We start from the raw sequence: 144,179 nt of genomic DNA, 5'->3' as shown, positions 1-144,179 counted from the left end.
CAAACAAACAAAAGCCCAGGACCAGACGGCTTCCCAGGGGAATTCTACCAAACATTTAAAGAAGAATTAATTCCTATTCTCCTGAAACTGTTCCAAAAAATAGAAATGGAAGGAAAACTTCCAAACTCATTCTATGAGGCCAGCATCACCTCGATCCCAAAACCAGACAAGGATCCCACCAAAAAAGAGAATTACAGACCCATATCCTTGATGAACACAGATGCGAAAATCCTCACCAAAATACTGGCCAATAGGATCCAACAGTACATTAAAAGGATTATTCACCACGACCAAGTGGGATTTATTCCAGGGCTGCAAGGTTGGTTCAACATCCGCAAATCCATCAATGTGATACAATACATTAATGAAAGAAAGAGTAAGAACCATATGATACTCTCAATAGATGCTGAAAAAGCATTTGACAAAGTGCAGCATCCCTTCCTGATTAAAACTCTTCAAAGTGTAGGGATAGAAGGCACATACCTCAATATTATCAAAGCCATCTATGAAAAACCCACCGCAAATATCATTCTCAATGGAGAAAAACTGAAAGCTTTTCCGCTAAGGTCAGGAACACGGCAGGGATGTCCGTTATCACCACTGCTGTTCAACATAGTACTAGAAGTCCTAGCCTCAGCAATCAGACAACAAAAAGAAATCAAAGGCATCCAAATTGGCAAAGAAGAAGTCAAACTCTCACTCTTTGCAGATGATACGATACTATATGTGGAAAACCCAAAAGGCTCCACTCCAAAACTGCTAGAACTTATACAGGAATTCAGTAAAGTGTCAAGATATAAAGTCAATGCACAGAAATCAGTCGCATTTCTCTACACTAACAACAAGACAGAAGAAAGAGAAATTGAGGAGTCAGTCCCATTTACAATTGCACCCAAAACCATAAGATACCTAGGAATAAATCTAACCAAAGAGGCAAAGAATCTGTACACAGAAAACTATAAAGTACTCATGAAAGAAATTGAGGAAGACGCAAAGAAATGAAAAAATATTCCATGCTCATGGATTGGAAGAACAAATATTGTGAAAATGTCTATTCTACCTAAAGCAATCTACACATTTAATGCAATCCCTATCAAAATCCCATCCATTTTTTTTAAAGAAATAGAACAAATAATCCTAAAATTTATATGGAACCAGAAAAGACCTCGAATAGCCAAAGGAATATTGAAAAAGAAAGCCAAAGTCGGTGGCATCACAATTCCAGACTTCAAGCTCTATTACAAAGCTGTGTCATCATCAAGACAGTATGGTACTGGCACAAAAACAGACATATAGACCAATGGAACAGAATAGAGAGCCCAGAAATAGACCCTCAACTCTATGGTCAACTAATCTTCGACAAAGCAGGAAAGAATATCCAATGGAAAAAAGACAGCCTCTTCAACAAATGGTGCTGGGAAAATTGGACAGCCACATGCAGAAAAATGAAATTGGACTATTTCCTTACACCACACACGAAAATAGACTCAAAATGGATGGAGGGCCTCAATGTGCGAAAGGAATCTATCAAAATCCTTGAGGAGAATGCAGGCAGCAACCTCTTTGACCTCAACCGCAGCAACTTCTTCCTAGGAACATCGCCAAAGGCAACCGAAGCAAGGGCAAAAATAAACTATTGAGATTTCATCAAGATCAAAAGGTTTTGCACAGCAAAGGAAACAGTTAACAAAACCAAAAGACAACTGACAGAATGGGAGAAGATATTTGCAAATGACATATCAAATAAAGGGCTAGTATCCAAAATCTATAAAGAGCTTAGCAAACTCAATACTCAAAGAACAAATAATCCACTCAAGAAATAGGCAGAGGTGCTCGCTTCGGCAGCACATATACTAAAGAAATAGGCAGAGGACATGAACAGAACAGAGGCCATTCTGCACAGAAGACATCCAGATGGCCAACAGACACATGAAAAAATGCTCCACATCACTCGGCATCAGGGAAATACAAATCAAAACCACAATGAGATACCACCTCACACCAGTCAGAATGGCTAAAATTAACAAGTCAAGAAATGACAGATGCTGGCGAGGATGCGGAGAGAGGGGAACCCTCCTACACTGCTGGTGGGAATGCAAGCTGGTGCAACCACTCTGGAAAACAGTGTGGAGGTTCCTCAAAACCTGAAAATAGAGCTACCCTATGACCCAGCAATTGCACTACTGGGTATATATCCTAAAGATACAAACATGGTGCTCCGAAGGGGCACGTGCACCCGAATGTTTATAGCAGCAATGTCCACAATAGCCAAACTGTGGAAAGAGCCTAGATGTCCATCAACAGATGAATGGATAAAGAAGATGTGGTATATATACACAATGGAATACTATGCAGCCATCAAAAGACATGAAATCTTGCCATTTGCGAAGATGTGGATGGAACTAGAGGGTATCGTGCTTAGCGAAATAAGTCAATCAGAGAAAGACAACTATCATATGATCTCTTTGATATGAGGAAGTGGAGATGCAAGGCAGGGTGGGGGTTGGGGGGAGGTAGGAAAAGAAAAAATGAAAAGATGGGATTGGGACGGAGACAAACCATAAAAGACTCAATCTCAAAAAACAGACTGAGGGTTGCTGGGGGAGGGGGGACGGGAGAGGGTGGTGGGGAAATGGACATTGGGGAGGGTATGTGCTATGATGAGTGCTGTGAAATGTGTAAACCTGGCAATTCACAGACCTGTACCCCTGGGGATAAAAATACATTATATGTTTATTAAAATAAAAAAATTAAAAAAATAAAATAAAGTAACTTAAAAAAAACAATACCAATAGATGACATAATAGGAGAATATATTGCAATATCTAAAGCCAACAACTATTGTTTTTTTTTTTTTTTTGACAGAGAGAGAGAGAGAGAGATAGATCACAAGTAGGCAGAGAGACAGGCAGAGAGAGAGGGAGAAGGAGGTTCCCTGCTGAGCAGAGAGCCCAACGTGGGGCTCAATCCCAGGACCCTGGGATCATGACCTGAGCCGAAGGCAGAGGCTTTAACCCACTGAGCCACCCAGGCGCCCCATAAACATAAAACTTTAAGAAAAAAAAGTGCAAAAGGCTAATTTATATATGAAGATGTGCTCACATCCAGAGTAAGTTAAAAGAAAAATAAGATGCCATTTCATTCTATCACACTGACAAAAGTTACTAATCATATAATGCTAATTGTTGGCACGGATATGAGAATACAGGAATCCACGTGTACTCACAACCTGACACATCTCAAGCAAAGCATACATATGTTTCATTACATAGCAGTTTTACCCCTGGATATAGATCTCTGAGAAATGTCCACACAGGTCCTTACTGGAGCACACACAATGATTTTCACTGTGGCGTTAGTGGCAGGGAGTTGGAGGCTATGCAAGTTAGGTGTTCACTGCTGAGAGGGTAAGTAAAATGTGGGGACTGTATATGAATATTGTGGAGCAGTTTGAAGCAATGTCCACAAAGCAACCATAAGAGATCCATCTTAACTGCCATTTACATATATTTTAGGGGCACCTTGGTGGCCCAGTCAGTTGGGTATCCAACTCCTGACTTCTGCTCAGGTCATGATCTCAGGGTCATCAGATTAAGTGGCGCATCAGGCTCCGCACTCAGTGGGGAGTCTTCTCCAGATTCTCTCTCCCTTTTCCTCTGCCCCTCCTCCCACTCACGTGGGCTCTATTGCTCTCTCTCTTGCTCGCTCTCTAAAAAAGAAATCTGAAAAAAATGTATATGTATGTATGTATATATTATGTATATTTTAAAAATAAATGAGCAGGAAGCAATGCACAACTTGCAAAAAACATATACACATAAAAACACAAACTAAACACTTTGGAATGATTACGTATGGGAGGAGGAGAACAGGAGTGGAGAAAGGAGATATATGGAGACTGATCATCTTTTTTCTTTTTTAAAAAGATTTTGTTTGAGAGAGAAAGAGAGCGAGCGAGCATGCACAAGTGGTTGGGAGAGGCAGAGGGAAAGGGAAAAGCAGACTCCCCCTTGGGCAGGCATCCCAGTGCAGGACTCAATGAGGGCCTCAATCCCAGGACCTTGAGAAAATGACCTAAGCCAACGGCAGATGCTTCACAGCTGATTATCCAGGGACCTCAAGACTAATCATCTTCTAACACACTGTGCAATGTACTTATGCTTACTGGTTATCTTCACTATTATGTATGCTTCACAACAGCAGGAGTCTTCACAGCTACCTGAGTAAAACTCTTCACTCTTATATCCCAAGTACCAAGAAAAATGCCCAGCATGTGATAGGCATTCAAATTTTGCTGAATTGATATATAAAGAAGGGGGACTTGCTTAACCCATTTGTGATAAGATATCTAAAAAACAAGAATAGATGTATAGGGGAATATGACTGATCCAACTGGAATAGGGGTTATGGATTATAAAGCATTAATGATTTCACCTGGCTCTAAGAGCTAGGAAGCACCATACTCAGCTAGAATTTAGCAATATGGTGGGGTAGGTCTTGGAGACATGGCCTCTACCCTCAAGGATCCAGTATCAAGAAGCACACAATTTCAACTTCAAGTTATGTATGAGTAGTTCTGAAAAAAAGCATTTTTAAATATCGTCACACTAAATTTTCTTTACCTGTGTCAGACTCAAATAGATCATCAAGATTAAAATTGTTGGTAATTGATTTGATCGAACATAGAAATGCATCCTGCTAGAACAACCCAGTAAAAGTTAACTTTTCAGTCACATTCAAATGAAAAAGAAATGGCATAATTATATATTCTATACTGAGAACACATACCTCTTCTCTATAACTTCTCATTATTCATTGGAAATTAACAGGATATATTGAATGTCCTCTTTCCTTATAGGTCAATAATCTTTTTACAAATTGAATTTTTTAAAGATTTTATTTGAGAGAGAAAGAGTATAGGCAGGGGGAAGGGCAGAGGGACAGGGAAAAGCAGACTCCCCTCTGAAGCAGGGCTCAATCCCAGGACCCAGAGATCACTACATGAGCCAAAGACAGACACTTAACTGACTGAGCCACCCAGGCACCCCGAAATTTTAAAAAAATTATCACAAATACATATTAATAACTTAAATCCATTTTTCATTCTTCCACACATTGTAAAACAACTATGGCTTTATGGCCCCACGACATTTCCACTATAGAAAATTGTCCTTAACATAGTAGCTATAGTAACATGTTTCATTGGTATGCCAATTTTAAGATGCTGTAAGCTACATTTTTATTTCCTACAAATCTTGTTTCACTGCAGTTTCCTCTTCATTGAATTAATGACATTTCTCCAGGGAAGTGTGAATAACACCTGAAACAAAGGGGTCATTACTCAGCTCTGAGTTTCAGTATATGTGCTACTGAAACAAGCACAGCTCTGAGTTTTAAAGTTGACTCAAAAAAAAAATTAATAGTCTCCAGAGCAGGCTTTGTTGAGAAGAGAGATTCCAAGCTCTTTTTAAATAACAGACTCAAGCTTGGATGTCTGAATGTAAAATTTTGATATGGTAGAGGTATTGACAGCAGCATCAGCTATGTCTGGGAGCTTGCCAATATGTAGATGCTCAGGGCCCCACCCACTAAATAAGAACCTGTACATTAACAATATTCCCCAGGTGAATCACGTGCACATTAAAGTGGGAGAATCACTGAATTAATGTACTAGTGGAAAACTGGGGAGAGTCACTTCTTCCATTATAAGAGCAAAACAAAGTGTGTTTATATGTAGGTAGGTTTTATGGTAGAAAATGATCAAGAATCAGTCTGATGGTTTCTATTTTTTGTCTTTCAAAGTTTTCATCCCTTTAGCATCAATAGGAAGAATGGAATAAGTCTCATTCATTCATTCATTCATTCATTTAATAAGTTAAAATGAGTGCCCATAATGTGGGAGGCAATTTTAGTCTGTTTCAGTCATCTAAACCTGGGTGTTTTTTGGCATGTTTTTGGCACCCCTTTCCTTAATTTCAAAAATCTTGCCTTTTGCAAAATATGTCCAAATAAAATTAAATTAATTGAATGACTTTAAATGCAATAATTTCAATGACACTATGCTAGGGACAGCCTGTAAATAAAGTGCATTTTAAAATGACAAACGAGGGGCACCTGGGTGGCTCATTGGGTTAAAGCCTCTTACCTTCTGCTCAGGTCATGATCCCAGGGTCCTGGGATGGAGCCCTGCATCAGATTCACTGCTCAGCAGGGAGCCTGCTTCCCGCCCCCCTGCCTGCCTCTCTGCCTACCTGTGATCGCTGTCTGTCAAATAAATAAATAAAATCTTTTTAAAAATAAATAAAATGAAAAACCATATTGGTACTAAAATGTAAATACATAATTAGAAGATAACAGTGAATTTGAAATAGGAATATTCTTCCTAAAGACTACTTAAAGGCATTAAGTATACATTTAATATATATTATGCACATACCATGTGCTAGGTCCTCTGCTAGGCATTTCACATAAAAACATGCATGAAATAATCTCTAGAAAATGATCTGATATACAGGACTGGCCTTAAGGGAGAGGGCTGGTGCACAGACCCAGTGCTAGGGAGGACCTTGCATTTTATTTAATGCTCTACTGTCATAGTCTTGAAATTCCCAAAATTTTATCTTGTAAAGGTGAAGTGTTAAGAACATGAAATCTGATGACAGAATGGACGGTGTGTGAGCAGAGGAGAAACACACCCAAAAAAGGGGAGGGGGCTTTATATTTTAGTACCTTCATTGGCCCTTTCCTGCTTTTGAAAAGGGGTCCTGCATTTTATTCTGCACTGGGCTGGCCCACTTATGTGGCTGGTCCTGATGATGGTCAACTAGGTCTATGTGTAGATATTGTGGTAGACGGAGAATGGAGTCAGTACCTATGAAAGGGTCAGTGACGACTTCAGAGGAGAAATGAAACCTCAGAGGCTCTGAAGGACAAAGTGGGTTTGGTCAGGTGACAAGTGTACTCCAGAAAGGGAAAGCCAAGGAAGAAGCAGCATTCTTATATAAACGTATAGATTTATATGTGTACACTTATTTCCTTTAAGTTAAAAAAAAAAATCTTCCTTGAGGTTTTGCATACCTGCGATATATTGGCTTATAAAAATTTTCATTTATCTGTGTCTTCGGCACAAATTCCATTGCCCGGGGAAGCTCACCACCTGGCAGAGCACACTTGGGGAAAGGAAAGTACAAGGATGCGCAAACATGTCCTCGGTTTCTAATTTTACCTGGGTTCGTGCCTCTCGCCCAAGCCGGGAAGGTGGTTTGGGAGCTTTCTGACCGGTCGGGGATGAAGGTTTCAATCTCGTTGTCCTGGGGAAACAGGGGTGGCGGGGGGGGTTCCTCCTCGAAGTAGCTCCAGTTGACATTGCCGCAGAGTTTTATTATTTCCTTCAGGAGGTGCCTGCCGCACAGCCTCCTAGCTCTGCTGATTTCGCTCAGCTCCCAGGAGAACCGGACTAACAGGAGCCCCAGCCACAGCAGACACACGCAGAGGAGCCGCGGCATCCCGGGACCCCCGCCGCCAGGTCGGCCGCGCGGTCTAACCGCCGCGGACCCCGCTCCTCCCCGCACCCGTGTTAGTGCCCACGCCCGCCCGCTCCGAGCCGCGCACGCGCGCCGGAAGGCCTGGCGAGCGCGTGCGGACCTCGCGAGAACGCCGAGGCGCGAGGCAGGAGGCGCGAGGTGCGAGATGGCGGCCAGCCGGCTTCTTGCGCTCCCCCCGGGCCCTCAGAGCATGGTAGGTAGCGTTCTTTAGTTCTTAAAATCCTTGATTCGTTTTCTCTGCCCGCCACTCTAAGGAGGCGCACCCGCGACCCCTGGAGCCCTCCTTAATCGGTACAATCCTCCCAGCGGAGTGCATTTCCCGCCCTTTTGCCTGGTTGGTAACGGGGCGTCGCTTCCTCAGACACAGCTTCTCTCGTTTCCCTCTTGGTGTACGTCGCGGGAGGTTTGTTCACGTTCGTTCGTGTGTTTGTTTGACAACCTCTTCCCAGTCCCTCGAGTCCCTAAGCACCCTGCAGGCACGGCCGGCCGGTGTTTGCTTCCCAGGGCAGCTCGGGGCCCCGCGCGCCCTCGGCTTCGGAGGGGCTGGAGCCTGGACGCACCTGGAACGTGCGCTCCTCAGCCCGATTCAGAGCGCGCTCGGGAGATCCTCGCGCACTCGGGGAGAAATGGGCCGGAGCCTCGACCTCGAGACCGGGGCAGTAGCGGGCATGCTGACCTGCAGCCGTCGGCGGTAGAGGAGCCAGGACTGTCTGTAACTAGCTTGTGACAGCGACCCTGCGGGGCTTGCTTCTAAGAGTCCTAGTATTTCGCTAAACCAGGGGGGGAAGAGATGAGGAAGTGCCCCGCGCTGGGGGCGGGTCGCTTGGTCATTTGGGAGGAGAGCGGACTGCTGCGTTGCCCCGGAGGACGCACTCGCGGCCACCAGGGGGGAGTCGGGGGCCGCTGGGGAGGAGGTGTGATCGCCGCGGGGGCGGGGGAGCCGGAGCGCCGCACAGTCCCCCGCGCGCGGCCCTGCGGTGTCCGTGTGGTGCCGTCTACTGCACCTTTCTGCCGTCTGCCTCCGGGTCTTCGTCTCCGTGGTCGGTTTCCCCGGCGTTGCCCTGCTGTCCCGTGGCACCCAGGAGCGCCGTTCAGTTAGCTCCAAAGGCCCGCGTGATTTCATTAGCACAATGTCATCACCTTCCTTAAAACGGCTACTGTCCAAACTATGGTCGCTGTAGCCAGAGCTCCATCAGGGGAGCCCTGTGAGAACGGAGAACATTCCTTATACGGAGAGGAACACTTGAAACAGTTCTACTGGCCTCCAGTGAGGGAGGCAAGCGCCTGAATTGAGGGGACCACTCAGACTCGGGCGGTGGGTGTCTTGGTGGGAAGCCATTGAAAACTATGGGGACTGCATGCTTTGGTGCTAAGACCCTGGGTTTCAAACACAGCATAATGGAGGAACTCTGTTAGAATAGTGTCTGATGCTAGATTCCCGATCCAGTGACAGAACTGGATTTATATCGATTTGTTAAAACTGAAGAAGAGGGGCTCCCAGCTGGGTGACTCTTGATCTCAGGGCGGTGAGTTTCAGCCATACGAAAGGGTCAGTGACCCTTTCAAAACAAAACAAAACTAAAAAAAACAAAACAAAAACTAAAGCTGGGTATTTCTTGTTCAGCAAAAACTGTCCTTTGAATTCGTACCTGTTACACATAGGCACATACTCTTTTAGGAGTAAGAAGAGTATGGCTTATATCTCACACAGGGAGGTAGAGGGGTTATGTTTTGGGGGCACTTTACCATCTTTAATAATGGAGGAAAAGGTAGGCTGGAGTAGTGGTGTGTATGGAAGATGACAGTAACTGAGTCATTGGATGGCAGTGAAGGACCTCAGTCATCAGTTCAACACGACCGAATATGTTCCTTTACCATTCTAGCTCTTTACTAAGATAAAACATTAAGTTTCTTACTCAGTTATCTACTGGACTATCCATTTATGTCACTTAAAAATACTTACTGAATCTCCTAGAAACATGAAAGTACTCTAACTTGAAAAATAATTTTTATTTGAACCCCCAAATCCAAATGTATTTGGTAACAAACCTGACTGTTTTCAAACATGATTTCAGCAAGGCAGAAGAGCCACTTGGGCTCAAGTAGAAAACAGCAGGTTTTGTAATTTAATGTTAACATGGTCTACATTGGCAAGATCAATGAAAACTTTTTATTACTTTTGTATGTATCTGGTGTTAGGTGTATATAAAATGAATTATGTTGGTTAAATAATTAAGCTTTTTATAATCACTATGAAGTTAATAAGGTCAAAATGCAATTGGTGCAATGATAGCATTAATTTTAAAGAAACAGATTCTTTAGTATTAAAAGGGTTGATTTTTGAGAGAAACATATTATAGAGAAACTATATACTATTACGAGAACAAATGAAGAATGTGAACACTAATAATGATTTCTCATGTTCTAGTAATCAGTCATGATTGACTTGGACATTGATAAATGCATCATGGAGAATATACAATTACTCTATATTGTGCGTATTTTGAGAAAAAAATTTTTGTTACAGCCTTTTTTTTTTTTTAAACAATGTAATTATATTGATAACTTCCTTCTCCTTTTGTTGGGAAAATAGTATCTCCATCAAAGATGACTGCTTATCAGTGTTGTCTTGAATTCTGGTGGCAAATTAGGAATGTTTTTTACATCATTTTTAAGGTTTCTGCATGTTGGCTGATAGAGGGTGACAAGATTTTCTGTTATGTTTAAAAAAACAAGTGGGAGGTATGAAAAAAATTCAAGTCAAGGAGAATCAGGAAAATTATAAAATTTTGTATGGCCCAAAAGTTGAGTTGCTTCTAGATAATTAAACTTGCAACAGAATCAACAAGTGTCCTAATATCTAAACAGCTTACTTATAGTGGGGCAGTGTGACCTACCACAGTATTACCAAGGTTCTTTAGCCACTGACTAATCCTAGGACTGTGCTAAAGCTTGCACAGTGATACTTTTGACTCTCCTGACACTATTTTGATAGATTACTACTTCCATCTGCATGTGTGGCGTGGGGGTGAACACAGGCAGCTAGTGTGAGCCAGGCCCTGCAGGCTGTCGTTCACATTGGTGGGCAGCAGCCAACAGCAGGTGCAGACCAGCAGGGGCAGGAGCTCTCTCACTCATAGCTGCTCTTCCTGGATGTCAGAAAACCTCTTATAGTATTTCTCACCCATAATCATCATATCTAGGAATTCCGTGTTAGATAACTTCACCTTTTCATTGTTTACCCACTAGGCGGTGCTTTCTTCTAAAGAGTTGGCTCAGCAGCAGGTGGGATCAAGACAAGCCCAGCATCCTGAACCTGGTCTCTCCAGCCTTTTTCTAGGGACTGCTGCTGCAGTTGCTTACTGCATTTATGTGTGTCCCTATCCTGGGTTTCAGAATACTCTCCCTTCCTGGCTCCAGGTAGTTTTTATAGCACTTGGCTTAACAGTTAGTTCTTGAGTCAAGGGTCCCAGCTCTACCCCTTTCCCCAAAAGCTTGCAAAAGATTTGCTTTGTCAATACTTTCACCCTCTGCACCGCCTTCCCCTTATCTCCTTTCTCTTAATGTTCTCAGTATTCTTCTACTCCTTGCTTGTTTTAAAATTTGAATTTACCTTTTCTTCTTCCCTCCTCTACAACTATTTTTATGCTTACTTAAATATTTGGTTTTTAATGTCATCTTCTCATTTAAATGTATGTTGTGGTTATAGAAAATATAGTTAAAAAATAAAATTGGGGGCACCTGGGTGTCTTAGTCTATTAAGCCTCTACCTTTGGCTCAGGTCATGATCCCAGGGTCCTGGGAGCAAGCCCTGCTTTGGGGTCTCTGTTCAGCGGGGAGCCTGCTTCTCCCTGTCCCTCTGCCCCTCCCCCTGCTTATACATGTGGTGCTCTGTCTCACTCTCTGACAAATAAATAAAATCTTTTTAAAAAAGTAAAGTTGACCTGTAAACTCATTAGCTAGATATTGTCTTGGCTTAGCACTTACTGTGTAACCTATTATTTTTCCAAATTACCCCATTTATTTCTATTTCATCTTCAAGCATTAAAAAATGTACAACAGTTAGATTAATTTCTGTAGTGCCTTGTACATCCATCTATGGTATTGTGATAGATGCACAGATGTTCACAAAGGAAAGAAAATTGATGATGTTTAAACCAAGTTCTATGAAAAGTATTAAAATTCCCCAAATACCACTTTAGGGTTGTACAATAATGTATAAAATTTACATGGACTTTTCCATTTGTTATTGCAGATGACTGGAATCCTAAGCTTAGTAGGAACTTCTGCTCTCTTGAGATCCTGATAAGGATTAGGAAAACACATGGACACCTGGTGTTGTCTCTTAAGTCTTAGCACTGGATTAAAGATCTTATAGTGGTAGGTAATCAGACTCTATCACTTTCTACCTATTTCTTGTTTTCTTCTGACTTCCTTGGGTGATTGGTGAGTTATTGCCAGCTATCTGAATATTTTTTTATTTGAAATTAAAATTATTATCTCTAGATACTGGAAAATAAACACACACACACGACAAAGAAAAATCAGTAGGATTTCACAATCCCAGGAAGAATATGCTGGTAACACGTATTCATGTAAAAACCTTACATCTTTTTAAAATTTATTTTATTTTTTCAGTATTCCAAGATTCATTGTTTATGCACCACATCCACTACTCCATGCAATACGTGCCCTCTTTAATACCTCCCACCAGGCTCACCTATCCCTCCACCCCTTCCCCTCCAAAACTTTAAGTTTGTTTCTCAGAGTCCATAGTCTCTCATGGTTCGTCTCCCCCTCCGATTTCCCCCAATTCACTTTTCCTTTCCTTCTCCTAATGTCCTCCATGTTATTTCTTATGCTCCATAAGTAAGTGAAACCATATGATAATTTACTCTCTCTGCTTGACTTATCTCACTCAGCATAATCTCCTCCAGTCCCATCCATGTTGATACAAAAGTTGGGTATTCATCCTTTCTGATGGAGGTGTAATATTCCATTGTATATATATGGACCATATCTTCTTTATCCATTCATCTGTTGAAGGGTATCTTGGGTCTTTCCATAGTTTGGTGATTGTGGCCATTGCTGCTATAAACATTGGGGTACATATGGCCCTTCTTTTCACTACATCTGTATCTTTGGGGTAAATACCCAGTAGAGCAATTGCAGGGTTATAGGGTAGCTCTATTTTTAATTTTTTGAGGAATCTCTACACTGTTTTCCAAAGTGGCTGCTCCAACTTGCCGTCCCACCAACAGTGCAAGAGATCAAAACCACAATGAGATACCACCTTACACCAGTTAGAATGGCAAAATTAATAAGACAGTAAACAACAAGTGTTGGAGAGAATGTAGAGAAAACCTTATATCTTTATGATGGACTTATGGTATTCTATGTTTGTTGCATTTTATGATCAGGTTTTTAATCGCTTTTTTAAAAAATTTAAATTTAAATTCAATTTAATTAACATGCACTGTATTATTAGTTTCGGGGGTAGAATTTAGTGATTGATCAGTTGCATACAACACCTAGTGCTCATTACTCCAAGTGCTCTCTTTAATGCCCATCACCCAGTTACCCCATCTCTCCCCCCACCTCCTCTCCAGCAACCCTCAGTTTGTTTCCTATAGTTAAGAATCTCTTATGATTTCCCCCCTCTCTGCTTTTCTTTTATTTTATTTTTCCTTCCCTTCTCATGGGTTCATCTGTCTTGTTTCTTAAATTCCACATATAAATGAAATCATATGATATTTGTCTTTTTCTGACTGACTTATTTCACTTAGCATAATACCCTCTAGTTCAATCCATGTGGTTGCAAATGACAAGATTTCGTTCTTTTTTTGATGGCTAAGTAATATTCCATTGTATTTGTATACCACTTCTTCTTTATCCATTTATCAGTTGACGGACATCTGGGCTCACTTTTTAAGTTTTTTTTTTTTTTTTAATTTCTTTTCAGCATAACAGTATTCATTGTTTTTGCACCACACCCAGTGCTCCATTCAATATGTGCCCTCCCTAATACCCACCACCTGGTTCCCCCAACCTCCCACCCCCCACCCCTTCAAAACCCTCAGGTTGTTTTTCAGAGTCCATAGTCTCTCATGGTTCACCTCCCCTTCCAATTTCTCTCAACTCCCTTCTCTCCATCTCCCTATGTCCTCCACGTTATTTGTTATGCTCCACAAATAAGTGAAACCATATGATAATTGGCTCTCTCTGCTTGACTTATTTCACTCAGCATAATCTCTTCCTGTCCCGTCCATGTTGCTACAAAAGTTGGGTATTCATCCTTTCTGATGGAGGCGTAATACTCCATAGTGTATATGGACCACATCTTCCTTATCCATTCGTCTGTTGAAGGGCATCTTGGTTCTTTCCACAGTTTGGCGACCGTGGCCTTTGCTGCTGTAAACATTGGGGTACAGATGGTCCTTCTTTTCACTACATCTGTATCTTTGGGGTAAATACCCAGGAGTGCAATTGCAGGGTCATAGGGAAGCTCTATTTTTAATTTCTTGAGGAATCTCCACACTGTTCTCCAAAGTGGCTGCACCAACTTGGATTCCCACCAACAGTGTAAGAGGGTTCCCCTTTCTCCACATCCTCTCCAACACACATTGTTTCCTGTCTTGCTAATTTTGGCTGTTCTAACTGGTGTAAGGTGGTATCTCAATGTGGTTTTAATTTGAATCTCCCTGATGGCTAGTGATGATGAACATTTTTTCATGTGTCTGATAGCCATTTGTATGTCTTCATTGGAGAAGTGTCTGTTATATCTCCTGCCCATTTTTTTATATGATTATCTGTTTTGTGTGTGTTGAGTTTGAGGAGTTCTTTATAGATCCTGGATATCAGCCTTTTGTCTGTACTGTCATTTGCAAATATCTTCTCCCATTCCGTGGGTTGCCTCTTTGTTTTGTTGGCTGTTTCCTTTGCTGTGCAGAAGCTTTTGATCTTGATGAATTCCCAAAAGTTCATTTTCGCTTTTGTTTCTTTTGCCTTTGGAGATATATCTTGAAAGAAGTTGCTGTGGCTGATATCGAAGAGGTTACTGCCTATGTTCTCCTCTAGGATTCTGATGGATTCCTGTCTCACGTTGAGGTCTTTTATCCATTTCGAGTTTATCTTTGTGTATGGTGTAAGAGAATGGTCGAGTTTCATTCTTCTACATATAGCTGTCCAGTTTTCCCAGCACCATTTATTGAAGAGACTGTCTTTTTTCCACTGGATATTTTTTCCTGTTTTGTCGAAGATTATTTGACCATAGAGTTGAGGGTCCATATCTGGGCTCTCTACTCTGTTCCACTGGTCCATGTGTCTGTTTTTATGCCAGTACCATGCTGTCTTGGTGATCACAGCTTTGTAGTAAAGCTTGAAATCAGGTAACGTGATGCTGCCAGTTTTATTTTTGTTTTTCAACGTTTCCTTAGCAATTCGGGGTCTCTTCTGATTCCATACAAATTTTAGGATTATTTGCTCCAGCTCTTTGAAAAATACCGGTGGAATTTTGATTGGAATGGCATTAAAAGTATAGATTTCTCTAGGCAGTATAGACATTTTAACAATGTTTATTCTTCCAATCCAAGAGCATAGAATGGTCTTCCATCTTTTTGTGTCTTCTTCAATTTCTTTCATGAGTGTTCTGTAGTTCCTCGAGTACAGATCCTTTACCTCTTTGGTTAGGTTTATTCCCAGGTGTCTTATGGTTCTTGGTGCTATAGTAAATGGAATCGATTCTCTAATTTCCCTTTCTGTATTTTCATTGTTAGTGTATAAGAAAGCCACTGATTTCTGTACATTGACTTTGTTTCCTGCCACGTTACTGAATTGCTGTATGAGTTCTGATAGTTTGGGGGTGGAGACTTTTGGGTTTTCCATATAAAGAATCATGTCATCTGCGAAGAGAGAGAGTTTGAGTTCTTCATTGCCAATTTGGATACCTTTTATTTCTCTTTGTTGTCTGATTGCTGTTGCTAGGACTTCTAATACTGTGTTGAACAAGAGTGGTGAGAGTGGGCATCCTTGTCATGTTCCTGATCTCAACAGGAAGGCTGCAAGTTCTTTCCCATTGAGGATGATATTTGCTGTGGGTCTTTCATAGACAGATTTTATGAATTTCATGAATGTCCCGTCTATCCCTATACTTTGAAGCATTTTAATCAGGAACGGATGCTGGATTTTTCTCAAATGCTTTTTCTGCATCAATTGAGAGGACCATGTGGTTCTTCTCTCTTCTCTTATTGATTTGTTCTGTCACATTGATTGATTTGCGAATGTTGAACCATCCATGTAACCCAGGGATGAATCCCACTTGGTCATGGTGGATAATCTTTTTAATGTGCTGTTGGATCCTGTTTGCTAGGATCTTGTTGAGAATCTTAGCACCCATATTCATCAGTGATATTGGTCTGAAATTCTCCTTTTTGGTAGGGTCTTTGCCTGGTTTGGGGATCAGGGTAATGCTGGCTTCATAAAAAGAGTCTGGAAGTTTTCCTTCTGCTTCAATTTGTTGAAACGGCTTCAGGAGAATAGGCGTTATTTCTTCTTTGAAAGTTTGGTAGAATTCCCCAGGGAATCCGTCAAGTCCTGGGCTCTTGTTTTTTGGGAGGTTTTTGATCACTGCTTCAATCTCGTTACTAGATATCGGTCTATTCAGGTTGTCAATTTCTTCTTGGTTCAATTTTGGGAGTTTATAGTTTTCCAGGAATGCATCCATTTCATCTAGGTTGCTTAGCTTATTGGCATATAACTGTTGATAATAACTTCTGATGATTGTTTCTACTTCCTTGGTATTAGTTGTGATCTCTCCCTTTTCATTCATAATTTTATTAATTTGGGCTTGCTCTCTTTTCTTTTGGATTAGTGTGGCCAGTGGTTTATCGATCTTATTGATTCTTTCAAAAAACCAGCTTCTAGTTTCATTGATACGTTCTACTGTATCTCTGGTTTCTACCTCATTGATCTCTGCTCTAATCTTGATTATTTCCCTTCTTATGTGTGGAGTTGGTTTGATTTGTTGTTGATTCTCCAGTTCTTTAAGGTGTAGAGACAGCTGGTGTATTCTGGATTTTTCAGTTTTTTTGAAAATGGCTATTTTCAAAATAGTCATTTCAAAATGGCTATGTATTTCCCTCTAAGGACCGCCTTTGCTGTATCCCATAGGTTTTGGACTGAAGTGTCTTCATTCTCATTGGTTTCCATGAATTGTTTAAGTTCTTCTTTGATCTCCTGGTTGATCCAAGCATTCTTAAGCAAGGTGGTCTTTAGCTTCCAGGTTTTCCTTGTGATTGAGCTCCAGTTTCAAAGCATTGTGATCTGAGAATATGCAGGGAATAATGTCAGTCTTTTGGTATCAGTTGAGTCCTGATTTGTGACCCAGTATGTGGTCTGTTCTGGAGAAGGTTCCATGTGCACTTGAGAAGAATGAGTATTCTGTTGTTTTAGGGTGGAATGTTCTGTATATATCTATGAGGTCCATCGGGTCCAATGTGTCATTCAATGCTCTTGTTTCTTTATTGATTTTCTGCTTCGATGATCTGTCTAGTACTGAGAGAGGCATGTTAAGATCTCCTACTATTAATGTATTCATATCAATATGACTCTTTATCTTGATTAATAGTTTTCTTATGTAATGGACTGCTCCCATATTGGGGGTGTAGATATTTACAATTGTTAGATCATCTTGGTGGTTAGTCCCTTTAGGAATTATGTAGTGTCAGGGGTGCCTGGGTGGCTCAGTGGGTTAAAGCCTCTGCCTTCGGCTCAGGTCATGATCCCATCATCCTGGAATCGAGCCCCGCATTGGGCTCTCTGCTCAGCAGGGAGCCTGCTTCCTCCCTTCTCTCTCTGCCTGCCTCTATGCCTACTTGTGATCTGTCTGTCAAATAAATAAATAAAATCTTTAAAAAAAAAAAGAATTATATAGTGTCCTTCTGTATCTCTGACTACAGTCTTTAGTTTAAGATCTAATTTATCTGATATGAGAATCGCTACCCCGGCCTTCTTTTGAGGCCCATTGGCATGAAAGATGCTTCTCCATCCCTTCACTTTCAGTCTGGGTGTATCTTTAGGTTCAAAATGGGTCTCTTGTAGACAACATATGGATGGGTCCTGTCGTTTTATCCAATCTGCAACCCTGTGTCGTTTTATGGGCGCATTTAGGCCATTCACATTGAGAGTGATTATTGATAGATACGTTTTTATTGACATCGTGTTACCTTTGAAGTCTTTCTTTCTGTAGATTGTCTCTATATTTCTGTTCAGTGATATTTTAAGGATTTTTTCTCTTTTTTAGAACCCCCCCTTAGTGTTTCTGCAGTGTCGGCTTGGTGGTTGCATAGTCTTTTAAGCCTTGCCGGTCTTGGAAACTCTTTATCTCTCCATCCATTTTGAATGTCAGTCTTGCTGGATAAAGTATTCTTGGCTGCATGTTCTTCTCATTTAGTGCCCTGAATATATCTTGCCAGCCCTTTCTGGCTTGCCAGGTCTCTGTGGATAGATCTGACGTTATTCTGATGGGCTTTCCTCTGTACGTAAGGAGCTTCTTTGTCCTAGCTGCTTTCAAGAGGGTCTGCCTACAATTAAAATTCTTCATTCTTACTATTAGGTGTCTTGAGGACTTTCGAGAATCTATAATCTTGGGGGGATACCGTTCTGCCTCTAGTACATGAACGCTGGTTCCATTTGTGAGATTGGGAAAATTTTCATGGACAACTTGTTCCAATATATCTTCTAGATTTCTTTCTTTCTCCTCGCCTTCAGGGATTCCAATAATTCTGATGTTGGAACGTTTCATGGCATCATTTATTTCCCTGATTCTGTTTTCGTGGCTTCTAAGCTGTTTGTTCCAGGTTTCCTCCTGATCCTTTCTCTCTATCTGTTTGTCCTCCAGATCACTAATTCTATCTTCTGTCTCAGTTACCCTAGGTTTTAGATAATTTAGATTATCTAAATTATTAATTTAGATTGGATTGGAATAATTTAGATTGGATTGGAACTCATTGAGAGCATTTTGAACATCATCCCTGGTGGCTTTCAGTTCTGCCCTAACATTGTGAACATCATCCCTGGTGGCTTTCAGTTCTGCCCTAATCAATTCTGTTTGGTCATCCATGGCTTTCTTCAACCTAGCTATTGCCTGGATAATTGTTAGCCTCAATTCCCTTTCCGACATATTGTCTATGTCGATAGCCATTAGCTCTGTTGTAGAAGGCCCATCCTCTGTATTTTTCTTCTGTTGCCTACTTGTGACCTCTCTCTGTCAAATAAATAAATAAAATCTTTTAAAAAAATCTTTAAAAAATGGCTAAAATAGTAAATTTTATGGTTTTGTATTTTACCATTAAAAATGCAAAACTGTAAAACTCCTAGAATATAACATAGCAGAAAATCTAAGTGATGTAGGTTTGCATGATCTTTTATTTTTATTTTTTTTATTAGAATTATTTATTTATTTAATTTCAGTATAATTAATGTACAGTGTTATACTAGTTTCAGGTGTACACTATAATGATTCAACAGTTCTGTGCATTACTCACTGCTCATCACATTAAATGTACTCTTTAATCTTTAATCCCCATCACCTATTTCCCCCAGCCTTCCAACCACTTCCCCTCTGATAACCATCAGTTTGTTCTTTATAGTTAGAAGCCTGTGTTTTTGTTTGTCTCTTTTTCCTTCATTTGTTTTGTTATTTAAATTCTACATGTGAGTGAATCATCAGTGACCTTTTAGATATAATACTAAATCATGATTCATGAAAATAAAAATTGGTACATTACACTTTATTAAAACGTGAGCCTTCTTCTCCCTGAAAGACATTCATTGGAAAATGAAACAACAAGCTAAAGACATATAAACATGTTTCTGATAAATGACTGGTATCCAAAGTATACAAGAACCGTTAAAATTCAACAATGAGAAAACAAAGAGACTGATTAAGAAATTAGCAAAAGATATGAACATACATTTCCCACCAAATAAGATATACTGATGGCTAATAAGATGGATATGAAAAGATGCTCATCATCATATATCATTAGGGAATTGCAAGTTAAAACAATGAGATACTGTTGCACATCTATTAGAATGACCAAAATCCAGAACACTGACAATACCAAATGCTGGTGAGGATATGCAGTTAGTGGCAGGACTCCTAATTCATTGCTGGTGGGAATGCAAAATGGGATAGCCACTTTGGGGAACAGTTTATCAGTTTTTTTCAAAGTTACGTATTCTTACCAGATGATCTAGTAATTGTGTTCCTTGGTATTTGCCCAAGGGAGTCAAAAACATGTCCACACAAAAACCTACACACAAATATTTATAGCATCTTTATTCATAATTGCCAAATCTTGGATGCAACCAAGATGTCCTTAAATGGGTGAATGGATAAACTGTGCTACATCTATACAACAGAATACTATTAAGTGGTCTCAAGAAATGGGCTGTTGAGCCTTGAAAAGACATGGAGGAATCTTCAAAGTGTATTACTAAGTAAAAGAAGATGATCTGAAAAAGCTGTGTGATAACTGTATGAGTTTCTAGAAAGGCAGAACTGTGGAGAAAGTAGAAAGTATTAAGGAGAAAGTAGAAAGATTAGTGGTTGGTTGCCAGGGACATGAAGGGAATAGATGTAGCACAAGGGATTTTTAGGGCAAGGAAACTGTTGTGTATGATGCTGTTAGGATGAGCACATTATATAGATTTGTCAAAACCCTAGAATATACAACACCAAGTGTGAACCACAAAGTAGACTGTGGGCTTTGCTTGATAATGATAGGCCAGTGATGGCTCATCAATCGTAATAAATGTCCCATGTATAACAAATGTACAAATGGTGAGTGAGGTTGATAGGGGAAAGGGAATCTGTGAGAACTTTCTGTACTTTCCACTCAGATTTGCTGTGAACCTAACACTGATGTAAAAAGTTAACTTTAAAAAACATAGAATGTACAACACAAAGAATGAAACCTAACAAACTGCAGACTTTCATAATAATAAATAATTATAATATGTATTTATTGGTTCATCAGGGGATGCAGCTGAACCACATTAATGCAAGATATTAATGATAGGAGAAACTTTTTGTGAGCAAGGGGGTAGATGAGAATTCTGTACTTTTTGTTGTATTTTTCTGTAAACTGAAAACTGCTTTGTATTCTCTCTGGTACCACATATACTAAAGTTGGAATGAAAACTGCTTTAAAAATTAATGTTGATTAATTAAAAATATAAATAAATGTTTTCAGTCAAAACAAAAGAAACAAAGACACTTTTTTGAAGACAAAAAATAAATGTGCCCGTGCATATAGCTGCTAAGTGCTGGAATGTAGTTCTTACCTGTGTCTACTGGGTTCCAAAGACTTCTTTCTTTTTCCTGTGATATCCCTTGGATTCAACTTCAGTTGGAGTTAATCTTTTTTTTTTTTAATTTAATTAGCCAATGTATAGTACATCATTATGGAGTTAATCTTTTTTTTTTTTTAAGATTTTATTTATTTATTTCACAGAGATCACAAGTAGGCAGAGAAGCAGGCAGAGAGAGAGAGGGGGAAGCAGCCTCCCTGCTGAACAGAGAGCCCGATGCACGGCTCGATCCCAGGACCCTGGGATCATGAACTGAGCCGAAGGCAGAGGCTTAACCCACTGAGCCACCCAGGCACCCCTGGAGTTAATCTTGATAGTGAAGGCTAATAAAGATTAATGTCTTTGAAACAGTCATTGTAGGTATAAGAGCATCAAGGATGAGTGAAAGTATAGGTTGATTATTTCAGTCTTCTTTCTAGACCCTTCTCCCTTGCTTACCTCAACTCTCTAGGCTAGAAGTGAATCTAGAAATGATTTCCCAAGTCTCTTGCTGGTAGCAGGGTCCATGTATCACAATTCTGGCCAGGACAACATAAGCAGACATGTGGAAGTTTCAGGCAAAGCTTTTGCTTTTCTGATCCAGACACTAAGCCTTCTTCTGTTCCTTTCTTTTCCTTCCTAAAGTACACACTGAGATCCAGAGGTGCAGTAGCTGTCTTGGGACTGAGGTGGGAAGCTTAAGCAAGCTGTATACTAAGCATAGCTCACTGGAAATGTGTGAGGATCCTGCTGGTATCATTCAGGGTTGGATATTTAGTCCATAGGCTTCTTTGAAGCCACCACTGTAGGGTTTTGTTATTTACAGAGAACATGATCCTAATTGATACACATATACAAAGAGTAAATTTTTTTATATGAGAAATAAATTAAGCATAACAAGCATTAGTTTCTCATGAGAATTTTAGGAGGACTTTGGTAACACAAGAATTAGATACCTTAAAGATGTCAACTGATTATTTGAGTGTGTATAGTAGATGGTTAGCCATAGATTGTCTTTGTACCACTTAAAACATGTTCATATCATCAGAGGTAGTGAATGTAGATTCTGGGACCAAGAATCCTGCCTCAAGGGCTTTTTTGAAGGTGCTTATGAGGGATATTGGTCAGGGTAGGGTCTGGAGAGATGCCTTATGTGTCTGGAAATACCTCTTCTTTCTGCTAGGGCTATAAATTTTCTGGGTACTGCTCTTATTCTCCTTTGCTGGACTTTGCATTTCAGATAGCATTCTTCTTGGCTTTGTCCAAGGTGGCTTATGGCCTGTGAGGTTCTGCAGCAATGTATGAAATTTTTTACAAGGTGGCCTTAGTTAGGGCTTAATAAACTTTAGAGGCCTCATTATTATTAAGCATTATGGAGATGTGAAATTGGAGAGAATTTTGAAAATTCTGTTTACAGATATTTGATAGAGATTAACTTGCTATTAAAAGTTTTCTGTAAGCTCTGCCTAGAAATGTATGTGTACGTAAGTCAAAGGAACTGGCTAAATACTAAGATACTTGTTAATTTACTATTCTCACAAGTTTTCATATCATCTCATAATTATTTTATTATAGAAATGGTTTGTAAATTCTCAAATAGTAAACGTAAAGTTTGTTTCCTTGGTGTATCAGTTCTTCTGTAATATATGACACTCAGTTGTTTATTCTAAGTATCTATTCATTTTTCTTCTTAAAAAAACATAATTTGCTGTTAGTGTCTTAGATGGTAGAATTAGGAGAAGAGCCCTAATTTGAAAAATACTTGAGTTTATATGGCCCCAACTCAGTTAAATGGATTTCGTGTCCAATCCGGTTATTTGCAATTAATACTCCAATAAGACACAAAATCTTTTAAAATCTATTAGAAAAGTCCAGTTTTGTGACCTTTGATATACCCAATATGAATTAATTTCAATAAAAACATTTTGATACATTTTGTGTACCTGGTGTTAGTCATTATATGTTATTTTTTATTTTTATCTCTTGCTATTAATGTGTTTAATATTAAGTAGTGAAATAACATTTGGGCATTCGGTCTGGATGAAAAAGAGTGGGTGACAGGTTGTAATTTATCAAATACAAATTTTAAAAATAGGCTTATCCTTTCTCACTAGTGCAAAGCAAAATGTTTTACTAAGCTATCAAAAATTTTTTTTGAGTTACTGTGTGTGGTCACAATGATAAAGATTGTGTCACTTTAAGTTAACAACATTAAAAAAGCAATAGGAACTATACCATTAATAAGAAGGCAAAACTGTTTTTTGGAATAAAAAGTATTATTAGCAGAAACTATTAATAAGGTGAGGAATATTTTGTTACACACCAAATGAAAAGCCCAAACATTAAGTGATGATTTCTCATATTTTAATAATCAGTGGGGTGACAAGAGCCATCACTGAATGTGTCATCAAGAATCATGTGAATACTAGATGAAATACACAATACTTTCATCTCAGCATAGTGCAGCAAGCTCTTTTCTGGTACAACCTACATTACAACACTTATCACTTAAGTGTACATAGGACTGTCTCTTTTTTCGGGAATGTTTATCTAAGCCTGAGTTTTCTAATTCTGAAAGACTTTTGTCTTCAGCTTCATTTTGTCCACTAAGAACAGCTTTCTTCAATTCTTCCAAATTAAGATTTGAATTTTCCATTTCAAGTCGTAGCTCTCTTAATGATGGCTGCCTGTCAGACAGTGCTGCCTTCAGCTCCTGTGACAAGTTAGGAATGTGTTCCACCATTGTATTTAAGGTTTTCGTAGGGATGATGGAGGATGGCAGGACTTCTAAAAGGAGAACGGGAAGAGAGAAAAATACTCAAATCAAGGAACATCGGGAAAACAATAAAATTTTGTATAGACATAAAAAAAAAACATTGTCTTAATAGAATTAAACATCAAGACAGAATCAACAAATATCCTGATTAAACAGCTTAGAGTATTATAGTTGGGTGGCTTAAATTACTATAGCATCACCAAGATTCTGCTTTATTCCACAGACCTTCTGTCATCTTTCTTCATGGCCCCTTAATGCTTTCATTATGGCAGTTTTGACTCTTCCTGATTTCTGAAGGCACCTTGGTCATTGAAAACACTCAGTTTGACCACAGATGAATTTTTCTTACTGATAATTTTCTTCTGTTACTAATTTCTGAGTTCTTATAGTAATCCTATCTAATGTTCCATGGTGGCAAATTACTGCTTTGGGATAAAGTTTAAAAGGCAGAATCTTCAACTGCTCTATCTAAATGTCAGGAGATAACCAGCCTTTGACATCCCTCACACATCTATTTAACAGTTCATTTTTCCCAGAGTATTTACTTCAAATAAAACAATAAGCTAATACTTTATCTTTCCTCCTAATGCTCTTTCTCATTCAAGTTCTAAACTGACAGATGAGAATTTATACCATTTTTAGTTGTCAGAAGTTTTTGCATTTTCTTTCAGTAAGATATCCTAAGTTTAATTCAGCCTCTTCATAAAATTCCCTCTTCTCTAATTTAAATCTCCTATAGTTGGGGCCTTATTGAATGCACAGAGAAGCTAATAGTAACTTTCCATGTACTTAAAGCCAGTTAATTAATTAGGCAAAACAGTTGCAGCTTCTGTTGTGTTTATTCAGAGCCTGTGTTTTTTGGCATTCTTTTTCATCTGTAGATGCACATATAAGGTGTTTTGACATCTTGGCTATTGTGAATAGTGTTGCAATGATTGTGGGAGTGGCAATACCTCTTCAAGATCATGATTTCATTTATTTCAGATGCAGAAGTAGGATTGCTTGATCATATGGTAATTCTATTTTTTTTTCTTTTTTAGCAATCTCCATAGTGTTTCCTATAGTACTGCACCATTTTGCTTTGCCTTCCCACCAACAGTATACAAGGGTTCTAATTTTTCCACATCCTGAACAGCACTTGTTTTTTAAGGTGGGGGAGAAGCAGAGAAAAGAGGGAGAGAGAGAATCTCAAGCAGACTCCATGCCTAGCATGGAGGCTGATCTCACAACCCTGAGATCATGACCTGAGCCAAAGTCAAAAGTGGGTTACTTAACTGACTTGAGCCACCCGGGCACCCGTCTCTCTCTCTCTTTTTTTTTTTGTAATAACTATCGTGACAGCTATGAAGTGATACCATTGTGGGTTTTTTTTTCCCCCCAAAGATTTTATTTATTTATTCGACAGAGAAAGAGAGATCACAAGTAGGCAGAGAGGCAGGCAGAGAGAAAGAGGGGGTGGGAGCAGGCTCCCCGCTGAGCAGAGATCCCGATGCCGGGCTCGATCCCGGAACCCTGAGATCATGACACCAGCCGAAGACAGAGGCTTAACCACTGAGCCACCCAGGCGCCCCTACCATTGTGGTTTTTGATTTCCATTTCCCCGATGATTAATGACATAGAGCTTCCTTTCTTATACCTACCTGTTGGCCATTGCATGTCTTCTATGCAAAAATGTCTATTCAAGTCTTCAGCCCATTTTTTAACTGGGTTATTACCATTCCTTATATGCGTTGGAAATTAAACCCTTAGCAGATATATGATATGCAAATGTTTTCTCCTATTCCATAGCCTGCCTTTTCACTCTGATTATTTCCTTTGCTCTGCAGAAGTTTTTAGTTTGATGTTGTTCCACTTTTCTACTTTTGCTTTTGCTGCTTGTGTTGCACTTTTATTAAAAGTATTTTTTTAACTTATCTTGAAACATTTTGCAATCAACAGCAACTTTACCTTCTCAAGTCTAAATAAAAGATAATATCCGAATCGACTTGAAATCAGACAAACATCTCTTAACCACTGTATTTTGGACTAAAATTTCACTACCAGAGACCTCTTTTAGTTAAAAATATCTGTCTCTTATTTTTTTTAAATATTTTATTTATTTATTTGACAGACAGAGATCACAAGTAGGCAGAGAAGCAGGCAGAGAGAATTGAAAAGAAGCAGGCTCCCTGCTGAGCAGAGAGCCCGATGCAAGGGAATTAGTGACATATACTTCCAAAAAATTCTTAACTAATAATTTAAACATTTTTCTTAATCTTCACTTTTAGGCAATATCATGTTAGGTTATTTCCAATTAAATTATGTAGTAGGTAGCAATTAAGAGAGTTCTTTGAAAATACTTTGAAATCACAATATTCCTACAGAAATAGAAATTTGGCTAAATAGCTATATATAAATGTGCTCAGAAAATCATTTTTAAGCAACAATTTGGAAACAACCTAAATGTCCACTAAGAATGGTTAAAACCTGTATGTCCACTAAAAATGGTTAAATATATATATATGGTAGATTTATGATATAAAATACTATAAAGAAGTTTTAGTTTATATTTTTGGAGACTAACAATGTGAGAAACTGCTCACAATATGTTAAGTGAAAGTCAGGAGATATACATACATATCTCCAAAAAAATTTTTTAAGGTTTTATTTTTAAGTAATCTCTGCAACCAAGTGGGGCTCAAACATACAACCCTGAGATCAGGAGTCACGTGCTCTACCCATTGAGCCATCCAGGTGCCCCTACATATCTCATTAACATTGCTTTCCAATTCCTCATTAAAACAGATTTTTAAAATTTTCTCATTAAATTCACATATTTTTTCAAAGTCTAAATATCCGTGTTTCTCATTTTTCTTATTATATTTATATATCTATTTCAGTCTTTAATATGAGCGTATTTTATTTATTCAGAAAAAGTGAATGAACAAAGGCAACACAATGCAATCTGGTTGTCCCAACTTTGAATCAGTAAATCCCTGAATTTTGTAGTACTCTTCTAATAATATTATATAAGAATTCTGTAAGAACTTGCATTAAATAAATCAGTCTCTGACCAACAGTATAGAAAAGTAGAGTGAATAGCTTTATAATCATGTTTTAAATCCCATAAATGAGAAGCAAATTATGGTTAGTGTGCACAATAATTTTATCTGAGAGTCACTTGTATACAGGATAGATAGGCTATAAAATATAGTTGTGATTTATCATAAACTGAATATATGTTGTGAAATACAGAATACTAAGTTATTCATAACTGAGCTTGCATTTTCTGAATTTAATATGACCCATTACACTGCTTAGAACAGTTTGTGAAAGTTTGCATTGCTACTTAAACTTCCAGTTTATCTTTATAAATAGTTTATTACTAATGAAGTTGGTTTTGTTTTGTTTCTTAAACCATTTCAGATTTGAGCTGTCCTCAATTCTGGGGGCTTGCTTTTAAAGAAAATCTACTGCAGCTTCCAAGTGCTTGAAGAAGCATCAATCAGGTTTTCAGCTGAAAACTTCCTTGGCCAAACTTTCCTTGACTCTAGGTCCTCTTCAGTTTCTCCTGTAGATTATTAGGACCTTTTCTTTCTTCAACCCCTTACTGCACAAGTGAACTTAAAGGTCCAGGGCAAAGAGGGTGGGAGGCTAGGCTCTCCCCTTTGGTGACGTTTACAATAAAAATAAAATTAAAAGAGGAAATTTTCGATGGTGTGGGCCACAGCGCAGCCTTTTTGCAAAGGAGTAGAGTCATTAGTGAGCCCCTTCGTGTTTACCACTGCAGGATCCTCTCAGTGGTCTCCGAGTTCTGCCCCATTCCCTCTGGCACTCAAACCCGTGCACACTTGACTGCCTCCAGTCCTCTCAAGTTGAGATGTTCTATCCAGGTGCTCCAGCCCCTCAGCGCTCCCTCTCCCAGGCCCATGGACTTGACTCAGGTCCAACCTGAACGGGTCCCATTTCCATCGGGTCTTTGGGCAACCAACATCCTCTGTGGCTCCCCCTCTCCCCATCCAGATCATCAGATTGCCAGGAGGTGAAGGGCTCCAAGTACCCCTCAGGAGAGGCCTTTGTTGTTCCTGCTGCTTTTTCTCCCTCTGGTGAGCTCCCCAGTGAGAACTTACTAGAAAAGCAATTACAAGGGAAAACTCCACAAACTTTTAGGCATCACAGCCTCAGAGTCAGGGCCAAGCGCGGGAAGCCCAAGCACTCTGGAGCCAGGGAGTGGTCTGGGGCCTGCCCTCAACCAGTATTTGGAAGTATGTAGGCGGTGGGGAGGTAGGGGTGCTCACCTGCAAGTGGTTCGGATGCCTGCCGAGGTTCCCGCACTTGCTGGTGAGCCCTTTCCCCCCAGGAGACCGAGCCGCAGATCCGGATACGTAGGCGGACTAACTCGCGGCTGCAAGCCTTAATTATCTTGTCGTCGTTCTGCGCTGGGATCTCTCTGGGAAGCTGGCTCAGTAGTAAAAGCCAGACTTTTAGTAGGTGGGACAAGTGCAGGTGCGACATGTTGGACCAGATCCTTCTGTTCTGGGCGTTTCTTCCTGTAGGACTGAAGCCGCTGTCGCCCACCAGTCTCTGCCTGTGTTCAATCCTGGACTTCAGGCTGCTGTCCTAACCAGGTTTCACCAAGCTTTTATAGCCCTTGGGCGACCACTTAGACCTGAGTCAATTGTCCAAGCTCCACCCCTTTCTCCACCCACCTCCTTGGAATTCTGCCCCCCCTCCTGCCCCCCTCCCTTATCTCCGCGCCTTTCACCCTTAACAACTTTCCTCCCTTTACCCATCTTTCTGTTCTTGGACCCTTCACAGTTGTATATATATTTTTTTCTTTTCTTACCCTTAAACTATTTTGTATACTTAGGTAAAGTTAGTCAATATTTGAAGTTTTCCTTTATTATAAAGTTAGGCATTGCCCTTACACTAAATTACATCAAGAAAAATAAAATTGAAATCACCCATATTATCTCAAATTCAGTTTTCCATCATGAACACTTGTTGCGTAATCTAATCTAAATGTTAATTAATATAGTGTCTGGTATATCAACCCATAAAGATATAATGAATGAATGGATAAATTAACAAGAGAGAGAACTGATGAATTTTATCTAAATCCTGGTAAAAATGTTAAAATTCTCAATGCATCACTTTAAGCTTGTACAATATCTTAAGTTACAGTGAACTTTCTCTACTGATTTTCTCTACTATCTCCCAAACTATCTGGGAGATAGTTTGATTGTAACCAGTTTTTTCAATATCTTAATTTTAGGTTGTATTGTTTCTATATCCCTGGAGACTGGAGAGAACAAACACACACACACACACACACACACACACACACACACACAGAAACAACACCCCCCCAAAAAAAAAGATCCCACAATTCTAGAAAGGATATTTTGGTAATACAGGCTACAGCACAGACATCATGTTTATTTATTTATTTTTTTTACTGTATTCTGTGTTTACTGTATTTAGTGAGGTAATTTTTAACAGCTCCTGATTTAACAGTTTGAGATAATATGCTCACTGAACAATCTTTCTAGATGGACATTAACTTTTAAGTGTAAATAAGTCCATTTTTTTCCAATAATTTTTTGCTTGTGTTCATAATATATGCAGATTACCTCAGTTCTACCAGGTAAATTAGAGACATGGAGGAAGTTAGGGTAGCTTTGGTTAAAGTAATAACTCAACAATCACAAATACAACATGGGCTAGAATAATTCTGATTTCTAGAATGCTGCTAATTGCAACAGGACCCAAATGCTAAGCATTGCATAATTAAAACAACAACAATAACAAAAAAAAAAAACAAAAAAAAAACAACCCTGACCAAAGCTATGAGAGGGTCAGAAGTAGTGCTTTTACACAGGTTTTTGCTAAGATAAGCAGTTTAGGAGAGGCTTCTTAAAACTGAGGTTTGAAGGGGTTTTTTTGTGGGTTCATAGTCATTGCAAAAAATAATCCATTTGCAAGGCTGCCCTCCAAAGTAATTTCTTGTGTAAAATATAAGTTTCTGGGGGGCAGTAGGTGGTGTGCACTAAAACTACAGTAGGAGACTGATAACCAGCCTCCTGTGACCATCTCAAATGACCTCCAGGAGAAATCAAATACAGGAAGAACCAGAAAACCAGTTAAGCAGGGACATGCAAGCAAAATTTTTAAACAATCAGATATGATGGAACATACATTAAGATGACCTAAGGGTCTTTCACATGTCTGTGTGGAGATCAGAAAACCTTAATTGTTACAACCATAGCAAATTATACCTTGTGACTTGTCTTTGTGCTTGTGACTTGGAGAACTGCTTCCAAGCACGCATACCCCTTTCTTTTGCATACATAATCCCCTGTATCTAATAAGCTTCAGGGCAATTCTGCAGAACATTCGGAAAGACTGTATCCTTGTCTATAGTCCTCAGTAGAACAACAGACAAAAGCATGTAGTAGCCTGCTTTAATGTTGGTTTTCTTTCAGTTGACAGAGGGATTTTTACTCTACCTATGTAGTCTTTTTTTTTTTTTAAAACATTTATTTATTTGTTTATTTGACAGAGAGATCACAAGTAGGCAGAGAGGCAGGGGGAAGCAGGCTCCCCACTGAACAGAGACCCCGATGTGGGGCTCAATCCCAGGACCCTGAGATCCTGACCTGAGCCAAAGGCAGAGGCTTAACCCACTGACTCAGGTGCCCCACAAAGTAACCTTTTAAAAGAGAAAAACCAAATATATGCCATATACGTGTCTGGTAAATGCCGGAGCCATGATTCCTACCCATGTCTACTGGGTTCCAAAGCCCCCTTTCTTTTCTTCTACTGTATCCAGCCAGTTGGAATTAATCTGCATGGTGAAGGTTAATAGATAAACATTAATGTCTTTAAAACAGTCATTTTAGGTACAAAGGGATAAGTGAATCTATAGGTTGATTCTCTAGGTGGTGCATTGTAGAAATGATTTCCCAAGTCTCTTGCTGGTAGCAGAGTCCATGTGTCACAGTTCTGGCCAGGACAACATAAGCACAGATGTGGAAGTTTCTGGCAAAGCCTCTGCTCTTCTGATCCAGACACTAAACCTTCTGTTCCTTTCTTTTCCTGCCTAAAGTACACACTGAGATTCAGAGGTGCAGCAGCCATCTTGGGACCATGAGGTGAAAAGCGTAAGGAGGAAGACCTATATATCAAGCACAGCCGACTAGAGAGGTCTGACTGTCTGCTGGTATCATTCAGATGCTAAGCAGTATTGATGGTTTACTCCCTAGGCTTATTTAAAGCTCCTGTTACAAGGTTTTATTTTGTTCTGTTTTGTTTTGCTATTTACAGAGAACACAATCCTAATATGCATAAATATGCATATAAGTGGATTAGTTTTTTATATGAGAAACAAGCTTACATTCATTCATTTCTCATGAGGGCTTTAGTCATAATTCAGTAGCACTTGAGTTAGATATTTTAGATTGAAGTAATCATTTGATTGCTTTTACAGGATGGTTTGCCACAAATTATCTTTGTACCTCTTAAAAACTAGTTATGTAAGAAGCAGTGAATGTACTTTCTGGGACCAGGAGACCTACTTCCAGGGATTTTGTGGAAGATGTGGTCAGGGAAGACGTGGCAAGGGCAGGTTCTGTGGAATTGCTTTTTGTGTCTGGTGCTTTATCTTTGTCCTATCTGGGCTGTAAATTTCCTGGGAACTGCCCTTGTTCTTCTGGGTTAGATCTCCATTTCACAGAACTTTGTCCCAAGTGGCTGACAACCTCTGAGGTTCTACAGTGCCTTACTGAATTCCCTTGCTCCTGGTCTCCTACCCACCACCCTCCTGCCTCTACTCCATCCAGTTGGGGTCAGCTTGTGGTTCTAAGAGAAACTCACTTTTTTTTTTTTTTTTTAAGATTTTATTTATTTATTTGACAGAGATCGCAAGTAGGCAGAGGCAGGCAGAGAGAAAGGGGGAAGCAGACTCCCGACTGAGCAGAGAGCCTGATGTGGGGCTCGATCCCAGGACTCTGGGATCATAACCTAAGCCGAAGGCAGAGACTTTAACCCACTGAGCCACCCAGGCACCCCGAGAAACTCACTTTTTTAAAGACACGAGACTCTGCTCTTTTTATTTCACCACTAATGTCTTTCTAGCAGCTTTACATTTTGTAACAAATTCTCACTGTTTTCACTGATGTGTCAATAGCAACGGTCCCACTCAGTTTCCAGGATAATTAGTGTTGCTTCAGATCTATTTTTCTTTGTATATTTCTTCCATCATTTCATTGGGATCTGGAGGAGGAGAGGTAAACCCTTGTATTTTTTTTTTAAGCACAGTGATCAGAAATGGGTGCTGACTGTATATCTCATCAACATCCTTGGGACCACTCTAGATGTTTGTGCTTTCACTTCAGGTTATCATGCTGTCTTATCAAGAAGACTGAAACAAAAAATGAAGGAAAATTAGGATCTTAAGAAAGTTCTCTTATTAGCAAACCTTTGGGAAATCTCTTGGCTAAGGGGTTAGAAAAGATAAATAACTTCAATATTTTCTTATTTCTCCTCAAATAACAATAGATGTGCTCAGGGAATGTTCAGAAAGAATTATGCCACTGGATGGATACTTCTGGTGAGCAGGGATCTTAGTTTTTTTCACTAATGATACATGCTTGTCCTGTAGTAGGCAGTCAATAATAGGTCCCCAAATACGTTATTGCTCACCATGAATGTTGATATATTGGGTCAAAAATTAAGGCTCAACATTATATGCTGCATTGACATCTGGTGTAACAGGGAGGGACTTAAACGGCCCAACCATAAGTTCCCCACCCTATTTGCTTGCACAGTGGAGTCCAGCTCTCCTAGCCAAACAACTCTACTCAAGAGGACCAGGCACAGTTCTTGCTTATCCCTCAGTAGTGGGTTTCATTTTCCTGCCACCTCATGGAATTATTCAAAGAAGCCAATCACATTCTCTCACAGGAACCACATTCTCTCACAGTAACCTCACCCTCTTGCTACTGCAAGGTCTTCCTTATAGAGCCCCTGGTTGTTCACTCTGTTCTGAGTGCAGCTCCTGTTTAGCCATGCAGTGTCCTACCCTGAGCTGCGAGTGTATGTGATTAATAAACTGCTGCCAGTCTCATATGTCCAGTGTTGGTGTCAAATGTTGTATGTGGCCATCCCTATAATCTTAGGCAGAATTTCCTCCCTCACCAATGGGGTGAATAGAAGGCAGTTAAAATATTTGGTTCATAGACAAGGTGGCCTATTCATGACCAAGGACACCTGGTCAGCTTTAATTAACTCCTCTTGGCTAACTAACTGGTTCGATGACATGGCAAAGGCCTCCTGAGACAGAGCTACCAATTGCTGCAGGCTCGTGTTTTGGGTACACTTTTTGTCTTTGTCATTATTGCCATCTCTTCCCACCCTAAAATGTTCTCATCCCCAAGACAAGAATTGTTGTTAATTGATTACACCACAGCTTGACATGTTGTTGTGTTTGGCCTGTGTTTGGCAGGTGGTCTCTGAGTCTCCTACTTGTAAAGGCAGACACAACTAACTTTAACTGTTTGGCTCTTGAGTCCCACTTGCCAAGGGTCCAGCTAGAACAATGTGGTCACTGCATCTAGCCTGGTGACCATCCCTCGCAGCTTGGGGGTAGCCATGTGGATATTGTTTGTGATAGTGCACCCCTGAGATAGGCTCGGAGTTGGCCCTCTGTGAGTTTTGTGGAAAAGGAGACTACTATCCTGGGAAGAATTAAGAATAACACCTCAGTTGCAGGTCTATGGCCAGGTACTAATGAGAAAAGAAAAAGGGAAGGAGCATTTGGTGCAAGCTCCCACCAGCGTACCTGGATTTTGCTTAGTGTTGCTGATTACCAGCATACCAAAGGGCTAATCCGGCAATCATGGAGCTTGATGACTCCCACATGGGCCATAGACAAAAAGACCTTATTATATGTGGACCCGGAGCCTAGGGAGAGTGACTGGTATTCCCTGGAGGAAAAGGTGGTTGCCTATAAGGTTAGCTGCTATGCTTCTGAACTTTTCCCATAACCACCTGTACAATGGGTAATTGGATCAAAAGAGAAACTAAAAGCCATGACTTTCTGTAGTTAGAAATGTGAAATATTTTGAGAGAAATTGTATACAGAGAGCGAGAGAGATACAGAAAAGAAAGCCAAGAGCTGGGGTGCTGTGATTCATATACTTAACAGCAGACAGCACAGCAGGACCTGTAAGTACTCTTCTGCCGCTGCTGCCTATGCTTCTTTCACAACAAAGATCCTGATCCTCAGGGTTACAGGGGGAAACACCTGTGGCATCCCTGTGGCACAGCAAAGGAGTTAATTCAAACTTCCTTAAACCCTGTAAGCAACCATTGCCATGGGGGTGGCCCCTAAACCTCATGCTACTGATTTGAAACTCTGGAGGAAGAAATTAATAAATAAGCATAGGGTAGAGAGGACCCCCCCACCCTCAAATTATATTTAGTGGCCAACCAAAAAAGGGAGAGAGAGAAAGAAAGAAAATGAAGGAAAGAACAAACAAACAAACCTGGCCATGGGGAAAGGAAAAAAAGAAAAAGAAAAAAAAAAACCTGAAACAAAGACCCACAGTTAGACCCAACTGAAAGTCCAAAATTTACTAAAATAATGTAAATGGCAAGAGATAAAGACCTATTTATTGGGGCGCCTGGGTGGCTCAGTGGGTTGAGCCTCTGCCTTCGGCTCAGATCATGATCTCAGGGTCCTGGGATCGAGTCCTGCATCGGGCTCTCTGCTCTGAGGGGAGCCTGCTTCCTCCTCTCTCTCTCTGCCTGCCTTTCTGCCTGCTTGTGATCTCTGTCAAATAAATTAAAAAAAAAAAAAAGACCTATTTATTGGCTCTTGAATCTCTACAGCATAGATTCTGAATTAATTTTAACATCTGCTGAAATCTACCAATTGCTACCAATTGGACATAATACTAGACTCAAATTATAGGTATAGCTGGGGGTCCTATTACATATTAACATGGTACCTGCTATAATCCTTGGAGGTTACTACATATGAAATCAGAGAACAAAATAGGTATGTCTTACTTTAACCACTAAGACTGTTGTTTTGGCTAAATTACCCATTGCACCCATTGCTCTAAAATAGATTTTAGTAAGCACAGATACTCTGACCCAGTAAGTGATAAATTAAAATAAAGAAAAAGTCTTTGGTACTTAGCATTTGGCTTGACAGAATGTGACCCCATTAACTCATCTCCAGGTTTTTTTTAAGTATTTTTTTTAAGACTTTATATTTATTTATTTGACAGAGAGAAATCAGAAGTAGGCAGGGAGGCAGGTGAAGAGAAAGGAGGAAGCAGGCTTCCGTTGAGCAGAGAGCCCAATGTGGGGCTCGATCCCAAGACCCTGAGATCATGACCTGAGCTAAAGACAGAGACTTAAACTACTGAGCCATCCAGGCACCCCGTCTGCAGGTTTTTTGTTTTTTTTTTTTACAAACTCTTGGGCTATTGTTTAAGACTTGCCCCAGGGTACTACTTATCCACATTACCCGTAATCTAGAATGTTGTCCTCATTAAGATAAATGGTCCTTCAGATTCGCCAAAGGCCCATGGCTCCCACTCCCAACGTGGGCCTTTATTCCAGCCCAAAGTTTCCCTAACATTGCAGCACAGGAGAATTGCCTGGGAGATTGAAGAAATCCTGATGTGTTGCATGCAAAACAATCAGATCAGTTTATCCTGGTGTGAGAACCAGGCATCAGTATTTTTAAATATCTCTAGTTGTCTACAGTGTGCCAAACAGTTGACAAACCACTATGTAGCCACTGCCTAAAGACTCCGGTGAAAGATTTTAGGAATGACGCCATTTAATTTGTTACTTACACAACCCTGAAGATATCAATAAAGTTAGAATTCCTAAATATATCAGTCCTTAGTATAAATGGATTATGCAGTACTTTAAATGTCTTGTAAAGAGCTAATGTCAGTATCATAAGTGTTGGGTCCCCAGTGTTGGGTCCCCCAACAATGGGTCCATGGTCAAAGGAGCGAGACCGATACAAAGCGAAGGTCAAGCAAGCTTTATTTCACGCCAAGCATCAAGAACCAGACTGACCGTCAAACAGACTGGTCTGGGCTGCCCCTTACAGAGAGGACGACCCCTCCCTGCTTTCCAGACTAACTTTTATAGAGCAAAGGCCATGTGGTTGGGCCTGGCCACACACAGGAGGCTAATTGAATTACAATTCATCCCATAGTAGCTATGGAAACTAGCCTATCACCTTGGTAGCTAGGAGACAGTATGCGCCCCCACTGATTGGATGTCTCCACCTGACCTGACCCACCCTTGTATTTGGGCTGTTACCTGGGACTAGTTTCCGGGACTTGCTTTTAAATAAGTTCCCCTGGGGCGGGCAGGGTCAATTTAAGTTTTACTGCATAAACAACAAAATGGCTGTTCAACCGAGGTGGGGCCGCTTTGGCTAAATAGGCCCTTACAATAAGGCTATGCTAATATGGTGGAAAACAGATGTGTATGTACAGAAAGGGGAATGTATTCTGGAACTTGTCTAAGGTTCTAGCCAGTGTTTTATAGAAACATGTTAATTACTTCAATTTATATTCGTGGAACACATGTGAAAAATTAATACAAAGATGTTCAGTCATAACTATTGAACCCAAATAATCATACTTTATTCCTGCCTACTTGATTTTCAACATTAATCTTTTATTCTGCAGGAACATCAAATGTTACTTGTAATTTGCATATTTGAAGTGATTAGTAAGTTATGTTTTATATTTACTTGTATCTGGCTCAATAAACCAATCTTGAAACAACTCAGAATAATCCTTATAGACTCTTCTCAAACAATTTTCAAGCATGTATATGTCAGAGAGGACATATTAAAGCTTTGGAAGTACATATAATTCTATTGATATTTAAGAAGTATTGTTTTCCTAGAAGCAAGTTTGAACAGAATTTTTTCTTTTTAAGATTTTATTTATTTGAGAGAGAGAGAGAGTGGAGGGCGGTGGGGAGGACAGAGGAAGTAGAAGAATCACGAGCAGACTCCCTGCTGAGCAAGGAGTCCAATCCAGGACTTGAACCGAGGACCCTGGGATCATGACCCGAGCTGAAGGCAGATGCTTAACGATTAAGACTGAACTACCCATGCCTCCAATTTAGAACGGAATTGTAAATTGCCTTTTTTTATGAAGTGAGGATTGTTTAATTTTACTTTTTTGGGATAGATGCAAGTGGCTATATTCTTTTTTTTGGGAAAAGTGATACCCAAAAGCATTTGACGAAAGGAATCATCCTGAACTAAGCTGGCTACAGTGGAGAAGAAAATAGATTAAAAGTGTAGGGCAAGTTGTATGCTCTATAGGATTATGAACTCTCTTCATCTATGATTCAGTGGTTTCTAACAAGTGACTTACTGATTTTTGATGAGGGTCCTTTTCCTGCTGTTAGGTGTTTGTAGAGTATTTGCTCATTTCATTACAGTGAATGAAGAGACCTTCTTACTTGCCTCCAGAGTGATTATCGAACCCAGTAAACAGCTGTTTTGAATGCCTAGGACCACTTCCCTAAAAGGCACAATTTTTGAAAACCCTATTTTCTTTTAGGTTTTCTTGTCCACAGGTCTAGATAACTCAGATAATTTTGGATTTTCCAGGACAGCCCTGATTTCAGTTTTATTTGTTTTAGTAAATATCAATTGTTTAAAGCATCACTAAATGTTATTTGAATTTTTATACCTTTTCTTTCCTGAAGTATCATCTAAATGCACTAAGCAAATATAGCCCCTGATCACATCACTTTCCCTAGTTTTATTTCTCAAACGTGTTCATTGTGTCCATAGAAAATGAATAGTCATTTTCTGACAAATAGGGTATACAATCAACTGATAACAGAGAAAGGTTTGCAGTCAGCTGTTTCTCCTTTGTAAAATAGAACTCATGAAGTTTTATAGTAGAATGAAAATAGCAATAAACATGGGATACACTTGGGAGAACGTTGATAAATGGAGAACAATAATATTAGGAATTTACTGACTGGTGGTTATCTGCTAAATATTTTGCCTGAATTATCTCATTTTAACCCTCTCAGCAACCATCTGAACTAGCTAATATTAGTACCACCAAACTGCCAGAGAGGTGATAGAGGAACAGAGATTCAGCCACATGCTCAGGTTTGGTGAGCCATTGGAATGAAGGTTCGTACTGAGACTCAATCTGCAGAGCTTGGGCTCTTAACCCCTGGATACTGACCACAGTTTCCTGAGAAATTTTGTAAACATGATTTTATTTTTCCCACCCAACAATCATGTTACATGTAATAGTGAAAATGTAATATAGGCTAAGTATCTTTTAAATTTAAATTTTTTTTTTAAAGATTTTATTTATTTATTTGACAGACGGAGATCACAAGTAGGCAGAGAAGCAGGCAGAGAGAAAGGAGGAAGCAGGCTCCCCGCTGAGCAGAGAGCCCGATGCGAGGCTTGATCCCAGGACCCTGGGATCATGACTCAAGCTGAAGGCAGAGGCTTTAACCCACTGAGCCACCCAGACGCCCTTAAATTTAAATTTAAATTTAAATTTAAATAGTGAGGCTGCTAGCCTCACTAGCAATCTTTCAAAAACTGTCTGTTAAATTTTGTATACCTGGAAAGCTAAAAAGTAATGGTTATTCATCACTCTTGAGGAAAAAAATATACATTCCAAACAAAGTCAGAAGAGAGTCTACATTATTGGACTGTAAATTCAAAGTGGTGGTTCTCAACTAGGGGTGATTTGGAGACATATTTGATTGTCCAACCAAGATGGGGTGGGGGTTGCTATAAGCATCTAGTGGGTAGAGCCCAGGAATGCTAGTAAACATCATGCAATGACAATGCATGAAACAGCCCCCTACCACAAAGAATCATCTGGCTCCAAGTGTGCTGATGTTAAGAAATCCTGGATTAAGGCAACAAAATAGTTTCATTTACACTATTAAAATTATATACTAGTAAACACTATTAGAATTATCCAAGTAATTACAAATGCTGAAATGTGATGCATTTAATAAATTCATGAAGCTAATGGTCTGGCATATTGAGTCTAATAGTATATTTTGGTGAGTTCTAAAATATATTGGTTTTATGCTGGTGTTTAGACTCAAGTTCTTGATTAACTGGCAGAGTACTAGATACTTAAATATTTCATGAGCCAGCATACATCTTGAGAGTGTCTACATCTCATAAAGAAACACATTGATAGGGACGTGTAGGTGGCTCAGTCAGTTGAGCTTCTGTTTCTTGGATTCCAGTCGGGTCATGATCTCAGGGTTGTGGGATTGAGCCCCACATTAGGCTCTGCACTCAGTGGGGAGTCTGCTTGGATTCTTTCTCTTCCTCTCCTTCCTCTGGTCCCCTCATGTGCTTTCTCTCTCTCAAATAGATAAATAAATCTTAAACAACAACAAAGAAACTGATTGATGGCTCAGGACTCAGTCTTATTCTGTTGAGAAGGAGGTTCCTTAGTTACTAGGGGTTTTGTTCCTTGATTGCTTTGTCCTTAAAACCCTGATCTCTGCTCACTGGCACTGCAGTGAACATCCCAGTGAGACTGGGATACTTTTCTCCCAACAACTTGAATAATCTTTAGTGAAAACCTTTATATCCGAATTCTAAATAAAAGGATCTGGTCTATAAAATTAACACCATTAGCATAAAATCTAAAAGTAATTTTGTTTAAAAAATTCTGAATATGTACATTAGATGACAAATGTTAAAATTCAGTTCTTTCATTCTGCTTCTCTCCTCTTTTTGAATAATCCCATGCTAAAGCCATTAGGAAGGGCAGAACAAAAGAGGTGTCTGGTGATGGCTCAGAGGGATGTGTTGAAAGCCAGGAAAAGTAAGTAGGGCATCCACACTGTGGGTGGCAAGGAAGGGAAGGTAGCCTAGTGAGAGATGTGTCGGCCTAACTGGTTAAAGTTGGCTTCTGCACAGTGAGGCAGGCTAGTGGAATGAGTAGGTTGAGGAACACATCTCAGCATGTGTAGTCAGAGCTTAAGCAGTGTTAAGAGGGGATCTGTGTAGAAGGGCTTTCCAGCACAGGGTATTGATACTCAAATAGACTGAGAAATGCAAAAAGAAAATGAGATAATGCTTTAGAATCTTGATGAAAAATTATTAACAACCGGGAATTCTGTACCCAGCCAATCTATCAATCAAGCATCAGAAGAGAATTAAGTTATTTTTAGATAGGTAAGGTTTCAACAGGCTTCCTCCATTTACTCTTTTTCAGAAAGCTATAAGAGGATGAGTTCTAGCAAATGAGATAGCGCAGCATAGGGAATAGGAAACAAAAGACCCAACACAGAAATAGGGAGAAGGGAACCCCTGCCATACATGAAGGGAGAACTCAGGATAGGAGCTGAATAGAGGGAAAACAGTCCAGGTGGGAGCAGGTCAGACGTCTCCAAATTTCTTCATGAAGGAGATACTGATAGACTAATTGATGTAAATGGATGTCTTGGGAGGAGATTTAGAAACTGACAAAGAGTTCATGGTCAAGGAAATGATAAATTTATAGAACATTAAAGACATGAAACAACAAAACTTAACTAATTCCAGAAAAGCAGGAATCCAAGCAAGAAAGGAAAAGTAATCATACTTTACTACATGGCACAGTTGTGAAAAGTGTTCATAGTCATTATAATGCAAACACTGAATATTGATCTAACCGAAATGATCACCTAACAAGATTGGAAGAATGGGGCAATGGGAAGGATGCAAGCATGTGTAGTTGTGGTGGAGATGGTGGGGTGGGAGAGTTGAAAGCAAATTCCTCATGATTTGCATATTACATCAGGAAATAATATTTTTAAAAATTGGAAATATTAAGAATTGGCTACACTGGAATGTTATTTAGAGATGTAGTTAAAGTAACACTGTCTGTACTAAAATAGGAGTTGCTTTCAACTACTTTCCCTTGGCCATCTCATCATTTCAGTTTGAGCTGATCTGACTCCCAGTTTGTAGTACCTGCATCTCTTGCCTACAGGTTTTCTCTGACCTCCAGAACCCACTTTGCCTAAACACCCTAAGTGCTAGAGAAATAACGGTCCAGGAACTGCCTTCCACCAGTGAACTACAAAGTAGGTTATAAATACCCCAGCTTTTTAATTTCCTTGGGTCGGATACCTCTGGGGTGAAAGGGATTCTAAATCATTTCTCAGAGTTCTCCAGCAGGATTAAGTTGCTCACAGAGGTAATTTCCTGGGTAAGATTTCATTTTCTAGTTTTCTTCCCTGTCCTGTTTTACTTCACCAATTCCCCACCAGTGTTTCTGGGATTACCTGCCACGTAAATGACTTGCTCAAGTCACTATTGCAAAATTTGCTTCAGGGAGATTTATACTGAGACAGCTAAAAAAGATAAAAGGGAATATCTCTGAGGAAAAAGAAATGGGAGGGAGAATGGACTATTTAAGCCATGACCCATGAATCTATTGGAATTTTTTTTCCCTAAAACATTCCTAGTAGGAAATTGATGTTTCTGCTTGAATTGCTAAAGAGAGCTTATCAAAGTTGAACAGAACTTCCTTTGCCTGCCTACTTAGACTTTCAGGCTGTTTCAGAGATGTCAGGCTTGTCCTAAGCTTCCAGTTCAGAAAAGAAAATTGTCTGGAAGGTCAGTGCTGTACTCTGTCCATAGTCCAGGGTTATTGAATTCAAAAAAGTAGCCATCCATAGGCACAAATCGTATTCAAACCCCAGGTGTCTTTTTATTGTTTCTAGTTCTTGAAAGAGCATTAATTGGAATCCTTTCAAAATGTTTAATTCCTTGAAGATGAAAAGAAAGCATTCCCAAGGCCAACTTTTCTCTGGAGTAATTTAAGAAGATGTAAAATGGTCAAGTAGTTCAATCCATCTTGGGTTCCTAGCATTCTCCTTCTCTCTCTCTTTTTCTCAAATCACCTGGGTGGGTGGAAATGGTGATATCTTCTACTCAAGTCAGATCTCCAGCAGCAGTAAATTAATGGTGAGGAGATGGTAGGAAGAGAAGGAAAAATAGTCACCTGTATTCCTCAAAGCCCAGTCATGTTACCCTGAAATCCTGACAGCTTTTCACAGACTTCCTGTATTATATTTCAGTGTCTACTAGTATCTCTGATCCATTGACTTGCACATGTATTCAGCAGCTGTTTCCTTATAGCTTTTTGAAACCTTCACCAAGCCAGAATCCCAGATTGCCAGTTCTCCCTAGGACATGACTTCATGTGGACACATCCTGAACTCTATTCCTCTAACACCAAATGAAATGCCAAAACCAACTCAGGGTCAGTGTCTGCCTGTCCCTCATATCCAGGCAGAGCAGAAACATCCGCAGAATGCTGCTGGCCACAGATGAAGTCCTCTAAGAAAAAATAAATAAACTGAGGTTAGCAATCCATCATTCAACCTCATGACACTTGTGGACTGAGAAATTGTGAACCAGAAATGTCTTCTAAACCAGAGACTTAGCAATATCATTGAGTCTTTATCACTGGGATATAGGTTTCCAGTTGCTTTTATTGGTGGTTATGATGAATTTGTTCTACCCAGACACACTTCTTACTGTCATCCAAGTAACCAAAAGAATAAACACAGCAAAATAACTGGACTGCAAGAGAATCCCACAGGTAACTTTGCTCCCTGGGGGGCTCAGGTCCCCAAACCAATGGCTCCCTTGGCAGCTATTTTTGGGCTATTTACTATAAGGGACATTCCAGTTATCTCCATCCCTTCATGAAGACTACTCTTTTTTGGCCCTCTTCTTATTTTCCTTATTTTCTAGGCCTTTCTTTCTCCGCCTCCCCTGCCCCTAACCAGTCTGGACTTCCTGGTATACCTGCAACCCAAGCACTGCTCCAGCCTTCATAAACTCCAAGAGTGACCCATAGTTACTAGTAGAAAAATCAGAAGAGATGCTACGTAGTCATCCTGGAGTATTAGAAACTACTTTCTGCAAATTAGATAGTTGGTAAAATGCAGGGTTTTCCTGAAATCTCCTGTAGGCATCCACAAGGCCAAACCCAAGGAGCATTTCCAGTGTTCTTGCAGACCAGACACACTCCAAGGCCAAGAGATAGTGCAACCACTCAGTAACAGGCTTTGTTTAATAATATTTCCTAGGAAGAGTTTGTTCCTTTCTCAGAATAGTGGAGCAGAAAACCTATCTAGGTTCTGGCTGGTGTCTCCAGAATATCACATTTGAACCTGCATATATTAATATTGTTGAAGTCTATAAAATACATTATGAATTTCAGATTGCTCATATTCAGATTACATTGGTTGTAGATAACTTTTTGCAGTTTGAGTCTACACCCTCCCCATCCTTTCTAACCCCTTTCCTTCTAATCCCCTCTTCTAAGACTCTGAGCCTGAGTATATGATAGTTTAAACATATTTTTTATTTTAACTTTCATTGTCACTGTTCAGAGTCATGCAGCATGCTGCATTGGAAAGATTCCTGCCAGGGATTCAAAACACCAATGTTTTAGTACAAACTACCATCACCAGATGCAGGACTAAAGGTAAATCAGTAAAGACCTCCATTTTCTTAAAAAAAATGTAAAATGGGTGCTTATACTAGGCCATTTTAAGGGTTTTCTCATTTTAACATCTTGACAATAATTCCAGTATTTGTCATTAAAACTGTTAGGAGGAGATTTGGGGCACTTCTATAATCTTTACAAAGTGTAGCTAGACCATAAAAAACCCTTCAGTGTTACCCCCAAACACAAACTGAACTGCCTGGAATACCATATAAGCTTTATTTGTAATTTTAGTGCCTGTAATTTTAGTCCCCAGTTCTCTCATTTAAATATGAATTTAAAACTTTCAAAATGGTTAAGTACTATGATCTTATAAACTGTATTTTTACTATTATATTTTATTATTATAAAGTGATTTCCAAGAAGGGTCATTCTGCTGCAGAGAACTTCTGGGCCCACATTTATTTCCTTTACACCACGACTAAAACTCCATGTGAAGCCGAGGGAGTCCCTGATTTACTTTGGTTGGGTCAGCAGTGTCTTGGAGGAAGATGGACAGTCCACATGGAGTAGGGGTGAGATCGCCCCCACTTCAACTTTATTCCTAATCACTGAAAAAACATCAGGTGAGGCTGCCATTATTCTAATCTCTAAGTTTTTGCATATAATCAGACCTTAGTTTCTTATTTTTCTCCTAACTTACTTATAATAATTTTCTCATTCTTCTTGTAATATCACAAAAATCTATAATTATAAGCTAGTTGAACAAAGACTACATCATGTTCAGTGTTTAGAAATGTCAGATGCTTGGTTGGTGATCAGAACTTAATAATAGTAATTAATGGAAGTATTAACATAAATGGCTAAGAAACAGCTCAACAGTGTCAGAACAAAAATGTTTGTCCTTCCAGTTATAAATATTATTTAGTAATATAGTCATATGTAATTATATATGATAATAATAATAATATAATCATTATATTTAATAATAAATAAGGGGAAAGCTTTGGATAATAATCAATAATGCCAAGGACAGTTGGGATATATTTTAATATAGTTGAATTGCAAAGCCATTATTTAACAGCATTGCTTTGGTTTTCGCCTCACAATTGGCAGCAAACAAAAATATGAATGTGTGTATTTAGTAGAGGCTCTATTGAGTAACAATTATTAATGGGCTCAGGGTCAATGTCAGAGTGAGAAGCCAATGCAAATGAATGGCCTGGTGGTCCAGAGGGAGCTCAGAACCTGCTATGTTGCATACCAACACAAATCTTGTGTAAGGTCTTTAGCCAGTTGACCCTTGCAGAGCACTCAAACCCATTCTTGGTGATCTCTGGCTAGACCAAATTAGGAATGTTGGGGTAGCCTGACTAAATTTAAAAGGAAAGAAATACAGTTCCACCTTCTGGCATGGTCTACAAACCAGTGCTGGATCTTAAGCATCCCTTAGACCACCAGTGTGCCGCCCAATCACTTCTTTCTCATCTCCTCCAGAAAATCCATGCTAATGATTCAATGAAGGGAAATCACCTTCTTCTCCCTCCAGAACCTCAAAAGACTTTCCTAGTTTTGTTATTCTTTCAGGCTCTGAGATCTTCCTTCCTCCTGTAATAGACTAATTCCAGGAAAAACCCTACTGCAGAGTCTTTCACACACACCCCTCCCCCACTTCAGGATAGAGTGCAAATTCCTTAAACCCAGAGCTAGTCAGGAGATAAGCTGTGCCTCTAGGCACATTTCTTTTTTTTTTTTAGATTTCATTTATATAACACAGAGAGAGATCACAAGTAGGCAGAGAGGCAGGCAGAGAGAAAGGGCAAGCAGGCTCCCCGCTGAGCAGAGAGCCCTATGATGATGGGGGGCTTGATCCCAGGACCCTGGGATCATGACCTTGAGCCTAAGGCAGAGGCTTTAACCCCTGAGCCACCCAGGCGCCCCTCCAGGCTCATTTCTTAACTCCCTTACCCAAGGAACTCTTTGCCCCAGGCAAATCAAGCCAGCAGCAAATCCCTGGACTTGACAGCCTGTATTGCTTTTAATCACTTTAATCAAGCTTCTTTTGCACAGCCTGCCTCCTAATCTCCTTGGAGTACTTCAGTGCATCCTTCAAGACCTCTACAACTATGATGGTATCAAAACCATCTGTTGATATGTCGTCAGCTGCTTGAGGGTAATTGCTCTTATATTCATGCCTGTTTTTGCCCTTCAGGTTTTGTCTCTTATTGTTCCTCTTGGCCTTTCTATTGTTTTGCTATGCCAAGTCTGAGGCTCTGGCTCTTCCTGTTGTGGAGAGATCCCTTCCCTGTCCCCAAACCTGCTCTTCACAGGACTGGCTAATTCATCATTCTGCTCTCAGCTTAAATGTTACCTCTTCAGAAAGGCAGTCCCTATTGTCCCAGATCTATAGTACTCCGCTCCCCCAGCCATCCTCCCAATCATTCTCTTACCATCCTGTTTCATTTCTACTGAAGCATTCATAACCATCAGAAATGGTCTTGGTTATCTCCACCTTTATTTGTTCCCATCTTCAGTTCTCCCACCCCATTACTAGAACATATGCCTGGGATGCAGTAACCTCGTCTTCTCATTCACTCATTTAGCCTCGTATCTATAATGGTGCTTGACACAGGGTAGGTATCAGGAAATATCTTTGGAATTATTGTGTTATGTGTAGGGTTTGCAACTGGAAGAAGGGGTATAAATACAGTTAAGAGCAAAGGTTTCCTGGTGAGTGAAAATAAAAAGGTAGGCATCTTAATCAACCTCCCCCCCATTCCCAGCTCTTCAGCAGCTCTGTCCTGAGTCATCATTTCAACGTTTTACCTTTTGTTTTTCACAGCTGTCTTTGTGTGTCCAGAATATGATAAACACCTAACCTTTTCAAGGCCTTTTAGAGCATATTCACTGGAGCGAAACCATTTAGGTTCATGTCTCAGTTCTGTCCCTATATGACCTTGGGCAAGTAATTTAAGCTCTGTGTGCCTTAGTTTTCACATCCATGAAATGATGCCTGCCTCATGGGACTGTTAGGATGATTACAGTAATATATGCAAGACACTCAGAACAGTGGCCATAATAAGTACAAATACATGTTAGTCATTAATATTAGTTATTTTCTATCATGTGGAGGGAGGACTCAATTGAAATATCAAAATAAAAGAAGTATCTGTGGGAGATACATGTGATGGGAAAAGTGTGTGTGAGAGAGAAATGAGAGCAGCAGGACATTTGCTTCCAGAAATTCAAAACAACATAATTTATTAATTATACATTTAGATATTTGTAATACACACATACATAGGAAATATGAAAGTTATTTAGAGTACCTCCATGATTTTGTGTTGATGTTATAAATTTTACTTTTAAATAGTTTAACAAAACCCATCTTGCATTTTTATATTTTAAAATAAAATAATCATATAAAAATCTCAAGCATCTAAAAAGTCGTAAAAACCATGATTCAAGTCAACAATTATGTGTTTTGAGATTTGGTGGGTAAACATGATTTCATTTTTCTGTGAAGAATTTACTCTGTTCCCTTCTGGCTTTTTCAAGGTTTTCGAAAGTGATCATGCCTCTTGGCAGCTGCAACTTACTCTTTTCTGTCTCCAATATGTTCTCAGCTTCACCTTAAATAAAGTACAGAAATATGTAAGGTGACAAAAAGGTCATTAGTATTTTGTGAAAAAGCCAAATTGCTGTATTCCAGTGACAAGTGGTAACACTATGTGGAGGCATGCCTCTAAATCTCACACTTAAATATTTCACCTGTTGGCCTCAGAGGAAGCCACCTCCCAGAGGAAGGTCATTTTTCCTTTGGGAGGAAAAAGAAATTCTGAAGACAGACACACAGATCAGTCAGAGGCATCTGGATGGCTTAGTCGGTTAAGCCTCTCCCTTTGGCTCAGGTCATCCTGGGATCAAGCCCCACAAAGGGCTCCCTGTTAAGCAGGGGGTCTGCTTCTCCCTCTCCCGCTGCCCCTCCTCCCTGCTTATGTTCTTTTTCCTCTCTCTTAAGTAAATAATAAATAAATAAGTCTTTGAGAGATCAATCAGATGCCATAGGTTTTACTTGACAGAAGACAGCATTTTAAAATATAGAAAAGAATACCAAGTAATATTTTTTTCCTTGAAGCAAAGTCAGGATGATAAGCATTAGTTGTGTTTGGAGGGGTGTAGGATGGAGAAAACAAATACAGTGTTTGCTATATTGCCCCTTAATATGTAAGTGACATGAGAGAAAATAAAGCTTAATAAAGCTTTTTATTCTTTTTCAGGAATACTAATCTTTTACCTGAAACTACTTGTAAATACCCAAAATAATATTAAATGTTCTTTAGTCCGTATACCTATATATACACAGCATAAGAATATTTATAAACAGTTCCTCTTTAAAGTGACAGCTAGTAATTTCTTAGGCCCAGTTGAATACTAATTAGCAAAATTTAAAAAATTATTGTATACATTGTTGACCTTCTATAAACTTTCCTTGGGAATGAAGGCAAATATTTCTTTTTAAGTACTTCTCTTTAAGCACACCATTAATTTATACTCCAGACTGAATACGGCCGGCTACAATTTTCCAATTATAACATTTCAACCATCTGCAGTCATCTTTTGTTTTTTGCCTCAGTTCTGAATAGTAAGTAAAAATAATTATAAATTATATGTAATTAGACATGGGGCACCTGGGTGTCTCAGTTGGTTAAGCATCTGCCTTTGGCTCAGGTCATAATCCCAGGGGGTCCTGGGATCAAGCCCCACATTGGGCTTGCTGCTCAGTGAAGCCTGCTTCTCAACTTCTCCCTCTGCCCATTCATGCTGTCTCTTGCTCACTCTCTCTCTCAAATAAATAAATAAGATCCTTAAAAAATATGTAATTAGACAGGCCTTTAATGACAGACTAAAGAAATGTTCCCATGTGATAGTGCCTCACATATGACAAATTTTCATGTGTTTGCAGAAAGGCTGATAATGAAGTCCATCAAACAAGGACTGTATATCTTGGGTTTGTCACTAGTTAACAGGGCTAAATGTTATAACCTAAACTTTAAATACTCCAGTTTCCTGGTAGACTATAAAGTTGTATTTTTTTTAAATAGGAAATTCCTACCTGTCTTTAAAGTTTAAAGTTGTATGTTCTGTGGACTCTAGTGGACCTGTAACAAAATTACTTCCCAAATATACAGTCATGATATTCCTAGAAAATAAACTTGTTCTCTATTAGTAGTATGTTCAAGTGAATGCTGTGTAATAGACTTGACATTTAATACTGCATATTAATTTTTATGAGGCACTGAGAATTCTAATGCCCATATAAGCAATGAGCAGAATTGAAATCAGACTAATGAATTCTTAAGCAGATGAGTAATATGAAACTGAACAGGTTATTGAAATGGGTTTTAACATTGGTAAATCAGTTGTATAGTAAGTTTCCAGCTTAAAATGGGACTGTACTCCAAAATTTAATCTGTAGATAAGTGTTTTAGAACTCAGAATACATTTTACCATTAGTGATAATGCAATAAATCACTTGCTAAGCCACCAACAAAAAATGTTTAGTCCACAATATAGGTGAACTGTGGTAACAGTAGTGCTTGACCCCAAGGGACCTTTTAGCAGAGTTTCTGTGTGGAAAATGTATTTCCAACTTCAGTTGGAATTTTTAAGATCATAAAATCCTTGTATCTCCCTAGGCCTGGGAAAAAGATGTTCTACTCCCTACTCCAGTAACTGCAGAGGAGTCTGCACTTCCTCCTTTCCTGTACCAAATCAGTCCCCACAGAGCTTTAGTGACAGTGGTGTACACAGATAGCCCAGGAGAGGAAGGGATGCCAAAAATGAAGGCTCGGGAAAGCACAGTTTCCAATATGCTTTGGGTTGAAGGCTCAAGAAGAAGAGACACAGGGGCCCTCATGAGAGTGTCTTCCTGGTATAGGGCTGGCTTCTGGAGCAGAGGTGCTATTTTCTAGGACAATAAAAGGGGGAGTTCTGTGAGAGCAGCATGGTGCAGTGATCATTTAACAACCAGCTCTCCAGGGAAAAAAATGTAATTGCTTCTCAGCCTTTGGCTAAGATCAAATGCAGAAAAAAAATGTATATAAGTTTATTGTGAACATAAGTTTATTATAAATTTTACTTCTATAAAACAAATGTAGCACATAATTTATAAAAAAATAAAATGTTCAATACATTTTATTATAAATTTCACATAGCAAATGGATGGATTCTCATAGAATGTTTTTATTGACTTTTGTTGAACTCTTATATTCATAACTAATCTATAGTTGCAAATAATGAGAGAGTATATTTCCAACATGAATGATGGTTGTTATTTTCATTTACCCTAACAAATAGGAGAGAAATGGAAACAATGAAATATGTTGGAACTTTTTTTGTTTGGGAATGATGTAAACAACTTGGCTGAATCAGGTAATAGTTTTTAAATGTTAGGAGAATATTTCCTCAGTTGTTTATGCTATTCACAGTGTAATGGCTACTGACACAACAAACATTTAAGCATAGTCTGCATTATTAACATTTGCTTCATCACTTCCTTAAATCTAGACTATTGGTTGGCAAGCTTTCTTTAAATGGGCCAGACAGTAAATATTTTAGGTCTGTGGGGCCTTATGTCTCTGTTGCAGTCACTCAGCTCTGTCATGGTAATGGAAACACATCCATAGAGAATTTACAAATGAATGGGCGTGTCTGTGTTTTAATAAAACTTTGCTTTCAAAAACATGTGGCCACCCTGCAGGCCATAGTTTGCCAAATCCTGGCTTAGACAGTCAACAAAATAATGTCAGGCCTTGATTTGGTGTTTGCAGATTCCATGGTGTAAATACTCCCACCATGACCAACTTCAGGCTACAAATGGGATGCCACTGAAGTTGGAGTTATATGTGTTATCTTACTATGTGTGTATATTGTATCTTTATTTCTACCATAGAGATACAATAGATATACATAAGACAGGTATACATAACCAGAGTGCAGATAATAGTGAAATAATGAAAAACTGATTAAGTTCTGAGTATTTATTGCCATTGTTTAAAACATAATTTAATATTTTTTTGTATTTAATTATAAGCTTATCTAATATGTTTAATAATGACTATATTTAATAACCAGCTTATAAATTCCTGAAAATTTGATAAGTCAGTTCTTGTAAGCTGGTCTGAGCTGACTCCAGCATATTGCGTGAGAGGGAACAGAAATGTTGGTCACTGGTAGCTCTGGGAGTGGGGTCTTGTCAGGATGTTCATAAATCAAGGGGTCATAAGAAGATGATCCTTGAACCAGAAAATAAGTCAGGAGTATATTCTAGTTTATCAAAGACTGACCTTTCATTCTTTGTAGAAGGGTTCCATATCCTAAGTCATACTGGTAGGTGAAGACAAAGCTTAATGGAATAATAGGGAAGAGGAAGGCTGGCTTCTTCCTTCTTATTGCTCTGGTTCAAAAACAAAAAAGGAAAAATATCAAGAATGACCTATAAATACATATCTCCATACACAATGAAAAAAAAATTACCTGCTTTTTGGAATAATGTCCACCATTTTAGAAGTTACTTAGTTCATTTGAATCTTCTATAGAAATAGGATTTTCTTACTCATAATGCCTCACCAGATTCTGCAGTTCTCAAGGGCAGAATCTATGATTTTCCCACCTTTATTTGATGTTGATACTCAGATTACTCACTTAAAAAATGGTTAAGTATTGATATCTGTCCTTTAGGGATTATGGAGATAAATTTGCAGAGGCCTTCTTCTGTCTTGGTGTCAACTTATATAATGGAGACAAAGATGGGAGAAATCTGAGAAACTAGAGGTAGATTGAACTGTTTCTACCCTGGTTCTACCGTTACTTCCAAGTACTAAGCCATAAGGGGTTACTGTGTTTACATATACACCATTTGGACCAAAGCCCTATCTTGGCCAACTTGATAGGAATATGCTAATGTCAAAAACAAAAAGAAGCAAATTAAGAAAAATTTAAAGTAAATAGCAAACATACCCAGCTGTTAAAGAGATGGCTGCAATGCCAAAAAAAGTTCCAAAATATTTGAGGAATTCCCGAGACCAAGCAATCTGCAAGGCCATTTGTCTTTCTCTCATTTCATTTTGCATCATTAGCTGCCTTTCCAGCTGAGGATGAAACAAATGACAAAGTCTGGTTACTCATCTTTTCATTCTGAGCACAGAGTTAATAATCTGCTTTTCCAGGGGATTTTCCTTCTTCAGTTGCTTTGATTTGTCTTTTTTTTTTTAATCTCAGTAGACTTTAACTAAAATTCCTCTGGATAGCTATCTCCATCATCTTGGCAGTGAAATCTTCCTGGAATGTATGTAGAATGGATGTGATATTCTTTTTCTTTGTCCTGAGGTCTTGAATGCATGTGGCCTGGAGCTTTTATTCAACTCTAAAATATATGTTCAGCCTATTCTGTCACATGTGAGAAAGATCTATGTGCCTTTAAATGAAGGTACATCTTCCTGATCTTAATTACAACTTGTACTGAAATCATTTTATCCAACTGCAAATTGACATTCATTTGGAGTAGCAGGTCCTTATCATATTATGACATGATGGGAGAGGGTATTATTCTGAGACATCAATGGAGATTTTTCTTTGTCACTATTCTCTTGATGCCTCAAGTCCTTTGTTACTTTAGTGAGTGTCTTTCCCTGCATTGGAGCAGAAAGCAGATATAGCCCAGAACACAGGAGACTGGATTTCTGGATGGATTTTTAGAAAACACACAAGAGAAGCAACAGTCTAAAAGCCCATTATTTTGGGGCACCTGGGTGGCTCAGTGGGTTAAAGCCTCTGCTTTCAGCTCAGGTCATGATCCCAGGGTCCTGGGATCGAGCCCCGCATCGGGCTCTCTGCTCCACAGGAAGCCTGCTTCCTCCTCTCTCTGCCTGCCTCTCTGCCTACTTGTGATCTCTGTCTGTCAAATAAATAAATAAAATCTTTCAAAAAATAAAAATAAAAATAAAAGCCCATTATTTTGAGAAAAATTCTTGAGAAAGAAAATTGTTTTTTAAATTCTAAAATCTTGGCACTGTGTATCATTAGCAGAACCTAGAGGAGAGCAAGCAGTAATAACATGACTCAGTTTTCTCTTTTTCCCATCTTTCTACTGTGAGAAGAAACTGGAAGAGGAAAAAGGAGACTTTAGAAAGATGGGGCTTGGTTCCTTGGCTTCTCTTAGGAGTTGAAATTCTGGAGAGTGGTAATGAATTTGGGATTTGGGGATCCCTGGACAGAAAGCACTTGTGGACCTATCTTCTATCAAGAATTTGGGGAAGGGGCAACTAAAGTAGAGCTGAAATGGTTGCAGTGCAGATCTAAGCTTAGATCAGACCTGAGAGAGGCCACCCAGGCTCCTTCGGCTGCCAAGGGGTGTGGAGAATATCTGCAAGGTTCCCATATCAGCCTGAAGAGGGGCACAGAAGGTGGCTGAGAATTGAAAGCAGGTGGCTTACCAGGTAGTCACCAAAACCTAGAGCCTGGGGACCCCGTAACAGACACTTCAGTAGAGGCCATAAACCAAGTGCTGGGCAGGAAAAGTAGCTGGATGTTAGAGGATTAGCAGCACCCTAGAGTGCAGAGATGATGGCCAAACCAACCTGAAACATGGTGGGACACCCAGAACAGACCACCTGTCACTACACAGGTTGATCAAACGGAAAATAACTACAGAAGCCTCCTCCAACCAGATGTGCTTTCCCTATGACCATGCCACTTGAAATCACTTGGACTCAAACCTAGATTGGTCCAGGAAAAAATGGACAGAGAAGGGGAGGGGGCCAAGCTGAATTCACAAACAAGTGTTTTAAGATGAAGTAATTGAGTCACTTTAACTTGTCAAAATTAAATTTGCCCTCAGTAGTAGAAACTGAAGTTTATTTTGGGTTCAGTTAGTGAGTAAATAGTGTTTTTGCATACATGGTTATTTAGAATGTGAAATTCATCCTTGCTATATTACTTATTAAAAAAACTTACATGATAGTTCATAGTATCCCTCCAAAGTGATGTAGAATGCGTGAATTAATCATTTGTGCTGTTATCAAAAGATAGCTGAATCTTGTCATGACACAGATGAATGCAGGATCAGTGGTTCTGAACTTTACCTGCACATTTGTGAGCATCTAGGGAGCTTTTAAAAATCTTAGTGCCCAGGCCCACATGTCAGACCAATGAAACCAGAAGGGACCAATGAAACCAGGATCTGGAGTTAGGACCAATCATTAGTATTTTTTAAAGATTGCCAGGTAATTCCAGTGTACAGCTAAGATTGAGAACCACTGCCTGAAAAAACTCAAAACCTAGGTTTTTCCCACCAAAAATCACACTGAAATATCAGTCTGAAAACTGATCCTCTTGGAACTCTCAAAAGATTGGGGACAGAAGGCTTTTTAAGGTGGTGGAACTCATCTGTATAGTACTGTTGTGGCGGATTCCTGGTACCTTGCATTTGTCAGAGCCCTTTAAACTTTACAGCACAGAGTGAACCTCATTATTAACCTTAATGGGCCATCCAGGATGGGATTTTGGAACAGAAAAAGGACTTCAAGGAAAAAACTCATGAAATTTGAATTATGAAGTTTATTTAAAAGTGGTATATCAATGTTAATTTCTTAGTTGTGACAACTGTGCCATAGTAATGTAAGATATTATCTGTGGAGTATACAAAAGGTAGGGTATTCAAGAACTTTGTCCTCTTCTTCTATAAATCTAAAACTGTTCTAAAATTTAGTTTCAAAAATGGTTATGAACAAATGTTATATTCTGGGTCTCTTCTACTGATAAGAATAGAACCATGTATCTCCATAGATCATAGAGAAATTGTGAAAATCAGCAAGATTATGTATCTGTAACAAACTCTGAGCCTAGAGTTAAAAAATCTACACATACCCTTTCCATTGGCAAAAATTTCCTGACGAAAGGTACCATTGAGGTATAATTGTAATTATCAATTAGAGCTTTATTAAGTACCTCATACTTCATAAAGTTATGCTTAAAATCATAGGTCTAGATCTAAATACATTTAAAATTCAAATTAATTAACAGGATGTGCCTGGGTGGCTCAGTCAGTTAAGTGTCTGCCTTCAGCTCAGGTTATGATTCCAGGGTCCTGGGATCGAGTCCCAAGTTGCATCCTGCTCTCTGCTCAGCAGGGAGTCTGCTTCCCCCTCTCCCTCTGTCTATCGTCCTGCTTGTTGTCTCTCTCTCAAATAAATAAAATATTATAAAAACCAAATTAGTTAATAATTTATTATCAAACTTTTTCAGTAGCCTTAAAGGGATAATTATATTGATGCAGTTATTAGTTTATCAATAATAGGCATAACATAATTAAGTGTACATTCATTTTCACCCTTCTTCTCCCAATATTGACACTAATGAGAAATAAGAGCAAAAGAGAACATGTACAGTAGGTTTTTTTTAGCAGTCTTTAACCAAATTATAAATATAAAATTCTTTTATTTTATTTTAATTAATTATTTTAAAAGTAATCTTTAAAGACTTGTTTACAAGAATGTTTAATTATAACTCTGTAGTCATATGCCCAGTAATAATAACTAAGTCTATATTAATTTCTTTTCCTCCTTTGTTCATTTATTTATTTCTTTATTGAAAATCAATTAACATATAGTGTATTATTAGTTTCAGGGGTAGAATTTAGTGATTTGTCAGTTGCATACAACACCCAGTTCTCATTACATCAAGTGCCCTTTTTTTTTTTTTAATAAAGATTTTATTTATTTCTTTGTCAGAGAGAGAGAGAGTGAGAGAGAGCACACACAAGTAGGCAGAGAGGCAGGCAGACAGAGAGGAAGGGAAACAGGCTCCCCGCTGAGCAGAGAGCCTGACACAGGGCTCCATCCCAGGACCCTGGGTTCATGACCTGAACCAAGGGCAGAGGCTTTAACCCACTGAACCACCCAGGCACCCCTGTATTTACTTTCAATATCAGAAGATGCTAACAAGATGAGCAGAGCCTGGGAAAGAACAAAAGACTATTGACCCTCTCAACCATTATCTAAAATTCTTTAAAGACCATTCCTAACTGCATCTGGTATAAGCACTAATAACTGAAATTGAAGACAATTCCACAACTTAAGTAACAACAACAGTAAGGGTATTTCCTTTTATCCTGGTTTTCCTCATTTTAAAAAGTACATATTTCTTAGTTTGATAATTAATGTCCCACTATGTCAGTCCTAACTGTGCACAAAACTAAAATCTCTATTTTATAATACTTAGAACTAAGAATCTTAGAACCAAAACATGCTTCAAAAGATAAAATCAGAAAATCCTTAAGAAATTGCAGGATGCAGAGTGCCTGGGTGGCTCAGTCTGTTAAATAACTACCTTCAGCTCAGGTCATGAACCCAGGTCAAGTCCCGCATGGGGCTTCCCACTCAGCAGGGAGTCTCCTTCTCCATCTGACACTCCCCCTTCTTGTACTCTCTCTCTTTCTCACTCTCTCTCTCAAACAAATAAAATCTTTTAAAAGAAAGAGAAATTGCAGTATGCTTATTTCTACTTCACTGTGGCAGCTGATACACTACTAATAACAATGTGGCCCACTAGCTAGGTGTTTGGTGCTGTAGTAGTTACTTACATCGACTTTCCCATCAAACCCTGTGAGGTCTGTCTATGAGTTGAAGAAAACAGAATCTATTCCAACTAGTAGTTTAAACAAAATGACAATTATTGCAGGGTATGTAGCAGCTTAAGAATTTCTGGGGGAGCCATGAAAGTCAATTTGCCTCCTGTACTATTAGGAACAACAGGAGAAATGCTCTGCCGGAACATGGGGCTCACCTGGGGGAAACCCACAGCTGCCGTCTCCTGTCATAGATACTGTGGACCAAATGCTGAAACTCCACCTCCACATTCCCAGAATACTAGTCACTTCTGCTACAGGGGTTACAAGAAGATCCAGTGTCTTCTCAGAAATTTACACCACCCACATCCACCTCTGCAGTGTCCTTTGGGCATGCCTACTTGGCAGCTTCAGGTCAGATGTGAAGCTCAGCTGCAAAGGAGTCTGAGAAATTCACCTTTGGCTTGTTAGCCTCTGTTGTATTGGCAGGCACTCTCCAAAGGAGTTGGAATGGAACAGAAGTTAAATGATCCGGTCAGCATTAACTGCCACGGAAGGTATTATCTCAGTTTACAGTTGAGGAAACTGATAATCAAAGTCTGAGTGATTTTCCCTGTGGCCTCACTTATTAAACAGCAGATCTGGGATTCTGACCCATACCTGCCTGTCCCAAAGTCCAAATTTGCAGTCTACTCTAAGTATACTTGGAATAATCAAGTCAGTATAGAAAATGGGGGTGAATGGACAAGGTATGTGATTACCATCTGAAAAGCTGTTAGCTTTCCATATTAATTAATGCCAGAATTTTAGAAAGACTGCACAAAGAGCTCTAAATTGACCTGGGGTGCAGACTGGTCTGAATTATTCTGTTTAAATCTCTTTGAAAGAACCTTAACAACACACTGCCTCCAGTTTCTCACATTGGATTTCATGTCTCCCTTCCCTTAGTGATTTCAGTGACCACCACTCTCTGAATGTGAGCCTCCCAAGGTTCTTATAAGACCTCCTTCTCAATGCCATATCTGATTACCCAGAGAACTGGGAGGCACTACCACTTCCCAAATAATGACCCTGGTCTGCAGACTTGACTGTCTAAACACTTCTTGAGATGTGGCTTCCCTTATCCTGTGGCACAGACATGGGTTTGGGGCTCCAGACCAAGAGCCCTTGGAGAGAATAAGTCCAGCCCTTGACCTTTTTTTTTTTTTTTTTTTAAGATTTTATTCATTAGAGAAGATGCACGCACACACTTGAGCACAAGTGATGGTGAGGGCAGAGGGAGCGGGAGAAGTAGACTTCCCACTGAGCAGGGACCAGACAGGACTACACAAGGCTCCATCTCAGGACCATGAGATCATGACCTGAGCCAAAGGCAGCTGCTTAACCAGCTGAGCAGCCCCCCAGCCCAGGGCTTTATAAGGAAAATAGTGTCTGTGCTCTAGACAAAGGCAGAATAAGAAACTGAGAAAGTTCTGAAAGGCTGAGACCTGCTCCCCTTCTGTAAATGGGATACAAGGAAAAAGGCAACTCCTAGGAACAAATGAGCATTGGAGACTCTTCCAGAAAAGGTCCTTCAAATCCTCTGTTTACTTCCCCTCAGAGTTTCCTGCTTAGTCGTCTCCTTTTGGTCTTCCAGTTCCTGGTGATATCATCAGCTTGTAGTCTCCAACTACCACCCCTTGCTGATGACTTCTGAATTCTAAGTCTCCATCCTAGAACTCTTTTAGTGGTAGATACTATTTCCAACTGCCTTCTGGGTGCCTCCCCTGGGACACTGATAGGGAGGTCTTACCAAAATGTCCAGGCTCTTTCTTCTCTGCTGTCTTTGCTCCAGCCCAGACCATCATTATTCATCAACAAAAATATAGTATTATCACAATCTGTATTCTCTGTTCCTGGTTTCTTCCTTAACCCATCCATTTTTTAAATATTTTTCTCTTTCTCTTTATTTATATTTATATTCCTATCTTAAAATGATTCTTATATCACTTTCCTGAAAACCTTCCACTGGTTCTGTAATTCCTAGACATGACATAGCTTTAAAAAATCCTATTCTGGTTTGCCTCTTGGGCTTCATGTCTTGCCAGTCTTTTCCTAGACTTCAGCCACCAGCCCTCACCTGCTCCAACCATGTTTCCCTTTCCACACATTTTTGCTTATGGGAAGGGGATGGACTTTGGGGTTGCATGGACAAGGTTCAAATTCTAGTTATGTCACTTACTTGCTATGTGATTGTGTTAAGACGCCTAAATATCTTGACTCCAATTTCTCTGTCTTTAGGAGCAATATAGCTACTTACAGATTGTTTTCCTAAATAATGTGGCATATTGCAAGGGACTGGAGCATCACAGCCATTCCTGTGTGTTAGCCCCTTTGTCTTCCTATTATCCTTTATCTCCTGTCCCTGTTGGAGTATTCTTTCACTTTCTTCACTCTCTCTTTCTGGGAGAGTTTATCTGTTTTCCTGAGTTTGAAGTTCCTCTTTGCTGAAGACCCCCACATTTCTTTCTGGAGCCCCATCTACTCACTGAGCAATGCTGCCAGCTGCAGCCATCCAACCTAGCATTCCTGGCACTATGCTGAATTCAACCTTCCCTACACTTCAGGTACACTTTTCCTCCTGACCAGCCTCTCTGCCAGGTCCTTGGATTCCTCAGAGGCTCTGGGATTCTCCCAGGGGAATGAAAATGTTGGTCTCATTTTCAACTTACCCCTCTTCTTAATCCTGCAAGTATCTAATTCAGAAATTCCACCAACTTTTCTATTGAAATCTCTCATTTTCTCCACTCTTGTCACCTCCCCTGGCATCCAAGTCCTTATCACCTCAGACCTTGGCTACTACCGTGGCCCTGCGATAGCCTTATATGTCTAGCCTGTGGTATAAGTCTATTAACAAAAGCACTGTGGCCCAGAGGTTACTACTGTGCACTCTGGGGCATACTGCCTGCATGTGAAGCCTAGTTCCATCACTTGCAAGCTGTCTAGATTTTGGTGAGTTCTTGCACCTTTCTGTGCTTCAGTTTTCTCATCTGTAATGGACCAATGACAGTGCCTACCTTTTAAAGAGTTGTGTAAGGATTAAATGACCAAATACATGTAGAGGTCTAGAGCACAGCTTTAATAAGGGTTCGATAAAAGTTAGTTGTTATTATTTGCCTAGAAAACAGATATAAAATTTTGAGATTGATTTTAAAAATATCAATTCTGCTCCTGTTGCTGCCCTGCTCAAAAACTTCTAAGGCTTCTCTTTTTGCGACATCACATGTAAATGCTCTGCTTGGCTTTCCAGGTCCTCCAGACCAGGTGTGCCCTTGGATAACCTCATTTTCTGCTGCAGCCCTTCCCAGCTTTGGTCAGCCTGGCCTCCTGCAGTTTTCTAGATGGGACTCCAGCCCTCTCTTCCCAGCCCTGTGACCTCAGGCAAGTCAGGATGTATCTAAGCTTCAGTTTTCTCATCTGTAAAATGGGCACAGTAACAGTACCTACCTCATGAGTTTATTTTCTTAGGAGACTAAAAAGAAATTATGTCTACAGAGCACCTTCTTTTTTCTTTTTCTTTCTTTCTTTCTTTTTTTTAAAAACATGCTTGGGGTGGTTGGAGGAAAGGAGGTTTGTATGGGAAGAGCAGTTGCAGCTTTACATTGTATCAGTCAGAAATAGATTTCTGTAAATCTTGAAGCCTATAGGGAAGTAAAAATGTGTTTCAGGGGAAAAAGACAAAATCTCCACAGAAATGAACATATTATTCCCAAAAGCTAGTGGCTATTGCAGCATTTACTTCCTATAACAGTCTGTTGGGCAGATGCTACTAACATCCCCATTTTTCCAGAAGAGGAAACTGGTTAAGAATGATGAAGTAACTTGCCAATATGTGTAGTTTTGTATGTTCTGAGTTTTCTTTTACCTTTTAGATAAAGAAACCACAGCTCCAAAATTTAAAGGCACATACAAATGTGTAGAATGAGTGTTTTGCAAGGCTAGAGCTCCTCTGGACTGTTAATCCAGTGTTCTCAATAAAGCCCATCTTCCCTAATTTATTTTCACATAATAAGTTATGCTGTTCATTTAGGAATAGAAAAATGTTTTATATAACCTATTTAATTCATAAGATGTTTATTTTATTGTAAATGTAACTTACCCAGCAATAATCAGTAACTTCTATATAGAGAGAACTTTAAATGTTGTAATAGCTGGTTACAAATGGAGTTAGAATCTTCCAGACATTAGCCTAGCATCTTAATTTTTGTCAGTTGATGAGAACAGGCCAAAAAATAAAAACGAAAATAAAGCAATGTTACTTTTTCAGCAATATTAGGGAATCAGGTGTTCACATTTAAAAGCATTATCCAGAGGTCTAAAAATATACTACTTTAAGCAAGAAAATTTGCAAAAAAGATTTCTAACCATTTTAATAGACATTTGTATAAAAGTTATATACTGCTTTTACTCTGGTATACAGTATAATATGCTGTTGCCTTCATAATAGAATATAGCAAACCAGAGTTGTTTGGTGGCTTATTTATTTATAAATTTAGTTAGTTAGTGGTTATATACCCTTTTCCAAGAAGGTTTGCATTAGGCGACTTCTTTTTGTAAAGACACAGAATCGTCATTAGGGGGGTGCCTGGGTGGCTGAGTGGATTAAGCTTCTGCCCTTGGCTCAGGTCATGATCCCAGGGTTCTGGGATCGAGCCCCACATTGGGCTCTCTGCTCAGTGGGGAGCCTGCTTCCCCCCATCTCTGCCTGTCTCTCTGCCTACTTGTGATCTCTGTCTGTCAAATAAATAAATAATATCTTAATATCTTAAAAAAAAAAAAAAGAATCATCATTAGGTCTCCTGTACTGCTGAATGAGGGGTGCTTCTGGAGCTCACTGAATGGCTCTAGGCCTCTGCATTTGTCTTTTGTCTCCTCCTGTATCAAGTAGTTATTTCTCATTCATGGTAGGAAATCCTCTGCTAAGCACCAGTCTCTCCGGGATTCCCTCTCTGTTCTTTGTCTTCCTCTCTTTCTTTCTCGATGGTCTGTTGCTTGTAATTGTCTTAAGGGCAGTAAGGGAGCAAAGCTTATTAGAACTGTGTATAAAATAAAAATACATGTATTCCTAATACATTCTAATGACTGAAAGTCAGGGGCCTCCTGTGGATATGTTGCATGCATTTTAGAATATGGCCTTGTTATAGTTATTTGGTTCTTTTGTCTTTAAGTATTTCTTCTTGCTTCCTCATCATGTTCCAGATAAGAGGTTGTCAAATAGATGACTTCGATCTCATGAGATGCCATTATAGTTAAAATAAAATGGGGAGTAATATTGTTTATACCTCTTATAATGATAGTCAGAAAATTTGTGAAGTACTTATTTTCAGGAATTGAAACAAAGCAAAAGAGAAATAAAACAAAAAGATAAAACTAAACCCCCCTGAACACAACTATGGCTATGTAGAATGTCCTTTGATTAGTTTCCCTTCTATCTTCTCAATGAGCTGTGCTTCTAATCCTACATTTTTATAACTTCAGGGAATCCTGAAACTGAAGGTTTTTATCCAATAAAAAGTACTTTTGTACTTTCATGTGGTTTTATTACATTCAGAAATGTTCTAAATCTAAAATAAGTCTTCCAAAATGCTTCAGAGGATGGAGGAATCCAGAGCAAGAAACAAATACAGGTGATTAAAGGCTGAGTTGAGCAAAGGCGTTTTTTGCCCCTGGTTGGCAGAAATTTTTAAAACTTTTTTTTGACAGGGGCGCCTGGGTGGCTCAGTGGGTTAAAGCCTCTGCCTTCGGCTCAGGTCATGATCTCAGGGTCCTGGGATCGAGCCCCACATCGGGCTCTCTGCTCAGCGGGGAGCCTGCTTCCCTTCCTCTCCCTCTGCCTGCCTTTCTGCCTAATTGCGATCTCTGTCTGTCAAATAAATAAATAAAAAATCTTTAAAAAAAAAACAAAAACTTTTTTTTGACAAACTGATTCTGAAATTTCCTTGGAGGAGGAAATACAAAGCAAAATGGATGAACCTCAAAAATATTATGCTTACTGAAAGAAGCTGAACACGAAAGGCCATGTATTCTATGACTCCATTTATGTGAAAGGTCCAGAAAAGGCAGAGCTATAGAGACAGAAAGTAGATTAGCAATTTTCTGGGTCTGATGTTGGGATCAAAGACTTACTATAAATGAACACAAAGGTATTTTTAGAGATGATGGAAATGTTCTCAAACTGGATTATGATGATGGTTGCAAAACACTATAAAATGTACTAAAAATCATTGAATTGCAACCTTACAATGGATGGATTTTAAACTATGTAAATTATACCTCAATACAGTTGTTTAAAAAAGTAGAAATGGAACACAGTACCCTTTCAGGATCAGTTGTGATAGGTAAGTAACAGCATGTGTTTATTTTCAGTCATCATTAAAAACAAGGAAGATGTGTAGCTATATAGTTGCCTGGCTAATATTTATTCCTGCATCTTTAAAAAGTCTTTTGTGTTCCATTCAGTAATTGTTCAAAAATATCTGAACCACTTGGTATAGAATAGTTCTATTTAGATGCAAAGATGTTATAATTTTATAATAAAACATTCTATCTTTACATTTATTAAAGAGGAAAGGAAAGACTGTTCAGCATTATATATGTTCTTCATAAATCATTATTTTTAAACTTCATACTCTATACATTTTCTGTTCTCATACTAAAACACACCAAATTTTCCTTGCAGTTGCAAGAGGTGTTGAGACTTGTTTTTTTCCTCTAATAATGGTTCTATATTCTCTTCAAGTTTTCTTATCACTAATACTATCACCCTCCCTGGATTATTAGATGCTTACTTACCCTAAAGAGGTAGAATCTACACCACAGCAAATTTTTGGTCAAGTGGGTGAGTTTAAAACATTGCTGGAATATCAGCCCATCATCATTTTTACAATGAATTTGGGGAGCTTAGTTTATATGGTTGTTACATCTGGAAATTCTTTTATTTAGAAGAAAATATGTTTGTACAGTGGCTAAAATCAGAATCCAATTAATATCAGAAAGTTAATCTAATGATATAATAATTACTAACAGGAAGAATTCATGGGGCAGGTCATCTCCAATTCTAATGAATTTTAAGCAAATCTTTAAATTAGAAGTTTCTAATTTAAAACTGATTTCAACATAAAGACAAAAGGAGGCTATGGAAAGAAATCATTACTTAGTTTTCCATTTCTGGGAAATAATACTTCCAATATTTGTGTTCACATGTGATTTTAAAAATAAAATGCCACCTCATTATTATAAGAAAATAACCATTAATTCCTGAAAGGGAAAAAAATTCTTATTTTTACATTCTGTACTTTACTGATGTGTATGGGTCTAAGAGTTCTACAGAAAGGTGAGCCTGACCCAGTCATCACCAATAAACCTTAGATCTGCTGCTGTTTAATCCCTACAGTGACACTCATTCCTCCTGCTAAATAAAAACCCAAACTGAATAGCCACACATAGGGAGCGGTCACATTGGGAAATATAAACATAAGTGTAGAGTTTTATGCCATAAAATTTTCTTCTATAATCCTCCTGAATGTTTTTGCTTAATGAGAAAGAGGTACATTTTTTATTATGGCTGTTTACTCCCACTGACTTCTTTTTTTGAAAACTAAAGCCTAATTTGATAGTACTGATAAGCTGAGATAGGAAGTATTAAAATAACAGTGGCTTAGTATTAGCCCACAGTGGGTAGGAGGGAAAAAAAGCCACAGAAAAGACAGTGTGGTGGAAAGGGAAAGGCGTGAGCTTTCATGAAAGATATTGGCATTGTTAATTTTGAATCTGGAAGAAGACAGCACTCCCTGTGTCAGATCAAATAGAAAATGAATTCCAGGTGAATCAAAGTTCTAAATGTACCAAATGAAATGATAACTGTATTATAAGTAAAATTTGGAGATTGCTTGTATAACTTTAGAGAAGCAAAGACTTTTTTAAGGAAAGCAGGAAACATGAAGGAAGAGAGTAACAGATTTTATACATTAACAGATTTTATACATGAAAAATTCACTACTTCATACACATTAGGATAGCTATCATTTTAAAAAACATACAGAAAATAACAAGTGTTGGCAAGAGGCAAGGATGTGAAGAAACTAGAACTGCTGTTGGGAATATAAAATGGTGCAGCTGCTATGGAAAATGGTATAAGGATTTCTCAAAAAAAAAAATTTAAACATAATATTACCATATGATCCAGTAATTCCACTTCTGGTTGTATTCCCAAAAGCAATGAAAGTGGGATAGATATTTGTACACCCCTACTCACAGCAGCATTATTTACAATAGCCAAAAGGTGGGAACAACCCAAATGTCAGTTGAAAACTGAATGAATACACAAAATGTGGCACATATATACTATGGAATATTATTCAGCTTTAAAAAGGAAGGAAGTTCTAACACATGCTACAACATAGATGAAACTTGAGGACATTATGCTACATGAAATTACCCAAGCACAAAACTGCAAATATTATAAGATTTCACTTATATGAGGTACCTATAATAGTCAAATTCATAGCGATAGAAAGTAGAATGGTCATTCCTGGGGGGCTGGGAGAAGAGCAGAGTGGAGTTAGATGGTAGAGAGTTTTAATTGAGGAAGATGAAAATGTTCTGATGAGAGGTGGTGGTGATGATTGCACAAGGGAGAGGCACGATGGAGAGTCAAGAGCATGGGCCCTGCAATCAGACTGCTTGTATGTGAGACATTCTTCCCCTGGGCAAGTCACTTAATCTCTCTGTGTACCTCAGTTTCTTCACCTGTAAATACAGAAAATATAGTAACTACCTCATGAGGTTGTTTTGAAGACTTCATTATGAGTGAGAATAGCATATAGAAATAATTCAACCCTATGGTTGAATTTGGAAATGTTGATTAAAATTTAAAATGCATCTACCCTTTGGTGTACCTGGGTGTCTCAGTCAGTTGAGTGTCCAACTCTTGATTTTGGTTCAGATCATGATCTCAGGGTTGTGAAATTGAGCCCTGCATCAGGCTTCCTACTCAGCTGGGAGTCTACTTGTCTCCCTCTTCCACTGCCCCTCGCCCCACTCGTGCATTCTCTCTTTCTCTCCCCATCTCTCTCTAAAATAAAATAAAAAATAAAATAAAATTAAATAAATAAATAAAATTAAAAATTTTTTAAAAATGCACCTACCCTTTGATCTAGCAATTCCACTTTTGAGAAGTAGCATTACTTAATAAAAACTAGTTATTTGTTCTGTTCTTGTCATCATCAGTATCAACATCATCATTACTTTCCCTATGAAGATACATCTTCTGGTGTGAAAAAACCTATAAGATATATTGTTAAATGGAAAGAAACAAGGCATAGAAGAATGTATAATATGCTACCACTGCATGCATGCACACACACACACACACACACACACACACACATACATACATATGTGTTCATAGTCATATACACCTGACTCTGTGGACTGCCTTTGGAAACTTTTTGAGAAACTAGTAACAGTGATTACATCTGAGGAGATAAACTAGATGGCTGGGGACAGGGGTGGAAGGAAGTTTTCACTATATACTCTCTCCTTTTTTCAGAATTTTGTATCATGTGCACATGTTAACTTATTCAAACCTAATTAAAAAAATTATTTATTTGGGGATAAATAATCTCTGTCAAATAAATAAAATTTTTAAAAAAATTTTATTTATTTATTTGACAGACAGAAATCACAAGTAGGCAGAGAGGCAGGCAGTGTGGGGGGGAAAGCAGGCTCCCCGCTGAGCAGAGAGCCCGATGCAGGGTTCGATCCCAGGACCCTGGGATCATGACCTGAGCCGAAAGCAGAGGCTTTAACCCACTGAGCCACCCAGGCGCCCCTAAATGGATAAAATCTTTTAAAAAAAATGTAGCACAGAAAAAAATGGAGAAAATGTTAAACATGGTTGTGTCAGAGTCGTAACACTATGGTAATATTTTCTTCCTTTTACACATATGTATTTTACAATTTTTTGTTTATGAGCCTTTTCCTCATTTTTGTTCCTCATTCTGTTGTTTATTTATAATTGACATACAATATTGTATTATTTCAGGTATACAATATAGTGATTCTATGCTCATATGTTACAAAATGATCACCTCCATAGCTCTAGTTAGCATCTTCTTTTTCTTTTTTTTTTTTTTAAAGATTTTATTTATTTATTTGTCAGAGAGAGAGAGAGTGAGCGAGCAAGCGAAAGCACAGGCAGACAGAGTGGTAGAGGGAGAAGCAGGCTCCCCACAGAGCAAGGAGCCTGATATGGGACTTGATCCCAGGACGCTGGGATCATGACCTGAGCCGAAGGCAGCCGCTTAACCAACTGAGCCACCCAGGTGTCCCTAGTTAGCATCTTTTACTACACAAAGTTGTTACAGTTTTATTGACTATATATCCTATGCTGTACACTACATCCCTATGACTTACCTATTTCTGGAAGTTTGTATCTCTTAATCCCTTTTACCTTTTTCACTCATGCCCCCACCCCTTTCCTCTTCAGCAACCATGAGTTTGTTCTTTGTATCTATGAGTCTGTTGTTTGTTTCTATCTTTGCTTGTTTTGTTTTTTTAGATTATACATACAAGTGAAATCACATGGTATTTGTCTTCCTCTGACTTATTTCACTTAGCAGAATACTCTCTAAGTCCATTCATATTGCTGCAAATGGAAAGATGTCATTCCTTTTTATGGCTGAGTAATATTCCATCATTCATATATATATATATATATATATATATATATTTTTTTTTTTTTTTTAACACACACACACACCACCTCTTCTTTATCCATTCATCTATCAATGGACACTTAAGTTGCTTTCATATATTGGGTGTTATAAGTAATGCCACAGTGAACATAGGGATGCATGTATTTTTTTGAATTACAGTTTTCATTTTCTTTGGATAAAAAGTAAAACTGTTGAGTCATATGGTATTTCTATTTTTAATTTTTTGAGGAACCACCATACTGTTTTCCATAGTGGCCTACCAATTTACGTTCCCACCAACAGTGTCCAAGGGCTTTCTTTTCTGCACATCCTTACCAACACTTACTATTTCTTGTCTTTTTGATACTAGCCATTCTAAAAGGTGTGAGGTGATATGTCATTGTGGATTTTGATACGTATTTCCCTGATGATTAGTGATGTGAATATCTTTTCATGTGCCTATTTGCCAACTGTATGTCTTCTTTGGAAAAATGTCTGTTAAAGTCTTTCACCCATTTTTAATTGAGTCGTTCGTTCTTCTGTTATTGAGTTATATGTGTTCTTTATATATTTTTTATATCAACCCTTTTTTGGATATATCATTTGCAAATATCTTCTCCCATTCAGTAGGTTTCATTTTCATTTAGTTGATAGTTTCCTTCACTGTGCAAAACTTTTTTGGTCTGATATAGTCCCATTTGTTTAGTTTTGTCCTTGTTTCCCATTGACTGAGGAGACATCCAAAAAAATATTGTGAAGACTGATGTCATAGACCTTACTGCCTATGTTTTCTTCTAGGTTTCAGGTTTTATGTTTAAGTCTTTAATCTACTTTAAGTTGTATCTTTGTGTATGATGTAAGAAAGTGGTCCAGATTCATTCTTTTGCATGTATCTGTCCAATTTTCCCAATACCATTTATCAAAGAGACTGTTCTTTTCCCTGTTGTATGTTCTTGCCTCTTTTGTCACAGATTAATTGACCCTATAGGTATGGATTTTTTTCTGGACTCTCTATTCTGTTCCATTGATTTTTGTGCCAGTATCATACTGTTTCAATACTATAACTTTGTAGTATAGTTTGAAATCAAGGAACATGGTACCTCCAGCTTTGTTCTCTCAAGATTATTTTGGCTATGATGAGTCTTAGGTTCCATACAAATTTTATTATTTTTTCTGGTTCTGTGAAAAATGTCATTGGTATTTTGATAGGGATTGTACTGAATCTGTAGACAGGTTTGAGTGATTTGGACATTTTTAACAATATTAATTCTTCCAATCCCTTAGCATAGTATATCTTTCCACTTATTTTATGTTATCTTCAATTTCTTTCATCCAGGTCTTTAGCACATAGGTCTTACCTCCTTGGTTGTTTAAATTAAATTAAATTAATTAAATTTATTCCTAGGTATTTTATTCTTTCTGATGTAATTATAAATGGGATTGTTTTCTTAATTTCTCCTTCTGATAGTTTATTATTAGTGTATAGAAATGCAACAAATTCTGTATATTAATTTTGTATCCTACAACTTTACTGAATTTATTTACTCTAATAGTTTAAGGGTAGTCTTAGGGGTATTTTTTTAAATATATAGTGTCATGTCATCTGCAAATAGTGACAGTTTTACTTTTCCTTTCCAATTTGGATGTGTTTTATTGTTTTTTCCTTGCCTAATTGTTGTGGCTAGGACTTCTAATACTATGTTGAATAAAAGTGGCAAGAGTGCTTGTCATCCTCGTCTTCTTCCTGATCTTGAAAGGGAAAGCTCATAGCTTTTCATTGTTGATATGATATTAGCTGTGCGTTGGTCATATATGGCCTTTATTATGTTGAAGTAAATTTCATCTGTACCCATTTTGTAGAGAGTTTTTACCATAAATGTATATTGAGTTTTATTAGTTTATTAATTTATTTTGTTTATTTTATAATGAAAGAATTATACTAAATGGAAAAATAGAAGTACGGATTACCAGGTAGTAAGATTATGGACTTTTTTTTCTTTATGGTTATCTATATAAAAATAAACTAGTAACATTTTAAAAAGACACATCCATAATGGTGTCTGGAAAACAAGGAAGGGTGCCATCAACAAACAAGAAATTTTGAGGAATTTCTGAAAGAGAAGAGTGCAGATGGGATCAGAATGATGGTAGAACCAGAATAGAAGAAACTACAACCTAAAACAGACCAGGGGAGGACATTTCTACCTATAAGAATGCTGGAAAAGCTTCAAGCTTGGGGAATTAATTAATAACTACCTATAAATGTAACTATAAAGGTTATCCGTACCCTCCAACACAGAGAGAGAAGTGGCAGTGTTTGCCCCTAGTCAAATTTTCTCCAAAGTGGAAAATTTCTTGGAGGAAGCTCCTTTTCTTTGGGATGGGATCAGAGATAGAAGAGGCAATTATGTTATTGAGGCAATTATGGACTTCAGTAAAAGTCAGACAAGGAAGACATTTTTTAAAAAGTCGGTTCATTCAGTCTGGAGTATGACACCATGCTCCATCCCAAAGCGCTTGTGAGTTCTTAAGCCTGCTCCTTGCTCAACCACCCTAAAGAGCAGCTCTTGTGTTGGCACGTGTCATCCATTCTACAAAGCCCACAGACTCAGAGGAAATTCATGCCAGTTGATCAACTTAACTTCTTTATCGCATATATGAACAAGCAACTAAGGGCTACCCCGGACAGGTGAGAGCAATCGAGAACATTAACAGAGAAAGACCAAGGTACAGAAAGAAAATACCTGGAATCTGAAATTGAGATAATATGAGACACAGAAGAACTGTAGTCTGTGTGATTAGAAACTTCTTTCTCTGTTCCTGGATGTGTCTACAAGGGAAACTGCCTGCATGGTTTCTCTAGCTGGCTTTTAGGTTCCACTGGGGTAAACTACAGAGAGAGTGAGAGTATTGCACGTGACATCAGTCAGTCCTACAGTTATAATGTTGAACAAAAGGAGCAAGACACAAAACAGTACAAACCATAGGATTCCAGTAGCATAAAGATCAAAATCAGATACAAAACTAATCTATGCTGTAGGAAGTCAGGATCATGACTATCCTCAAAGGGGGAGGGGCAAGTGGCTGCAAGGGGTCGTAGTGAGGCTTAGGAGGTATGTTCAGGCTGTGAAAATTGATTGAACTGCACACTTCAACAGTGATGAAAGCTGTATACAACTAATCAAGGAGCTATAGCAGTTCAGAATATAAATTTACAAATTATAAATAATGTAGGATTTAACCAACTCTTTCAGAAATTGATAGCTCTGATAGAAAAATGTAGAAATATTGAGGATTTGAGCAATTAAATTAACAAGTTAATTATATGTGTATGTGTATAACCCAATAAACATAGAAAAATATTCTTTGTAAATATTCAGGGAACATTGTGTTTACCACAATAAAATATCTTAATAAATTCCCAAGGCAGAAATCTCATAGACCATTTTTTAAATCATAGTGCAGTAAAAGTAGGAACTAAAACAAATGGAAAATGATTATAAGAATTTAAGAAAATAAATTAGAAAATAACTCATTTTTTAAAAAAGAAAAACCTACTAAAATCAACAAGATAATTTAAGCAGGATGGCTGAACATAAGATCATATAAGGTCTAGGGCTTCCCGTCAGCCTCCGTCCTGCGGGCAGACCGGGGCACACGTGGCCTTTCTGAGCTCCCAAGGGGTCTGGTCGGACCCGAGGCTGCACCTCCAGGAAACCTTCCCCGACCTGACTTCCACCTTGTGTCAGCCTGTAGGGGTACCCCCTCGGCGGGAGGCGTCTATGCCCTTCCTGGCTCCCCCAGGAGGCAGGAGGTGCTCCCTGCTGGGTAGACACACCCTTCCCCTGTTTTCCTCAGGCCCAGCACCAGGTCAGGCAGGGTGGGGGGGTGGCAATAAATGCTGTTAAGAGAAAAAAAAAAAAATCATATAAGGTCAACATACAAAATTTAAAAAATTTCTATATGGCCAGAAACCATTAAAAAAACTATTCATAATATTATAATACTATATAATACCCAGGAATAAGTGAATTTCATTTGTTGTAAAAGTTACTTAGAGGGAAAATATAACACAAAAGTCAGTTTTGAAAACTGTCTCACCTGCCAGACATCCAGAGTTACTTAGAGGTGTGCTATACATTATGGTAGCAACCAACAATGTGTTCGTATTTAATTTGAAATTAATTAAAATTAAATAAAATTAAAGATTCAATTTCTCGGATGCACTGGTCATACTTCAAGTGCTCAGTAACAACATGTAGAGTTATGTATGTGTCCGATACACACACACGCACACATATACCGTATATCATCTAAATACATATAAAATACTTTCCCTCAGCCTATCACACATATATAGATGCATGGAGATAGCTATATCTCTATCTCTGTCTCCACATCTGTATCTATGTATTTGTATCTGTATCATTCATCATGTCCGAAGAACCTGCTGACCAGGTCCTTCCCATACAACCTTTCAGTTATGACCATGTCTGGGGTGTCCGCAAAGTGACTGGTGTGGCCAGAGTAGAGTGAGCAAGGGAAAGAGTAGTAGAAGACAGTAGAAGAGGCAGTGAAGGGACAGATCACTAAGGGCAGTGCTTCTCAAGTTTCAATATGCATGTCAATGAACTGAGGGATTTGTTAAGAGCAGGTTCTGATTCAGTAGTACTAGAAGGACACATAATTCTTTCTTTCTCTCTCTGTTCTTCCTTCCTTCTCCCTTTCTCTCTTTCTTTCTTTGTTTATAGAGAGAGAGAGCAAGAGCAGGGGGAGGGACAAAGGGAGAAGGAGAGAGAATCTCAGCCATCTCAGCGCTGAGCACAGAGCCCAATGCAGGGCGCAGTCCACAACCTGGAGACCATGACCTGAGCCAAAAATCAAGCATCGGATGCTTCACTGACTAAGCCATCCAGGCGCCCCTATAATTCTGTATTTCTAATGCACTCCATTGTCAGTGCTTTTAAAGAATAGATCACAACTGAGTACAAAGTCTTACAGGCCCTTGCTGGAACTGTAGCATTTACTCTGAGGAAGATGGGAAGCTGCTGGAGGATTATGAACAGGAATTTGTGTGATTTGGCATTTTAGCAGGATCAGTCTGGCTTTTAATGATATCATGTACTGAATAAGAGATTAGCATGTATATTTACCATTCATAGCAGCAATTATCATAATAGGCCCAAACTGGAACCAATCCAAATATCCATCAACAGTAGAATAGATTAATAAATCATGGTTTTATGTAATGGAAAAATGCTTGGAAAAAATGAATTATTGCTACAAGCAACAATGTGAAAAAACAATGTGGACATAATATTGAATGAATAATAAGACACAAAAGACTACATACTGCATGATCCCATACATAGGAAGCATTAACATGGGCAAAACTAATTTATGAGGGAAAGGTCTGGATAACTTTTGCCTTTAGCAGTGGGAGAGAGAGGCAGGAGGTAGCGTCCTGGGGCTAGAAATATTCTATATATTGATCTGGGTGGTAATTATGCAGACATAAACATATGTAGAAATTTTTTTATCTGTACACATAAGATTTGTGCACTTTACTATGTCTGTAATATATTTCAACATAAGAAGAAAAGAAGACGTTGTAGGGGAGCAATTAGGAGGCTGCAGCACAAATCCAGGCAAAAGATGGGGGTTTGGAACAGAGTGATAGCAATGGAAGTGGTGAGAAGTGGTTGGATTCAGGAAATGGTTGGAATTTAGAGCTGAAAGTGTTTTCTGATAATAGGGTGTGATAACAGGGTGTCAGAGAAAGGGAAGAGTAAGAGGTAATCCTTGCTTTGTAGCTTGAGCACGGCATGGTGGTGCCACTTAAGGGGATGGGAAAGCCTCCAGGACGAGCAGATTTGATGGATAAGAATGGGACCCAGTGGGGTGAGAACTAGGAATTGTGGTTTTCACATGTTAGCTTGGGCTGTTTATGGATATCTAGGTAGATAGTCAAGTAGACAGTATGATAAGTCTGGGGTAGAAATATAAATTTGAAGGCATCAGTTACATAGGCGGTATTTGAAATTATGAGATTGGACAAGATTCCCTATGAAATGAGTGCAGATGGAGAAGAGAAGAGAATTGTGATATGAGCCAGGGCTTCTCCCAGGAATGTGAAATAGCCAGGGAGCAGAGGAGGCAAAGGAGACTGAGCTGGATTGATCAGTGAAGGAGGAGGAGAAATAGGAGGTGTGGTTTCCCAGGAAGCGACTGAGGAGTATTTCAAGGAGGGAGTGATCAGTGACAACTGTGTCAGAAGTTGTTCAGAGGGATGCCTGGGTGGCCCAGTTGGTTAAGATCTGCCTTGAGTTCAGGACATGATCTCAGAGTCCTGGGTTTGAGTCCCCACACTGGGCTCCTTGCTAAGCAGGGAGGCTGCTCCCTCCCCCAACCCACCTTGTGCTCTTTCTCCCCCTCACACTCTCTCGGACAAATTAAAAAATAAAAAGGGAGAGAGTTGTTGAGAAATTGAGACAAGGGCTGAGAGATTAATTCTGTTAACTAGTAAACATCAGAAACTATGCCTATCATATAGTAATCACTCAAATCTCACTGGCTATGTGGAGAAATATAATGGGCAATAAACATTAAAGCCAATATAAACTCACTGTTCTTGGCAAGAGTTATTTTTGCAGTGAAGAAAATAAAAATTCTTCAGAAATGAGCTCAGTCTTCCATTCTTTTTCCCTAACCCTTGAGGTTTTGGCTTAAAATAAGCAAGTACCCAGACCTAGGGAGCTAGCCTAGCCTTCAGTCATCCTGGTCCTACATATCATAGAGAAAGGAAGGGTTTTCTTGGTCTGTTTTGCAGTTTAAAGACTGCCCAAACTTGCAAGGGAATGTTGCTCTTCTGGGAAACAGAATGGCCACTTATTCAATCTCCCTGTCCTTTAGTTTCCTCGTCTACAGAAGGGAAGTAATAGTAGTAGCAATGTCATAGTGTGTAACAAGGATTACAAGGGTTAATGTGTACAAAGAGTAGAACAGTACTTGGCACATAGAAAATGCTAACTAAGCATTAGATATTCGTTATTTTATCATTCTAATACCAGTGTCCTCCACTTGAAGCCCACAGGAACATACCTATAGTCAAAAAAGTAGTCTTCATCAACTTGTTGCACCAAAGGAGACACACACCATGGAGCTATGGGGTGTCTCAGCAAGAGGATATTAGAGGAGATTTATAGGATATGGACAAGTGTTAGATAATTTGGGAGAAGGTTCAAAGATCATCTGGATTGGGTGTTGTCAGAAAGTGGGAATAATTCCATGATTGGATATTTTTAGTCTTATGTAGAGGGTGGGAGGAACTAATAAGCAGCTGTAAGGGGTAAATAGTAAAGAAGCAGCAGCACTCATATTAGTCAGCATGGGGGGGGTGCTTAGTCATTTCTGTAGCTTGGACAATGTTCACATCTTTGTCTATGTTCTGACCTGATTATAGAGCAGTCTTGTCTGATGGTGGTGATCTGTGAAATAGTTTATGTCCCACAGGAGCACACTGTGGCCCGACAGTGCCAGGTCTGGGCTGTCAGGGGTATCATTTTTCTTTCTCAGTCTGTACAAACTGACATGAGCTTTGAGGGGCGTGATTAAAAGACTCTGGGAAGTTTCCTCTGACAGCATCTGAGTAATGAGTCATCAAGAACCTGGGGAGGTGGCCAGAGAGGTAAATTCCAAATATTTAGATCTAGGTATACGCATCATCTCTGCTTTACAGATGGTCCACTCCCTGAAAGCTCTCAGAAAGGGACAGAAACTTAGGGGGGTCACCCAAAGAGATAAAATCGGAAGTAACAGGACTTTGCTTCTGGCTCGTGGAGGAAAGAGAGTCTGGCATGCATTCCAGAATAAGATGGCATTCTCCTTGGTGACCTAAAGCCATTGCAAACATGAAGTGGAGGAACCAGCTTCGCAGTAGAAGAAACTGAAGGACAGGGCCCCTGGGAACTCCCAGCTAGAATGCACATCAGGAAAATTAAACTGTCAAAGAGAACTATCAAGGAGGAGTGAGGAGCAAGGGTGAGGTTTCCAGGGGGCTGAAGTGTAAAATACTCAGGAGGGTTGGTGTCATGTGGCCAGAAGCACTAGGAAGGTATCTTTTGAATCAGATATTCATTGAAAAAATCTAGTAGCATCAGGAGAAACCAATACAGGGTGTCTAGAAGGTTCTGAAACCTTGCTACTAGCCCTCATCTGCCTCAGGCTAGGAGGTTTTTGATTTACAATCTCAGCAGCTGCCCACACTGTACCTAGTTAAGGCCTTGTTTATATTTTGCTTGCCTTTCTCCATATAAAATTAATCTGTAAAACCATGGGACTGCTAAGGGAGCTAAGGGAAGATCAGGGCAGGTTGACAGAATGATCAAGGCGGCCTGATGCTGGACCAGTTTCAGAATCTGGAAAGGCCAAACAGAGTGGCTTCAGGCAGAGATTCAAAGAGGCAGGCTGTGAGCCCTGGAGACCCTTCTACTTGGGTTTTCTCCCATAGGGCCAAGGGCAGAATGTGAATACTGGCACACCATCCTCACCTTTCTTCTACAGGTGGCATTCTATAGTTCACCATGTGAAGTTGGGGTTTGTGAGTTTGCACCCAGGGAGATCCACACTCTGAACTCATGCTCCTTTGGGTATTAGCTCTCTGACACAGACATGGGACTCTACACTGCAGTTTCCCCAATCCATAAAATGCAGCCATTTTATGGCTCTTGTGAGATAAAACTTGTAAAAAGGCAAGCCCAGGTGCTGGAAACAAAGGACAGTGATGGCCAGTCAAACCTACATCTATACTGCCTTCCATATATCATGTCAAGTGGGAACATTCTAGGAGAGAACTGTTTAAATAACTTCGAAAATAAAGAAAGACTAAATATTTTTTTAAAAATGTACTGACTATCATAATGCTTAACTGTCAGAAAATTGTTACAAAGGAGATATTTGTTCTTTTGCCCTATTAGGTTTCCTCATCCTAAACATGAAAGTAGCACAATTTTCTAAGAACAGCAATTGAAGGATATACAACACATACCAATAGACAGAAAAATACTTTGCTGAATTTATGTTGCCACGAAAAGACCTTGAAATTTGGCTTCCAATGATTAAATGTTTGTGTGTGCTTAAAGTTTATCTACAGTCATTGATTTAGGGCAACTTTTTATGATGCAGTACAGTATTGATTTGTGCAAAATCAAAATAAGATTACTTATCCTTGAAGCAATTGCAATTTAGGACATTTGGTTACTCAGGGTAAAACAGAAAACAGCCAAGATGTCCAGAAACACTGCCTGGGGGAAAAGGGCTAAGATAACAGAAGGAAGTCATAACCAACTACAGTACTAATTTTGTCTAGGTTATCACCGTATTTTTCATGAGGGTAGCACACTTTGGGTTCATGTCAGAAAATTCCACAAAAGTAGTTTGTCACATGTAATGAGCTGTGCTGTTGGGTACAAAGATGATGTCACACAGGGGAGGGTGCAGAGCAAGAAAATAGGGGAGACAAAATACATTTATCAGTTTTTAACATAGTCACTGAGGGAAGAACCTAAAACGAATGGCTCAGATGTAAAGAAATGAAGAAAGAAGGAGAAATAATTGGAAGTAATAGAACTGAATGAAACTTCCAATATGAGGACTCTTAGAAGCTTTTTTGAAGTAACCTTTCCTTTAGAAAAAGGAACCGCATACTGGATGCTGCAGACAAAATTCACTCTGAGCTCCCTCTAGCATTGACTTAAACCTGTTTTTGATCAACTCTCTTTGTGCCTGAGATAGAGGCTGGGGTTGAACTCTTTCCAAACAGCAGTTGGAAGTGCGGCTGGCTGCAGCAGGCACACTGTGAAGGTGCCAGTGGCTCAGAGATCAGGGTCAGAGGACTTTTATTAAGACTTTTATTAAGACTTTTATTAAGGTCTGGGCTAAATTACTCATGTAAGCTACAAAACCAGGTAAGTGAAAGATGACGCTTAACTGACTGTGTGATCATTACTCTGAGGCCTGATATTAGTTTGTTTACAGTAATTGGCATGAGATCTCTGCCATCAGTCACTTGATCCAGAAGTCATTGAGCGCTTGGCCAGTAGTTCTAACCACGTGTCCATGGACAATTTCATCAGAAAATAAGAGCAGCAGTCATTAGGCAGTAAGAAAGTAGGGATTCAGGGAGCAGAAAATAATGTAGGCGAAAGAAGAAAACATTACATTTAAGAATGTCTTTACAACAGTGCCCATTTCTTTGTGTAATAATCTCTATTCACTACCTCACACTGCATTTTCCTTTGTTCTTCTGTGTGAAAGCATTATAATTTGGAACCCCGTTCCTCGGAATAGGCAGTAAGGACCAAATGGAGATGTGGTTTCTTATTCCTAATTTGCATGGTTCTCATTTTCTCCAAAAATCCTCATGTACACATTGACCCTCCCCAAAAGTGGCTTTTTTTACTTGGTGAGATACTACTAAGAAATGCATTAGGGCTGTGTTCTTTAACATAACACCTCAAATCATACTTTATGATTCTAAACGAATCTATCTGGTGGTTTGTGAATACTAACAGGAAGATCAAAAATCTGTATTGAAATAAAGCATTTTCACATATGAAAGGCTATTTTTATTTTTACACCTAAAAGCTCTTTATATCCAGAGAGCGTTTGAAAATGTTAAATGAAGAACTTTTAAGGAAGGACAAAAACCTAGAAGAAAAATACTTTTGTGGTCTGGGTAATCAGTGCTGGAAGGCTGTGTAGAAATAAGTATTATTTTGTTGCATTTATATCATTATTGGCCTTAAAATAATTGAAGCCACTTTAGATGAATGTAAAGCTACAGCAAATATTGAAACAACTTACTTCACCCAAATTAGGCATTGTGTTTTACAGCAAGTTGAGGGATCACAGAATGATTCTCATTCTTAAAGTGTGAACTTTTGAAGCAATTCACACTTCATTGTAAGAATAAAGGCAAAAATAAGAATATTTTTCTATTAAATCAGAATTTTAAAAGGCATAGTTTTAACCGAAAGTTTAAAATTTAATTCCATTCCTGCTTTCTCTGCTAAGTAAAATTTCTACCCTGGAAGCAAATATTTTAGTTTTAAGTATGTATAGGAGGGCTACAAAATGAAATTGTGGGCTTCCTATGAGTGGTGACAGATGAACCAACCTATCAGGAAAGGTTTCCAGGGAACCTTTCCAGGAAGGATGATTGAAGTGACCACTCTTGCCATTTTCTCCATCTTGTTCATGGTTTTTTCCTCATTTCACTCAGGTCTCTGCCTAAAATGTCTTCTTCAGAGACAGCTCTTCCCTGACCCCACATCGAACCTTAGTGTTCATCATATTGCCTATCTCAGTCTAACTTATATTTCCTTGTGTGTTGTCTTCCTCTCCTTTAAAATGTAGACTTTTTATGAGCAGTAATTTGGTTCAGTTTCACATCCCCATTGAGGTAGGTGTTTAATAAATATTTATTGAATGACTAATAAATGAACAAATAAACAAAGGAAAGTATGAAGTAATGATCAGCAATGTAGGGGGCTCTCAGGAAAATGCCTGTGGCTGGGGCAGGAGGAAGTGGAGTGGCTGCAGACGGTTGTCCAAGAGGCTGCCCTGAGGTTTAACTGAATGAATGGGGTAGAAAGAGGAATATTGGCTGGCATTCATGTCAGTTGTACTTCGCACACCCCCTCAGGTTTGTGAACTTCTATCCTTAGTTCTGAGGCAGTGCTAGGGAGCCTTGGTTACTGTTTTTTTCCATCTGATTTCCTTGTATTTAAAGGGTAGGGCTGTGAACATAGAATTTGAAAGGTGGCCTAGTTGACATCTGTGGAAATAAGAACTTTAAGCAGAGGTGCCAGAATTTGAGCAGTGGACTAAAGTTGAGCCTGGAGCACATCTTCCAAAGGCATGCAGCCAGGGAAATAAGGATACCCAGTGGATGCATGGCAGAATGGGAGCAGACAAGAATAAGGTCCCATCCAAATGTGACTTTCTCTTTGTAACTATGTGAGCTGATAGGGCACTAGTTGTATTTGCATTCCCTCCCCCAAAGGAGGAGCATCAGGGGAAGGCTCATCCTCCAGAAATGATTTGCTGCTCCAATTTAGGGACAGTGAGAAACCTATGTCCTAGTCATGGAACTTTAGCTTGTCAGGGATGCTGCCCCTCCCAACCCCCCACCACCGAAAGTTATAGGCTTTTAATCACAAGAATGATGTAGGCACTGAACTCTCTATAGGGACCATATCAAGTGATTCAATTGGGAAAAGTTAATTCTACTAAGTCAAGAAAGTGGCACTAGGCTTCCACTAAAGGAAGGAAAACTGAGAGAAGTGAGTAGTGATCTTCCCTCTTTATAGCAATATGGTTTGATTCTCTTTGGTGAACTTCCCTTTGATGAAGTTTCATTTTTGAAGTGATTACTACTTAGATGCTCTAACTTTTCAATTTGATAAAGCTATGAGCATGCTTTATAATATACATTATATACAATAATATACATTATTTTCCATTGTACCTGCCCCATGGTAGAATGTGAGTGTCATAAAGCAAATAGATGGGCCTTTGGGATCTTCTTACTAGAGAAGTCCACATCTGAAATGCATTTGTTTACATTATAAATTTTAGGCAAAACTATATCATATTTAGATATATATGTGTATTTATTTAAAGATATATATTTGTTTAAATATATATCTAAATGCATTCCCCCATATATGTGTATATGTATATATATAGAGAGAGAGAGAGACAGAGACAGAGATACAGAGACAGAGCCACACATGCGAGCACACTAAATCATTTTAAGATGTTCAATGGCAGTAGTTTTTTGTGTAACAGAAGACATAAAGTGGACAAAATCAGTGCCATCCTCATTTTAATCTTACATTTCTTGCATGAACATTGGTCATGAAAATTGCATGTACAGGGCACCTGGGTGGCTCAATTGGTTGGGCGACTGCCTTCAGCTCAGGTCATGATCCTGGAGTCACGGGATCAGGTCCCACATCAGGCTCCCAGCTCCACGGGAGTCTGCTTCTCCCTCTGACCTTCTTCTCACTCATGCTCTCTCTCACTGTCTCTCTCTCTCAAATAAATAAGTAAAATAGAAAAAAAAATTGCATGTACAGCTTGATGAACATTGGTCATCCTTCCCTTTTGTCTATCATAGCAGGCAGATCCCCCCCCACCCGCCTCTTCCTCATAGCTGTGCAGTTTGGATTTCCAGTTCTTGAAAATGACAGTTCTTGCAAATAAAAGTTCTAATTGATGTATTTATTAAAGGGGGCATGCTAGCAAAGTGATACTTAGAAATGAATTAATTTTAATAGTTTTTAAAAAATATATAACTTAATAGAATTCCCTTTGCTTTCAAGTTCATAAAGCCTTTAAACATACAAACATTTAAATGTTAAAATATGAAGAAAATATTTAATTCAAATATATATTCCCAATCAGCTCTTATGGTGGAATTGACTTTTTATTATAATATGTGTCTAAAAATACCCTTACAAGCCCATGTGTAGATCAGCAGTTGCTAATTTTGAGGCCTATAGTGACAGTTGTCAGTGTGCTTTTTGTTTTTTTGTGTACGTTATAGATATATACATATATATTTGCAGAAAGATTTGTCACGAGAGGAAAATCACCTATAATCACCCACTCTGCTATAATTTAAGCTTTGAAGTCTTCATGATAAAATTTTCTTTAAAATAAATATGGTTTCAAATTAGTATTTTTCTTTTTTGGCACATAACTGAAAATAAATATTTTATATTATATAATTTGTCACCCAAACCATGTATAATGATTTAAAAATCAGGTGAACATGTTCATACACAAAAAAAATTCAAATCCTGGGTGCCTGGGTGGCTCAGTCAATTGAGCATCTGTCTTTGGCTCAGGTTATGATCTCGGGGTCCTGGGATTGAGCCCCATCTTGGCTCCCTGCTCAGCAAGGAGTCTGCCTCTCCCCTTCTCTCTGTCTCTCCCCGCTTGTGCTCTGTTTCTCTCTCAAATAAATAAATAAAATCCTTTAAAAATTCAAATCCTAAGTTTTAAAATACTATTTATATAATAAATCCATAATTTAATGGCCCCCATATTTCTAATTTATCATCAGGAAATACTTGAACTGAACCTTAACCATAAATCAGAAATTAACATCGTTAATTTGCCAAAGAGATTCAAAAAGAACACAAAATTTTTCATTACTGAAAATGACCCAACCATTTCTTTTTCCAAGAAAAGCACTATGTGAAATAATGAGCCATTTCAGAACATATAAATATTATAAAATTACTCAGTTTTGTCTCTTCATCTCTATGTCTTCATTGACCAACACAGTGCCTGGCATACTGTCAGTGCTCAATAAACCCTAAAAAAATGAATGAGTATCAAAGTATTCTCTTTGGGGTTCTGTACTTTATCTAAACATTAGTAAGAAGCAAGTAGAAATGCCAACATGTCGATTATAGTGCTACACAGCAGTATAATATAATTATAACATATTTTTTCAAAAACATTTTGAAGCATTGTGTTGCAAAATTATACCTAAGTTTGAGGACCGGTGTGGGAGAAGTGAGGTCTGGGAGATTTCACTTTCAAAAACTCTAGAAATCAAGTAATATAGATCATAAAATAATTAGATTAGAATTTTAAAATAATGTTTTGACTTTAAAACTTTATTTTTGGAAGGAAAGAAAATTTGCTGTCGCTGGCTTTGGTTATACCTCTGTTTTTTGTGTTTGCGGTTGATACGAGTATCTATCATTTTCAAATACAAAAAGTTAGTGTTCTGTTTTCCAACCCGTGCAATAGACATCACTATAGGCTCAAATGTGGAAATAAACAGGAGCTCAGCAAAAACCTAAAGTAATAATAATTTAACCAATAAGAGTGTGCCTGGGTGGCTCAGTAGGTTTAGTGTCTGCTGTCAGCTCAGGTCACGATACCCAGGTCCTGGAATTGAGTCCCCACATCTGGCTCCTTGCTCAGTGAGAAACCTGCCAGTTCTCCCTCTGCCTGCAGCTCCCTCTGCTTGTGCTCTTTCTTTTCCTCTCTCTCTCTCCCTCTGATAAATAAATAAAATCTTTCAAAGGAAGGAACGGAGGGAAGGAGTGTTTTTTAATAATCATTTAAATTGCAGTGCTTTAGGCAGGACGTGGATCTCCAATTCCCCATGGTCTTCATTTCTCCCTACTATCTTACCTAACCAGCCTTTTTATATACATTAATGACAGTGAAGTCATTCAAGTTTTCTTGTATCTCATATAGTTTGGAGGGCATTGCACTCAATCTACAATTGTCAGAAGCATTGTTAGAGTTTAATGCATATTAATTTAAAAGTGTATATTTTTAGTGTTCATAATAAATGCAGGTACCTTTTTTTTTTAATAAACATATAATGTATTTTTATCTCCAGGGGTACAGGTCTGTGAATCGCCAGGTTTACACATTTCACAGCACTCATCATAGCACATACCCTCCCCAATGTCCATTTCCCCAAAATGCAGGTATCTTTTAAATGTTGGACAATTTTTCATAGAAAAACATGAACATACCCATTTGTTTGTGTGGTGTCGACAGGCAGTAGAGAGTATGCTCCTTCAAAAGAGTTTAAGTGACAAGAATTTAATGAAGGGACTGTCCTGACTGCAGGCAGGGTTTAAGGTAACCACAAGGGACAGTGAGGCACCCAGGGCAACAAACAGCAGGCACCCATTAACACTGAGGCTGGAAGGGGAAAAGGAAGGACACAGTGTTAACCAGAGCCCAGTGAGGCCTGGAGCTATGAAAGAGAAAAAGCCTGAAATGAGCTGTGACTCTAGGAAACCACTGCTACCTCCAGACCCATATACCTAAATTCACTGTCTGCCCATCCTCCAGGCTCCTGCTGGTGCCTCCCACTGGCTGAGCCCAACCTGAAGCCAGAGGTCACAGGAGCCTGGGAGACACAGGGCTGAGGTTCAGACCCCCAGGACATGGGCAGGGAAAGGCAGAGCATGGATCTAGGTAGGGGCAGGAAGAGGGGGTCAGACACAATAACAAAGCGGTGACCTGATTTATATGAAATAATGATTTGATTATGCAGGAGAGAATGTTTTCAGAGTCCTGGTTTAGATTAGATCCAAAGTCTTAGCAAGTACTAAAAGCGAGCAACAAAATTCAAGTTGCTTTTTAAAAAAAATTTAAAAGAAATTATGGTTATGTACAAATCAGTATTGGTTGTAAAGTAAATGGTAAGTATTAAAATAGACGTCCAAATCTCTTGATAAGAAAAATTGGAAATAGGAAATATTTTCATTCAGGATTTATAATAAAAGCATACTTTATTTTATTTTTAATTTTATTGCATTTTTAATTTTAACTCCAGTTTAGTTAACATATAGTGTCATATTAGTTTCAAGTGTACAATATAGTGATTCAACAGTTCTATAATAAAAGCATACTTTAAACTGTTCTTAGAGTCAGTCAGATTTAAATACTCAAGAGAGGAACTATTGATGGCTGAGTAGTATTCCAGTGTGTATATATACCACATCTTGTTTTTCCATTCATCTGTACAACTCAGCCATCAAAAAAAAAAAAAAAAAAATCTTGCCATTTGCAATGACGTGGATGGAACTAGAGAATATTATGATAGGCAAAATAAGTCAGAGAAAGAATTATTATATGATCTCACTGATATGTGGAATTTAAGAAACAAGGCAAGAGGATCATAGGAGAAGAGAGGAAAAAATAAAACAAGATGAAATCAGAGAGGGAGACAAACCATAAGAGACTTTTTTTTTTAAAGATTTTATTTATTTATTTGACAGACAGAGATCACAAGTAGGCAGAGAGGCAGGCAGAGAGAGGAAGGAAAGCAGGCTTCCTGCTGAGCAGAAAGCCCGATGTGGGGCTCGATCCCAGGACCCTGGGATCCTGACCTGAGCTGAAGGCAGTGGCTTAACCCACTGAGCCACCCAGGTGCCCCAAGAGACCCTTAATCTTAGGAAACAAGCAGGGTTGCTGGAGGGGGGGGGGTAACTGGATGATGGGCATTAAGGAGCACCTGATGTAATGAGTACTGTGTAATATATAAGACTGATGAATCACTGATCTCTGCCTCTGAAACTAATAATACATTATATGTTAATTCAATTTAAATATTAAAAAAGAAAAATAGGAACTATTTTCCTCTCAATTACTCTGTTTCTTCAGGACAGTGCTTACTCATTACCTTCTTAAATTTATGCTGACTCCTGAGCCATGTTCCATATATATTACAAGTAAATCAGTATTTAGTGAACTAATATTAAACTGGGATTTTTTTTTCTTTGTTCAGAAATTTCCTGGGGGGTGGAAAAAGCAAGAACCCTAAAATATCATATGAGCAAAAGGAATGAAAAAGAAGCCATCTATTTTTGTACTGAGGTGGGCACAGGAATACATTTGATGTTCTCTGGATTAGGTTGCAGGAAGTTTTCAGGAATGACTTACCTTCTGCCATGGCTCTAGAAGAGACACCTGTAAATATCTGTGTCTTACAGCTGAGCTTGCTCAGTGGGATGAGGAGTGCCTGTGAAGGCTATGGGGCTGACAGGCTAAATGGTTCCCTGTCCTATTATCAGGATTGATTATTTAAAGTGCTGAACACCTGGCAAGGCAGAGGGGAAAGGGAACTAGGAAAGCATATGCCTGACTGCAGAACTGAAGTTATAGAGAACGGGAAAGATAAAAAATGATGAAGAATGAAAAATGGAGAATGAAATTAGAGATGGAATAAAGAATGAAGTAGTGACTGTGAGCACGTAAGAGAGAGGAAAGAAGATAAATGAGAAAGAAGGGAGCATTTCTGAGCATCTCCTCTAGCATACAGGATAGTAGTTGGGTATCTTTCTCCCTATCATAGTGATGAAGCTGAGGTTCAGAGAACCTACACTCTTTATCCAAGGTCATAAAACCAGTAAGTGATGGAGCCACGGTTGGCCCTCCATGTGTCTTCCCCTAGTGTCTTTGATTTTCCCAGTGCATACAAGGAGAGTAAATTCACAGTCCTTAGCACACATATCCTGGCCAGTAGGCAGCAGTCTGGGCTTAGTTTTCCTTTCTAGATTTCCAGTTGTGCCACCAGAAGTTCTGCCATTCTCTGTCTTCTACTATTCCGCCTTGTGCATTTCAGAGTAAGAATGTCCTGCCAGCATATATGCACTGCTAACATAGTCCCTTGCCAAACAGGCAAGGAATTCAACTGAAAGATTATTTTTATAATCATTTACAAGAAATTTCGGAATTTAACTTTAATGTCTCCTTTTTTTTTTTTAAACAAAAACCCACTTTACTTTAGTCTGTAACTCATTTATAAACTCCAGGAAGACATAAAAATAGACTCTAATAAGGGGGAGAAACGTACTCTGTTCTTGGGTAGAATGACTCAAAAGTTCTTCCTAAGTAAATTTATAAATGCATGCAATCCTAATTTTAAAAAATCAACGAACTATTTTATGGAGTTGGACAAGTTGGTACCAACTTTTTTTGAAAATGCAAATATGTAATAAACATTGATATATATTATATACAAGGATATATTAGTTTAAGCAGGCATTAAAACATACTATAAAGAATCTAAAGTTACAATAGTAAGATACTGATACTTGAATAGACAAACTGGCCACTGGAATCACATGTCCAGAGACAACATTGAGTATATGCAGAAGCTCAGTGAACTCAAATCACTGGGAGGGGGGCGGGTAAAGTTGGACTTTCCTTTTCTTTCAAATTTTAGGATTGCTTATTCTAGCTCTGTGAAAAATGTTTTTGGTATTTTGATAGGGATTGCATTAAATGTGTGAGTTGCTTTGGGGAATACAAACATTTAACAATATTGGTTCTTCCAATCCATGAGCATGGAATGTCTTTCCATTTCTTTGTATCATCTTAATTTCTTTGATCAGTGTTTTATAGTTTTCAGAGTATAGGTCTTTCTTTGGTTTGGTTTATACCTGGGTATCTTATTATTTTGGGTGCAATTGTAAATGAGATTGATTCCTTGATTTCTCTTTCTGCTGCGTCGTTATTGGTGTATAGAAATGCAACAGATTTCTCTATGTTCATTTTGTATCTTCCAACTTTACTGCATTTGTTCATCAGTTCTAGCAGTTTTTTGGTGGAGTCTTTGGGTTTTCTATGTAGGGTACCATGTCCTCTGCAAATATTGGAAATTTTATTTCTTCCTTGCAGATTTGGATGCCTTTTATTTCTTTATGTTGTCTAACTGCTATCTCGATGGTTTCCTGTACTATGTTAAATAAAAGTGGTGAGAGTAAACATCTCTGTCTTATTGAGGGAGGAAAAGAAAAACAAAAGCTTTCTGATGGTCTATAATGGCATTCATTGGTCTCATTGAAGTTTGCAAACAAACCTAAAACCAGTGTGTCCCCTTTAGAGAATTGATTGTAGGAAGGGTCCTAGAAGGACTAGGCAGCAACTTGGTGGCTTGACCTTTCTTTGTCATTTGTTTATCTTTGTAGATAGTAAGTGCTTGAGGGACCAAAGACCTTATTTCACTTCCATTTCCTACCACTCCTGCCATTCCTGAATATGGACAGTAGGTAGGAAATCATAACTATTTTCATTATCTCCTCTAAGTGATTCTAGATGTATTAATATTTTACCCCATATTTAAAAAGACTTGCTGGACATTTTTAGCAGCCTCTTTAAAAGTCAGTTAACATACTGTATTCTTTGTATTTACCCAATCCTTCATAATGTTGTTAAATTATTTCTATCCATTTCAACTTTTTTTTTTTTAAGATTTATTTAACAGAGAGAGAGATCACAAGCAGGCAGAGAAGCAGGCAGAGAGAGAGGGGGAAGCAGACTCCCTGCTGAGCAGAGAGCCCGACATGGGGCTCGATCCCAGGACCCTGAGACCATGACCTGACCTGAAGGCAGAGGCTTAACCCACTGAGCCACCCAGGCGCCCTCCATTTCAACTGTAATAGAAAAAGTCACTAACAGTTTCCCACCATCTTGAACCTCAGGTACTTGAAGACCACTAAAAGGTCAAGATGCTCTTTTCAGAGGACCTGAACCCTGAGTCAGTGACATATTTAGTATGTGACCGATAATCTTTACTGTGCAGTGTCTAACTTCTTTATGTTCATAAAGAATGAGCTTGGGCTGAGATAACTGGATCTCCACATGCAAAAGAGTAAAGTTGAACCTTTACTTCATACCATATATAAAAATTAACTAAAAATGGATCAAAAACATAACTAAAAATGGATCAAAAAAAGCTAAAACTGTAAAACTCCTAGAAGAAAACATAGGGGGAAATCTTTATGATCTTGGATTTGACAATGGTTTCTCAATATGACACCTACAGTATAACCAACAAAAGAAAAAATGAATTGGGTTTCATAAATATTAAAAACTTGTATGTGTGAAAGAACACTGGGAGAGTGTAAGAAGACAACCCACATAATGGGAGAAAATATTGGCAAATCTTATGTTGCCATTGCCAAAATATTGGCAAATCTTATGTATGCTCATACCTGAGCAACTCCTGCAACTCAAAAACAAAAATAAAAACAACCCAATTTAAAAATGAGCAGGACTAGAATAGACATTTCTCCAAAGAAGAAAACATGAATGGCCAACAAATACATGAAAAGATATTATTAGTTAGTGAAATTAAGGTCAAAACCACAGTGAGGGATACATGGGTGTCTCAGTCTGTTAAGCATCTGCCTTTGGCTCAGGTCATGATCCCTGGGTCCTGGGATCAAGTCCTGCATCAGGCTTCTTGCTAAGTGGGGAGCCTGCTTCTCCCTCTGCCTGCTGCTCCCCCTGCTTGTGTGATCTCTCACTCTTTTTCTCTCTATGACAATTAAATTAAATCTTAAAAAAAATACAAACACAATGAGAAACAACTTCAAATCCACTACAATGGGTAAAATTTTTTTAAAAAGGATGATAATTTATATTGGCAAAGATGTGGAAAAATCATAACACCCATACATTGTGCTAAGAATGTAAGATGGTACAGCCACCATGGGAGACATTTTTGTGGTTCCTCAATAAGTTAAACATAAAATTAAGTGATCTAGCAATTCTACTCCTAGGTATATACTCAAAAGAACTGAAAATCAAGTGCTCAAACAAAAACTTAAAAGAATCATCATAGCAGCACTATTCACAATTGCCAAAAAGTGGAAATCTTAATGTTCATAATGATGAATGGACAAACAAGATGTGATATATCCATACAATGGAATGTTGTTTAGTCATAAATAAGAATGAATACTGATTCATGCCAGACACAAAAATACACTGTATGATTCCATTTATATGAAATGTTCAGCATAGTCAAATCCATACAGACAGAAAGCAGATTAATGGTTTCCAGGAATTGGGGGTGATGGGGAGTAACTGCTTAATGGCCATGGGGTTTCCTTTTGATGAAAATGTTATGGAATTAAATAGTGTTGATGGTTGCACAACATTGTAAATGTCACTGAATTGTACACTTCAAGATGATGAATTTTCTATTATGTGTTTTTTACCACAATAAAAATAAACCTCAGGAGAACGATTATGAGTAAGGGACATAGGGAGTCTAAGAGCAGGTATCAGGGATGGGGATTGGACAGAAGTGATTTTCAGAGGGTTAAGGTGAAGACTTGTAAATCCAAGTTCCCCCACTGTTGGTGAGCTTGTGTTGACATGCTGCCTCTTTTATTCAAGGCACTTTCTGGTCACTTTTGGTTCTGGAGACAACTCCCACTTGCTCATCCTTCTACATGCAGATAGAGGTGGCTGCTTTCCTCCCCTCTTCACTACCTGCTTTTTATTTTGGGTTCCTTGTTGCCACAAAACTCACTATAGGGCAAACATTGTACTCTCTTGCTTGCCTCAGAACATTAAGCCCTTCCTATTTCAAGATGTTGGTACAGCTTTCACCTCAAAGAAACAGATGAGAGGACATAGGAATGACAGATTGTTGGGAGTAATAGAGGTTTAAACAATTTCAAAAAGTTCTCACAATAATTATTTGCTGTTTTAATTTTTATATATTTGAAAAAGCATGTATTGAGTACCCATTATTTTTTGTTGTAGAAATAAGCCTATCACAGCCCATGCTGGTTTATAGACAAATTACTACAAATTTAGTGGCTTAAAATAACACAGATTACTACTGGACATCAGAAGTCTGACACAGTCTAAAAACTAGGTGTCTGGCAAGGCTGCATTCCTTTCCGAGAGTGTGGGGGAGAATCTCTTTCCTAGCATTTTCCAGTTTCTAGAGGTCATCTGCATTTCTTCGCTGGTTCTCTTCCTCCATCTTAAAAGCCAGCAACATCACCTCCCTCTCTCTCTCTTTTTTTTAAAAGATTTTACTTATTATTTGACAGAGATTACAAGTAGGTGGAGAGGCAGGCAGAGAGAGAGGAGGAAGCAGGCTCCCTGCTGAGCAGAGAGCCCGATGCAGCTCGATCCTAGGACCCTGGGATCATGACCTGAGCTGAAGGCAGAGGCTTTAACCCACTGAGCCACCCAGGTGCCCCCACATCTCTCTTTTTAAAAAAGATTTATTTATTTTTGAGAAAGAGAGAAGGAAGTGAAGGGGGGGGGCAGAAGGAGAGGAAGAGTGAAGAGAAAATGCTCAAGCAGACTCCCTACTGTGCATGGAGCCTGATACAGGGCTTGATCCCAGGACCCTGAGATCATGACCCGAGCAGAAACCAAGAGTCAGCCCCTTAACCAACTGAGACACTCAGTTTAAAAAAAAAAAAAAAAAATTAACTCCAGGGGCACTTGGGTGGTTCAGCCAAGTGGCCAACTCTTCACCTCATCTCAGGTCTCCATCTCAGTGTCCTGAGTTCAAACCCTGCACTGGGCTTCATGCTAGGCATGCAGCCTACTTAAAAAATTTTTTTAAATTCTAGTGTACTTAACATACAGTGTTATGTTAGTTTTAGGTGTACAATATAGTGATTCAACAATGTTAGTTTTATGTGTAAAACAACATTAGTTTTATTTTAGTTTTAGGTGTACAATATAGTGATTCAACAATTCTATACATTACTCAGTGCTCATCATAAGTGTATCTTAATCCCTTTCACCTAATTCACCCATCCCCACTACCTCCCCTCTGGTAACCCTCAGTTTGTTCTCTATAGTTAAGAGCCTTTTTTGTTGTGGTTTCTCTTTTTTTGTCTTTGCTTATTTGTTTTGATTCTTAAATTACACATAAGAGTGAAGTCATATGGTATTTATATCTCTTTTTTGTCTTTAATACTTAACACTTTCAAGAATTTGTGTGTTTAGATTGGGTTCCCATGGATAATCAAGGATAATTTTCCCATCTCCAGGTCTGCTCCCTTAATCACATCTGCAAGGTCCATTTTGCCACATGATGTTACATATTCACAAGTTCCAGGATTAGGCTGTGGACATCTTTAGGGGGCCAGTGTTCTGCCTACCATATATATCCATATCCATACAAATATTTGGTTATTGCAGCATAATGCAACCTCTCCCCACTAAACTAAATGACAAGTTCCTTGAATACAGAGCCTGTACCTTATACATTTCCGAGTCCTGCTTAGCATATAGCACATTATTTTGTGTGTATTAAATAACTATATTTTTCTGGTTTGTAACTGTCATTTCCTTAACACCAAACTCTAACAATAGACATACAGGTCAAAGGATGGCTTTCATGTATTTTTTAAATCTTTATTTTGTTGCCTATACACAGTAAACAGTGAAAAAGCTACCTGACTCATCTTTACATGGACCATATCTGCATTGCCTACACAGCAGTAGAGCACAGCATGGACCTATGGAATCTTCCCTCATTCTTTCTGCTTTCCACTTCCAATTGCCATCCTATTGTTTAACATCAAAATGCTTTACTGGCCACTCAGGTGATATAAAATTAGTGTAGGTATGCCATCTAATGGCATTTTAAGGAAGTATTCATTTTTTTCTGAGTGATACTTAGTTTACTGAGTATAGCCATCCGTCTACAATCCTCAGTAACAGAGGTGAAACAAAGCAGTGGGAAACTGAAGTTTGCTAATGATTTGAAAACATTATAACTAGTAGTGTGAATCCCTTCCAACTCAACTTGAACCAAAGTTGTTCATAAAAAAACTTTCTGATTTGAAGCTATTTATGAATTTTTATTAATCAGACTCCAGTGACTGATTTAATTTCATGACTAACTTCCTTAAATTGAAAATTTATTTGGTTCCATCTTCAATATGCATTTATTAAATCCCTGCCAATTATTAATTATAATTATGTAGCATCACAGAAAAAGAAAAGGCAGAGGTCTCAAGCTAGGTTGTGCATCACTGTCTCCTGGAGAGCTTAGAACAATAACAACGTGCCTGGCCATGAAGAGATCTAACTGGTCTGAATGGTACTAAAATCCCAAGGCCCCCAGGTGAATAGAATGTACAGCTAGCTAGGAACCTGGACACTGGTATGAGACGTAGCTGAATATCTAATTCTGGTCCTTTTCCCTGAATGAAAAAAAGAACCCAATAATATGGGATTATTGAGTTATGATTTCTTTTTTTACCAAAAAAATAAGAATAAAAAGTAGAACTAAGAAAAAGCCATTGGGGAAAGGATTCTAGTCATTAGGCTTTTCTTTACTATAAGTTTTGCTTTATTTCTTCTATTTACCCCTTTTATTGAGATGCCCTATTTTGGAAAGGAGCCAAAAGACATACTATCATGAGCTAAAGGCATTAGTATATACGGTGTTTCAACTGGGATTTTAAAAAATCTTTTAAAGAAGTCGCAAAGACATGTAATCTTCTATTCCAATGGCTCATTCCTTATATTTGCTGAGTCCTTCTCAGTCCAGGGGCTCTGGGATATGAGATCAATTCCAGGTCAGCTTTAGCTGTCTGGGTTCATTCAACATGTAGGATGGAACATACCTATCAGTAGCTTCAGGGGTATTGTGATCATTGGTGCTCATTTTATTATGCCTCAAAACTTATAAATATATTCTCCAGTATGTATCAAATGTTTTGTGATACTTTTTTTTAATTAATTTTTTTTATTTTTTTATAAACATATAATGTATTTTTATCCCCAGGGGTACAGGTCTGTGAATCGCCAGGTTTACATACTTCATAGCACTCACCATAGCAACTTTTTTTTTTTCAATAAAAGAACAGCTCTAAGCTCTAGGAATGATGTTAGAAGTTTAATTCTTTTAAATGCGGAACATTTGAGGACCACCTGATTTTCCAAAATTTCCACAGATTTTGTTTCTAGGCTGTTCTAGTTAGGATCAGAACTTAAGTAGTCTTAGGGTTGGAAAACTGCTTCAGCCATGTTCATCTATATCCTCTTTGTCATCTTTCGTTAAAATTAGAAGATAAATAATAAGGTTTATCCTGATCAACAAGGAAAAACTAATGTTCTTAGCCAAACACATGTTGGGAGAATCAGTCTGCATGGGCCAGGAGCAACCAGTACTTTTTACTAGGTGAGCCAAGGATACAGGCTCTGACTGATGCTTACATGGGCCATTTCTTAGGGTTGTGTTTGCAGTAAGGAACCTGAGAGATGAAGTAACATGTTTCACCTAAGCAACCTAGATGATCACTCATGGCTAAAGGAGTAGATAATGAACATACATTCAGGCTGCTTGCAGCGTAGTATCAAGTCTTCCGCCAGCATCTGTGAAGCAGCAACGGACTAAATTGTTAACCTGCCAGTTGGGTAAAATCACAGAGCCTGCCAGTTTGAGTGACAAGGAAGAGACCCTGACAGAGACATGGCATTCTGAAAGCCAAAGGACGTTCTGAAAGGGCCCTCATTGGCTGGGTTATTAGATACGAAAAGACTCTCTGAGATCTGGTAGGAAATAGTCTCACCCAGGTGGTGGTAAGAACGGGAAGGTACAGGAAGTGTCTCTTACTGTCCAGTGGGTTAAATGGCGCTGAACACCAAAAGGTAGAATTCAAATAAGCTGCCCCGGGGGCGCTGTGATTATGGCATGTTGTCCTGCGGAGTGGGTGAGGGAAAGAATGTTGCCAAGAAGATGGCGTAGCAAGTCCCACAGCCCTGCCAAAAGGCGGGCAATGTGGCTGTAGCTGAAGGGAGGAGGCCCTTTGAAATGGAGAAGAAATACAAAGCCTTGCTTACTGGCACTCAGCTACTCTCTCCTCCCAACTTCAGTGGCTTTAGGGAGGAAGGTTGGGTGTGCTGAAGAACTTCAGAGAGGAGAGAGGAGGAATTCAAATGTTTATGGCTCTGTTGGGTACAGGTGCCCAAGTACACTTGGTCCCATGTGGGGAGGGTGAACTCAGCACCAGGATGGCTTTAAGAGCTGAGGGTGCAAGGCAGAGCAATGACACCAGTAGAGGCTAAAAGAATGAGGGCCCTGAACAGCAATCAGGGTGTGCCGGGGAGGAAGCAGCATCAATTCTGGAATGAGGAGCCAAAGGGCAAAAGGCTGTCCTTGTCCCTTTGCACTCCCCAGTGGTCTGCAGCTGTGAGACAGTATAGTCTCCTTAACTACGGAGATAACCTCAGCTACGACAACTGTTTAACCCCTGTGATAAATTCTTTGGTCTGTGTTCCCATAGGGGGGAAAAAAAGCATTGGAATTCAACTGATAAGAGTTTGAGCAACATTTGCAGTAAGAAAGGGAATGAAAGTGACCTTTGAGCTGATTCAGGATACTGCAGTTATGTCCCCTGCATATAAATGTATAATGAAATTGAAGTGTTACCTGCTTATATTGTAAATATTCATAGTAATAAGAAGACATTCTCTCATTCAGGGATTCCCTGACCCCTTCTAGGTGGTCTATTAGAAACAGTATAGAGTCCCAAGGAGAAAAAGAGAAAATCACAGCCTATCACCACCTGCAAACACAGGCACCAAACACCTACTAGTTTCTGGGACTGCTATAACAAAGCACACCACAAATTAGGTGGCTTAACAACAGAAATTTATTGTCTCTGTTCCAGAGGCTAGAAGTCCAGAATTAAGGTGTCAGCAGGGTTGGTTCCTTTCCCGGGCTGTGTCAGGATCTGTTGCACACCTCTCTCCTTGCCTCATAGCCCCACAGCATTCTCTCTGTAGGCATGCCTCTGTGTCCAAATTTCCCCATTTTCTGAGGACAGCAGTCATATATTGGATTAGGGCCCATCCTAATGGCTTCATTTTAACTTGACTGACTCTGTAAAGACTCTCTCTCCAAATGTATCATTCTGAGATAGAGGTTAGGACTTTAACTTAAGAATAGTGGGAAGGACACACAGTTCAACCCACAGCATACTCCTTTCAAAGAGGGGAGGAAGCTATTGGCTACAACTGAGCTCTTGTTAAAAATGAATATCTGACCCAGGGAGGCTTGTGGCTCTCCAGCCTCAAGCCCATCGTGGGGGTCAACTAGGACATGACAATTACAAGGAAAGGGCCTGTTTGCTGGTCAAATAAAAACATATTTGAGGGTATGACTGGCCTGGCCCTACTGTCACCTCAGTTTTGCATGAAGGAGTAGTAGCTGCCCCTTTGGGAAAATCTTCATCTCCTACTCTGCCACATGAAGTAGAGCTACTGGCTTAATAGGGCCCTTGGATCCACAGAGATTCTCCCAAATACATGGACCTGGTTTACCTTTGGTTTAGCTAAGCTGAAAACTGACGGTGCCGATAGTGCTCCTGCTGGTTTGAACTCAGCACTAACTATAGTGGTCACTGTGATCAGTGGGCCGAAATCAAGGCTGTTATCAAAGCTCTGGTCAGCTGGGCTGAGGGGCAGGTTGTTGGGAGGGGTAACTGTCCCTGAATGTCCCCACACATTCTTGCTGAGGAGGCCAAGAATGCAAGGCCCAGACTGTTCTTTACAGGCCATTTGTCTGGGTTGTGTTTACAGTGAATGACCTTCAGGGATAAGGTCAAGTCCTCCCCCAACTCTTCCGGCTCACTAACCACTATAAAAGCAGATTTCCCAAGCCCAGTGTTCCTCAAATGTGCCATACACCCACTGAGTGCACAGCACCCATTTAAGTCCATCTTAATCACCTCTGTGAGACTTGAGGGGCATAGGGATATACCAACCTCATGATCATGTTGCTCACTGTGCTATGAGTAATGAAGTCCTTTGTCTCTGACGGAAGTATCTCATGTATTCTGCCAGCGTCCATGAAATAGTAACAGGCTAATTAACGAGCTTGCAGGTGGAATACAATCCCAGACCTTCACGTATTTTGACTTCACTGATGTAAAAGACTGTAGTTTCCAAAGGTCTTGGATAAGGGTTCTCTGGCTAAATGACATTCTTGGCTGGTGTGTATGCTTAATGTTTGGTCCTCCCCTATGTCATTCTGCTCTGTTACAACAATTCAGTTCCCAATCTTTAAATTGTTCCATTCTCTCAAAAGAAATCATTATCCTGCAGAAGACACTCTTCATAGCAATAATAACAGTAGCAACAACTAATACTTTTAAAGTGAGAGACACTGTCCTAAAGACTTGAGGCATTGTTCTGTACTCTATACATTGTATACATTGTTCTGTATACTCTCTGTACACTACTGTTATCACTCTTCAAAACAACCCTCTGAAGGGGATACTGTCATCTCCAGTTGACAGACTAGTAGACTGAGGCCCACCTCATACTGTCAGTGAGGGGTAGAGATGGATTCAAACCTAGTTAGTCTGGCTTTAGTTCTTACTTTTAATCGTTTGTCATATTGCCTCACAGTAGGATCTTTTACTCCCAGGGCCATAATGAACCCCAAAGGTCAAGAGATCTTCATTTGAAATCTTAGGACAACAATTTTAGTCAAACTTTTAACACTTGGCTATGGCATCCAACAATTTAAAATCCTTTTTGACAACTGATATTAGACAGACAATCTTCCACTTTGCTTTGATCTTTTCTATCTAGCCTATGTATAAACCCAGTGTCAAGTTTTTACCCTGTATATTAATTTCCTATTGTCGCTGTAACAAATTATCAACGTTAGTGGCTTAAAACAACATAAATTTATTATGTTATAGTTCTGCAGTCAGAAATCCAAAGTGGGTGGCTGGTGAGGCTGTATTCCCTCTCTCAGCTCTAGGAGAGAATCCATATCCTTTCCTTTTCCAGCTTCTAGAGGCTACCTGAATTCATTTGCCCTTCATTAGATCTTCAAAGCCAATAGTATATACATCTTCAAACCTTTCTTTCACTCTGACTTTGACCCTCCCGCCTCCCTGTATCCTTCATAAGGACCTTTGTGATTACCTTGAGCCCATCCAGATAATCTAGGATAACCCAGGATCTTCCTATCACAAACTCCTTAACTTAATCACATTGCAAAGTCCCTTTTGCTATGTAAGGCAAGGTATTCACAGAGGATTAGGATGCAGATATGTGGTGAGGGAGTGGCCTCATTCTACCTACCCTACACTCTAAGCAGGTATGTCTTACTTTAGGATGGAAATTTTAAATAAGTATCTGGATTGGAGATCTAAACACACCCATTCACCAGATAATTAATAGTGCATTTCATCTTGATCCTGAGGATAGAGCCCCAAGAATATTTTACCTTTTGGGGTCAAAGAAAGTACTTCTGGAGTACATGTTGCAGAAACTTTAACCACTGTAACAACATGGAAGCTTAATTATTTGAAAATGTACCTGGAGTCGAGCATTCATAAGCATAAACTCCTGTTGGTTTTTCATGTTTTCACTCATGGATTTTGAAAATATAAATCCCATCTTGACCTAAAATGTGAAAAAGCAAAGAGGCTTAGAACAGTATATCTACGTATATCCTCATATGCTTTGCTTTGGGCTACCATAAGCTTGTAACAATGTAAAAAGAAAAAAAAAGACAAATTTCCCGGGAACACGGTGTAGATTATAGTTCTTGCTTCTATCTAGCTGTCTGATCTTGGGCAAACATAACCAGCCTGCCCAACATTTGCTCACCCAAGACCAGGGGACTAAACTTAGACGACTTCCAAAATCTTCTCCTGCGCTATAGGCATACAGCTCCATGTTTCTGATTTTTCTTCCCACTGTAAATCTGGAAGAACTGAATGCTTACAAACTAACAAAGAGACCACTCTTTTCTGTGAGCGACAGGGTGGACACCATCCCTTCTCTGACATCCTGTACAGCTGGATGACAGAAACTTTGCTTCTGAGAAGGGGTGATTCAGAAGATGCATTGTACTCCTTGAGGACAGATTTCTCTGTGCTCCTTGCATTTGTGTTTTTAGGAAGTTTTAGGTGTCTCCAGGTCACTATGTCAGTACTCTTGCTGTAATCCCTGCCTCTCTCCTACAGTACCCCTTATTCTGTCACGCACTGCTAATATTCCTTAGTCTTCTCTTTTGGCTTCACCTTTGTTCTCTTCAGGCTACTACCGAAGTTCTCAAGAGGGGAAGAACAAAATGATACTTAAATGTCCTGAGAAAAGCAATTTTTAAACGAATACATGGCATTGCCTGTCTTATTTATCTTACTTAAGAAGTTCTTGGGGCGCCTGGGTGGCTCAGTGGGTTAAGCCTCTTCCTTTGGCTCAGGTCATGATCTCAGGGTCCTGGGATCGAGCCCCGCATCGGGCTCTCTGCTCAGCGGGGCACCTGCTTCCTCTTCTCTCTCTGCCTGCCTCTCTGCCTACTTGTGATCTCTGTCTGTTAAATAAATAAATGAAATCTTAAAAAAAAAAAAAAAGTTCTTAAGTGGGCCATCACTTCTAGGGGGCCCAAATTTCAATTTTTTGTTCTTAATCCAATTGGATAGTTACAGAAGGCCTTCAGTTAGTTGTTAATTTTACTTTCAGAAGGCTGCAAAACTCAGGGATGTTATAACTGCTCTATTTTTAGTAACATTGCTGGTTTTCTTTGGTAGGCTACTCAGAAGGGTTGTGAACCTTAGGTCAGAGCCCTCTGCCACTGCCCCACTCCATCCTCTCTGTCCAGAGAGTTAGAGGCCACCCCAGGAGGATAGGGAGACCTTACAGAAGTTCTTTCCTTTCTGCAGACTTTGACACCCCCCCCCCCAAAAGTCAGCTGTCTCCAACAGCAGACCAGAACTTGCTTGAAGGAAGGAGCAATGTTTTCCATCTGGGCAGTCCCCATAACGTCTTTTTCCCATAAATGTTTGCATAGAGCATGACTGGTACAAGAGAAACCTAGCTCAGGTCACTTTCCATTCCCTTTTTTTTTTTTTTTTTTCTGTACATAGGAGTGGATGATTGAATTTTTCCATATGTTATAAACATTATAAAGGAAACAACTGTCCTCTAATCCTACTCCTACACATAAACACCATATATCACAGAACTATGTCTCTTATAGGGCTCTTGTTTATAAGTGGGTGGGACCTCTCCTGAAGTGGAGAGGGAGTCCTCATGTCAGCCCTCTAGGGAAGAAAAACTATCTGGAAGGTTAGGGTGTAGACTTACCTGGTTTTGGACCTTCGTTTCTTGGGTCTGGATGGTATTTTGGATGTGTTAGAGAACACTCCCAAGGGTTAAAGGTAGAATCCAAGTAGGGTGAAGGACTGCCCTGTTTTCCTCAACAGAAACCACACCTGAAAGTGAGTGTACAACACCTTGTGAACTATGCCCTGGGGTTCAGTATTGTCAACTTCCCTCTCCTTCCCCATCCTAACAAAGCCATTTTCCAAAGTCTAGGAGGTTCCTGAGGATGCCCAGAATACTCTCAGCTTTCTCTCTCTGAAATCAAGCAAGAGTGATCTTGTAATAGGGATAATTTTGAATTCACTCAATTGAATAAGGTTAAGTCCTTCAAAAATTCCAGCACTTTATCACTGGTGACAAATGTTTCACTACTTAGAACTAAGATACCAGTGTGTCTCAGAGGGCTTAGAGTGATGATTTGGTTTCTTCTGCTTTCATTTTTCCTTTGATTACTCCTGAGACCTTAGAAAGGGCTCTTTAATGCTCCTGCCCCTTTCAGCTGTGCCGTAGTTTACAATGGGAAGGGGTGTTTCTGAGGAGTGCAGGGGCAGCAAGCTCCAGGCAGCCTTCCTCCAGTCACCCTAGGAACTAGGATTTGATTTTACTTATTGAAAAAGAGAGAGACAGAGAGAGATAAGTTCACGACCATGACCTCTTATCATCCACGTTTGTGCTGATTCATTTCCTGATCAAATAACACATTACACACATTTATGACTGTGGCATAATTTCATTCGGTTTCTGGTCTTTTTTACGTTCCATTCAAACTGGGCCACTTCCCCTAAGTATTCCAGCTCAGAACCAACCCACAGCTTCCGGGAGGTTTTCCCTAGTGTAGACCCATTGTTGTAACTCGGGTATTTCCTGCAGTTCTGAGATTATTTCCGTTAATAATGCCCTGCCTACTTTCCCCCAACCGCGTTACATCCATACAGGAGGGGCCAGGAGTCCTTGCGAGGAGAACCGGCTCTTCAGAAGCGAGGCTGGAGATATAGGTCAGCCCTGGGGGCAGGAGGGGAGCCAACTGGAGGTGCTCCCAAGGAGTGGGCCAGCGCTGCCCGGCGGTCCGGAGGCCCGGCCCCCCCACCCCAGCTCCCGGAACGCGGGCTGTCCGACTGGCGCTCACTCACTGGGCAGCAGGCGGCGGAGGTGCGGAGAGACCGTACTCGCTGCAAAGGCCTGCAGGCCCCGGGGGTCCCGTTGATCGCTACTGGACAGGGACTCGCCGGGCGGAGCCTCGGGCGGGACTGGACGGCCTCGACAGTGACGCCGAAGCTCGGCCAATCAGGGCAGCACTTGCTTCCTTAAAGGAGCCGCTCGCCCGACTGAGGCCTGGTGTGTGCTTTCCGGCCAGGCGCCGGGACTGCAGAGGCAAATTCAAACCAACAGCGGCTCAGCTGTCAGATTTCGAGGGGACCAAGAGGAAGCAGAATGAAAATCTCATATAACGGCCTCAGTGAGGTCCCTGAGTTACCCGAGTATGTGAGATATCCATGCTCCCGCGCCGAGCTGAGCCATCTCACTGTTACTCTCCAGAAATGGTGTCACCCACCACTGTTGTGTCTGTTTCCCAGAAGAGAATGTGTCTCATGAGAGGTTGTCCCTTAAACATAAAATCCACAGTTGCAAACATTTTTTTAAAAATTGAAGTAGAGTTGGGAGGGAGACAAATCATAAAAGACTCAATCTCAAGAAACAGACTGAGGGTTGCTGGGGGGAGGGGGGACAGGAGAGGGTGGTGGGGAAATGGACATTGGGGAGGGTATGTGCTATGATGAGTGCTGTGAAATGTGTAAACCTGGCGATTCACAGACCTGTACCCCTGGGGATAAAAATACATTATATGTTTATTAAAATAAAAAAATTAAAAAAAAATTGAAGTAGAGTTGACACACAATGTTACTTTAGTGTCGAGTGTACAACATGGTGATTTTACAAGTCTATACCTTATTCTGTGTTCACCACCATATAACCTGACCACAGTACCAATGACCATGTTCTCTTGCTGTACCTTTCACACTTGTGACTTACTCCAGCACTGGAAGCCTGTACCTCTCACTCCCCTTCACACATTTTGCCCATCTCCCTTACCCCTTCTAGTCTGGCAACCATCGGTTTCTTCTCTGTATTCATAGGTCCGATTTTGCTTTTGTTTTTTTATTCATTTGTTTTTTAGATTCCACGTATAAGTGAAATCATATATTTGTCTTTCTCTGTCTGACTTATTTCACTTAGCATAATAACATCTATGTCTATCCATGGTTACAAATGGGAAGATCTCAATTCTTTTTTTATGGATGAGTAGTATTTCAGTGTGTGTGTGTGTGTGTGTGTGTGTGTGTGTGTACACCACCTCTTCTTTATCCATTCATCTACTGATGGATGCTTGGGTTGCTTTTGTATGTTGATTAGTATAAATAGTGCTGCCATAAACAGGGATAGGTATATCTTTTTGAATTAGTCTTCTCATTTTCTTTGGGTGAACACCCAGTAGTGCAATTACTGGATCATATGGTAACTCTAATTTTAATTTTTTTAGGAAACTCCATATTGTTTCCCACAGTGGCTGCACCAGTTTGTGTTCCCACCAACAGTGCATGAGATTTCCTTTTCCTCCACATTCTTGCAAATACTTATTTCTTGTCTTTTTGATTCTGGCCATTCTTACATGTGTAACGTGATATCTCATTGTGGTTTTGATTTGCATTCCCTTGATGATTAGTGATGTTGAGTGTCTTTTCACATGTCTCTTGACCATCTATATGTCTGCTTTGGAAAAATGTCTATTCAGGTCATTTGCCCATTTTTAATTGGATTGTTTATTTTTTGGTGTTAATTGTATAAGTTCTTTATATATTTTGGATATTAAGCCCTTATTAGATGTATCATTTGCAAATATCTTCTCCCATTTGGTAGGTTGCCTTTTTATTTTGCTGTGCAAAAGCTTTTTATTTTGGTGTAGTCCCAATAGTTTATGTTTGCTTTTGTTTCCCTTGCCCGAGGAGATGTATGTAGGAAAATGTTACTAAGGCCAATGTCAAAGAAGTCACTGTCTATGCTTTGTTCTAGGAGTTCTATGGTTTCATGTCTCACATTTAGATCTATAATCCATTTTGAGTTTATTTTTGTGTGTGGTGTAAGAAAGTGGTTCAGCTTCATTGTTTTGCATGTTCCTGTCCAGTTTCGCAGTACCATTTATTGAAGAGACTTTCATTTCCCCACTCTATATTCTTGCCTCCTTTGTTGTAGATTAATTGCCCATAAAAATGAGGGTTTATTTATGGGCTCTATATTCTGTTCCATTGATCTGTGTGTCTATTCTTGTGCAGTTTCATACTGTTACTACTTATACTACAGTTTTGAAGTGTATCTTAAAATCTGGGATTATAACATGTCTAGCTTTGTTCTTCTTTCACCAGATTGCTTTGGCTTTTCAGGGTCTTTTCTTTGTAGTTCCATACAAATCTTAGTATTGTTTTGTTCTAGTTCTCTGTAAAACACTGTAGACATAGATGTTATTATGCTAAGTTAAATAAGTCAGTGGGTATTTTGAAAGAGATTGTATTAAAATTATAGACTGCTTTGGGTAGTATGGACATTTTATTTTATTTTTTTTTATTTTTTTTTTTAAAGATTTTATTTATTTATTTGACAGACAGAGATCACAAGTAGGCAGAGAGGCAGGCAGAGAGAGAAGAAGGGAAGCAGGCTCCCCGCTGAGCAAAGAGCCCGATGTGGGGCTCGATCCCAGGACCCTGAGATCATGACCTGAGCCGAAGGCAGAGGCTTTAACCCACTGAGCCACCCAGGCGCCCAGTATGGACATTTTAACAATATTAATTCTTCCAATTTATGAGCATGGAACATCTTTCCATTTGCTTGTGTTAGGTTTCTTTCATGAGTGATTTATAGTTGTCAGAGTGCAGGTCTTTCACCTCCTTGGTTAAGTTTATTACTAGTCGTCTTATTCTTTTTGGTACAATTATAAATGGAATTGTTTTCTTAATTTCTCTTTCTGCTACTTATTGATGTTAAAAAATGCACTGATTACTGTACGTTAACTTTGTATCCTGCAACTTTACTGAATTTATTAGTTCTCATGGTTTTTTCTTTGTGGAGACTTTAGGGTTTTCTATGTACAGTACCATGTCATCTGCAAATAGTGACGGTTTATCTTCTTTCTTACCAATTTGGAAGCTTTTTGTTTCTTTTTCTTGTCTGATTGCTGTGGCTAGAACTTCGAGTGTTGTGTGAATAAAAGTGGCAAGAGTGTACGTCCTAGTCTTATTCCTGATCTTAGAGGAAAATTCTATTTTTCACTATTGAGTATAATGTTAGCTATGAGTTTTTAATATATGGCCTTTATTATGTTAACATATTTCCCTCTAAACCCACTTTGTTGAGAGTTTTCACAGTTATCAACATTTTAAATAGATTTTCTGTTTGCAGAATAGGTTTAATGTTGAAGTTGGAATTTTTTTGTTTGTTTGTTTGAATCTAAACACAGTTTAAAGATTTATTTATTTATTTATTTTTATCTTTGGAATTAATAAAATTCTTGTGGAGAAATACTAAAATAATGCAATAGCCTTTCCTTATAGTTTAAATTTTTTTTAAAGATTTTATTTATTTATTTGACACAGAGAGAGAGAGATTACAAGCAGGCAGAGCAGCAGGCAGAGAGAGAGGGAGAAGCAGGCTCCCTGCTGAGCAGAGAGCCCAATGTGGGGCTCGATCCCAGGACCCTGAGATCATGACCTGAGCCGAAGGCAAAGGCTTAACCCACTGAGCCATCCAGGGGCCCCTGTTTCTTATAGTTTAATCCACTAATTTACTGTCCACTGTTGATTCTTTGAAAAAATTTATTATTATTAACATAGAATGTATTATTTGTTTCAAGGGTACAGGTCTGTGATTCATCAGTCTTATGCAACACATAGCACTCACCACAACACACACCTTCCCCAGTGTCCATCACCAAGCCACACCATCCCTCTCACTCCCATCCACTCCAGCAACCCTCAGTTTGTTCCCTGAGATTAAGAGTCACTTATGGTTTGTCTCCCTCTCTAGTTTCATCTTGTTTCATTTTTTCCTCTCTTCCCCTATGATCCTCTGCCTTGTTTCTTAAATTCCACATATTGGTGAGATCATATAATAATTGTCTTTCTCTGATTGACTTCTGTCGCTTAGCATAATACTCTCTAGTTCCATCCACATTGTTTCAAATGACAAGATTTCATTTTTTTTAATGGCTGCAGGATAAATAGAAATTAAAAGTTGGTTTGCATTAGTACTTATTCTTCTGAAAGTGTTTCAAAAAATAGAAATGGAAGGAAGACTTCCAAACTCTTTTTAAGAGGCCAACATTACCTTGATCCCAAAACCAGACAATGACCCCACCAAAAAGGAAAATTACAGACCAGTATCCCTGATGAACATGGATGCAAAAAGTGTAACCAAAATATTAGCCAGGAGGATCCAACAGTACATTAAAAGGATTATTCATCAGGACAAAGTGGAATTTATTCCTGGGCTGCAAGGTTGGTTCAACATCTGTGAATCAATCAATGTGATACACTACATTAATAAAAGATAGGATAAGAACCATATGGTTCTCTCAGTAGATGCAGAAAAAGCATTATGACAAAGTACAGTATCCTTTCTTGATCAAAACTCTTCACAGTATAGGGATAGAGGGTGCATACCTCAATATCATCAAAGCCATCTATGAAAAACCCACAGCGAATATCATTCTCAATGGGGAAAAGCAGAGATTTTTCCCCTAAGGTCAGGAACACAGCAGGTATGTCCACTACCACCACTGCCACCATTCAACATAGTATTAGAAGTCCTAGCCTCAGCAATCAGACGACAAAAAAAAATAAAAGGCGTCTGAATTGGCAAAAAAGAAGTCAGACTCTCACTCTCTGCAGATGATATGATGCTTTATGTGGAAAACCCAAAAGACTCTACCCCCAAACTGCTAGAACTCATACAGGAATTCAGTAAAGTGTCAAGATATAAAATCAATGCACAGAAATCATTTGCATTTTTAAACACCAACAGCAAGACAGAGAAAGAGAAATTAAGGATTCAGTCCCATTTATGATTGCACCCAAAACCATAAGATGCATAGGAATAAACGTAACCAGTGGCAAAGGATCTGTACTCAGAAAACTATAGAAAACTCATGAAAGAAATTGAGGAAGACACAAAGAAATGAAACAACATTCCATGCTCATGGATTGGAAGAACAAATATTGTAAAAATGTCTGTGCTGCCTAGAGCAGTCCACATATTCAACACAATCCCTGTCAAAATACCATCAACTTTTTTCACAAAGCTGGAACAAATAATCCTAAAATTTGTATGGAATCAGAAAAGACCCTGAATAGCCAAAGGAATGTTGAAAAAGAAAACCAAAACTGGTGGTATCACCATCCTGGACTTCAAGTTCTATTACAAAGCTGTAATCATCAAAACAGTATGGTACTGGCACAAAAACAGACACCTAGATCAATGGAACAGAATAGAGAACTCAAAAATGGACCCTCAGTTCTATGGTCAACTAATATTCGACAAAGCAGGACAGAATATCCAATGGAAAAAGTTCTCTTTAGCAAACTGTGTTGGGAAAATTGGACAGCCACATGGAGAAGAATGAAACTGGACCATTTCCTTACACCACACACAAAAATAGGCTCAAAATGGATGAAAGCCCTAAATGTGAGATAGGAATCCATCAAAACCCTTGAGAGTAATACAGGCAGCAACCTCTTCGACCTCGGCCACAGCAACTTCTTCCTAGATATATCGCCAAAGGTAAGGGAAACAAAGGCAAAAATGAACTACTGAGGGGAAGAGAGTCTTAAGCAGACTATACTGAGCACAGAGCCCGACCATGGGCTCCATCTCCAGACCCTGAGATCACAACCTGAGCCAAAACCAAGAGTCATATGTGTAAATGAGTGTGCCTCCCAGGCACCCCTAAACACAGGCATGGTTTATTCAATCTGTTGGAGCCTCAGTCTGCTACTCTTTAAGTGCCAAAAAAAGGTTAAGGCAGATGAAAAAGAGCAGATTTGACCAGAGTTACTAATTTTATTTTTGGACAAAGCCATCTTTCTCCTCCACTACTCTGAGGAATACCTATTTCTTCTTACTCTCACCAGCAGTTTCCATCTTGAGTATGTCAAGCTGCTCTCCTAGCTAGCCTCATGGAAAAAAAATACGTGAACTGTTGGTACTCTGTTCTTTGCTACTAAATGACTTGGGAGAATAGCATGTACTTGAATAGGCTCTAGCTTTGAGGAAGGGCCATCCCTGCCCTTAGGCCTGGTTGACCACCACATCAGTGGAGAAGGTGTCTAATCACCCCCAGGCTGAGCGCATGAACAAACACCAAACCAGCCTTCTAGGCTCCCCTTGATGCTCTCAGCACTGACCTTTTAAACTGTATACCTACATTATATTCTTTTATGTATTATATCATTCACAATTTTAAAATATAAGTGAAAAAGGCGACCATGAGAATATATACCTTGGGAACTGAGAGAAATCTAAGTATAAATTTTGAACATACTTAATAGAATGTGGGCTAAGAGGATTAAAGGAAATTTATTTCAGTATCAAATGACGTATAATTTTCATGGATATGTGCATTATTTCTAACTGGATGAATTTGTGAATGTATTATCTATGTTTTTACATACACAAATAGGTGCTTTTAATCATTTTGCATTATAGCATAATGATTTTCATGTTGTTACATAGCATTCATATGTCCCATTTTAAAAAGATGTATGATTTTCTGCAAGTGCGTATATAATTCTCATTGTTGGTTTTTTTTTTTTTTGCTATGTCAGTAACACTGTGATGATCAGCTTCATATATATGACTTTTTAACATGTTGATTATAAATACTGGGTTAGGTAATATAAATGTTAGAATTGATGTAAAATCATGAACTCAGTGGAAGTCCTCTCCCTCAGGACCATAAAAATATCCAGTATTTCCTAGTACACCATAAAGTAGCTTTTTAAAAAATGAAGTTTTTGAAAATTCAAAATATACATAGTAGTATTTCCTTTTAACAGAGACGATTTCACAATGAGTGTGAATTTCTCCATTAATCTGGCAACTAGGTTTAGCCAAGAACCACAGTCTGAAGGAGGGCAAGTAGTTGCGCAGTGTGCACTCAGGCTAGAAGCACTTCAGTATTAAGCTATTCTGGAATGGTGTCCCATGCTGTGGGGAACACAGTCTAAATTTTAACTGAACACTTTTTTTTTTTAAAGATTTTATTTATTTATTTGACAGAGATCACAAGTAGGCAGAGAGACAGGCAGAGGGAGAGGAGGAAGCAGGCTCCCCGCAGAGGAGAGAGCCCGATGCGGGGCTCGATCCCAGGACCCTGGGATCATGACCCGAGCTGAAGGCAGAGGCTTTAACCCACTGAGCCACCCAGGCGCCCCTTAACTGAACACTTTAATCATGGTGTGTGCTTGTAGCTCGGGCACAATTTGAACCGGCAGAACATCAGTGAGCTTTGTACATTCTCCCACTTCCCCCAGCCCCTGGCAATCCCTGATCTGCTTTCTTTCTCAACAGATTTGCCTATTCTAGACATTCATGTAAATGGAGTCATACAGTATGCTGGTCTTTTGCATCTGGCTTCTTCCACATAGCGTAAGGTTTTCAGGGTACATCCAAGTTGTGGCATATATTAGTACTTCATTCATTTCTGTGACTGAATAATGTTCAAATGTATGGATAAAACATACAAATAAAAAATAATAAACACCACATTTTGTCTATCCATTCAAAACTGATGGGCATTTATATTATTCCCACTTTCTGTTATTATAAGTAATGCTGTTGTGAACATCTGTGTATATGTTTTTGTACATATGCTTTCAGTTCTTAGGTATAACTCACTCTATGTTTCAATTTTTGAGGTTGAACAAATACACCATGCCACCAGCAGTGCATAAGGATACTGATTTCACTGCATACCGTGTAGTAGTTAAGGGCATATACACTGGAGCCAGGGTGCCTGGGTTTGAATCTTGGCTGTGCCATTTCCTAACTGTGAAAGCCTACACAAGTTATTTAAGCATTATGCCTCAGTATCCACAGCTCTAAAATAGGGGCAATAATAGTATCCTCCTCCGAATGGATAAGGAAGATGTGGTCCATATATACTATGGAGTATTATGCCTCCATCAGAAAGGATGAATACCCAACTTTTGTATCAACATGGATGGGACTCGAAGAGATTATGCTGAGTGAAGTAAGTCAAGCAGAGAGAGTCAATTATCATATGGTTTCACTTACTTGTGGAGCATAAGGAATAACACGGAGGACATGGGGAGATGGAGAGGAGAAGGGAGTTGGGGGAAATTGGAGGGGGAGATGAACCATGAGAGACTATGGACTCTGAAAAACAATCTTAAGGGACGCCTGGGTGGCTCAGTTGGTTAAGCCACTGCCTTGGGCTCAGGTCATGATCCCAGGGTCCTGGGATCCAGTCCCACATCGGGCTCCTTGCTCAGCAGGGAGCCTGCTTCTCTCGCTGCCTCTGCCTGCCTCTCTGCCTGCTTGTGTGTACTCTCTCTCTGACAAATAAATAAATAAAATCTTGAAAAATAAAAAATAAAAAAAAATGAAAAACAATCTTAAGGTTTTGGAGGGGCGGGGGATGGGAGGTTGGGTGAGCCTGGTGGTAGGTATTAACGGAGGGCATGTATTGCATGGAGCACTGGGTATAGTGCATAAACAATGAATTCTGGAACACTGAAAAGAAATTTAAAAAATAGTATCCTCCTCACAGGATAAAATTTAAATGTGCTAATACATGTCAATTACCAAGACAGTGTCTAACATGTAAAAAATGCTATATGTTTTATTACTGCTCATTAATCTTTATTGTAATTATTGCATTTTGTTTTGTTAATTTGAGAGTTGAAAGTGATGATAAAGTTTGCTGAGGTTTGCTACTGAAATGGAATAGTCAGAGATGATAGTAATTTTTTTTAACATCTTAATTTGACTGTATTTTTCTCATGTTCCAAGATTCATTGTTTATGCACCACACCCAGTGCTCCATGCAATATGTGCCCTCCTTAATACCCACCACAGGCTCACCTGACTCCCCACTCCCCTCCCCTCCATAACCCTCAGTTTGTTTCTCAGAATCCACAGTCCAGAGATGACAGTAATTTAAGGGGGCAGCAAAGTCAAGGGAAGTTTCTTGAGCCGGGGGCAATTATATTTCAGAGTGCAACATGAATAAAGGTGAGGCTTCACATGGTTCAGGCCAAGCATGTAGTAGCTTTCTAAGGAAACGTAAACTGACAGCTGAAATATTGAAAAATAATACTTAAGCTTTCTTAAGGAGTCCCTGCAATGCTCTGCAAAGCATATTTAAGACTCCAAAATCTTCTCTAGATCTTTCTCTCTTATCTAATTTTTTCCACTACAATAGCTATTTATATTTCTCCTCATTCTCAACTATGAGGTCTCCATACCACTAGACTACAGCCCTCTTAACTCCCTCCTCATGCAGCTCACGTGATCCTGTTCTCTACCTGTGACTCTCAGCTGCTTGCATCCCTGAGAAATTCAGCAAGAATTCTTTTTTTTTAAAAATTGAGAACAGGGCACCTGGGTGGCTTAGTGGATTAAGCCTCTGCCTTCGGCTCAGGTCATGATCTCAGGGTCCTGGGATTGAGTCCCACATTGGGCTCTCTGCTCCGCAGAGAGCCTGCTTCCTCCTCTCTGTCTCTGCCTGCCTCTCCGCCTACTTGTGATCTCTCTCTGTCAAATAAATAAATAAAATCTTTAAAAAAAAAATTTGAGAACAGTCTCTGAACTCTGATGAATAAAATGATCCACTTTGACACAACATATGTTTGTGCTACCCAAGGACAGAAAAAACCATACCCAGACCTCGGTGTTAATTCTCTTCTCCTCTTCCTATGGCAAGCAGCCCTGGGAAGTGCTGCACCACTGGTACAGGCCCGTTGATTTCTTCTAAGTAAGCCTGGGAAGAAGCATTTCAACATTAGAATTTATTCTTCTCCATGCCAACTCCCCATCTTCCCCTTGTCCTCCATAAACACCTGAAAAATGATATGCTAAATTGTTTGTGGTTACAGCAGGCATTAATTATCTCCTTCACCAAAATCAGTCCAGTGAGGGTTATCTCCAGAATTACTGGCGTCTGTGAAATACAGAGTGACAGATACCAACCAACCCTACTATACCAGAAGCAAAACTGGGACTACCTTTTCCAAACCAAACCTACGCCAGCCCTCACTGGGTTTTGGTGAAACTGCTTATCTTCCTGACACATTGTCTCTTGGAAACAGAAAGGCCTAAATGTCCTTTCAGTAAGGTGGGGAAAGCAAATCTACTTCTCATTTTTTTATGATGAGTCTGCAGTCATGAGTGGTAGATTAAGTAGATTCTCAATCCAGTAATTCAGATGTGACTAATAACCTTTAAATAATTTAGTCTTTGACTGATCACTTACTCAGACCGGAAAACAAAAATCAGTTATCCCTTCAAAGGAAAAGCTTCAAAGACTTTTAGACATTTAAGACTCATATTGTTCTCAGTTTAAATCTAAGTGTGAATATAAAATAATACTTCTGGAAGCAGTTCCACAAGAGACATTGAACTAAATCATGCCCTTAAATCAAGTGAAATGACTCGAAGGGGGCTATTTCCTGTGTACAGCATTCACTTAGGTTAGTTAGTTCTAGGATATTAAGTCAATAAAATATTTCCTAGTATCCTCTAAAAGGGTATCTCTCAGTTGTAAACTTTATTTTCAGGGGCCTTCAGTTCACTTGTTGAGATTCCTTAGAATTAAATTATTCACCATATAGCCCCAAAGCTCTACAACAGTTTTTCAAGTCACAATTATTTATGTGACTTAAGTCCAAAAGGACTTGTTGGAGGTCTCAACTTTGTTTTAAAGTACCCATGATATGGGAGCTGCCCTTTGAAGGCTAGAGCTCTTCGCTTAGCCAGCTCTTCCCCAGAGCTCAGGACAGGAAGGAGGGAGACATACACAGTGCAAGTGAGGGAGACATCTGAGTGTGGGCACCAAGTGGTGACAGCTGCTACTCTCTGGCCATTCATGCATGTAAATTACTCCTATATTTTAAACAGTTGTATAACATGGGCAAAGTGTGCTCCATGAAATCTGTTTGGCACAAATCTACAGACTGGGAATAGACGGCGAAGGTAGAACCAACAGAAGACAGGAGTTGGTGGATGGGGACACAGAGAAATGGGCATAACATAGGGCAGCGGTTTATAGTCCTACACAATCAAAAATAGAACATGGAGACAAATCTGGATATTGTCTTTATATATAGTAATAAAATGCATTTTTAAACATTCAATGCGAAGAAAGCATGTTGTTGATATTTTTAAAGTATCTTCACTTTTACCCTGTTTTTGATGATCAAGAAAGTTAACTGGAAATTGCTCCTTTGCCAGAAAATGGCTAACATCGTTTCAAGCCCAGTTATAAGAACCTAGAATCTATCCTCCTTTTAAGATCAGGACAAGCAAAGATCATCTCTCTTATTTTAGGAGCAAAAGTGGAAGTGGGATAAGCAGAGGTAGAGTGAAGGGTGGTATTGATACCTATTAACAAAATTAGATAGAGGAAGGGGAGTTAAGACTCCAATAGCAAGCAGCTCTTGCTCATTTTTCCCTTAAACATTATTCCATCAGTTTTAAAGCTTTAGTGTGCACATGAGCCACCCAGGGATGGCCCCAAGAAAACTGGATTCAACAAGTTTTTTGCAGAAACCTGGATTCTGTATTTAAACATCTACCCCAAGTCAACCATGATTCAACCGAACCCACAAATAGCATCTCTGAGAAAGAGCACATCAGCAATGATGGGTTTTTTCCTCTAAAAATGAACAGAGTAAGAAGGGCATGAATAGGAAATAACAATGGTGAAGATGATCTGGGCAATTCATTCTCTACCTCTGGCTTCCCACTGGTCCTTCCCCATCTTAGCACTTCTCCATCTACTTTGCCCAAATTGCAAAATCGGGATTGTTTTGATTTTTGTATTTTTTAAGGTTTTTAATTTTCATTTCAGTGTAGTTACATACAGATTTTCATACATTTTTTTGAAGTGATAAAATTTATTTTTTTCTTTTCTTTTTTTTTTTTAATTTTTTATTTACTTATTTGACAGACAGATCACAAGTAGGCAGAGAGGCAGGCAGAGAGAGAGGAGGAAGCAGGCTCCCCGCTGAGCAGAGAGCCCGATGTGGGGCTCGATCCCAGGATGCTGGGATCATGACCTGAGCCGAAGGCAGAGGCTCAACCCACTGAGCCACCCAGGCGCCCCAAAATTTATTTTTTTCTAAACACACCCTATTTTTCTCTCTCCAGAGGCTATCAAGAACTTCATTAAGAAGCTTGATATGAAAAAAAAAAAAAGCTTGATATGGGGTGCCTGGGTGGCTCAGTGGGTTAAGCGTCTGCCTTCAGCACAGGTCATGATCTCAGGGTCCTGGGATCGAGTCCCCACACTGGCCTCCTATAAGCTCAGAGGAGAGCCTGCTTCTCCCTCTCCTACTGCTCCCCCTGCTGTGCTCTCTCGCTCTCTCTGTCAAATAAACAAATAAAATCTTTAAAAAAAAAAAAAAACTTGATAAACTGTATGGGAAAATGAATGGCTGCAGGATGCAAACAGGTGGGCAAGATGAACAAAATCAGCAGTTATCAGATTACTAATATGTAAATCAAATATGTAAAACAGCAAGCTAAGTAAGTACCTTCCATTACCATCATCAGCTTCAGAGAAAGGCAAATTCCATTCACTCTCTGCCTTCTCTGTTGATCATTATGTAGACCCTGAACATTGCTTTGGTAAAACAAACAAACAAACAAACAAAACCTAAGCACCGCTCAGTTTCAAAAATTATTCATAGATCATAGAGACAAGAGGACGTTACTTAGTCCTGGCACTACTCAGTAAATTGGTTGCTCAGGATAACTCAGCTAGTCAGTGGCAGGTTCTAGAGCCAGTTTTTCCTGACTATCTTGATAGTCATGACCACACTCACAGGTCATGACATCTATGTCCTGGGTCTTAACTCTATCGTTTTTAGAAAAATGAAAGATTAAAGAGAAAATAGCAGAGGTAACACTGTTATATTTCACTATGTGGCCTTAAAAAGAGATTTGAGGGGACCCTGGGTGGTCAGTCAAATAAGCATCTGTCTTTGGTTCAGGTCACGATCCCAGAGGTCCTGGATCAAGCCCCACCCACAGGCTCCCTCTCCCTCTGTTTCTCCCCCTGGCTCATGCGCTCGCGCTCTCTCTCTCTCTCTCTCAAATAAATAATAAAATCTTAGAGATTTGAAAGAGCGAGCATCTCAGCTGAATCCAAGTCTATTAAACTTTATTGAGGCTAAAGAGAATTTCATACTCTCTACCAGATTTTTAAGGCAGTATCATCCTCAGTATTTTTCCAAGTTTTTTTTTTTTTTTAATTAAAATATGTGATATTCTGAGAATGTGAAAATTCTTACTTGGGAAGAAAATGTCATAACCAAGTCAGTGGACATCTCAATATTCCTTCGCGTTACGCAGTATTTTGGATTGCAGCTGAAATGAGTAAGTAGGAAGGTCAAACAAGAGTTCAGTGTGTCAATTTATAATTAGAAAGAAAGAGAAGGAGGAGAAGAAGAAAGAAGGAGAAAGAGAGGGAAGCACCTAGAAGTCCAGCAGTGGGGAATGCTTAAGTAAATTATGCCGTCACCTTCTGGGTGAGTCACATGATTTCTGCGTGGCTCATCCACTGATCTGGAGTTATCAGTGGAAGTTTTCTTAGTCTTCACCTGGAATTTGCTAACTTAATCTGGTTCCCAAAGATGACAGGATCGCAGGGATCCAGAGCATTCTTAAAAGGTGTAACTGGTGATAGGAAGTTCTTCTAATGACAAAGCAATTGAAGTTTCATTATGTCGAGGAACTTTGAGGAAGTCCTCAAAATCCACGTATTAAAAATATATTTCCTATTATAGACACACCTACTTTCTATAATAAAAATCAAAGCTTTGTGACCTGTCATTATATTTTGTATATATTGTAGAATTATATCATGTTATGTCAAGAGGTTCCCTCATCTTGTAAAAAGCTTTTTATCAGAGGGAGGAACTTGATGGCAGAATTTAAGGTGTCTGGATCCTGAAGATAAAACTGTCTGAAATCCTTATGGTAATTTACTTTACAATGTCTGAAGCTGGGTTGTTTTAAACCTTTGTTTTTAAAAATATGAGATGTTGGGAACTCCTGGGTGGCTCAGTCAGTTGAGCATCTGCCTTTGACTCAGTTCATGATCTCAGGGTCTTGGGATCAGGCTCCACATAGGGCTCTCTGCTCAGTGGGGAGCCCGCTTCTCCCTCTGTCTGCTGCTCCCGCTGCTTGTGCTCTCTCTCTGCCAAATAAATATATAAATCTTAAAAATAGGAGATGATGTTTGCTTTAATCTTTGAAGCTTTTCTTTTTTAAAGCTGATTTACAAGAAACCGAATGGTAAGTTTCAGTTTCGGTTTCACCTTTATTTCCAAGAGTGCAGAACTCGCTAATTCCCCCACTGGAAAGCGGGGCAGCCCAGAGGGAAGTAACCCTAACGCGGATTGACCCGGCTGGGCGGTGGACGGGCGAGGGGCGGGGGGCGGGAGGCGGAGACGTCGGCCCCTCCCCTCGCCTGCTCATTAGTGTGCCTCCCTGGCTGCCGCCCCACCGCCCCGCAGCCCCGCCGCCAGGATAGAGCGTGCTGAGCCCACGAGCCCGCCGCCAGTCCCTCCGCCAGCAGGTAGGGAGCATCCTTCCCTCCAGAGGTGCCTCTGGCCATCTCGGGTGGCACTTTACTTAATTTTTTTAAAGATTTTATTTATTCATTTGATAGACAGAGATCACGAGTGGGCAGAGAGGCAGGCAGAGACAGAGGAGGAAGCAGGCTCGCCGCTGAGCAGAGAGCCGATGCGGGGCTCGATCCGAGGACCCTGGGATCATGACCTGAGCCGAAGGCAGAGGCTTTAACCCACTGAGCCACCCAGGCGCCCCTCGGGTGGCACTTTAAAAAGCAGCTGGTCTGAAGTCCTTTTCTTTGGGTGGAAGAGAAGAGAAGGACCAGGCAAAGCGCGATGGTTTGACGAGGCTGTAGAGCCGATGGCTGTATAGACTAATAGGAACAGCTAAGAGGTTTGACCTTTCGTAGGGCAGGGGGGAGGTAGGGATTCAGTTTTGCTTAATATCAGTTTTGTAAGTATATGTTTCTGTGCATTCAAGAATATGGCCCTGGGGTAGGTAGCTGGTTCTAGAGGGAAATTCCTAGGCTGGAGGTCGGACACCTGGGTCCTCGTCCACCCTCAGCTGCTACCTAGCAGTATGCTCTGAGTAAGTCATCACACCGGCAGCATCTCCTAAGTCTCCCTCCTACTCTAAGTAGGAGCCAGGATACCCCAACCAGAGCTCTTTGCTCCCTTTGCGCTGAGGACCTTCAGCAGTCCTGACGGAGAAAGACTATGGTCTTTTTGTCTTCTAATACAGGGAGTGTTTCAAGTATCATTGTTTCACCTTGTTTGCACCTAAAAAAAAAAAATGCCTTGTGTGATTTTTCTATGGATTTTTTTTTTTTTTTAAGATTTTATTTTAGAGAGAGGGAGACCACAGAGAAGGAGTGAGAGGGAGAAGCAGACTCCCCACTGAGCAGAGAGCCCAGTGAGGGACTTGATCCCAGGTCCCTGAGATCATGACCTGAGCTGAAAGCAGACACTTAACCAACTAACTGAGCCACCCTCTATGGATTAAATCGTCTTCTAAAATGTGATAAATATTTTTTAAATTACTGCATTCCATGGTACAAAATTAATACCTCATGCTGGGCATAAAGATTATTTATAGTGGTTAAGTGTCTTAGCCATTCAGTGAACATCATTGCTTATAAATCTCTGGAACATTACTGGTTATTTCCTTCAGATAAACTCTTTTTAAGTTTAAATACTTAGGTGAAGAGTCTGAATATTTTAAAGGTCTTTTGATTCATATTGGAAATCACCTTTAAGAAAGAGCCCGGTTTACATTGCCCACAGTTTTTAAGAACTATGATAGTCTAAAGAAAAAAAAAAATCAGCCTTTTTCAGTGGAATAGAGTAGGCAGAGGTTACAGGACAGTAGTTAGAGTGTAGTCTTAAAAGAAGCCACTGAGGTAAGTATGGAGATTTGAAGCCACCTGGGAAACATACAAGAATGTCTCAGGGTGACTGAGGGAAAGGAGTTTGGGCACAGGGTTTAGTTGGGTTTAATAGATCACTCTCTTGATCTATTAATGTGGTGGGTTTTCATCTTGGAGATACGTTGTTGAACTCTAGGAATTTTTTTTTTGAAAATCAAATTATAGTTTTTATACATCAGATAAAAGTAAAACGAAACCCTAAACCAACAGCTATCAAGACACTTCTTCTTGTTCCTACTTTTGAGAATGGAAGCTTGAATTCTTTTCCTGTCTTTTCCTCCTACCTTGTTACCCTTGGGAGATACAGAAGTACTACAGGTTCCATAGTGTTATACTGAGTTCCCCAGGGGCAAACCGGCTTCCCCATTCTTCATTTCTTCCCTAGTTCACATTTCCTTGCTCTTCGAATGCTCTTGTATGGGAATCCTGATATACCATCATAGAGTTTCTTACTTGACAATGTCACTGTTCTCTTAGACCAACTGCCCTGATGTGGGGATGATGTAGGGAGCATGGTTACTCACATGGTCTCTGTCCTTCCTTTTTTACTCCCACTAATGACAGCTGTACTCCAAGGGAAGGGATCCTTGGAAAAAGGTGGTATCATGAGGAATTAGGTAAATATCAACTCTAACCCATCAGAGTCCAGTAAACTTTTCAACCAAATTCATTTTAAGGATAGGAAGTCTACCAGAGTATGCCATAAACATTGGGAAAATGAATTTTAACCCATGAGTGGGTTTCATTTCCCTTTGTGTTCAGCAGTTCTTTGCTTGGGTATCTTAGAGGTTATCTTAAGTTTTCTTTTGCCCAATAAGTGTATTTCTGTTTATAATATTATAGTTTTATTTTTGTTTTTTTTTTGGTTGTGGTGAAATCAACTCTTGCCCAAGCAAAGGTCATGGAAATAGCTTCTGCAGACTCATTTCAACAATCTTCATGTTCTTACAGGCCTGCATGAGAACAGAAAGGAGAGAAATAGGAATTATGCACCTAACGCTAACAAGAGAATGATGATTATTTTACTTTATTGTTTTTCATTTTTACCTGCATATGTATATATGAACATGAATGGTTCATACAGATTGATAAGAAACTAGTAAGATAAACAGGGTGAAAAATGATGAAATAATTCACAAAAGAACCAAAATAATCAACAAACCCATGAAAAATTCAAATTATAACTTTTCAATAATCAAATTAGAAAAAATATTTTTTTCCAAAAGATTTTTTTTATTTATTTGTCAGAGAGATTGAGAGAGAAGCGCACAAGAAGACAGAGTGGCAGCAGAGGCGGAGAGAGAAGCAGGCTCTCCGCAGAACAAGGAGCCCGATGTGGGACTCGATCCCAGGATCTTGGGATCACGACCTGAGCCAAAGGCAGCGGCTTAACTGACTGAGCCACCCAGGCATCCCTAGAAAAAAATATTTTTAAAACCATACCCAGTAAAGATACAGTGTAACTCATACCGGTTATCTACATGTGTCAAGAACCAGGAAGATGTTCTTTCTCCTTGATTAAAAATTCTACTTGGGGAAATTAAAAAAAAAAAAATTCTACTTAGGGAATCAGTTCTTAGGGCCTGGCCTGCAATGTGGCACACCATAGGCACTTAAATATTTGCTGAATACATAAATATCTATGATATTTTTAAAATTGGGAACAATCTTAAACCTAACATTCCCTTAAACATTATAGGAACTCCAAAATATTTATGAATATCATTTGGTAAAATGGAAAACATATTGATACAGTCAATGAAAAAAATGAGTGTTAAATGTATGATAAGGTTATGATTGTTTTTACAAAGATTCATAGGGAGAAAGACTAGAAGAAAAATGTGTACTGGAATGCTCACACACAGGGGTTGCAAGGTTGCTCAACCTTGGCACTGTTGTCAATGAGGCCTAGATAAGTCTCTGCTGTGGTGGCTGTCCTGCACATTGTAGGTGGTTGGTTAGCAGCAGCATTCCTGGCCTTTACCACTAGGAAGTAGCAGTCCTCGCTGCCACCCCACTGCATTTTGACAACCAAAAATATTTCTAGGCATTAGGAAATGTTTCCTGGGCTAAAGTAATGGAATAGTCAGTGATTTTTTCCTTCTTTTTTCATTTTCTTTATTGTGTTTATATTAAATAATGAAGAAAAACATAAAAATAAACAAATACTATTACTCTGCCTCATCTCTGATGTGTGAGTTTCTAGGGTTCTTTCCATTCTACTATTCTGTCTCCTAAACGTTCCACAGCTTAGCAAGGTGAAATGGTTCACTAAATTTGTTTTTTATTTTTTTCTAAGAAGAGGAAAACATACCCATTTATTTGAAAATATGGACATGGAAAAACACCAAAGAAATCATTAACGATCTCATCTCCCTTTTTTTTTTTCTTTTTCTCCCATCCTTTCTTCCTTTGAAAATTTGTTTTAAAAATGGGGTGCCTGGGTGGCTCAGTCAGTTGGGTGCCAGACTCTTGATTTAGCCTCAGGTCATAATCTGAGGGTCATGGGATCGAGCTTCATGTGGGGATCCTCGCTCAGCATGGAGGCTGCTTGGGATTCTCTCTCTCCATCTCCCTCTGCCTTTCTCTTGCTATCTTTCTCATAAATAAATAAATCTTTAAAAAGGTATAAAAAAGTGAAAGCCTGCTTATTGTCCCTCTGATTTCACTCCTAGAGATAATCACTATCAGCATGTTGGTATGGATTTTTCTGGACATTCCCTATGTCTAAACACACACAGATTTTTCTTTCTTTTTTTTTTTTTTTAACTAGAGTAAATTTCTGCTACATGTACAGCTCTACAACTTACTTTCTGCATCTTTGTAAAATTAATACAATTCTGTCCTTAGTGGTATTACATTGTAGGACTGTCACAACATTTAACTAGTTAGGCTATCTGGAATATTCCCAGTTTGTGGCTAAGATTAGCAATGTCATCACATCACATGTATTGTTTACGTATATGTTTTTGTTTTTGTAGGATACGTTTCTAGGAGAGGAAGTGAAAGCTTGTATGTCATATACATTTAAAATTTTAATGGAGATTACCAAATTGCTTTCCAAAAAATGTTATATAACTTCACATTCCTACCACCAGGGAGTGAGAAAACCCATTTGTTCATATCCTTATGAACACTAAATATTAGGAATCTTTATAATTTTGGTTAAGCTAATAAGTGAAAAATAGTACCTAATGTTTTAAATTTAAGCTTTTTAAAAATTGTTGATATTGAGCATCTTTCTTTTTGTTTTCACTTTTTAAATTTTATTTTTTTCAGTGTTCCAAAATTCATTGTTTATGCACCACACCCAGTGCTCCATGCAATACGTGCCCTCCACAATACCCACCACTGGACTCACCTCCCCCACCCCCAAAACCCTCAATTTGTCTCTCAGAGTCCACAGTCTCTTATGGTTTGTATCCCCCTCTGATTTCCCCCAACTCACTTCTCCTCTCCATCTCCCCATGTCCTCAGTGTTATTCCTTATGCTCCACAAGTGAGTGAGACCATATGATAATTGACTCTCTCTGCTTGACTCATTTCACTCAGCATAATCTCTTCCAGTCCCTTCTATGAGCATCCTTTCTGATGTGTAGATGTCATTTATATTTCTAATTCTCTGAACTGTGTGCTAGAACATTTTGCTCGTTTTTCTGTTGAGTTGTGTGTGGTTTTCTTATTGATTTTTGGAGCTATTTATATATTAGGAGCATAAATCTTCTGTCTTATATATGTATAACATAGATTAATTGATCATTGGTGAGTTTTTGTATGTATACAAGAGGTCAAAGAGACCTTAAGAGGGAAAACTGACTTCTCAAAGTGTGTAAACATATGTATAACACAAGAAGGAAGGTGTATTAAGAAATAAATTTGCTGAAATGCAGTACAAATCTTTATTTACTCCCCTGCTTGAATATAAGGTCCAAAATGAGAGTGATTTTTCTTTCTTGTTCACTGCTGTATTCCTAGTACCTGAAATAGTGCCTGGGACAGAACAGTTGCTCAATGTTTGCCAAATTAAATAATTGGTAGAATTTCACGCAGAGTGACAAAATGAAGAATAGAATCTAGGCGGATTCTAGCCCTAAAAGAGTGGCTGTAAGTCATTCACATCTTAGTATGAATTGGTCGAATTCAACTGTTTCTCCCTCTCATTCCTGCTATTAGTAGAATCAGTTTATTGAGAGAATAGGATTTATAACTTGGAATAAGCAAAAGACAGAAGAGGAGATTTCTGAAGGATGGCACCTGCAAGAAAAGTGGCATAGTTGGGATGGTGATACGGAAGGCTTGAGTAGTTAAGGACAGGATGAAAGCGTTCAGGGTCTAGGGTGGAAGAAAAAGCTTTGAAAGGTGAGAGATGTGGAGGTCAGGTCGTCCTTGCATTGAAATTTTGCACAGGGCAGGTTTGGATTTCTAGATATGTTGTACTACAGAAAAAAACATGAAATAGTTGAGAGGATTTTAGTATAATATTTTCTTCTTAGCCTGTTTCGAGTGTTCATTATAAGTTTTTTTCAGGCCTTGTAATTACATTTAAAGATTCTCATCACCGTAACTTTTTTCCATTTGGCTTTATAGGACTGTGGGATATTAAGTAAAGGTATTAAACTTCTAAATTCCATGCTGCATTTTCACACTTACAAATCAGTCATTTTTTTGGTTATCTGAAGGCTATGTATTTAGAACTGCCAGGACCCATAATGTCTGGGTGCTCAATTATTGAATCGAGCATCTTTGTTTTTGTATTTTCCATAATTAGGTCACTCCAGAAAAATGAGGATATTTAGTGTCTTTGCATTCATGGCCCACTGCCATTTGCTGAAAGGTAAGACACCAAATCCTTTCATTACGTTCTATATTTTAAATATTTTAACCATAAGTTAAAAACTATAATAATTATTTAAGATGAATGTAATTTTTTTTTTCGTAGGAAGAACATTCTGTTTTTCTTTCTGTAGCTCATAAACCCATTGTATTGGACAAAGATATAGGCAGTATGGTCAAACTGAAAGAAGGAAAATTAACCCATTATCTATTTATCTATTACCTGTTATCCTTTTCCCAGGGATAATTACTGAAACTATCTGTAAATTTTTTGAGGAGTTTGCCATCTTCTGAAAATTGGTTGTCTTTCTCTACAGCATTTACGATCACAGTTTCCAAGGAACTGTATGTGGTGGAGTACGGCGGCAATGTGACCATGGAGTGCAAATTCCCAATAGAAAAACAGTTAAACCTGCTTGCACTAATCGTCTACTGGGAAATGGAGGATAAGAAAATTATTCAGTTTGTGAACGGGAAAGAAGACCTGCAAGTTCAGCACCGCAGCTACAGCCAGAGGGCCCGGCTGCTGAAGGACCAGCTCTTCATGGGGAAGGCGGCGCTTCACATCACAGACGTGAAGTTGCAGGATGCGGGGGTTTACTGCTGTTTGATTGGCTATGGCGGTGCTGACTACAAGCGGATTACTTTGAAAGTTCATGGTAAGGATGCATACAGGTGAAGAGGCCCAATCTTTATAAGCACTTTTCCCTCTTGGAGATCCACCTTGCTCTCCACAGTGGCAATCTGCTCATTCATTCATTCACACGCTCCTCCAATGAGCATTTCTCAAACACGTCCTCTTTGGCAGTCCCTGGAGATCCAGAGCCAGACATGGTAGGGGCATGTTCCACAGTATGTTCAGTTCTCCTAAAAATAAATTCCTGGTCTTTACGTTTTTATTATTATGATACATGTACTTGCAAACCATTCAGACACTGTGGAAGGGAATAACATGAATTACAAAAGGGTCCTCCCTTCACTGCCATCTTCCATGGCATGTCAAGATAGTAGCCACTGTTTCTGTGTCCTGCCAGGAAATTTTTTTATTCAGCTATGATTTTTTTAAATTTATTAAGTCTGCCATCATTTTCCTTCCTTTCTACCTCTCTATGTCAACTCCAAATTAATAAAAACAAACCCCACTGTGAGGTTCACATTCAAAAAGACTTGAAGTCAATCTATAAAGGCAAAAAATAATACCAAACATAAAGGAAACTATTCTTTAGAGACACTATAAACTATGGTCACTGGGCATATATTCATCTTGAAAGTCTACACTGCTGTTATCTTGGAGTGTTGTAGAGGAACTGTGAGTGTCAAATTCCCGGGTACTGACCCACAAATATGTCATCAGGTCACCTGCATTCAAAATTTTGTGTTGCCACTAGATAAGAAAAGGAAAACACCTTAGCTGATCCCCTCTACTTTCACTGTTAAGATTCATAGAATTGAGAGATGAAAGGATCCCAAGTAAGAGCAGCTAATCCAAACTCCCGAAGAACAGAAATCCCCCTAGGGGACCTTCTGCTCACATACTTTCCACAATGACACCCGGTCACTTGGACCTCCCTTCCATAGCCTTTTGAAATTATTTTCTGGTACTGAGCTAGTATCTGCCCTCTCTAGTCACAGTTCTGAGATTATCTGCCAGCTTCTTTGGTTTACATGATGACCTTTTAGTGTGTGACAAGAATCCAGTCATTACTCCTTGTTCTTTCTATTCCTGGTCTACCTACCTTCAATCTGAAGGTCAGTATTACAAGTAGAAGAAGTTTACATTCATCATAAAGGGATAAATGATCATTGTAAACTCAGTCCAAATAATACAGCAACTGGGAGAATTGCATCTATTTTTATGGCACATTACTGGGTTTCTGATTCTGGATCAATTAATGCTACTGTGGTCAAGATGTCCCTTGTCTTGGGAAGTAGATTTAATTTTCATTTTATTTTGCCATATACTTCTCCAGAACAGTGATATTTATGAAAGCAAGCTGGTGGGATCCCAGGTTGGGATTTTCAACTTTTCTTCAGCTCATCAGCATATATTACACACTGACTGTGTTTCATAACATTGAAGAAAGTGTTGATGCTTAGTCCCATGAACAGCCAACATTGCTGGATCTGGGCTGGGGAGGAAGACCATAAGCATGGCCATCAGGTGCAAGGAAGTATAGAGCGTAAGTTTCCGCTTCCAGAAGAGAGGGTCTCTCATCAACCTTTGGGGAGTATGCAGAGTGGTACAGCTGTCCTGTAACAAGGAAGAGTGTTCTTTCAGGTACTCTGGTCTCTCTAATATCCTTTGTTGATCTGTGATGTCCTTCGTTACGGCTCAACACAGTAGGAAACCTTTGGCACTGAAGGATTTTCCAAGAAGGGGTTCCTGATAGAGCAAAGCAGATGACCAGCCAGATTTGACGATCTGATTTGTTTTGTCCATTCCGTTTTATATTATAAATTACTTAATTGGCATCCTAGTCCCAGTCCATCCTGTGGTCATTTGCAAACAGGGGTCTTGGGTGTTGAGTTGAGCTACACTGAGAATAAGCCAGCCACCAAGCTTCACTTGCATTGGGGCAGTGTCACCAATGGAAACAGCCTTCTTGCATGAACTTCACAACTCAAGGAAGTACAATTCCTGAGTCACCTCTGTATGCAAATGATTTCACAGTAACACTTCTCTTCCCATCACTGCAAATATGTGGTAACACTGCTTCCCCACAGGGAGTTTACTCACCATGGGATTTTATAGGTGAAGCATTTCAAAACTGAAATGTGTTAAGACTTTAGTTTTGGATTAACTCAATTATTGTTATCACTCTGTCCCTTTCATGCTTATCAGTTTAAATATCATACTCTCAGGCATTTGACTTTCAATTAAGAATGCTGTTTTCCCTTAAACATTGAACCTAATAACAAGGAAAATGAAACACCCACTCATACTTTAAGGAACTTAAATGGGATCAGACAACTGAAAGAACAAAATTTTTGCATAGTTATCCTGATGAGGCTAATTTGTTCATATGAACGAAGGATTAACTGCTATCATTCCCCACCAACCCCATCACTCCCCAGTTCACCAGCCAGCCTTTAGATTTTTTTCTATAGTATTTTTCCCCATCTAATGTATCACATAACCTGTTCATCCTCATATAACACATAAAAATGCACCTGTGTTATTATCGCTCTCCTCTTTCTTGAATGTGTACTCCACAAAGCCAGAGATTTGGGTCTGTTTTATTCACTGCTCAATCCTTAGGAATTGGCGTGCAAGAGGAGTTTGACAAGAGCACACAAAAAATATTTGTTGAATGAATGAAATATTTCCTCAAGTAGGATAGGGCTAAAAGTTTTGAAACATGAAGAGGTTTGAAGATGTGAAAACTTATTTCCAAGTCTGTTCATGAGGCACTGCCGGTTCTTTCTGAAGACTGTTACATGAGTACATTTCAATGGTAGTAGTAAGAAGGGGAGGGGGAGCAGCTCTAGTACTTACCATAGTGGAGATTAACACTCATGTAGTACTTGTTATGTGCCAGGCCCTGTCCTAACCATTTTGTCTATACTAACTCATTTAATCCTCAAACGACTCTATGGGGTAGGGGCTCCATTATGTCTAAGATGTATGTTTTCACATTTTACTGTCTCCGTATCTAAGTGTGTCTTTCATAGACGGCATCTTAGATTCAATGATGTGTGTGCTGTTATTCTCATTTTATGGAGGAGTAAATTGAAGCCCAAAGAAGTTAAGTAATGTACCCAACTTCACTCAGCCAGTAAGTGGTAAAGGCAGGTTTTGAACTCACGTAATCTGGTTCTGAAGTATGTGTCCCTAACAACCAGATTTTACTCCCCGTATTTATACCTCCAGAGTGTGTATGAAGTGGTATATTGACTTCAAAACTACAGTGAGCTATTCTTGGTCTTGATGTGACCATTGGATTAGCACATGTGCGCTCTATGTCTAGTAAACCAGGAGTCTGCGTATGTTTTTGATAATGTACTCCATCAGTAAAGCATGTTAGCTAATATGTGTGTTTGTGTGTGTATACAGTTAGAAAGGATATACTTATGCTAATGTAAAGGATATAGCATAAGAAATTGACATTTTTAGAAGATAAAAGAAGGGGCACCTGGGTGGCTCAGTGGGTTAAAGCCTCTGCTTTCGGCTCAGGTCATGATCCCAGGGTCCTGGGATCGAGCCCCGCATCGGGCTCTCTGCTCAGCGGGGAGCCTGCTTCCCCCTCTCTCTCTGTCTGCCTCTCTGCCTACTTGTGATCTCTGTCTGTCAAATAAATAAATTTAAAATAAAATAAAATAAAAGATAAAAGAAGTTGAACATCACTAACTTCATATGGTTCAACCTAATGTATTGTACATTCTCTAAATGTATAAAGACAGAAATTTTTAAAGAATGAAATAAAAATGTAATCTTATTTTAATGCCTTGCTAATTATGATGATTCACTGTCATTAGCTAATAGTTTAAGGTGAAATTCATTGTTAACAAAGGTGGATGGTCTTGAAAAGCTTGAGTATTGGTTTTTGTTTTTAGTTTCAAGTGTACAGTTTAGGGATTCAGCACTTCATAAAACAATGAGTGCTCATCACAAGTGCCCTTCTTAATCTGCATCACCTATTTAACCCATCCCTCCACCCACTGGTAACCATCAGTTTGTTCTCTACAGTTAAGAGTCTGTTTCTTGGTTTGCCTTCTCTCTCTCTTTTTTCCCCTACACGTATTTGTTTTGTTTCTTAAATTCCAGTATGTATGAAATCATATAATATTTGTCTTTTTTTTTTTTTTTTTACTATTTCACTTAGTATTTTACTCTGTAGCTCCATCCACATCATTGCAAATAAAAAAAGAGCTCATTCTTTTTTATGACTGAGTAATATTACTGTGTGTGTTTGTGTGTGTGTGTGTGTGTGTGTGTGTTTATATATACACATACATTCCATATTTTCTTTATCCATTCATCAGTCAATGGACAGATGGGTTGTTTCCATAATTTGGATATTGTAGGAAAACAGTATGAAGGTTCCTCAAAAAGGTGAAAATAGAACTACCCTATGATCCAGCAATTACACTGCTAGGCATTTACCCAAAGGATACAAAAATACTAACCCAAAGGGTTACATGCACCCCAGTGTTCATAAGAGCATTGTCTACAAAACTTCCCTCTTCCCGTAAGACCCTCATGTGGCATACAAAGTGAGGCCCAGTGTCAATTAGTAAAGTTGATTGAGCTTAGATTATTTCTTAATTATTATGATAGAAATTTATATGTAAGTGGAAGTTCTAATATTTTCTTCCTGTATCGCAACACATGCATCCTACTTTAGAGACTAGAATAGTGGATATCTAACCAATGAGTAGAACAACTCCACTCATTTATTGGACCCTGAGAAGCATATCACATTTATACATATGCTTAGGCATAAAACAACATTCTCCTTTATTATTCTGTTAAAAATGATAAGATTAAAAAAGCTAACATTTTACCTTTAGTACTTCACCATTATCTGTGATTTTAGTCTTGTAAGCTAAATTGCCCAGAAATCAAGCCCTGTGCTGTGTGAACTAGACTCTGTTATGGTAATACTATTTCAGGAAGTATAATCAGTGGATTTAGTTTTTTGAAGGATTCTTGAACATAACAGATACAAGGTTGAGGACTCAAGTACTCATGAGAACCATTATTTATGTATTTTGAAATTATAGTTATGTTGCTTTCCAGTGCTTCTATTGGTGATTTCATTGAATTAAGACCGTAAAAACATCACATCATTATTTCAGTCTTCTTTGATTCTGGCTGTTTTGTATTAAATCCCTATAAATAGATCTTATCACAAAGCCATTGTTATACCTTTGGTAAAGGAATGGAGAGTCAAGGCTCTGTGTGGACCACTGGTGGTTACATTAAAGTATTAGGAGTAGAATAAAGATTATATGAACAGAATAATGATACATTACCATGCTTGTAATGAATAAACACGAATGAAGATCTTAGGTGATGTAAATGCATTAAATGATCTACTAAAATAGTACACTTGGTATCTTAATCCTAAAAGGGTCCCCCAAAGCAATGAGCTAAATTTTAATCAGTGACCTAAAATTTAAACTTTCTTTCTTGAGTATAATAATTATTTAAATGATTTACTCAAATAGCTAGCATAAAAAAGTTCAAAAAATAAGTATCATAAATGTGGTATTCTGCATGAGATCCTAGAATAGAAAAAGGACATTAGGGGAAAACTAGTGAAATGGAATAAAGTGTGAAGTTCAGCTAATAGTGATGTACTAACATTGGTTCCTTAGTTATGACAAATGCACCATGGTAATATAAGGTGTTAACAGTAGGGGGAATTGGGTTATAGGTAGGTGGGGGCTCTGTGCTATCTTTGCCACTTTTCTGTAAATCTAAAACTATTTTGAAGTAGAAAATAAGTTTAAACTTTAAAAAGTGTTATCCAGGAACACGTAATAGTTTCTATAATAATATCATACTGTTTTCATGCCTAATTTCTGATCCTTGACCCATAGTTGGAAGAGTGAATGGCACATGAAAATCAGATTTTCTGTTTATTAAATAAAGTCTAAGACAACCATGCTGGTCAGCTGGAGAGGTTCATGTTACCAAGACAGAATTACAACAACAAAAAGGAAATGTCCAGGAAGTAAAGTTAAGAAGAAAAGGGCTGGCCCTATGTAAAAACTATAAAGCTTTATGAGAAAGATACAAAGACTTGAGTAAATGGAAAGACATATTTTAAATTTGGATAAAAAGACTACTGGTTTAAAGATGACAATTCTCTTTAATCTGCATTTGCTTGGAGCTAATAAAAATAGCAATATGATTTTTGTAGCAAGGTAGTTGTTCCTTTGAGCTAAAACATAGCCCAGCTATGAGTGGGCGAGCTGAAGCAGGACTAGTAAGCGTTTCTCACTGCTGAAACATCTGAACATCAAGCTTATTTCTCTGAGAACCTGCCTGAATTGATACTTTTCCTAATGTAGTTGACACCAACCCACGTGTCTAGTTTTGTCCTAAGTGAAAGCCCTGACTTCTTTTTGCTCATGACCTAGCCCCATACCGCAGAATCAACCAAAGAATTTCTGTGGATCCTGTCACCTCTGAACACGAACTAATGTGTCAGGCTGAGGGTTACCCTGAGGCTGAAGTCATATGGACAAGCAGCGACCATCAAGTCCTGAGTGGCAAAACCACCATCACTAATTCCAACGGGGAAGAGAAGCTTTTCAATGTGACCAGCACGCTGAGAATCAACACAACAGCTAATGAGATTTTCTATTGCACTTTTCGAAGATCAGTTCCTGAGGAAGACAGAAACAATACTGCTAAGTTGGTCATCCCAGGTAATATTCTGAATATCTCAATTCAAATGTACCTCCTGCTGTCCTTTGGCCTCTAGCATGATGCCTTTTCATTGTAGGCATCCACCATTCATTAAATAAGTGAATGCATGTATAACACTATACTTACAAAAAACTTCCTCATCTCCATTCATCCAAGTCATGTTGTTTAATAAACATTCAGCAAATATTTACTGAATATGCCCTATGTGCCAGGCATCAGGGGCTCATAGAAGAGTAAGACACTGTTCACACTTAAACAGATAAGAAACAGGTAAGGCAATCCCATCCCATGTAAAAAATGCTTTTGTGGCTAAGGGATCTGGGGGCAGCTCACGCAGTGTCACAGGAATCCAGATCCCAGCACATCAGAGCTGCTCCTTTCTTTCCAGGGTTCCTATGATAGCCAGCAAGTGGAACATACCGCATCCATCCACCCCACCCCCAAGATAGTCTACGGCATTTCAACATAAAGCAGTCTGTCTGCTTAGAGCATGAGATACAAGGTTGTGGTCCCTGCCTAAGCTGCTCAACTCTGCATGTTTCACTTTCCCTAATTATAACAGTTATAAAAGTTATAAACTATTGGGCAAGGTTACTGTAGGGATGAGTGAGCTACAGTGTATGAATATGATTTGAGGCTCTTCCCAGCACAGACTCAATTATTTTTTTTTTTCTTAATACCCTATAGGAGTGGGTACGGTGGGATGCAGAGTCTGATGAGAGGCTGAGACCTTTGGAGAAAGTGGAGCAGGAGAGCATGATGTTAACATGAACCCAGGGGTGTTCTGAGAAGCACTTCTCAATGCCCCCCACTTCTAGTAGATGTTGCCAGTTTAGCTTCAGCTACTTCAGAAAAAACATCAAAGAACTCAGGTGGAAAATTCAACCAATAGGAAAGGGCAATAGAAGATTGTCCCATGAATGAAAAGAGGGGGAAAAGAAGTTGAGAAGCTTAAAGATGCTCTTACTGGGTTATGAGTCACTTTGGTAGGGGCTGCATTTGTGGGTTCCTGCCATTTAGAAGTTGCTTTATGACAACTTATCTGAGGGGAGACTTAGGGTAATTCACCGAAATGCCTGGGGTCTGTTTCCTCATCTATCACCAAGGATTTTTTTTTTTTTATATTGCATGACTAACTGAATTTACTTTGATATCAAAATAGATAATAAACAGGCTTTGTAAACCGTAAGCTACTAGAGAAAGGTTGACCACTGTTGTGGCTTTAAAGCTTGAATGAGGTCGTTAGGGATCATGACTAATGGAAGGACAGTTAGCAGTCTCTGAATATCATGTGCCAGGGAACCCTTTTCTTCCTTCATGGACCCACAGACAGACTGGTGGGAAGTACCCAGGATCAGATGTCCCAAGATGTTCAAACCGAGAAAGAAAAGACAGTGAGCAACGGCTCTCACCCGTGGCCACACACATGAGGAGGCAGAAGCTCTTGGGCAGTGCCAGTTGGCCTTCTTGTTCCATCTTTACCATGTACAACAGGCGCTAGCTTCTAGGTAAAAGAATGCAAGGGAGGTCACTGAGTCTCACATTTAGTCCTGAGCTCTTCACAAACATTGGCCTCACAATAAATTTATTATCATTTCCATTTTGTAGGCAGGCGAAAGGATTTGCCTGAGATCTCAAAGCTAGTGAGTGGCAGCAGAATGTAACCGCAGGCCCATCTGTCCAAAGCCTGGGCGCTTCCACTCTTCTGTGCAGCGCCCATTTTCCTATCAGCGGTATCTCACCATTCCAGCCACTCACTGGTCAGGAACTGTTTGTAACCCAAAGCTAACCGAAATTCAACTTCAAGGATGATTCTTCTCTTAACCTCTTCCCATCAAAATTTCATCTTCACTTTCTTTTCGGATTCTTTTGTTTTTCAGAACCACTTCCAGTTCCACCAAATGAGAGGACTCACTTCATGGTTCTGGGAGCTGTCCTGGTGTTTCTTGGTGTAACCCTGGCAGTCATTTTCTGTCTAAAGAGAAATGGTATCTCCTTTATTGCAGTGGTCTCCACTGTGCATATGGGGAAATGTATGGGGCAGCTCCTGTTGTCAAGGTGGCACTTATAGGCAGAGCCAGAGATGCTCAACCTTCTGTAACATGCAGCTCAGTCCCATGTAACAGGGAACTCTCCTACCCAGAATGCTAGTGATGGCCCAATTAGGAAACATGGATTTATAAAATGCTGCCTTCTTACTAGCATTCTCTTCTAGGAGCTGCTTTCGGTTATGCAAAGTGGGTTTCAGCTATGCTACCATGTGAAACTGTGTCATCTCTTACTACAGTCCTGTTCATTTCACTGTCCTGCAGCATTGCTTACATTGGAAGGTGGCAGTGAACACTTGTAGTAGCATTTCCAAGGGGGTGACAGTTGGACCATAGCTGCAGGGAAACCTGATTTGCCTTTGCAAGGTGGCACAAACACATTCCATTGTTCAATAGCAATGACAGTAAAGCCGTGCAGGATTGCTGGGTGAAGATCATGTGTATGGGGGTGAGAGGTGGGAGAATGGTATGTACAGAGGGTGAAGGAGACCAAGCATCATACAGTTTCTTTGCATCATGCAAATAACCCCAGACTTAGAGTAAGGGAGGAAAAGCTAAAATGCTTGTCAGCTTGGGTTGAATTTGAGTCTTACATTAGTTGTACTATTTTTTTTTAAGATTTTATTTATTTGACAGAGAGAGAGATCACAAGTAGCCAGAGAGGCAGGCAGAGAGAGAAAGAAGGAAGCAGGCTCCCCGCCTAGCAGAGAGCCCGATGTGGCACTCGATCCCAGGACCCTGATCATGACCTGAGCCAAAGGCAGAGGCTTAACCCACTGAGCCACTCAGGCACCCCATTAGTTGCACTATTATATTGAGCTCGTTTCTGGGCACACTAAGAAATAAAAATAGTTTTTTTTTCTGTAGAACGGTGATGCTTTTACCATAGAGTATTTTACAAGATTTCTGGCTGAGGGTATTATACAGTTTTCAAAATAATTTGCATGTGTTTATTTCTCAATTTGCCCATGGGAACAATTAAAACACAGGAAAATGAGTCTATTCAAATAATTTCCTCTCATTTTAAGATGATTTGAAGTAGACATTTCCCCAGTACTTTGAGAAGTATACCAGGGGATCCAATGATGATCTGTGTATAGAGTTATTTGAAGTCAAATAGGGAAGTGGAAGATGGAAGGGAATTCCAGTGGTGGTTGAAAAGTTCCCCACAGCCGCTTAAGAGGATGGGTGGATCTGGGAAAGTGGTGTAATTTAGTGGAGGTCAGCTATTTCTAAAGAATAGGTATTTAACAGAACTGAGACAATTATCCAGAATAGAAGGCTCAAGGTCCAATGACATGATGATCTTGAGATGGAGTAGATTAGTCCAAGGAAGTGACTCTTGCCAATTTGCATTTTGAATATTTCCCCATGGAAAGTAAATAGTCATCATTAGGAGTGGCTAGAAAACTAATGTATAATAAAGTGTCTCAGTGTGTTGTCTATCTTTGAGGGAAGGATAGAGAATTAAAGTATATCCTCCTAAAGAAAATCTAGGAGCAGGCACCTGCCTGGCTCAGTCAGAAGGCCATGCAACTCTTGGTCTTGGGGTTGTGACTTTGAGCCCTCCGTCAGCTGTAGAGATTACTAAAAAAAATAAATAAACTTTAAAAATAAATGTAGGACCAAAAGCATATGCCCTAAACTGTTGAATTGACCTCAGGCGTTGAAACCCATGGAATAAATTCAGAAGTCTACCAGATTTCCTAGGGGATTAAAAGTGTTTCATAGGAATTTGGAATTGAAATTTGAGTCACTATGTGGGATGTAGGATTGTGTTACAAGGGAATAGAAATGACTTTTTTTTCTCTCTCTCTCTCAAGGGAAAATGATGGATGTGGAAAAATGTGTCACGCAAGACAGGAACTCAAAGAAACAAAATGGTAAGAATATTAGCAGGGGTTAGAAAGTTGAAAGAAAAAGAAACAAAAATTAAAGTAATAACAAGGAGAAAGCTATAAGCCATAATCTCTCCTCACTTTAAAGAATGCTGGCTGTTGGAACTGCTGGCTCCTCTTTACCTCACAACTCACACAAGAACTCTTCCCATAGCCCGAGGAGATGTAGGGATAGCCCTGGAGTGTAGACAGGTGAGCGGCTTTGGGGATGGGGGAGGAGGCAGCTTCTCTCTGCTAGATTTATAGCTCTGCATCCTAACACCTCCCTGCAAAAGGGGACCAAGTTGACTTAAGTGGGTGAGTAAGATAGATAGATAGATGATAGATAGATAGTTAGATATCTTGAGCAGCAGACACTGTGCTAACTACTTCATATACATTGCCTTGTTTAATCTCCCCCCACAAAATCAAAGAGATAAATACTAGGATATTTCCTGTTTTATAGTAGAGAAAACAGAGGGTCAAGAAAAATATCAAATTGCCCAAGAACATACCTGGAACCCACTAGCCTGACCATAGAACTTTACTCTTAACCTATCCATTTAAATTCATTTTACCATAAATATTTCCATTTATAAAACATCAGAAAGACCTCACCCAGCTGACTGAAGAAAGTTCTATTAAAATTTCTAATTCTTTTTCATGCAATTAGAGACCAAACTTCACAACAAGCCCTAATTTAAAGTAATCTAAGTAATTTGGATGAGCCCAGGCAGGTTTCATTATGTGGTCAATTCCACTCAATTCTTTTATAAAACTAAATAGTGAATGTTGTTTGGAGAATCCTAGGGTGACCAGCCATCTCTCTTGCTTTGCCCAGAATTAAGGAGTTTCTCAGGACACGGGACTCTCAGTTTTAAAACCAGAACAAACCTGGGCAAACCAGACAGTTGGTCACCCTTTATCATATAAAGATAATTGTACATAAATACGATCTGCCTCTCTCTCATTGCGAATCTGTTCTATCATCTAGCAAGTTTGAGTTATGCCTGTCATCATCAGTCTCCAGAGATACAATTTGAAGAGACATAATCCAGCATTGAAATTCCTGATCTTAAAGCAGGGATTCTCAGGCCGTGGTTTGAGTTTGGCAGAGCGACGCATGACCAGAGCAGCGCCATGGGCCAGGCGAGCTGCAGATGCTGCAGGACTTCCAGGCCCAAGCACTCAACTGTGGAAGCTGGGAGAGAAGAGGAAGAGAACAAAGCAAGAAGGAGCAGAGGGGGTAGGCTGCAAGGTCCTTCAAAACAACTGGGAGACTCACGGGCGCCTACGGGAGAGAGAAGGGACGCTTCTGAAAGATGAGCCCCCGTGCAAATCGCCCATTGCTCATCTGAGGAAAACAGGTTGCGATTCCCTGATTTAATGGTCAGTTCCTGCAGAAGTGCCCTTTGCCTTCACTCAGTGTCTCTGCTTGTCGTCTGTGTGACTGAGAGTCCCAGTGTTGCAACAGTATTTAAGTGTGGGATTTTTATTTATTTTGAGTCTTTGGAGTCTTGTCATGTGAGTGTGGTCGTGAATGATTTCTTTTGAAGATATACTGTAGCAGAAGTTAGAATTCTGTCACAAAACTAAATTTACTGCTTAGTGAGTTGTGCTTGCTCAGTAAAATGTGTAGTATTGATGAGGTGCTACCAGGACATAGGAAGCATAGAGAGCAGACCTGTGGTTTATATAGGATATTACCTTGTTTAACCCACCAGTACTTTGGTTGACTCGAATAATCTTATTTTCAGACCCTAAGGTAAGATATGTTACCGCAGTATCTGTTCCATTTTAAACGTCAGCGTTAACAACTATGTGGCATCCTACACACAGAATCTCATTTAATGCCTAGGAGAGCTATGTTGTGGTAAGCACTGTTATCATACCCATTTCACAGCTGAGGGAGCAGAGAGCTAAAGTAACTTGCCTGAGTCAGTAAATAGCAGATCTCAGATTTCTACAACTGTCGCTCACTGTCCTTTTAGGATATAGTCTAGAGCTGTGTTTTGCTTTAAGAAATTCATTCAGCAAACATTTAGGAAGCACCCCTGTCACTAGGCCAGGCAGTAATTGAGCAAGACAAAGAACCTCTCTTTTAGGAGCTCATAGTATCACGGGGGAGACTGAAAAGGAAATTCATTATTACAGCTTAGTGCAGTAACATGACATAAGGTGTTGGAGGCCAAAGATGGCGTGAAGAGGAGAGACTAGAAAGGCTCCCTAAGGGAGGGCATGCCCTGGGCAGCCCGTCAGGGTGTTCCTTGGAAGTTGAAAATACATTTTAAAAAATATTTTATTTATTTATTTGAGAGAGGGAGACAGAGAAAGAGAGAGGATGAACAGGGGAGAGAGGCAGAGGCAGAGAGGAAAGTAGACTCCCTATTGAGCAGGGATCCCGACGTGGGGCTCAGTCCCAGGACTGTTCGATCACGACCCCAGCTGAAGACAGACACTTAACCATCTGAGCCACCCAGGCGCCCCCAAAATACATTTCAATCAAAGTGATTTTAGTTTATGAGGACAAGTCAGTATTTTTTTAAATTGTGGAAAATAACTCTTGAGCTCCTTTTCTATCATTATACATTTCAATCAAAGTGATTTTAGTTTATGAGGACAAGTCAGTATTTTTTTAAATTGTGGAAAATAACTCTTGAGCTCCTTTTCTATCATTATATTTATGTTTGATTTATTTGCCTTTGCCATGCAATCTGATGTTTATGTATATGGTGTTGTTATTGTTCAGCAGTTCTCTCTTTTTTTATTTAAGTGCTGCTAAAATTTGAATTCATACCTTTCTATGATTCAAAATGCAGAAGGTCCAAGAGGAGACAGTAAAAAGTCCTCACTCATCCGATCTTCCTAGCCACTGGTTTTCCTTTCCAGAAGCAGCTACTCTTGCCTTTTGTTCTTGTAATCTTCTGAAGATATTCGATAATATATGTAGAAACATATATAAAAGGTATATTTTTATTCACATAAATGGTAACACACTATTTACCTGCTGTGCACTTTGCTATTTTTATTTACTGTATTATTTCTCATGGGACTGTTGGAACAAATGTGAAGTTCCCAGAGGCCAGACACTATCTCTTATTTATTTCTAGATCAACTTTTCCATAGCCTGTTAGTATCTTTTATAAGACTTAATACATGCTAAATACGTACTTCATCGACGTTTGGACGACAAGCAATTGTTGACTGATTGCTCTATGACTGAGTTTGGATTTGGTTTATTTTGTGTTTCTCATAGTGAGACTGTTGAGTTCTCCAGGGTACCCTGGTCCTAAAAAGGCTGACTTTATTACTAATTCTATATGACAGAATCATGTCTGGAACTTGTGTTTTTTTCCTATCTGTGTTCTTTTGAGTAAAAACTAGACTTTGATATTGTAGTCGCAAAATGACAGGAGTGGGTGTTGTGTTGTGTTCTGTTTTGTTTTGTTTTGTTTTTCTGAAATTTCAGTAATGTACCTTGACTCCTACCTGTGCTAGAAAAGGCCATGAGCTGTGCCCGAACCCCTGAGTCCTACCAGTTCTCGTCACTACATAGATCTAAGATATTGCATTTCAAAGGCTTTGAGGTTCCCATGCCTCCCAGGAGGTCCCAGCATATTCCTGCTCTCTTGGCCATTTACCTGGATTATCGACAAAGAGAACCTTTGTTTTGCCGCCTGTCAAGGCTGAGGAAACAGAATCTCCGACAGAACTCCTTCTGTTGTCTTTTTGTTCATGTTCATCTGTACAGCATCCCTTGTTTGCATGACGATATCCTTTGTGTGAAGTGTAAGGGAGGATTCTGGGTGAACCAGAGTACACTCTATTCACTCCATTCCTAAATGTTAATGTCTCTTATGTGTTGGATTTGAAAGGCACTTTATCCCCTTGTCTTGTGTTTCACTCTAAATGGCTTGGCGGAGAGGCTATTCAGTTCTGTTTTAATTGTCACTGTTTACACCTGCATTAATTTAATAAAATACTCTTATTTATTTTATTCCTTGGTGCACCAGCCTGTCCACTGTCTTGTTTTCTAGGCTTTATAAAACCACACCCAGTGTAATGTCCCAATGGAAGAAGTTACTGGGAATATCCGCAGCTACCTCCCTAGTTCTTGACTTCATGGCTGCTGTGTATGTGGCATACTCTCAGTTCTGTGCCATGAAAAATGCTGAAAAAAATTTTTTTTCTTCGAAAGAGTGTATTGGAAACTTTCCTTCTTTCTTACTCTATAGCTTCTTTTAGAACAATACCAAGGAAAGAGTCAAAATTGTGTCGTATAAATTGAAGATCTGAGGGAGGGAGAATGAGAGAGGAGGAGTGGTCCCCGAGACAGCTCTGAGGAAACCGAGGGACTTTCCTCTCAGAGAGGACTCTTCGCAGATCAGTAAACATCGATACGCAAGCCAATGCCTATAAGGCTGGATGTATTCCAGTCTTCACATTCTGAAAAGGAAGTGAGATGTCTAGCATGAAGTCAAGGAGAGGATTGAGGCCTGGTCCAGGGTGGGGCCATAAAAAGATTTATAGTAAAAGACAAACATGAAAACATTTGTCATTCAAAGACGTATAGGACTTTAAATGGCTAAGTCAGCAAGCTCACTTTAAAGAGACCTGTGATCATTTCTCTGAATCAGACACTCAAAAGATGATAATAACTATTCCTAAGAATACAGTTGGATTCTAGATGTTTTTAAAGAAAGACTCTGAGTATCTCTGTAGAAAAGATGATGGCATGATATTTATGCCAGCTGCTGGAATCAAAGCAATAAAAATAAATGCTGGCAGCAGAATATCTCACCTTTCTGACAAGTCTTCCTGGCTGACTCTGGTGGCCATGGTTCTGGCTGGAATTCTGTGACATTGGAGGGGTGGGGGCCCATATTACAGGAAGAGAAGCCTGAAAATGAACTGTAGGCTTTCATTAAAGTTTTATTCCAGTCCTTTTTACAAGCATGCAACTCTCTGTTGCAAGGGGGTCAAATATATTTTTATCTAAATATTTTAGAAAACACATAAATTATTACTATTTTAAAAGTTAGAATTCAAAATTAACTTTTGCACTGTTGCTATTGCTGGCCAAATTTGTGAAGACAGATACATTCTATTTTTATATTTTTTCCCTGCTCCAGGTCCCGAGTTTCAAGGAAATTAATATAATAAGCCAAGTTATCCTTATTATAATTATTTCCAGAATTATTTATATTTTAAAAGAAATTAAAGTTTGAAGAAATTTTGAACAGTTGTTAGTGGTGGGGTTTTATCATTGATAGTTGTGACAATCCCTATTTATTGAGCATGTACTCCATGCTAGACATTGGGATTACATATATTCTCTCATTTAATGCGATGGGCTTGTGATGAGATACACCAAGCAATACTTTTTATTGTAATTCTTGCTGATTATTTACTTATATCTTTCCCTCAACAGAAAAACACAAAATAGCCATTTAAAAGTCATATTTATAAGACTTTGACATAATTTCGAATAGAGAGTAAGTGGCCAAATTGGTTGAAATGCACACTTCTTTGTTATTAATTATCGTGAAGCTGTCATATTTTGGCTCCATTTTCCACTGACTTATGAACGTATTGCACATTCCGTAGTATATAGAAAAGTGGAATTGGATTGTCTGGAGGTTCAGAATATCCATCTCCATTCCAAGAAACCAATACACACAGATTCCTGACCTCCACACCAGTGTGGCCTCCTTGGATCTCTTGTAGAGAAGAAGAGTCAAAGCTGGGGAGATGGGCAGCAGTCTGTTGTGTAGAGTGAAATCATGCCCAGGCCTCAGGATTCAGTCCCTCATCAGAGCCTTTCAGGCTTGGTGGCAAACCCGGGGATGATTGGGGCGGGGAGGGGAGGTTAGAAATGGTAACACCGTCTTCACTGCAAAAGGGACACCTAATATAAGGCTAGGTCTAAGACAATAGGTGGCAGCATCTGAGTTGAAGGGGAGGTAAAAACAAGTAAATGTCTAATCTTGCATAATCTCCGTCCTGGAAACCAGCCAAAGAATTGCACACTCTCAAATTCAGTGCTTTGCGATCACTGGGGTGACTACAATGGTGGTGAAATTGAGTTAGGACAGTGTGCCAAGTGCCTACGTTTTGGGAGAGGAAAATTCTCAAGATAAAGAAGTAAATGGGTTTACCAGAAGGCTTTGGCAAGTTTCAACATATTAATCTGATTTTTTTTTCATGTATTCCCCTCTACCTCTGCTTTCCTTTGTAACCTAAGAGTTGATATCCCTTCCCCAGCCTGCAAAGCTGAGACACTGAAAGTATCTGAAATTCCACTCATATTTTCCACAGTTCCATTACAAACATCTCAATGGGTCTCAGTTCCTCATTGGACAACTTCTACAGGCCAGGCATTCACAAGGCATTGCGGAGTCAAAGATATTAAATGTGGCTGATGTCATTATGGAGCTTACTGTCTAACTGAAAACATGATACATATATTCAAGAAAAATTAAGTAATAATTCAAGTGCTAGAGAATATGAGAGTTTAAGGAATTATCTCAGGAGAGTGAGAGCAGAGGACAGCAAATGTTATAATGTAGGGGAAGGAGGAAATCCCAGGTGCTAGGAGACTCACCAACGAGGCCAGAGTCAGCTTGGACCTTGAAGAGTGGAGAAGATGCTTACCTCTGATGGTGTGTGTTTTTAGTCCATGCAGGCTTGTATAACAAAATACCACAGAGCACGTGACTTACAAATGACAAATTTATTTCTGACCTTTCTAGGGACTGGGAAGTCCAAGCTCAAGGTGCCAGTATGGTTGTATTCTGGTCAGGATCCTCCTTCTAGTTTGTAACTGGCACCTTCTCGCTGTGCCCTCACATGGCAAAAGGGATAAGGGATCTCTGTGGGGTCTCTTTCATATGAACACTACTAACATTCATGAGAGCTTTGCCCTCAGAGCCTAAGAACCTTCCAAAGGCCCCGTCATCTTAATGGCATCATCTTTGGGGGTTAGGATTTTAGCATGTGGACTTGAGGGGAGGGACACGAACATTCAGACCATACCATGTGGAGAGCAGTTTTTAAAATTTTTATTTACTTATTTATTTATTTTATTTATATACACGATTAATGTAATGACAGAAGAAAATCTGTGATCCCTTACATTTTAGTGGGAATGTAAATTGGTGCAACCTCTGAAAAGGATAATTTGGCAATATCTGTCAAAATTATACATGACCCAGGAATTCAACTTACAGAAATTTACCCTACAGTTATATTCTCATACGTAAAAAATGACGTATGTGTAAGGATTTTCACTGCAGCTTTGTTTATAGTAGCAAAACACTGGAAATAACCCAAATGTCCATCAATAGGGAACTGGTTGAATGAATGGGGTGGCAGAATCCAAACAAGAGAATACTATATTCGACAGCCACATAAACAGATAAGGGACTTCTTTCAGTACTGATATGAAACAGATCTCTGAGGTACATTTATTGCTAAAAAAAAAAGAAGGTAGAGAAGAGCACAATATGCTCACTTTGCATGTTATATTAATAATGTATACAACATTAATACTGTGGACACTTTGCTTGCTTTGTACTTCATATATATACTATATACACTTAATTTGTATATTATGTACACTATGTATCCTTCCAGATAAAAATTTTGCATTTTTTGAAAGGAAAAAAATGTAGGTACACATTTGCTTATATATGCAAAAATGTATATCTGAAAGGTGCATAAGAAGCTTTTTTTTTTCATAAGCTTTTTTGAAAAGATATTATTTATTTATTTGAGAGAGAACACAAGTGGGAGTGGCATATTGGGTTCCTAGGGGGAGACTTACTGGTAGGACCTTTTGACTTTTTTCTTTTTTTTTTAAGATTTTATTTATTTATTTGACACAGAGATAGAGATTACAAGTAGGCAGAGAGGTAAGTGGAGAGAGAGAGGGAAGCAGGCTCCCTGCTGGGCAGAGAGCCCAATGCGGGACTCGATCCCAGGACCCTGAGATCATGACCTGAGCCGAAGGCAGAGGCTTAACCCACTGAGCCACCCAGGCGCCCCACCTTTTGGCTTTTAAATCCTCTGAACATATTACCTGTTCCAGATAAATTATAATTTTCAAAGTCTGAGCTCAATTATTTGCCTTGCAGGAACTGGAAATGATAACTCATTAATGTGTAAGACCATTAATGCGTAAGACCAAATATAACAGAGGTGAGGGAGTTTAAACAACTAAATTCAACCACTTCTGGATTTTTAATCTAGACTTGAACTCAACTGGACTGAATTATTTTCTTTCATTTACTTCTTCCCTATTTTCCACTGATTTCATTCCCATTATAGCTCCGAGTATGGAGAAGCGTGATCAGTTTATTTATGGATTCTGATTTACACGGTGTGGATCTGGATCCACATGGTGATAAATGATACTATTATTAAAAATGAATAAACCAAATCAATCCCTTTTTTATGGTGCCATAGACATGAAATATGCTTCCATAGATACGAAATAACGAAAACATATAGATCTTGTGGAAATTTGCAAGAATGATCCTAACATATGTATCCAGTCTGAGAACTGAGTTCTAACCCAAGTGAAGTTTTTGCATAACTGCAAGGTGAAAGTTTTGGCCAGCATTTGGGGGGTTATTGGTGACTATCAAAATCCCCCAAAGTTGGGCTTCCCCTTTCAACATCTTAGCTTCTCCATGGGAAGATTTGGCTATCCGCCCAAAGATCAAGCAGCCGGTCTTTGACAAGACACAAAAGCTGTTTTCACCTCAATGCTCTGCAGTTGTGAAAAATGAAAAAAAAAAACAAAAAACAAAACAAGATCACAAAGAAGTTACTCAATAGACAACAAAATTTACATAAGTGAAACTGATTAGAAGAACTTTTTTTGCTGTGAGAGTTAAAATGCCCCATCAAGCCAGAATAATGAAAAAACTGATATCAGCAACAACACATGACTGACAGTAGCCTCTCTCTATCAACCAGTTTTCTTAGCAAGGTTGAAATAAGTTATAAATGCTAACATGTAAGAGAGCAAACAAAATGGTCTCTTTCTAGGATACTGAAGAAGCTGGCAGACTTTAAAACTGGACTAAAAGGCGTCTAGGAGAAAACTGAAAAACAGGGACAAAAACAACAAATTCTTGTTTGTACCCACCACTGCTCTAAAAGTTGCCTCATTCCCAGTGACTATGGAAGTTTACGAAAAAAAAAAAATCTAGCTGTACTGAGAAATGTACGCATATTTGGGAAGAGTGAGAGGTTGCTTTAGAGACCTGGAGTCAGAGTCAAGTTCCAGGCTTATTAACTCTATGACTTTGGGTATGTAATTTAACTTCAGTGAGCCCGTTTCCTTGGGTAAAATGGAGTGAGGTCTAAATGAGACTATCTCTAATGTGCTTAGTAGAAGGCATGGTGAAATCAGTTTGTGTATTGATAGTATCAATGCTAAGAAATGATTTATTGAATTATTTTAAGGTCCAAGAGCTATAAATCTAACCAGACTGGTTTTGTTATGGGTGACTTTAAAACCATTTTTTAATAATATAATGGTTAAGCTTTATTTAAACTATTTAATACGTGATTCTAAAATTTAAAACTTAATATATAATATATTTTTTATTATAAATTTTTTATAAACATATAATGTATTTTTAGCCCCAGGGGTATAGGTCTGTGAATAGCCAGGTTTACACACTTCACAGCACTTGCCACAGCACACCCCCCTCAATGTCCATAACCCCACCACCCTCTCCCAACCCCCCTCCCCCCAGCAACCCTCAGTTTGTTCTGCAAGATTAAGAGTCTCTTATGTAAAGCCTTCTTTTTTTTAAATCAAAATTAATTTTCCAGGGCGCCTGGTGGCTCAGTCGATTACGTGCCTGTCTTCAGCTCAGGTGGTGATCTCAGGGTTCTGGGATTGAGCCCCATGTAGGGCTCCCTGCCCAGCAGGGAGTGTGCTTCTCCATCTCCCTCTGCCCTTACCCCCACTCATGCGTTCTCTCTCTCTCTCAAATAAATAAATAAAATATTTAAAAATTAATAAATCAAAATTAATTTTGTATTTATTATTAAAATCGTATTTTTTAATTAAAAAATCTTAAGTTGAAATGTTTAATTTTTCCTTCCATAAAGTAAAATAACTGAATTAAAGTTGTGCTAGGCTGAAGGTCTAAGTTGATCATCTTAATAATTTTGGAATTTTTCATTATGTTAAAATTAAGTAGAATTTCTTTTTCAATTTGCACATTTAAAATTCTGGCATTGATCCCTTTTTGATTCATCTGGGCCTCTCATGTCTGTAAATGCTGAGCTACCACAAAACAGAAATTACTTACATAAGATAGTGTAACTTATTTAGGGACAATTTAGAAAATGTTTATTTGGATAGCTATGCTTTGTTTTTAAGGAAAGATGCTTCACATCTTGGTAATTTCTGAACAGACTGTTCTCTAGTGGAGAGGATTCCTCTTTTTACACCTCAAGTCAAAAATTTCTGTCTATTTTTAAGTCAGATTGAAAACAAAAGATAGCAAAACAATGACCCTGCTTGGTTTCTCACTAAACAGAACTGAGCCCGTGTAAGTGAGAACTTGTCCTCTTTGTTTAAACAAACATTCATTCAGTGCATACAGAGATGAACCCATGATCTAAGGTACCCTTGAAAACACAAGGACTGAAACATACTATCATAAATTATGGGCACAGCTTCTCCTCCCAAAACAAAAGACAAAAATAACAGTGTTTGAAAAGCCACTGTAGCACCAGAAAGTAATTAAAGCAGTCTGAACTCAACCATTATACTCTCTACCACTGAAGTCATATTTTCTCAAAGCTTTGCAAGAAAAAAAAAAAAAAGCTTTGGAAAGTTTAATGTATTTTGGTGCCTCGTTGGTCCTAACCCGAATGTAGTATTTTTGTAGTTTCATCCGATCTAGTGCCATATCAGAGCACTAGAACATATGAGAGAGATTTAATAAATAGTACTAAGGTTTTTAAAAATATTTACTGCATCTTGGGCAATATTCTCCATGCTTTGTTAGTCTTCCTAAAAATCTCTGTGAGGTATGGACTGATACCACCTCTTCCCTTGTTTATCTTTCCTTGGACTCTTCTGTTACATTGATCAACTCGTTTGTTCTGTCCTTGGGTTCTTTTTGTCTAGAAAATTTTGTTAAATTAGTATTAAAGGGTTTGAAATCTTACTCTTGGCCTCAGGACAACACTTGAAGTTGTGATTTTTTTCATCTGCAGCCCTCGCCATGCTGTGGCAGGCACCAAGGCTCCCATCCTGGGGGAATTTACGCAATGAAAAGATACCGCATCTCTTTCTCCTACTGTTTTCCCCTCCCACTTTCACCCCAAATCTTTATTCAGTCTCTTCCTCTCTGAATGTGTTCGTCTCTTTATAAGTATGAAAGCATACGCACCACTTACTTTTTTATTGGATATCATCTTCTCGTGCATTATTTTAAAAGCAGATGACTATAGAATTTAATATATTTTTTAAAAACAAGGAAATTAAGTTGTACTCATCTATGTATGCTTAAATGAGTTTTTTCTACTATAAATTGATGTGCTCTAATTTTAGAAAAATATTTTGGTCTTTCACCCTGAAAAAATAGATATTTGAATTCTACAAGGAAGTGATTTTATTCAAATTTAGCAACCACTATAAAATGATATATCCTTTCTATTTTAACTTAAACATCTGTAATAAAAAATAAATATTGCATGTAACTGCATTCCTAGAATGTTTGCTCACAGCCACAATATTGTAAGAGCAAATAAACTTTATCTCATATTCTCACATCTGGAGTAGAGTCGAGTCATGTAACGATATGCAAAGCAAATTCCCTGTTGGGATGTCTGCTGGCCTCATGGGACAATACTTGACTAAAACAAAGACAGTGGGTATTGTCTATCATTTCCCTATTTCTGTTAATGTTTTTTTGGGTTCCCAGTCACCAGTACCAAAATATCAAGACCACATTTACTCCTCTGTTTTCCCCATAACTGAGGTTCAATATTGATCTAATTCCCTTTCACAGATCTCTTGTTCCAACTACTTCTTTTGTGAACTCTCTGATAACCATACCCTTTGGGCCTTTACATCAGAATGTTCATATTTGTTCAAGCGATAGGAAGACCATTATCTTAAATAGCAAGAAATATACAGGTAGAATGGCTCTGTCTCTGTTTCTCTGTAATTCTCTTGGCCCTACTCTACTGGGTGGTTGACTCTATGCCCAAGCTTTTAACATGACAGCTGTGGTAGTTCCACACCCTGGTCACATGCCCATCCCAAAACCAGTTGTTGGCAAGGATTTACTCAGGAGTCAGGGATGAAATCATCTTTCTCTGTGTCACAGGAGGATAGATACCTTAACTAAGTCAGGGCCTTGCCACCATGGAAGATGGGGGTTTGAATGTTGACAGACAACCAACAGTGTCTCCTCCAGGCCCTAACTACTTCAGTTTGGATAATAGCAGCTTCCTCCTGATCATGCTCCCTGCCTTCTGTTTTTAACCCCCATTTTCTCAACATTTATAATAAAGCCACTATAATTCTCCTTCAACATATTTCTGTCATCATAGCACTTTCTTAATACTCTGGTGGCTCCTCACTGAGTGTAGGATAAACTCTGAACACCTTGACCTCCCCATTTAAGACCCCCACAATGAGCTTCCAACCTACCCCTTTATCCTTCCTTCTCCCTACTCCCTTATAACAGGGGTGGGCATTTTAAA

The 144,179-nt window shown here is 39.1% G+C and overlaps 4 protein-coding genes across 6 annotated transcripts in view; 1 reads left to right on the top strand and 3 right to left on the bottom strand.

Annotated features, from left to right (window-relative positions):
- Nucleotides 1–7,505, bottom strand: part of INSL6 (insulin like 6) — a gene marked incomplete at both ends in the record, with an annotated part of 20,750 nt that extends 13,245 nt beyond the window's left edge. Inside the window, one exon of the mRNA XM_080819570.1 lies at nucleotides 7,226–7,505. Coding sequence (XP_080675696.1) covers nucleotides 7,226–7,505 — 280 coding nt within the window. The remainder of the gene's footprint in view (nucleotides 1–7,225) is intronic.
- Nucleotides 7,506–23,241: 15,736 nt separating this feature from the next.
- LOC308352967 (prorelaxin-like) lies at nucleotides 23,242–28,167 on the bottom strand (the record flags this gene model as incomplete). Its single annotated transcript, XM_080819495.1, has 2 exons — nucleotides 23,242–23,684; nucleotides 27,951–28,167. The coding sequence occupies 2 exons, from the start codon at nucleotides 28,165–28,167 to the stop codon at nucleotides 23,350–23,352; spliced, it is 552 nt and encodes a 183-aa protein (XP_080675621.1). The 3' UTR covers nucleotides 23,242–23,349.
- An 18,242-nt stretch (nucleotides 28,168–46,409) lies between these two features.
- PLGRKT (plasminogen receptor with a C-terminal lysine) lies at nucleotides 46,410–99,245 on the bottom strand. Of its 3 annotated transcripts, none has more exons than XM_080820647.1 (6): nucleotides 99,134–99,245; nucleotides 97,986–98,113; nucleotides 96,210–96,296; nucleotides 51,195–51,325; nucleotides 50,522–50,631; nucleotides 46,410–46,804 (listed from the first exon to the last, which is right to left on the bottom strand). In XM_080820647.1, the coding sequence occupies exons 3-6, from the start codon at nucleotides 96,288–96,290 to the stop codon at nucleotides 46,683–46,685; spliced, it is 444 nt and encodes a 147-aa protein (XP_080676773.1). In that variant the 5' UTR covers nucleotides 96,291–96,296; nucleotides 97,986–98,113; nucleotides 99,134–99,245; the 3' UTR covers nucleotides 46,410–46,682. The 3 variants fall into 3 exon arrangements, with proteins under 3 accessions (XP_080676773.1, XP_080676774.1, XP_080676775.1); XM_080820648.1 differs by having other exon boundaries at nucleotides 98,937–99,215; XM_080820649.1 differs by lacking the exons at nucleotides 96,210–96,296; nucleotides 97,986–98,113; nucleotides 99,134–99,245 and adding an exon at nucleotides 61,833–61,898.
- A 20,830-nt stretch (nucleotides 99,246–120,075) lies between these two features.
- CD274 (CD274 molecule) lies at nucleotides 120,076–132,485 on the top strand (the record flags this gene model as incomplete). The annotated part of the gene is made up of 6 exons (XM_080820759.1): nucleotides 120,076–120,127; nucleotides 120,444–120,785; nucleotides 127,216–127,506; nucleotides 129,388–129,495; nucleotides 131,379–131,438; nucleotides 132,463–132,485. 6 exons carry the CDS (start codon nucleotides 120,076–120,078, stop codon nucleotides 132,483–132,485), a joined length of 876 nt encoding a protein of 291 aa, XP_080676885.1.
- Nucleotides 132,486–144,179: the final 11,694 nt, after the last annotated feature.

Source organism: Martes martes (assembly GCF_963455335.1).
Source record: "Martes martes genome assembly, chromosome: 12".
Taxonomy (NCBI): Eukaryota; Metazoa; Chordata; class Mammalia; order Carnivora; family Mustelidae; genus Martes; species Martes martes.
Note: the sequence above shows the minus strand (reverse complement) of the source record. Positions and strands in the feature narration are given on the sequence as shown.

What these genes read in the sequence shown, in the direction of transcription:
- PLGRKT (XM_080820647.1), bottom strand. Translation starts at nt 96,290, where the DNA reads ATGGGATTTATATTTTCAAAATCCATGAGTGAAAACATGAAAAACCAA. An exon ending in TTATGAATGCTCGACTCCAG is followed by an intron (nt 51,326 to 96,209) that starts GTACATTTTCAA and finishes TTTCATCCTCAG; the next exon opens with CTGGAAAGGCAGCTAATGAT. An exon ending in CCTTCTACAAAGAATGAAAG is followed by an intron (nt 46,805 to 50,521) that starts GTCAGTCTTTGA and finishes ACTTTATTTAAG; the next exon opens with GTGAAGCTGAGAACATATTG.